This window comes from Microtus pennsylvanicus, chromosome 10 (genome assembly GCF_037038515.1).
Source record: "Microtus pennsylvanicus isolate mMicPen1 chromosome 10, mMicPen1.hap1, whole genome shotgun sequence".
In the NCBI taxonomy this organism is placed as follows: Eukaryota; Metazoa; Chordata; class Mammalia; order Rodentia; family Cricetidae; genus Microtus; species Microtus pennsylvanicus.
Window position 1 is genome coordinate 83,832,247 of NC_134588.1, and position 142,916 is coordinate 83,975,162.

Here is a 142,916-nt window from a genome sequence, read left to right on the forward strand (position 1 = left end):
TGCCAATCAAACCAGATTAGATCAAATCAAAAATGCCTACATCTAATAAAGGCCACACTCCCGGGTGGATGGGGACAGCATGACAGGAAGAGGAGCCCATGCTAACCCCAATGACCACGTGTTTCTTTTGCCAGCACGAGACTAAATACCCTCTGGGAGTGGTCCTGACCCTCCCTGAGGAGAGGTCAGCGCTTTGCAGGCTGGGAGCTGGAGTCCAAGCACTTAGGCTGGGAATTGGAGTCTGGACCAGGGCAATTCCCAGGCCAGGGGCTGGGATGACACTCCCAACTCAATATTACATTCCAGACTCTTTGGATATAGGGGTGTTAGAGGGATGGGGTCTCAATTTTGACCAAACATCCTAGAGTCCTGGATATAGAGGCATCAGCTCAAGTCTGGCTACTTCCTGCGGGCACGGGGCGACCTGGGAGAGGGAGAGCTGGGAGTTGGTGCGCTCACGCTCAGCGAGAGGTGTGGCTGGAGTGGCATGCGGTTTGCTGTCATCCTAGAGTCCTAGGGCAGCTGCTTTTTGAGGGAGAAGAGAAGGCAGGTGGCTAGGAAAAAAATAATGTTATTGGCCCTATGACACGGGGCTAGCCATGGGATGGGACACAATAGCAGATAAAATCAGATTTTCCTTGGCAGGTGTCCTTGACTCAGAAGAGTTGGTACCAATGGTGAAGTCCCAAGAGCTGGTGCAGGTCTTTGGCATTGTCTAGGAAGCACTTTGTGGGTTGGTCTTGGCCCAGGCAGCAGGAATGGCCTGAAAAATATTCTTGAAACTGGCTGGGATTAGCAAAAGGCTCTGGAGACTGTTAGTTTTTTTACCAGACCTGATTTTTGATAGAACGGTAGAACTTTTCCAGGAACCTGTAAGAGAACTGGAACAAATTTACATCTTGGTGTTATAGCAAAAGGCTATTGCTTTAGGTTAAAAGATATAAACATTTTAGCTGGACCTCAGAAGATACACCTGAAACCTGTAAATCCTGGACTACGAACCCTGCTAAAGAGGCACACCTGTCTGTATTTTAGCAGGAAACTTTATTAAATGTCATGGATGAAGTAATAAGTTAACAGTACATTACATTGTCAAATGCCATTAGACAGATCTGGGAGGGATAAATAAGCAAAAGTGAGACAGCTTTTTAGCTACACAGGCAATCCCAAATCCTCTCCTTAGTCCTTGGAGAACACCAGTCTTAGCAGTGTATGCTGTTAGCTGCTGAGTATGAGACCCAAAGATTTTTTTCCTGTGGGGGGATAGATTTAGTCTACCTGTCTTGGCAGAATGAGCAGATCAATTCCCCAGAAGCATCCAGGAAGCTGAAGAGGTGGAGGGCTGCTTTTTGCTGTGTGGATGGCTTTGCCAAACCCAAAGGCAAAGCCTTGAGGCGGAAGGTCTTCTATCTTCTTGGGGGAGCTAAAGGATGCTTGCTGCAGAAGCTGACATGTCTGTGATAGAAGCTCTTTTGTTAAAATGCCATTCCCTCACATCTGTAAAGGCACTTGAAAACTAAGTAGCTGTTATTTTTAACTGGGCATATAAATTAAATTTAGGCATGTATTTTATCCAATTACTTACAGTTTATCAATGCTAGTAGATATGAGAAGATTAAAAGGAATATTTTAATAAGTCAAAGAATACTAGCATATGTGGGTACTTTTACCAAAGATGGTGGACTAGCACATGTGGGTGCCCTTACCAAAGATGGCGGTGAGGTTAAAATGGATGCTACCCACGTGTTTGTATTTTTCCAGAGATGCTGTAATCTGGAGATATAAGTTTTACAGATCTTAACATAAACACACATGCATACAGAAACTTAAATTGAGCACATCACAAAAACACATTTACACACTCACACAGACATACTGCGGCCACATCATTCTAAAAGACAGACAAATAGAACTTTTGGAAACCTGTGTTAGACAGCAGGAAAGTGGGGGTGGGGGAGCGGAGTGATCCCAGCACAGGTGGCAGAGGCCAGTGAAACAGCCAACAGCTGATGGGCAAACAACGATCCAAAGGGATGGGCATGGCCTCTGTTGCCCTCGGCCAATGGAAAGGGAGTCGGGTTTAGACGCCCCCAAATCCGGAACAGGACGGGTGTTGTAATAGGAGCAGCGGGGCTGCGTCCCCAGCACCCCGGCCACTGGCTAGCTTAACCCGAAATAACAACACACAAACTGTATTCTTTTAAACACTGCTTGGCCCATTTCTATCTAGCCTCTTCTGGGCTAACTCTCGCACCTGGACTAGCCCATTTCTTATAATCTGTGTAGCCCACGAGCTGGCTTACCAGGAATGATCTTGACCTGCGTCTGCCTGGAGTGGAAGAATCATGGCGACTCACTGACTCAGCTTCTTTCTCCCAGCATTTTGTTCTGTTTACTCCTCCCACCTATGTTTTAACCTATGAGGGCCAAGCAGTTTCTTTATTGCTTAACCAATGAAATCAACAGATTGATATATGACACTCTCACATCAGATGCATCGGAGCTGGGCCTCGGGCGACATCAAAGCTCGGCAGGCTACAGAGAAACAGACATGGGGGAGGGACAAACCAATGGAGAAACAGAAGTGGGGGCGGGATAAACCTTGGGCTGCGGAGGGGAAACGGAAGTGAGGGCGGGACAGAAGCAAGCATTTAGAAACTGCAGGCTTTTGGAGTATTGTTAATTTAGGTTAGATAGCCCTAATTTAAAAGGATTTATTGTAAAAGATCGTCTAAGGGCATTTCAGGAATCAGCTTGGAATCGGAAGAAACCCATTAGAAGCGCATGCCTGTGTGACTCAAGTCTGTCACAGCGCACCCACCAAGACAACTCTTGAGCTGAAAATCGGGCTGTGAAAATTAAATGGCAGGCATCTCTGGCCAATCAAAATTTACCCCAGCTAAGCCTGGCTCAGCCTCTGTGTAATACTTTCAATGCAGACAATGGCTTCAGCAAAAGCCTAAAAAGCAAATGGGTTACCCCAAAACCCTACCGGCCATGCACCTTAGAAGGGCAACTCACCTGAGGCCGACCTTGCCTGGTGAAGAGGGCATGCAGGAAGAGCATTTTCCAGCATGGGCCTGGGCTCGCGAGGGGGGGGACCCTTTTGGTGGGGGACCTCCATCTGTTTAAAAATCATCCTTAAAAAGAGACTCTCCACCAGTGCAAAGAACTCCAATCAAACCAGATTAGATCAAATCAAAAATGCCCACATTTAATAAATGCCACACTCCCAGGAGGACGGGGACAGCATGGCCCACACAAACCCCAATGACCATGTGTTTCTTTTTCCAACACGACCCTCCCCGGAGAGGGGGGTCAGCGCTTGGCAGGCTGGGGGTTGGAGTCCAAGTGCTTGGCAGGCTGGAAATTAAGAGGCTGGACCAGGGCAATTCCCAGGCCAAGGGCTGGAGTGACACTTCCAACTCAATATTACACAAACTACTTCCCCAGATCTGGGAATCTTCACCAGAAGCAAGAGATTCCTTGGTCCTAAGCAGCTTATACAGGACCCAGTAAGTTAATTGCTTAATATCTTGTACGGAGGGCCAGTTGGTCTTGAGGTGAATGGGGCTAAGGCTGCTCTTGGCATCCAACTTAAAGATTCAAGGCGCCAGAAATACAAAGGAAGGCTTCCTTCAATTTCCAGACTAGACTGTTGAATAAACTAGAAAGATGAGGAAGGGGTTGCTGGGGTGGGTGGGGGCTATTCAGAGAAAGAATAAAGGTTCTTTTGGTAAAGAAATATTAATCGTAATATTCACATTGCGTTAAAATATATGTTTGAGATCTCCAGAATGAGATGTTCATAAATAGATAAGTTTTAAGTGGATGATTTTTTAGCCTGGATTTTCCTGTACTGAAATATAATTAACACTTCCTGAAGCCAGCTAGCTTGGAATAATTTAGTTCAATTGTAAGTATGCAAAACACTTAACAATTAGCTCCGTGAAATGAGACCAGCAAGCACTGAGCCGACTTCATTAATGCCCTAAGTGCACATGCCCCATTATGAGAGCTTTCAGAAATATTGTATGAATCTGAAATACCCTCCTAGAATGGAACCGGGAGGGAGTTTCCGATTATTCCCGTTCATTTGAAAGCTACATCTCATAACGCACCCATCTGAAAGATGATGGCAATTGGTTTTAATATTTTTACAGCCTCTTCCGAGGTAGTTAAAAAAAAAGAGAGAGAGGAAGAAAGAAAGAAAATAAAAGAAACCAAAGTATTGCAACGAGGTCTTTAAAGCCAGTGTGATTTAATTTGCCATTAAGAGAGGCGATCTGGGCAGAGCAAAGCTCACTGGTTCTCCGAGTCAGGGGACTTTGCATACGGCCTTCGACCACCTGTGTTTCTTACCTGTGCAATGGAGCTAACCAGAAGCATTAATCAAAGCTAGTAGCTCTCAGAACTGGTCCGGACCAGTCAGAATGTATGCTGACAATGAGACTCCTCTCATCCTTGAATTTTCTGGAGACAGAATAACAATGACATCCTCCAAGGTCTGTTAAGCACTTTCCATGAGGTAATGACTGTGACAGGGGCTGAGAAAGGGGGAGGGAAGGCGGTGTCTAGGAATAGTGAGATTTGAATAAAAGAGGCAAAGCCCGCCTAAGATGAAGATCAACTCTGGGGTTGGAGGACGCTCCATCACCAGTGCTACTTGTCTTTCCAGAACCCACATTCTTTCCTGTAGTGGTGGTAGTCAGCCTTGCCTAATCCAGCAAGCTCCGGGTCAGAGAAGAAAGACACCCCTGAACTTGTCTTCTAGCCTCGACATGCACTGTGCAGGTGTACTTACTTACATGAACTTGCACACACAAATTAAAAAAAAAAAAAGCAAAATCCAACTCTGGCTACTTACAAACTCTGAGTAGGCAGATAAAAACAACCAAAAAAAAAAAAAGTACAATTTTTCATTCTGCAGTCACCAAAATGTAGTTTTAACTCACTACTATGAATAGAAAGCACAACTTGGAAGCCTTCTACCTCGAGGCTTGTTCGGTGCCTGCCCAAATGACCTTTGGACACAGAGTGGGGATAGTCATTACACAGAGTCTACCACAATAAAGAAGACCCAAAGAGTTCATTCCAACTCCTAAAGATCAGGCCAAATGAAGAGCCTCTCCACTGTTTCATTTGCCTTCTGTCCTTGACAGCCCAGGACAAGCTGGCTTCACGACGGAGAACCCCAGAGATAGGGGCCCCTGAATGTTGTAATGATCTGTCCTATCCCTTTAAGAGACAAGCCCTGTCCACTCCCTCCCCCATCTGCTGAGGCAAGAAGATCTTCCTTCCTGCTTGAAGCCCGAGTCTCTTTCTTTTCTGTCTCTTCCCTGAAAAGGCAGCTTCTGCCTCTCTCTATTCTCCCCATTTCTCCCCCTCCCCACTCTTCTCCCCTTCCATTCCATAACCCACTAAATAAATATCCAACCTCACTCTGTACAGCGTGCCTATCCGGCTATCTCTTGCCTGTTCCAGACCAACCACCTTTGGAGACCTGCAGCATGGTCTTGTGGCATGCCCATCTATCTGTCTCTCCTCGTGGCCTGCTGCAGCTACTCGGGGAACTGCGCCATCCTTGCCTGGGACTAGCTACTCTTGGGACCGACCCGCTGTTCATTGCCTGCTGCCACATGGCCCCCTGCTGCCACTCAAGGACCTGCAGCATTTCTGCCACTGCAGCCACCGGGGATCCACAGCATCTTACTTAATCCATTACATTGATGCCATGAGACTTGGGAGGCTTTCCAGCCCTGAGCCCCTCTCCCAGGGTCAGGATCTGGAACCAGGTATTTCTTCCACAAGAACCACATGTTTCATATGCCTGAGCATGATTTATCCACACCACACCAGCTTCAACTGGTGAGTTTCCCTCATTCTGCTACAGTTGAGCCCTTCACTGACATTCATCTCTGGATTGCTTCCCTTAGCTAAAATTGTGTTTGGATGGCCTAGGGCCTCTTCTCTTACAACTGGGGGCTCAGGGTCCCTCAGATTCTTCTTTCTCTTTTTTTCTTTTTCTTTTCTTTTTTTCCCCCACTGTGAAAGGCTGCTCAGAGCAGCCTCTGACCTCTCTGGCTTCCAAGTCACCCTGACCAGATCCAGTCAGGCAATAGCACTCAATCTGGGGTCAGGGGACGCCATCCCATGGGTCCCTGTGGTGCTCGTGTCAATTTACACCCTGCCTATAGAGAAAGAGACGTCTCCCTGGTGTCACTGTTTTTTGAGGGTTTTCGCAGTTTCAGCTATGGGTAGCAAGCCATACATGTTAGTCCTCCCTGGGATGGACGCCTTTTAGAGGCCCTAAAGCCCCAGGCCTTAATGCTACCAGTGTCCCGCCGGCTCCAATTTTATGGGAGCTTTCTAACTACTGTCAGTGCACAGGCAAATGGAAGGAGTTTCCTCAAACTGTCCCTCCATCGCTACTGCTGCCAACAAGATTGGTCGGATCCACAAGGCAACTATTTTTAATACCAGCTTTTTGCTCCCTGCTGCAGCTTGTGGCATGGTGGCTCTGAGACAGGCAGATCACACCTCTAGGTCTCTCTTATTATTAAGCCTAAAATCCCCACAGCTCAAAAATCATGGTTTTTTTCATACAACATGTGACCACTGCCATTTTGACTGAGGTCAGGTGACCTTACCACCATCTTAACTGAGTCAGGTGACTTCACCACCATCTTAACTGAGTGACTTTTACATACAACATGTGACCACTGCCATTTTGACTGAGATCAGGTGGCCTTACCATCATCCTAACTGAGGTCAGATGACTTTACCACACAAAGATCTCTGATGGAGTTTGACAGCTGAGAGGTTTTGTCAGTTTAAAAGGACAACCTCACCAAAAAAATTTCAGTAAATTACAAATACAAGACCTGCAAATTATAAAGGTGTGAAGATAAATACAAGTTATCAAATTTCTCTCTCATGCTGCCTTCCATAGTCTTAAAGATACTTTTCATTGTGCAAAAATATCTGTCACAGTCATTCTAACATAAATATGCTACTGTTTATACAATGTATATGTCTGAAACTTCTGTTTTCACAAACCCAAAGAATTCTCATGAGTTCCAGGGAGCCGAATTGAAGGATCCACCTTAAACAAATCAGATACCCCCCTCAATTCCCTGGTCCTAAAAAAAATTTTCCTTAACTGAACTTTGTCCTCTGTTCTGCCAATACCTTAAACAGGTGTAAGAGATACCAGACATTTCCATACCACAAACACCAGCCAGGTGTTTCTCTCTCTCTCTCTCCCTCCCACACACACACACACTGTAGACCCTGTTCTGATTCTCTCCCTCCCCCACACACATTGTAGACCCTGTTCTGATTCTGATCCTCCCTGCTTCCTTCTTGAAATGCAAACCCTACACAATCTCAGATAATCTCACAGCAATAGTCTTCACTAAGACTGGTTATCATGACTCCCACCCATAAACCCAGCATTTAGGAAGCTGAGGCAGGAGGATCATCCAGAGTCAGAAGCTTAGCCTAGGATACAGAGTAAGACCAAATCTAACATATTCATACATCAGCAGAGTCCTTTTGATAGAGAAGGCAACACAAAAATCCAGACCAGGACATTTTGGGGAGTCGGAGACCTTAACAAATGAAGTCATAATAGTCACACAAACTCCTTTCTGTCCAATGAGACAGTGTTCAGTAAATAATAATAATAATATATAATAATAATAATATAAAGGAGAGGAGCAGCCATGGCCCTGCGCTACCCCATGGCCGTGGGCCTCAACAAGGGACACAAGGTGACAAAAAGAACATAAGCCAGCCGAGGCACAGCCGGCGGCGCGGGCACCTCACAAAGCACACCAAGTTCGTGCGGTACATGATCCGGGAGGTGAGCGCCACGGAGCTGCTCAAGGTGTCCAAGGACAAGCGTGCGCTCAAGTTCATCAAGAAGCGGGTGGGCACGCACACACGCGCCAAGAGGAAGCAGGAGGAGCTGAGCAACGTGCGGGCCGCCATGAGGAAGGCGGCAGCCAAGAAGGACTGATCCCCTCCCCGTTCTCAATAAACATTGCTGTGGCGCAAAAAAATAATAATAATAAAATAAAAAAGGATGGGCTAGTTACTGTCTGAAGCTCCCCCTCATCTGACTCCTTGGGAAAAGACCTGACCAGCTTCCTCTGACTCTAACCAAAGACCAACTTCCTGACGCTGCCAGCATCCTCTGGTTCCCTGGGCAGCAAGGATTGATGGAGTATGTAAAAAGGTCTTCTAGAATCTTGCTCAGGACCACTTTCTGCAGATAGCCTTCAAGCCTGTGCAGCAGACTCGTTTATCAGGCTTGTGAAAACATGGCAGCAAACCACCAGGTCTGCAGCCCAGTCCCAAGCTGTGCCGCACAGAGAGATGGATGACTGCAATGATGGAGAGAGAAAAGAGCTGGCTAGGGCAGCTCCTTTGTCCCTGGGAAAGAAGTCTCACCCCTGCCTGGCTCATAGGCACCAGAGAGGCTCACAGTCTGACTGTAGGGCCCAAATTGGAAAGGAAGAGTGGGCTGGTACCAGGAGACCTGCTACTCAGTAGTCAAGGAGCCTAGAGGCTCATCCCAAACCAGCAGGACTGTGTGTAGTCAAGTGACCCAGTGACCTTGACCCTCACCACCCTGTCTGTGCCTCCGTTGAATCAACTCTAAGATCAAGGGAATAGTGTGACTCTTTTACAGGGCTATTGCGTACATTCAGTGGCTTCAGACCTATAAAGTACCTAGAGGACTGTGTGGCCCACTTTAAGGGTTGTATTTTATTAGCACTGTCTTGTTTAAACTTGGTTCCTTGGTTTTTATTCTAGGAGTCTTCTGACTCCTATTCTAGTGTTCTTCCCATGCCATCAAAACCACCTCCCTCTGCCCAGTTAGTGCCCGGGCACTGTTATGCCTTCCCTCCCAGTCCAGCAGGACCCAAGGTTCTTCTCATTCTCCCAACTCATCCTGAATAGGATTGATGGCCTCACCAGTATGTTCGCTGGGGACTTCTCTTCTCGCTTAGCCCAAATACCAAGTATTAGTCGCAGAGAACTTTTTGCAAGCTACTGAAGTACCTATTCTGGGTGAGAATGGAAGTCACTGGAGAGAGAGAGCTTTTGTGTTTCAGATTAAAAAGCTTCCAATCATTGACTGATTGCCAAGTCAGTCTTCTGCCTTGGAGGGTCAGGGGAAGTTGACCCTTGTCCTCTGGGTGCCTGATGCCTCTATGCACGGAGAGATGTTCCCAGTAGCCCCATGACATGTCCTCTGAAGAAGCAGGAGGCTTGCATACATGCAGCTGAACACAGTGGCTGCTGTGTTAGCCAATTAAGTGTGGTCATCTTGTCACTTGGCTCATTAAAATTTTTCATCCTCATGCTGAGTGTTGGCTGAGATGGTTTAGTGGGTAATAGCACTTGTCATACAAACCTGCTGACATGATTTTGGTTCCTCTAGAATCCTCATAAAGGTGAAGGATAGAATTGACTACACACACACACACACACACACACACACACACACACACACTTGTACAAAGAGGTGAACACAGACACGCCAGGGTGATCCACAGGAGTTCAGGAGAAATACACAAGAAGGTACAAATGGGCCGGGAGGTGGTGGCACAGCCTGTAATCCCAGCACTCCGGAAGCAGAGGTAGGCGGACCTCTGTGAGTTCGAGGCCAGCCTGTTCTACAAGAGCTAGTTCCAGGACAGGCGCTAAAGCTACAGAGAAAGCCTGTTTCAAAAAACCAAAAAGAAAGAAAGAAAGAAAGGAAGGAAGGAAAGAAAGGAAAGAAAGAAAGAAAGAAAGAAAGAAAGAAAGAAAGAAAGAAAGAAAGAAAGAACAAATGTGGCTGTGCCCCCACTGGGCAGTGAGCTCCCAGACACAAACGCTGTCCGTGTGAAGACCAGGAGTCTCATAACCAAATGAATCAGACCAAGGGGATAGGAGTAGCACTGAGGATTGAAGGCAGAAATGACAGCCTATGGATAAAGGAGGATTGCAGGGACACCCCAGGACCCTGCTCCCTACCATCTCGGCAAAGGGAAATGAAAACATTACTTCCCAGGTCACCCTTTGTCCATTTAAGATGCACATACCTATAGTCCCAGCTATTCCAGAAGCTGAGGTAGGAGTGTTGAACCTACTAGTTTGAGGCCAGCTCAAATGTAGCAAGATCCTATGGAAAAGAAAGAAGGAAGGGAGGGAGGGAGGGAGGGAGAGAAGGAAAGAATGAAGGAAAAGACATGATTTTATTCAGAACTTTGAGATTGTTGTTTGTTTTTTGAGACAGGGTCTCAAGTAGCCCCAGCCAACATCAAACTTACTATGTAGACAGGATGACCAGCAATTACTGCGGGGCCATCAGCTGCATTCTGGGTAAGCTGGAAGACTTGGGACACTCCAGGACACCAAAGACATACTCTCCATCTTCACTGCCACCCACTCTAAGAGCAGAACGGGCCACTCATAGTTAGTAATAGGCCTGTGATCCCAGCACTCAGGAAGATGAGGCAGGAAGATAGTGAGTTCTGGACAGGCATGATTTGCAGAGTGATACCTTGGCTCAAAGCAACAACAAAAGACCAGACAAAGGACTGTATTTCCTGCTAAGAAGCATGGGGCCTACAAAATAGGATGCCGTTGACATCTCTCTGCTCCTCCAGCCTCTGAAGAAGATGGGCAAGATCACCGCCCCACCTGCTCCAACCACTCTTCCCCTGTTTTCTCTCTGTGTTCTTGAAACCCCTGTCTCCTCCCCCAGTTTCAGTGGGGATAGAGGCAATCTCAGGCCTTCCAAATCTGGTCCTGTCCAAGTTGCCAGGAATGGACCTGGCACCCCATCACTGAGTATCTCATCTGGCTTTTAGCCATTGTCCTATTTTAGGTGGGAGAGGGGAACATATGTTCCAAACATGTATCTGGAGGAGCATTCACTTCTCCAGCCAAGGACCTCAGGCTTTCCCCAGCTTGATTCTTTTTTAAGTATTTAGTTTAGTTTAGTTTTCGTTTTAATTATGTACGGGGAGCATGCGCACATGTGAGTGCAGGGTCCCATGAAGTCTAGAAGAAGGAGTCGTATTCCTAGAGCTGGAGTCACAGGTGGCTATGAACCACCCAATCTAGGTGCTTGAAACAAAACTGGGGTCCTCTATAAGAGCAGTACGTGTTCTTAACTGCCGAGCCATCTCTACAGCCCCCTAGCTCAAGCATAACTTAACCAAAATCTTGTTGTTTACAGGGAGCCTCTTGCCCATCCCATGACACCCTAGGACTTACAAAAGGAACTAAAGAAAAAGTGCAAAGGGCATGAGGTTCTACCATTCCTGGGTACCTCAAGTCATCTCCTTATTTTTGTAGCCTTTATCAAAACTAAAAGTTAAGGGTGAGGATGTAGTTCAGCTGGTAGTTGATAGAGTGCTTGCCTAGCGTACATGAAGTCCTACATTCAGTTTCCAGAACCACATAAGACCAGGCATAGAGCACACCTGCAATCCTATTGTGAGGGAGACAGGAGGATCAAAAAGTCATCCTCAGCTACATGGTGAGTCCAGAGCCAGTCTGGGTTACACAAGACTCCTGTCTAAAAAAAAGGGAGGAAGAAGAAAAAGAGGGAGGAGGAAGAAGAGGGAAGGGATGGAGGAAGAGAAGAGAGAAGTTAAGTTAGATAGTGATATACTTTGGTATTGTATGGTGTCGCAGCCACAGCAAATGTAGCCTCCTTCAGCCTGAAACCAGAGGAGAAAGAAGGGCAAGTAGAACCCTGCCCAAAGAGAAAGACACTGAAGACAAGCTCAGAAAAAAAGGCTGTCTTGGCTAGGCTTTTGCCAACTTGACACAAGGTAGAATCATCTGGAAAGAGGGAACCTCGACTGATAAAACAGCTCCATCAGACTGGCTGGTTAGGCAAGAAAATGTGGCATTTTTTCCAGGACAGGCTCCAAAACCACAGAGAAACCCTGTCTCGAAAAACCAAAAAAAAAAAAATAAATAAATAAAAAAAAAAAAAAAAGAAAATGTGGCATTTTCTTGACTAACAATTGATATGGGAGGGTTCAGCCCCTTGTGGGCAGTGCCATCCTGGGCAGGTATTCCTTCATGGTATACAAAAGCAGGCTGGGGCCGGGCGGTGGTGGCACACGCCTTTAATTCTAGCACTCAGGAGGCAGAGGCAGGTGGATCTCTGGGAGTTCGAGGCCAGCCTGGTCTACAAGAGCTAGTTCCGGGACAGGCACCAAAGCTACAGAGAAACCCTGTCTCGAAAAACCAAAAAAAAAAAAAGCAGGCTGGGGGCTGGGGGCTGGAGAGATGGCTCAGAGGTTAAGAGCACTGGCTGCTCTTCCAGAGGTCCTGAGTTCAATTCCCAACAACCACATGGTGGCTCACAACCATCCATAATGAGATCTAGTCTGCAGGCATACATGCAGATAAAACACTATATACATAATAAATAAATGGTTTAAAAAAAAAAAGCAGGCTGATCAAGCCGGGGAGAGCAAGCCAATAAACAGCATTCCTCCATGGTCTCTATTCTAGTTCCTGCCTCTGGGTTTTGCCTTGGATTTCTGCTCTGACTTCTCTTCACGATGAACTATAAGCTATAAGGTAAAGTAAGCTTTCCCTCCCCAAGTTTGGTTCTTGTGTTTATCCTATCAATAGAAAGCAAAGCAGGACAGAGGCAAAGAGGAAAAGAAATCAGTGTTACTGTTGAAATCTGAAAAGCTCCCACAGGCTCATATTTGAGTATTTGTTCCCAGCTAGTGGTACCATTTGGGGTAGTTCTAGAGCCTTTAGGAGATGGGGCATCACTGTCAGAAGTAGGTCACTAGTCTACATAATCCCCGCCCCTAATTGTGGCCTTGTTTTCTCTACTTAGGAGTCCACCAAGTTATGAGTGGCCACAGTCTCATGTCCCCACTACCATGGATTAGAGCCACTCTGCCACACCTATGCTGAACTGAAATGCCTTGTAATCGCAAGCCAAAATAAACCTTTCTCCCTCAAATTGCTTCTGTCAGATATTTTAGTCATAGAGACACAAATGTCTAGCCAGCCAGCCCAAAAGGGTTGGCCACTGAAGTGAGAGACAGAGAAAGAAGCCATCTTGCTCTCTGGTGGCCTCTCAGATCCTGTCTCCATGAGCCCTGTCAGCTGCGCTTTCCGCTCCCCAACTGAAAGTCCTTGTCCTCCTCCAATAACAGCGGTCTTCCCAATCCCTGGCACGTGAGTTTGCTCCAGGAGGCAGGGTTCCATGCAAGCATCAATGAACTCGTGTCTTCCACGGCACACCCATCTAGGGGCAGGGGCCTCATTCAAGGGGCACGACCCCATCAATGTCTGAATATCCTTTTAAAGTGCCCAGGATCCACACGTCTGCAGAGATTTCCCTAAATATTCTGGAGAAATCTGCAGATTAGGCTCTTATAAACAACCTAGTTATGTTTGAAGTGGAGAGGGAAAACCTGAAATACTCCCACAGTTACTGACTTTCACTTCATGTCCAGCCCTGCCATGAAGGATTGCTTGTTTTGATTGCCGGGAACTGGCAATGTTATAACCCCGCCAGACCACTGCATCATTAGCAAGCAGGCTGCTTGGAGTTGAAAGACGTGGGTTTCAATGATGGCACTACTGCTGACTAATTCCTTGACCTCGGGAAGATTGTCTAACCTCTGTTGCTCGGATTTCTCATTTCAGGCTGAGACTATGTGGCTCAGTGGGAGAAAATGTATACTGAACACCAGAGATTTTAGGTTTAGTCTCCTACACAACAAGAATTTCTTTCTTGTTTCCCATGGAAATAGGACCTGACAAGTATGGTTTAGAAAATATTTAGCAAAATGTAGGGAAAGACATTTTTCTTCAGTTGTATAGCCATTGGTACATTATCCATGCTCCTGTAAGTAACCTTAATTAAACTTATTGGGTCACCAAAAAAAAAAAAGAAAAGAAAAGAGAGAGAAAAGGAGAAGGAAGACAAGGAAGATGAAATGAAAGTAGATGAGAAGAGAAAAAAGATCAGTGTGAGGGGGGAGGGACAAGGAAAGGGTAATGGGGGAAGTGAATGTGATCACAATACATTGTACACATGTACTATTCTATTTTGATATTTTATGTTGCTCAATATTTCCTTTTGTTGATATTTTCATACAAGAGGTTGTCTGTCCACTACTTGCCCTTCTTTCAGCAACGCCAGGTGGTGGTGGTGCACGCCTTTAATCCCAACACTTGGGAGATAGAGGCAGGTGGATCTTCGTGAGTTCGAGGCCAGCCTGGTCTACAGAGCAAGTTCCAGGACTGGCTCCATAGCTACTAAGAAACCCTATCTCAAAAAAATAAAATGGCCAGCAACAAGGAGGCACAGGAGAAACGTGTTCCAATGGATCGAAGAGTACGGGGGTGGGCAGCTTGGCTGCTTGTTTGGTTTTAAGAAACTCCTCATGGTAATGAAAAGAGAAAAAAATCAGATTGAAGTATATATAATCCTTTATCTTTTCTTAGGAGTTGATCTTTTAAAAGAGAAATTCAAGCTCATTAGCCGGGTGGTGGTGGCGCACGCCTTTAATCCCAGCACTCGGGAGGCAAAGACAGGTGGATCTCTGTGAGTTCGAGGTCAGCCTGGTCTACAAGAGCTAGTTCCAGGACAGGCTCCAAAAACTACAGAGAAACCCTGTCTCGAAAAAAAAAAAAGAGGAGTTGATCTTTTCCCAGCACTTCCTCTACACATCAGTCCATCCATGTCTTGACCTCTTACCTGCTCACCATGCCCCTTCCAGAAAAGCAGAATGGTCTCCAAAGCACTGGCGACACATCTGACTGCAGACTGTTTCTTCTCCGCTCACGAGGGCTTTCTCATCCCCTACAATGGCTGCACTGTGCAGAGGCCTGAGTACACTCAGGTCAATCAGCTGTCTCTACCTAGAATGTCATTTTAAAAAAAAAAGTAGAGCTGGTTGTGGTGGCGCACGCCGGTAGGATTTGCTGAAGGAGGCAGAGGCAGGAGGATCACGAGTTCGAGGCCAGCCTAGGCTACACATTTAAAAAAAAAAAAGTAGATATGGAATTTGAGATAGACATTCAACCCTTAGAATCTCTGCCCCCGGGTGATGAAAGGTTCCAGACTGGGTTCAGGATCAAGCATAGTCAATGTTTGAAGACCTGAGAAAACTGACTGGATCATTCTGCCAATCTCAGAGATCCTCAGGAACAGGGAGCATCTAGAATAGTAGTGTTCAATCTGTGGGTCACGACCCCTTTGGGGGTCCTTTCCGAGGTAACCTAAGACCGTGGGAAAACACAGATATTTACATTATGATTCACAAGAGTAGAAAATTACAGTTATGAAGTAGCAGCAAAGTACTTTTATAGTTGGAGGTCACCACAACATGAGGAACTGTATTAAATGGTCATAGCATTAGGAAGGCTTAGAGCCTTCCCTGTCCTGGGGAACCTTGTCTGCGTGTATGTTAGCAGTACAGAACTACATGCTAAAGGCCCAATTTGCAGTTTGTGGTCACTCAGGAACCCAGAGAATCCTACAGTTTGTCCATACTCAAGCCTGTCCCTGCTACTCTAGGCTAAGTGACAATGGACACTCAGCTCATCCTCCTGCAGCATACTGCCTCAGGCAGAGCAAGGCTGATGGAATGAGATGACGGTGCAGTAAGGCTAATGAGTCCCCAGCAGGGAATATGGCAAGGGCTGGACAAACATCAGGCCTCATCCTGAGCAGGCTACTGGTGGTTACGCCAATGCTGTCAAAACAAACACATCACAGAACCCGCTAACTGCTTCCTCTCAGCCACCACCGCTTGTGTTCACTCTGCTTTCCTCCTGTCTCGTCCCTGGTTCTGAAAATTGGTTGGAAGAATGAAAAAATAAATTAGTGGCTTCCTTCTAGAATGTCCAATTCCTGAATTGCCAGGTTCTGCTGGTCAGGAACATCCATTCGATAAGTCCCCATTGTCACCTGAGAGAGTCTGGGCATCAAACAGGCTTGACACCAAGTTGTTTCCCAAACTGGGCTTGACCATACCAGCTGTGAACAATGGGTGGGTAACCAGGAACCAGGTCAGTGGAGAGAGATTCCCCTTCCTGGAATCACAGGAACAAATTTGGAGATGGGACAGTGGCTTCTCAACAATATTTTGTTTGTTTAGATAGGGTCTCACTATAGTCCATGCTGACGTCAAAGATGGGAACATGATGGAGGAAGGTCATTGGTTAAATAAAAAAACTGCCTTGGTCCTGATAGGTTAGAACACAGGTGGGTGGAGTAAACAGAACCAAATGCTGGGAGGAAGAGGAAGTGAGCTCAGACGTCACGCAGCTCCTCTCAGGGCCAGAGGTGATGAAGCAAGCCGCCAGGTCAGACTTGCAATCTTTCCCGGTCAGCGCACCTAGCAGTGCTACACAGATGATTAGAAATGGGCTAAATTAATACGTGAGAATTAGCCTAGAAGAGGCTAGATAAGGGGCCAGGCAATGTTTAAAAGAATACAGTTTGTGTGTTGTTATTTTGGGGCATAAGCTAGCCAGGCGGCCAGAGGCCCGGCTGTGGGAAGAGGCCCACAGCTCCCACAACAGGAGCCCCTACCTCAGCCTGCAGATACCAAAATTATAGAAGTTTGTCACTGTACCCAGTCCAATCTCTCTTAAGACACATCTGCATGTGCACACGTGGACACATGTATGCAGTCAGACCAGGGAAGAAAGTTACCAACTCAACCTCCCAGACGGTTGAAGGGAGGCCATCGGTTGTGGAAAGCTGAACTATGGAGATACAATGAGTCCAGATAGAGTTCCATTATCCTGAGGCATATCCTCCATGTGCAAAATAACAATACCAACAGATAAACATGCTGCCTGCCTACTCAAGGGACTATATGAAATTAGGAAACTAGATTCTGTTGTGAAGTCATGGACCCAGGAGCTAAACAGAGGTCAAAGATGAAAGTGATCCAGAATTCAAGAATGGAGTCCAGGGGCTGGAGAGATGGCTCAGTGGTTCAGGGCACTGGCTGCTCTTCCAAGAGGTCCTGAGTTCGATTCCCAGCAACCACATGGTGGCTGGCAACCATCTGTACTGAGATCTGGCGCCCTCCTCTGGCGTGCGGGCATGGAGACAGAATGTTGTATACTTAATAAATAAATAAATATATCTTTAAAAAAAAAAAGAATTGAGTCCAGAAAGACAGTCAGGTCTCTTGGGCTATTGGAAGGAAGCTACCTCACCCCAGCTGACCTCACCCTCAGATGACTCCTCCACAGAAACTCCAAAAGGAGGCATCTTACTACTCCTTACAGGTCTCCAGACCCCAGGACCACAGGCTACCTAGCTACTAAGCACACTCCGTGTTATTCCGTGCCCCTATATCTTTATTCTTGCTGTTCCCTTTCCCCAGAAGCCCTTCCTACACGTCTCGTCTTCTGATTATGATAATCCGAGCTCAGGGACCCCCAAATCAGTCACATAGCCTGTGCTGCACATTTCTCCCCTGTTCCTGAGAGTCTTGCTCTGGGTCCTTGGCATCCACTGGACCAAGATCCTTCTTGGTTATCTTTGGAGTCCCAACACCTATCTCAGGACATGGTCTAAATTGCTTAATTAATGCTAGTGGGGCCAGTTCTAACTGCAGAGAAAACAGCAGCTTGGACCGTCAGAGAAGAGAGGCAGATAACAAGGTTAGATATGAGCAGGTTGAAATTTGGTGTGATGTCCAAATGCAGACAGAACCACACGGTGCTTGGAGATGGTAAGAGGGGTATGGGGTAGCCCACGCTGGGCTGATAACTAGAAGCATAGGAACAACGTGAGCTCTTCCAGTTAGGAGGTGACTTGGTGATAGAGAGAACAACATCCTTCCTGAACTCACTCATCCTAAATTTAGGATGTTCCTAAAATTATTCCAGGCATAGACAACCCTGGTAATTGGGAATATTGCCATTGCCCAGGGAATGGACAGATAATCACACTCTGAAGGAGGCTGCCGGAGGGATGAGAAAGTAGTGTTTCCCTGCCTGGCTGGGTGCCTACCAAGCTGCAGCATCTGAGTGCCAGTCTGATATTGGGACAGAAAACGACAGACCCAGGAGGGAAAGCAGGAACGGTAATGCCCCAGCCCTCGGGAGTGTAATGAGCAGTACTACTCCGGTGCCCGGAGAGCACCAAAGGTGGAGGCTTCACAGAAGAGCCCGTACCATGGAAGAGCCGTGGGACCAGGAATGCAGAGGCTCCCCCAACACTTCCTACATGGCCACCTGAAGGTACAGAGGTTAGAGAATGGGCCAGAACTCCAGAACAGAGAAACAACAGCCCACCCGGAAAGGAGACCAGGGATGTGCAGCATTTGTGGGGCTGGAGGACTTACCAGTGCTGTGCAGCAGCCTGAACTGAACTCAGCCTTTGACAAGCAGCCCTTCAGGCTACGCGGAGATCACCACACAAGTGTAAGTCCTGTCTTTAACCCCTGAGCGATCCCAAGGATCCTACCCTCCAAGTCCAGGTGAGACAATAAATGTGGGAGAGGGAAATTTCAACCCTCTATGAGCCCAGAGTGGTGCGTGCATGCGTGTGTGTGTGTGTGTGTGTGTGTGTGTGTGTGTGTGTGTGTGTGAGAGAGAGAGAGAGAGAGAGAGAGAGAGAGAGACAGACAGACAGACAGAGACAGAGACAGAGACAGAGACAGAGACACAGAGTTCTATGTAGCCCAGGCTGACTTGGAACTCACTATCTAACCAAAGATAACCTTGAACTTCTGATCCCCCCACCACCACCACCCCACCATCCCCGCCTCTACTGCCTCAGTGCTGGTGTTACCAGCCTGTACCGCACCAGGTTTATGTAGTTCTGCAGTCAGATTTTTGTGCACACTCGGCAAGCACTCCACCAGCTGAGTCTATCCCCGGCCTTAAACCTGTCGCTCTGACCTTCATGGCTGTCAAGTCATGAACTCCACTCCAGTCAGCGTTAAGGGTGACTTGGCAGAGTTCAGCAACACGAAGTGGCTGGGGGAAAGTGAAACTCTCATTTCTCTCCACTACCAAGTTGACACTCACCAATAAACCTGCTATGCAGAGGCCACCATGGAGCCCCACTTCCGGCTAAGGCAAAGCAAAGGGCAAAGAGGGGAACACCTCTCGTTTTCCCACCCTGTTTCTCTCACACACAGAACTCAAGTCAAAAGCCCCTCAGTCTTAATTACCAAACAAAACCCACCAACTCGCCAGCCCCTCTCACTGTATGTCTTTATATTGTCATCTGCTCTGGCATTTTAATATCCAACTTCCCATTGGAAGACAGATGCCTGGATGTTCACACCCCGCTCTAATGGTTTAATACCCTGGGTACTGAAGTGGGGAGGGGACTTTGGAGACAGGGGAGGATGAAAGCCACCGCCACATTGAACACAACTTTGGAGCAAATGGGTTTGAATATTCATTAAACAACATTTAATTTAAACACCCAAACTCTGGAAGCAGCAACATATGGCCTGTTTTATTTTACATAAACTGAATAGGAGGTGGGACCATTAGTTTCTGCAGACATAATGTTCATTACTAATGAAGAATGCTTTCCTCGGAGGGCATCTCAGCACTGTGCTAGGCCCAGAGGCCCGCTGCCCCTGAGGGTCAGAAGAGCCTCTTCTGAGTGCTCCCTGGGGGCCCACTCTTAGGGCAGCCATGTCCGATAAATCCCTGTCTCTATGAGGAACATATTAAAGCTGTTTTCTCCTTGATTCATGCCTTGGAGAGTAGCTTGGATGGGATATTTGTTCTTCTGGACTGAGCCCTCTTGGTACCTAGAGGCAGTGGCTGGTTGGCATAAGTCTCATCTCTACTTGTCCATGTCCACTGCCACCCAGAGGCCTGGGGCCTGACTGTGTTTACACATGTGTACAGAAAGTTCTGGGTTGGGCGAGGTATGTACATCCCCACACTGTGTCAGCACGTGTCCCTGCAGCTCCCTGGGTTGGCATGGCTATCAGCTGTGGACTCGCTACGTGGGCCTTTGTGACACGTGTAAATGTCTCTTTGGATGCACCTGCGGCTATGTGTATTCGTGCACAGCAGGCGTAAGAACAGGCCTCTGCAGCTGACTCTGAAATGGAGGGATAGAGGTACACACAGCTACCTAGTTTCATACGCGCATGTGTAGGACTGCTCGAAGTGTGTGACACTAAGGGATTCTTAACTAGGGCCGCAGGTACTTCCTCACACGGTGCATGGTAGAATGTCAGAGAGTCCAGGAATGTTTACTATATTTCTAGATTCCCACGCCTCCACTCTGGAAGAAAGATATTTTGTCAAGGCTGGCCCCCAACAATGGCTCAGTGAGTAAAATGCTTACCATACAAGCATGAGGACTTGAGTTCAAGTCCCCAGCCCGACGTAAAAAGCTGGGTGTGGTGGTGCGTCTCTGTGCCCTGACAAAAACAGGCATGACTCGGGCGGTGGTGGCGCACGCCTTTAATCCCAGCACTCGGGAAGCAGAGGAGGCAGATCTCTGTGAGTTCGAGGCCAGACTGGTCTACAAGAGCTAGTGCCAGGACAGGCTCAAAAGCTACAGAGAAACCCTGTCTCGAAAAGAAAGAAAGAAAGAAAGAAAGAAAGAAAGAAAGAAAGAAAGAAAGAAAGAAAGAAAGAAAGAAAGAAAGAAAGAGGCATGACAGGTGGGTAGATCCCTGAAGCACAGGGCAGCCAGCATTGATGAGCTCCACTAAAGTAGCCCTCAGACCCCAGCATGTATTCACAGGCGCATGAAGATGCACACACACACACGTACACATATCCCCTATACATACATATACACACAGAACAAAGACGCATGGTGCATTTGTGCCAGGTGTCGTGAATTGTGCATTCCTGTAATTTTAACACTTGAGAGGAATTCAACACAGGACGATCAGGAGTTCAAACCCACCCTCAGTTACACAGAAAATTCAATGTCAGCCTAGGCTACGTGAAGCCCAGTCTCAAAAACAATCATTAATTTAAATGAATAGACATTTTGCTATATGTTCTTGAGCAAACATGGCTTTCTTTCTAAATTCTTGTTTCTGTTTTCATTTTGTTATTTTGACACAGGATCTTGAAATGCTGCCCCTGATGGCTTTAAAGACTCATGATCCTCCTGTCTCAGTCTTCCAAGTCCCACGTTTATAGGTGCTTGCAATCACACCCACCTTGTTTATACATTTATAAACATATCGAAAAGGAACCTTCAGGTCTCCCACCAATGGGCAAAGAGAAATGAAGGTCCCTATGTGTGGTATGGCATCAGGCCATGTGGCCACAGCAAATGCTAACTCACTCTGGCTCAGCATGCATGTGCAGGGCCCTGTTGCAGAAGGGGCAGCTGTGGTCCCAGCTTAGGAAGACCCTCCCATATTACTCATGCCTTCCCTGTTCCAAATGTCACCTTCGTCCTGGGTACTTCCCTTAGATACTGACTACTGGGACACTATAGGGTGACAGATTTCTCCCATGGCCAGAACCACACCGGCCCCTTTCAGGAAGAAACTGTTCAGAGTGTTTCTTGGCCCCTACGCTGCAGGCCGATACAGGGCCTTGAAGGCTTTTCAAGCAAAAGCTGTCACTAAGAACATATGTTTCTCTCTCCTGCCTTCTGACTATGAACAGGGCTGAATAGATGAAGATGGCTCGGGGTTAAGAGCACTTCCTGTTCTTGCAGAGGACACAGGTTTCATTTCTAGCCGGGGGTTCAAAACCAGCTGTAACTCCAGTTCCAGAGGGTCTGGTGCCATCTTCTAGCCTTTGCAGGCACCTGTGTGTGCATGGGACATATAACATATATTCAAGGCACACATAACATACATACGATATAGTATAATTTGTATTAAAAATTTATTGCTGTTGTTTGAAATAGGATGCCAGGTAGCTCAGACTGGTCTGGAATTCAACACACACCCAAGGCTGACCTTAAACTCTCAGTCCCTCCAGGGCTAGGATTACAAATTTCACTTCCACGCCCTGCGATTTTTCTTCAATGACAAGGAACAGATAAAGCAATTTTTTTTCTTTTTTCAAGACAGGGTCTCACTCTGTGAAGGACACTTCAACTGTCTGGGAGCTTACATAGTAGACCAGGCTGTCCTCAAACAGAGATCCTCCTGCCTCTGTCTCCCAAGTGCTGGGATTAAAGGTGTACGCTACAGATAAACCAATTTAAACCACCTTAAACATATTTTTAATGATTTTTGTTTGGTTTTTTTGTGGGGTTTTTTTTTCCAAGACAGGGTTTCTCTGTGTAGCCCTGGCTGTCCTGGAGCTCACTACATAGACCAGGCTGGACTTGAACTCATAGAGACTTGCCTGCCTCTGCCTCCTGAGTGCTGGGATTAAAGGTGTGCACTACCACCACCAGGTCTTAGTGATAACCTTACATAATATTGATTAGCCTCTGTAACTGGAGCTTTTCAATGATCTACCTATTTCCCATTTTGCTCTACTCTCCAGTCTCAGTGGCCTTTCTCTGTGTCAGAAAAATAGCTGTGGTGGTATCGCCAACTCTGATTGGGCCAACTTCAGTCAGTCAGTTGTTGTGGAATATTATTTTAAGGTATGTTGCTTTCATTTATGCTGCATTTGCTTAACTCTCTGAAGCTGTGATTCTTTGCCTGTCTGAAACACCTGATGGTCTAATAAAGAGCTGAACGGCCAATAGCGTGACAGGAGCATGGCTAGGCAGGGCTGGTAGGCAGAGAGGATAAACAGAAGGAGAAATCTGGAAGAGAAAGAGCAAGCGAACAAAGAGAGGAGGACGTCAGCGGCCAGCCACCCCACAAGCCAACAAGCCACAGAGTAAGAGTGAAAGTCAGATATACAGAAGCAGGAAAAGGAAAAAGCCCAGAGGAAAACCGTAGTTGGGATAATTTAAATTAAGAAAAGCTGGCAATAAACAAGCTAAGCTAAGGCCAGGCGTTTATAGGAAAGTATAAGCCTCCGTGTGATTTGTTTGGGAGCTGGGTGGTGGGCCCCACAGAGAACAAAAGAACAAAGAGCAAAGAGTCCCAAAGAGTAAAAAGAAGAAAAGTAAAAACAAGCAACAGCCAAGTTGGGTAAGGGTGTTTTTTTGGTTTGTTTTGGTTTGGGTTTTTTGTTTTTTTTTTTTTTTTTTGGTTTTTCGAGACAGGGTTTCTCTGTGGTTTTGGAGCCTTTCCTGGAACTAGCTCTTGTAGACCAGGCTGGTCTCGAACAAACAGAGATCCGCCTGCCTCTGCCTCCCGAGTGCTGGGATAAATGTGTGTGCCACCACCGCCCGGCTGGGTAAGGGTGATTTTGTATGTTGATTGGTTCATCCCTTAACTACAGACAGACACTGGTTCTATTGGCTGAGGCCAATCTAGACCCACCCCAATATATGCAAATAGTGGAACAGTAGGGATACAGAATAGACCCTAGAGAAGTAACCAGAAGATCCTGCAAGATCTGTTTTCCCACAAATCACTGAGCCAACACCTCTTGAGTTCAATTAATAGGAAGTGCCCAAGGCAAGAGACACTTTGTGGTCACTGTTGACCAAGTGCCAAGTGACCCTTGAGCAAATCCTTGTTATGTGTCCCTGGGCATAATGACAAGAATTCAGTCCAAAAAAAAAAAAGCCAGGCGGTGGTGGCGCACGCCTTTAATCCCAGGAGGCAGAGGCAGGCGGATCTCTGTGAGTTCGAGGCCAGCCTGGTCTAGAAGAGCTAGTTCCAGGACAGGAACCAAAAAGCTACAGAGAAACCCTGCCTCGAAAATCAAAAAAAAAAAAAAAGAAAAAAGAAAAAAAATTCAGCCCACTGAAGAACTCATTCCTAGACACAGAGGGAGCTCACGGGGATAAGGGGCTGTCCTTATCTGTCCCCAGCTTAAAGGGAAATCCCTCTATGTGCTGAAGTTCCTTCAAATCAGACATGGATGGAGCAGGAGATAGCTCAGTGGTTAAGAGTGCTGACTGCACCAGGCAGAGGGGGCAAACCGTTTTAATCCCAGCCCTCGGGAGGCAAAAGTAGGCTTCTCACCGCTACCTGTAACTCCAGTGCCAGAAGCTCTCTTCTGGTCTCCCCAGGCTCCATACGAGCTTGTGCAGCACACACAACATGCAGATAAAGCATTCACACACATAAAATGATACAATAAATAAATCTTTAAAAATCGGAAATTGGGGTTTAGAAAGGGTAAATGCTCTTACTGAGAGCTGACATTCACAGTAGGGAAGGCTTCTAAACTTTGGCATCTGGAAACCCATGAATTCCTGTCTCTCTTGTTAGAACTCCTGCTGCAGCCTCCTGGCTGCTCTCCCTGCCTCTGTCCAAGCCCAGTCCTTCCCACACAGCCACTGCTCAGTCAGTCAGTCAACAGAAGTTTATTGTATGCCAGGCCATGTTTGAAGCATGGGGACACAGCAGGGGGAAGGAATGACATACATGTACCACAATGCCTCTGCCTTCAGGTGCTTCCCATCTGGCAGAGACTGGATTAGGAACAAAGAAGATCCTGAAGGGAAATGCTGAGGAGAACAAACAAAATCCCACGGAAACTCTAACGCAGCGGCTGGGACAAAGGGCAGATGGGAAGCCCTGGAGGGCTTAGGACAGAGGACAAGCTTAGGGAATGCACATTTCCACACACTCTGCTGAGTGCCAAAGTAGCTGGTGGTGGGGGACAGCAAGCCGTGCCCTTCAGGTGATAAAGCACTTGCCTAGCATGAGGGAGGCACTGGGTTCAATCTCAGGACCGTGCAAACTGATTAAGGCATGGTGGCAAGTGCCTATTATCCCAGAACTCAGAAGGGAGAGGCAGGAGGATTTAAAAATTAAGGTCACCAGGTGTGGTGGAGCATACCTTTAATCCCTGTACTCAGGAGGAAGAGGCAGGGACCAGCAAGGAGATATCTATACCCCTTCCAAGTATAACCCACCCTGTAAAGACCTGCTACTGCCCCTTCAAGTCAGCCCCATCCCCAGCCTCTTTCCCATCAGTCTCTAAACCCATCACATCTTGTGAGGCTTGAGGTTTGTGCATACACTTCTCTCTCTCTTCCTAAAGGAGTCTGTATCACATCTGCAGCCCCCAGACTCAATTCCTTCACCTCCAAAGGGGAAAAGGAAAGAACGGTGCATTGCCAGGTAATTTTACAAACATCTACCTGCTGTCTCTGATAGTAGCCTGCTGCCCTGGGTTTCTGAAGCTCAGTTAAGAGGTTCCCCCACTGCAGTCTGGGATGAATGACCAGCCCACCCCAAATTCCAGATGCCCAGGCTTGAAGTGACAGAGCCTAGGAGGGTTATAAAAGTCGGGTGCCTTGAAAGTCTAAGTAGAGAAAGTTCTGGCATCATGATCTGGAGCAGACATGAACCTCAAAGTTAGCTTGTCGTCTAGCAAGGCTCTTGAGATGGCTACTACGGATGTCAACTTGGCAAACTGTTGGATCACCTAGGAAACAAGCCTCTGGGTGCATCTATGAAGAGGTTTGTAGATCATATTAATTGAAGTGGAAGACTCACCCTAAGATCTGGGTTGGCTATTCCATGTTCTAGGGTCCCAGAATGAATAAAAAGGAGGAGATAGGCTGAGCACCGGCATTCATCCCTCTCTGCTTCCTGGCTGGAGACAGAACACGACCATCTGTCTCACCCTCTCCACCATGATAGACTGTATCCCTTCCAATGGTAAACCAAAATAATCTCTTCCTCCCTCAAGCTGCTTTTGCCAGCCATTTCATCCCAGAGATGAGACAAGGAACTGATACAAACTGATACAGCACTGCACCTGGGCTTCTCCCTCCCATTCTTGCCCAACTTCCCCAGCCACTCCCAGCAGCTTTTCACCAGAGGAGTCACCGACCCTCCTGGAAGCAATCTGCCTCCCTAGCTCTGCATCCAGAAGCATCCAGTCATGGGCTGAGAGTCCTACAGAGCCCCACTGAGGGGAAAGTGGTTTATCTGCATCCCATCAGAAAGAAGAAAAACCATCAAGAATTCTCAGCATCAGCCTTCAAGACCAGGGTTTGCTGTAGTCCCTCTCTCTCCGTAGAAACCACCTTGAGGCCCATGGCCTACCACCTCTGGTAGAGTTAACACAATGCCCTTCCCAGTGAACCTTGAGGTTCAGGCTTCGTATTTTTTTCTTTTGGTTTTTTGAAACAGGGTTTCTCTGTGTAACAGCCCTAGGTGTCCTGGATCTCATTCTTGTAGACCAGGCTGGTCTTGAACTCACAGAGATCTGCCTGCCTCTGCCTCCCAAGTGCTGGGATTAAACCACCACCTGGAAGGTTTCATGTTCTTACATGATCTCACACTCACTCTCCCCTACTCTAACAGCTTCTACCTGGAAACCTACGTGCAATGGGTAGGTCTTAATTTTGTGTGTGTGTGGAACTAAACTACCAACACACTGCCTGCAACATGAGCATTATTTTGAGAAGATCAGTTTACTCAAAGGCAGCGCCCGTTCTCATGAGGGCCAGTCCAGGGGGCAACGATGCGGGGCAATGATGCAGTCCCTAGCTTGCTCCCCATGGCAGCCGTCTCCTCTCACCTTCAAGATGTGTAGAAGCCACAGTGAGATCTCCTCTCATCTCTCTGCTCACTCACCTTCTGCCCAGGGACGTTATGAGAATTAATGGGATAACAGATGAAGCGCCTCCAAGGAAACAGGCTACATAAATCCAAAGTGTTATTATTAAATTCCAAATTTAGCCCTCGGGATCAGTGAGACATGACAAATCTGGGCTAGGAGCAATCTCAGCTGCATGGACAGGAAGTCTCTATAAAATCACAAGCCATGGCGCACAGGCTTTGGGGGCTAAAAGAAACCCTAACTGGCCCCAGCTTTAAGTCTATACTTTGCTGATGGCTGGAAGAGGCTCGAAGGAAGTCCCACCACAGAAGTAACCAACCTCGGTTTATTCCCAAGCAGGGACAGGAAGCTCACTGTCCTCAAGAAGCTCCTATCTTCTATTACCTCTGAGTTTTAAAAACTCACCACTAGGTTGGGGGCTGTAGTTGAGCTGGTAGAATGTTTGCCTACCATTCACAAAGCCCAGGGTTTGGGGTCTGGTGGCACATATATCTGTAATCCCTGCACTTGGGAGGTAGAGGTACAAGGATCAGAAGTTCAAGATCATCTCCCTCACAGAGAGCAAGTGTTAGGCCAGTCTGAGCTACAGGAGACCCCTTTTCAAAAAGAAAGATTAAATAAATGACCTTCGATTGTCCAGTCATATCTATTTCCATGCCTTGCATTCCCAGGACTAACTTCAGACTTTTCCAGTAGGATAGTTATGACCGATAGAGCCCTTGCCTTTTCAGTCTCAGTAAGCAGCCCCTCACATTCTAACTGGCCACACACAGCTACAGTCAGAAGGCAAGCCCACCTGGCACTCTATTATGCGTTGGTTCTCCTCATAGTTTCAAAACCTGCTGTACTTCCCAGGGAAGTCCATAAGACATGGCAAAGCAGCAGGCCCCTACCCCTGCTCCAGGAGTCCTTGTTCCGCTAAGGCAGGCAGCTGGACATTATCTACATTTAGATTTGGGGCCTCAATCCGACATTGGAGGGATCTAAATAATCACAGCCCTAAACATCCCTAGAGTCACAGTCAAGGGACTGGATTTCTTGGGACAGAGAATCACGGTGTGTAGAGGAGCCCAGCCATTGGGGCACACCAATAGACACCTATTAAGTAACTCTCAGACAGTGGCTTAAATTCTCAATTTTAGTTGGTTTTTCCCTCAGCTGGGAACACTGTTGTGTTTGGTGGTTATGTAATCACATTCAGGAGGCTGAGGCTGAGAGACTGAGAATTTTAGGACAGTCTGGGCTATACAGTAAGCTTGAGGTTAACCCAGTCAATTTAGCAAGACACTGTTTCAAAAAAAAAAATGGGGGAATTCCCATCCTGCTAGGATTGTACCTCAATGGTAGTGCACTTAGTCAACACACACACACACACACACACACACACATACACACACACACGAACCCTTATAATTCAATAACAAAAGCACAGATAAGGGCTGGGGAGGTAGCTCAGTCAGCAAAGTAGGTTTCTGCAAGCATTAGTATCTCAGTTCATGTTTTTTTGTTTTTTGTTTTTGTTTGTTTTTTCAAGACAGGGTTTCTCTGTAGCTTTGGAGCCTGTCCTGGAACTAGCTCTTGTAGACCAGGCTGACCTCGAACTCACAGAGACCCACCTGCCTCTGCCTCCCGAGTGCTGGGATTAAAGGCGTGCACCACCACTGCCTGGCTTGCTTTTGTTTTTAAGGGTAGACATTTTTTTTTTTAATTTTAAGGGCAGACATACTTGTAATCCCAGTGTTAGAGAGGCAGAGGTCCCTGAGGCTCACTCACCAGTCAGCCTACTTGTCAAGGTCCAAGTCAATAAAACCCTGTCTCAAAAACCCAGTTGGACTAAGACTGAGGATTGACACCTCAGCTACAAGGTTGTCTTCTGACTTCCATGCTCATGTTTACCTACTTACAATGCCCACCACAACACACACACACACACACACACACACACACACACACACACACACACACAAGAAAAAGATATTTTTCTAAAGATTTGTGTGCTAGTTAGTTTTAACTGTCAATGTGACAACCGAGAATCATCCAGAAATAGAGTCTTAATGGGGAATTATATGGATCAGATTAACCTGTGGACTTATCTGTGGGGATTATCTTGATTGTTAATTGATATAGGAAGACCTGCCTGTTGTAGGCAGCACCATGCCCCAGACAGGAGATCCTGAACAACATGAGAGGAGACAGCTCAGTAAGAGCAAGCCAGCAACTGAGCATGTCTGTATTAATTTCTCTCTGCTCTTGGCGGTGGATGTGGTGTAACAGGCTGTCTCCAGCTCCTGCTGCTCTGACTTCTCCACAGTAATAGACAGGAACCTAAAATGATGAACTGAAATAGATCCTTTCTCCTCTAGTGCTGTTTGTCTCAGGGTATTTCTTCATGGTAATAGACATGATGATAGAATATATATACATAAATAAACACATGGGGGGCTGGAGAGATGGCTCAGTGGTTAAGAGCCTGCTCTTCCAAAGGTCCTGAGTTTGATTCCCAGCAACCACATAGTGGCTCACAGCCATCTGTAATATCTGGTGCCCTCTTCTGGCCTGCAGGCATACATGCAGACAGAATACTGAAAATACTGTACACATAATAAATAAATAAATCTTTAAAAATAAATAAATAAATAAACACATGGAAAGATGGTCAAAACCATTAGTTGGGTTATTTGCCTGTTTTGGTTTGTTTTTTTTTTTAAATATTTATTTATTTATTATGTATACAATATTCTGTCTGTGTGTATGTCTGCAGGCCAGCAGAGGGCACCAGACCTCATTACAGATGGTTGTGAGCCACCATGTGGTTGCCGGGAATTGAACTCAGGACCTTTGGAAGAGCAGGCAATACTCTTAACCACTGAGCCATCTCTCCAGCCCCTGTTTTGGTTTTTTAAGACAGCATCTCTCTATTTAGTTCTGACTGTCCTGGAACTTGCTATATAGAGCAGGCTGGCCTCAAACTCACAGATACATATTTGTCTATGTGCTGGAATTAAAGGTGTGTGCTACCATGACCTGCAAAAAAAATATTATTATGAAATATAAATAAAAGCTATAATGAAGGCTGGAGGTTTAGTTCAATGATAAAACATTTGCCTAATTTATACAAGACTCTTAAGTTTAATCTTCAGAAAACACATACACACAAACATACACACACACAAAGAAAAAGGCATTCATAAATCAAGTGTGGTGGCAGACACCTATAATTCCAGCCCTAGAAAGGTTGAGTCAGAAAGAGCTCAAGACCAATCCCAGTTTGGGTTACTGTAGTGATTTGAATGAGAATGGCCCCATTAGCTCATAAAGTTGGAGGTTTGGTCCCAGTTAGTGGAACTGTTTGGGAAGGATCAGGAGGTGTGGCCTGGTTGGAGTAGATGTGTCATTGGGAGTCAGCTTTGAGGTTTCTTTCAAAAGCCCACACCAAGCCCATTGTCTCTTTCTCTCTGCCTATACTACCTGTGAACAAGGGTCTAAAATTCTCAGCTACTGCTCCAGTGCTATGCCTGTTTCTTGCCATGGCGGACATGGACTAAACCTCTAAACCTGTAAGGGAATTCCAATTAAATGCTTTCTTTTATAAGAGTGATCTTGGTCACGGTGGTGTCTCTTCACAGCAACACAACAATAACTAAGAAAGCTGCTGGGCAGTGGTGGCGCACGCCTTTAATCCCAGCACTCGGGAGGCAGAGGCAGGCGGATCTCTGTGAGTTCGAGACCAGCCTGGTCTACAGAGCTAGTTCCAGGACAGGCTCCAAAGCCACAGAGAAACCCTGTCTCGAAAAACCAAAAATAAATAAATAAATAAATAAACAAATAAGAAAGCTACACAGTGAGTTCAAGACCAACGTGAATCATAGACCTTGCTAGGTTTCCTGAGCCTCCTTATTCCCCAGGGAAAGGTGAGTACACTATCCTCCCATTCTGCAGCCCCACACACAGGACAATCAGACGCAATAGGGAGTCAAGTCAAAGCAGGAACTCAGTTTATTACTATGAGCATCAGCTTATATAGGTTAAGTGACATCCTGTGATGTGGGGGTACCTCCAGCCAAGGAGAGACAGCAAAGCCCTCCCTCTGGCTGGAGGGGCATCTACCTAGCTTTTGCTGTCTCATCCTCACTCAAACTCGAGCCAGGCTTTTCTCTGTCCTACAGGCCTCGAGGCAGACCCTGAGATAATTTTGGCCCAACAAGACCTATTTCAAAAAACAAAAACCCAGGGCTGGAGATGTAGCTCACTTAGTAGCGTGCTTGCTAGGATACACGAAGCCCAGGGTTTGCTCTCCAGCACCAGCTAAAACCAAGCATAGTAGTAGTGATCTCAGAGCCTGGGAAGTAAAGGTAGGAAGGTGTGAAGTTCAAGGTTACCTTCAGCTACACATCCAGGTGGAAGCCAGCCTGGGCAACATCATAAGATTCCATCTCAAAGGGGGCTGGAGAGATGGCTCAGCGGTTAAGAGCACTGGCTGCTCTTTCAGAGGTCCTGAGTTCAATTCCCGGCAACCACATGGTGGCTCACAACCATCTCTACTGAGATCTGGCACCCTCCTCTGGCATGTGGGCATACATGGAGGCAGAATGTTGTATATATAATAAATACATAAATCTTAAAAAAAAGATTCCATCTCAAAAACAAAACGAAAATTAGCTTACCCCTTCACTGCTGGGGTGAGCTAAATCAACACTATAGATACTAACAAGTGTTAGAGAAGATATAGAGAAATTGGAGCATAGAGCTTGCTCATGTTCTGGAATTATTTTCTTGAACCAATCCCACCCAGAGGTACTGGAGCACTGCCTTTTTGTTGTTGTTGTTGTTTGTTTTGTTTTTCAAGACAGGGTTTCTCTTTGGAGCCTGTCCTGGAACTAGTCCTTGTAGACCAGGCTGGTCTCGAACTCACAGAGATCCGCCTGCCTCTGCCTCCCGAGTGCTGGGATTAAAGGCGTGCGCCACCACCGCCCCGCTAGCACTGCCTTTTTTGTTTGTTTGTTTGTTTTGGTTCTGCTAAATACCTGCCAGTTTTCTAATAAACATCCTCATGCTCCAGAGGCCTCCAGTCAAAGGGACCCCACAAAACCTCCACTGTCTCCCTCCTGTCACAGTAGAGACTGGTAGCGGTCCCCAATCCATTTTCTACTGATGGCCTAGTCTAGAAATGGCCTATGTGGAGACGGCGTGGCCCCTTTCAGACTTGGTGGGGCTTGAGGGGGAGTGAGCTTCCACGAAATCAGCCAGAAGCTGAGTACTTCCTTGCCTCACCCTTAGCCCACCTGCGACTGCCACATCCCACAGAACAAACACCCGCATGAATTAGGAAAGCTGAGAAACTGTCTGAGCCAGTGTTAATACTAGGAAACAGCTGCACTCGCCAGCCCTAGAGGCCTTTGCCCAGGAGCACTGTGGTTCTGTCTGCTCAAGGTTCTTTATACTGATTGCTGGTTCAAAGTTACCTGCAGCCAAGGCCTCCTCCCAGTGCACCGGATTGATGACATAGGGAAGCACTGGGGTTGCCATGTCAAACCTCAGCCTCCAGGGGTCGCTGATGCTCTAGTAGCAGACTGTGCAGGATGACACAAAACCGATCAGCTAGACAGCGTGGGTACCACAGAGCTTCTTAACTCAAAGATGTCAGGACGAGGCTGGGATGCAGCTTAGGTAAAGCATTCTCCCTCCCTGAGTGTCCAAGGCCTTAGGTTGTTCCATCCCCAGCTCCACAGGCGCATGTGTGTTGGGGTGTAAGGGGGGGCAGTAGATATTTATGTGTGTGTAATACACCTGAGCTTCTTCAAATGACCATTTCAGGGGCATGAACTTTAAGTGAAGAAGTCTGAAGCCCAGGCCCCTCTTTCCTATTAACAAATTCAGAGACCTTACAAGCCGCTGACTCTGCAATACATGGAGGTGCTGAATGGGCCCAAAGCTTCCCTTTGCTTCTCTGGGGAAACAGGTAGAGTCATCTTGCTTAACATGTACCATGTATGGTGAAGGCTTGGGCCTCAATGGTCTTGGAGGTGGGATGGGCAATTTCTAACCAAACTCTCTGCGTAGCACCAGACATGGTGGGAACAGCAGAGGGCTGCGATCCTCAAATACAGTCTAAAAAGACCCAGAACTGGCTAAGCCAGAGGCCTACTATGCAGCTCTGCACTCAACTAGGTGAGGGGCCAGCCAGTGTAAATGTAAGACACCAAGTGCTGCATTCGGGAGGGAAACGCTGAAGTCACTCCGAGGCAATGAATTTTCTGAAGAAATACACAGAGCAGCTGAGAGACCATGATGTAAATCTTTCCTCCTTCCAAACAACTCAGAATAGAAATCCATATAGAGGCAGATCCTGGGTGTCTAAGGACATGGGGGGAAAAATCTAATTTGGTTGGTTCCACCTTACTGCCTCGCGAGTCCCTGGAAAGGCCTACTTAAATGGACACGGGAGATAGATGTCATGTCATAGCTCCGGCAGCCCCCTGCAGCCCGTGTCTTTCAAAGCACAAGTTGGCTCTTCCTCAGCTCCCCGGGGCAGGACTTGTATATATCTTTACATGTGTGCATTTACCCTTATTTTTGAGAGAAGAGAATTTACATCCCCAGAGTTTCTACTGTAGGAGGGGGGGGGCGGTTTTAAGGATGCTTCACTAGGAGACAGAGAAAAACAGTGCTGGCTTCTTCCTTCCTTCCCTTCAGTAGGATTTTAGACCCAGAGAGAGCTGCTGATAGCCACCAATCCAAGTCACTTCCTCAACCTAACAGGGAAACTGAGGCCCAGAGGCAAAGGAAAATTGCCCCTGATCACAAAGACTTGAAACTAGCTTCCGGCCGCATTCAACCAGACACTGCAGCACGCTGACCGCTGAGCCTTAATCGGCTGCTGGGGGTTCTAGCGCTCTGCTCTCTAAAGAAACTAAGCTGCCTGACTGGGCAGCTACAAAGGGGTTATGCTGTTTGCGGTGGATCGGCAGAGACCTTGCCCCACGGATGGGTAGACATCGCCGTGCACACGTGAGCAGCAGCAAGCCCTCAGCAAGCCCTCCAGGTTCAGCTTCCCTACAAGGGCCGAATCCTGTAAACAAGATTACCAGCCCGCCAGACCTTCCCGGAAGAAGCAAGCCTGACCCCTCCGTTAATCTAGCAGCAGGCTTCCCAGAGAGCAACGGCCTTAACAACAAAGCGGGCGATTCCAAACCTGTGCCCACAGTGCCCCCTCGTGGAAGACGGCCTGAAGACCACCTTTATCCCATCTAGGAAGGTTCTTTGCTGGTCCCTACCGCTGTCCACTCTACAGCGTCTATTTCCCCAATACCCTCAACCTCAGTCCGCACCAGACTCACCTGCAAGTTAAAACCCAAGTTGCTGGCCCCACTCTGACTTTCTTTGGCTGGGTGGGGCCCTGAAATTTGCCACTGTAACAAGCTCCCAGGTGGTGTTCATGCTGGTGTGAGGACAAGGAAGACCCGCCTCAGCTGGTCCCCAGGCTCATTAGATTGCAACCTGAGCCTGAGAAGCTCAGCTCTTCATCAGAGAGAACAGTGCCTCCCTCCTGGACTTAGTCCCCAGTATACTCCCAATAAACGTGTTTGTGTGTGTATCACGTGCATATTCACGTGTGTGGGCACCCACGTGCTTATCTGTGCACCTCCACCTCAGACCCCCTCCTCTCTTAATCTCCCCCTTACTTTTTGAGACAGGGTCTCTTACTAAATCTAGACCTGATGCAGAGGGAGGGGCATGGAAGGCCGAGCCGTAAGCCCTCCGTTCCCTCACGGCACTTGATGCGTGGAGGCTGAGGAGCAAGAACGGGTCCGGTTCCTAACCTGGCTTCCTTCGCCAGTACAGTGCTCAGCTGCTAGTCCACCGTCCCTATCCTGTTGTACAAATCTTTCCATCATGCCTGCCTGATGAGCAGTCAAACGGTTCAAGTATTTTGTGTGGAAAAACTCAGCATGTGACAAGGACACTTGACCTACTGTTCAACTCTAATTCTCCACATTGTCTTTTACTCAACCAAAATATTGGATGAGAAGTCTTTAGCCTGGCACACGAGGTCTTCTTGGACTGTTCCCTTCTGACCTCGGCAAGTCCCTTCCACTAGAGCAAGTCTTGTAACCTAACTCACTCCCAGCCTGAAGACTGGGAGACAGGAGTAAGATCCGCCTGCCTCTGCCTCCCAAGTGCTGGGATTAAAGGTGTGTGCCACCACCGCCTGGGTAGGGGGTGAGTCCAAAAGGCAGTGTGGGACTCTGGGACTCAGGAAAACTTGCTCTGGTATCACTGATAACCCAGTCATGGCGTCTGTTTAGCAAACCTGAGCTCTGTTTGGAATGGAATTTCCCGCTTGAGAAAAGCGGGGGGTAAAGAGCAACTCTATCTGAAGCCACCAGTCACAGCGGCATTCCATCTCAATTCAGGAGGATGTCCATCCCATCCTTCTATCTCCTGCCCCACTGCAGAATGGCCACTCCCTGGTGCACCTCAGTTTCCTCTTTCATGGCCTCAAATGAGGCTGTCTTTCTGCATTTGCATTAGATCACATCACTTTTCCAGATGTTACCTTCCCCGGGATCCAGCCTCATACACCAATTTCGGCTGAGAACTGCCATCATGTCCCAACCAAGCACTGCTAGACAGACCACAAGATTCTAAGTTTACTCTCCTATTGGCTTCAGGTGCCAGATCAGGGACCATTGGTGCACATAGTAACTTGTTAAATGGGGAGCGGGGTTAGCTACCTATGTTCAGCATCCCTGTGGCAAATGGCACCTCACTGAGCAACAGCATGCCCAAAAGAAAGCAGCTTTATGACTGCATATGGTGATGTCTTGGGGTCACACAACTGCATGCTAACCCCACCCTCACCACCACTTGGTAGCAAAGATCTATTTTCCACACCCTCTATAACCTTCCTCTTGAGATTAATTGCACACCACTGTCCACATAACGCACAGTTTACAATCCTGCCTGCCTCAGCTCCATGAGAGTATGACAGAAGATGCTCTCTTTAGGGCAAATCAAAATAAATTCACTAGCTGGGCAGCGGTTGCACACATCTTTAAACCTAGCACTTGGGAGAGAACCTCTCTCTGTTTGAGGCCAGCCTGGTCTTACAGAGTAAGTTCCAGGACGGCCAGAGATACAGAGAAACCCTGTCTTGGGAAAAAACAAGACTTGCCAAAGAAAGGAAGCTGTAAAGGACAACAAAAAGCTGCCTGATTGCTTAGGCTACAACACAAGCGTACGGGGGCAAACTAAAGGCATCACACAAAGCACAACACAATGCAAACACTGCACTTGCAGAACCACCCTCAGGACTTTCTAGGTGGAGGCAAGCTCAGAATACCACCCGTCAAGTAGGCACAAGGTCTAGAGTTGGAATCCTGCTTGTTAGTTCTCAGTTAGTGCCAAGCTGGAGGGGCTTTACTGTTTATTTCCTCAGTAAGATCCTTATAAAGGCTTGCCCCAAACCTGCAGAAAGCAGTGTCTAGTTATTGTGAGGGCTGTGCCACAGCCTCCAATATTCCCAAGTTCAATAGCACAAAACCTAGTTTTCCCAAATACTCACTTCCTGACAGCTGCTCAATCCTTCAGCCTCCTGTCATTCTGGAGTCTCAAAGTAGCTTGTGATTCAGAGGGGCAGAACAGGTACCCTTCAACGGCCTCAGTTTGACATTGACCCAAAGCTAGTGGGCACAGGCTGTTTGCAAGGCCTTCAGCTGTCACTAAGATTGGCAACACTGGCTTCAGCTGTTTCACTCACACCCCTACCGTCAAGTTCCCCTCTAGGCCTGGACCAACCTGCTCAACAGCAACCCATCCGGTACCCCAGGTTACCTCTGCTTCCACTCTCGCCCACCAACCTCCCAATCCAGCCTTAGCTTATACCTCACCCTACTTTACTCAACCCTGTAACCACTTTGACAACCAGTTCAGTCCAGTCTATATTCTACCGGCCATTTAGTGTCGCATATTTGCTCCCCAAATTGAAGGCTTCTCCAAGTTCTGGGATGCTGACCCCATTTCTCCTGTCCAGCTTAGCAGGTCCTTCAGTAGCCATCATTTTAAGGTGTCTTGTATTTTCCCTGCATTGTATAATATACCTGGAGGCCAGAAAATATCAGACCCCTTGAACCAGAACTACAATTGTAAGCCACGAGGTGCTGAAAATTTCAAAATCTTCAAGAGCAAACCACCTCTACAGTCATGAGGTCTCCAGTTACGCGTCCAGTGTCCATTGCACTCACAAGTCTAAATCTCGCATGGTCCCATACCAACTGATTTAACTTTCAGGGGGAAAAACCATGCTGGGCTTTCCCAGAAAAGCACTCAGCCAGCTCCAGTCTATATGTGAAGTCATGGGCTCCACCACACACACCTGAAAGTAGAATATTCCACCCGTAAGCCGTAATGCCTTTTAGGCAGACTTCAACCAAAACTGCCCAAACACCTCATCAACCAGTTTGGGCCCTTGAGTTTGAACCCTCCTAGTTTCAGGCAAAGAAAAGTGGTGTCTGCTGCTTGACTAGCCACAGGCTAAAGCCACAACACTCGCTGGGTTCAATGCCACTAGCCAGGTAAATAATTAAACTCGATTTCCACTAGGGCCAGCTAGAAAGATCTAAGCTTGTTTTACAGACTTCCATATGGTAAGATTCAATGAATCACAGGAATGAGCCATACCAGCAGATTAAGCTGTAAGTAAGGCCAGGGGTGAGGCATGAGAGTGGGGGCGCAGACCTTTAACCCAAGCCTGCAGGAAAGCAGAGCAAGCAGGAAGGAAGGCAAGGGAAACCATCACCAGATGGTGGTGGTGCACGCAAATTTGAGTTGAGGCCAGCCTGGTCTACAAGAGCTAGTTCCAAGACAGGATCCAAAGCTACATAGAAACCGGGGGGGGGGGTGCACACACATAAAAACTAAGCTGGTGTCTAGGCTTCAGCCAAGGTGAATGCTAACGGGGCTCACACACTGGTCCTATGCTTTGCCTGTGCACTGTCCTCTAGGACTTGTATGAGCTCCCTGCAGCAGGCTTTTACCTAAGAGCAGTAAACTCAAACACTTAAACAGCCACCTGATACTACTTTCTTTCAAAAAAAATTTATTATGTATGCAGTGTTCTGCCTGCACACCAGTAGAGGGCACCAGGTCGCATTATAGATGGCTGTGAGCCACCATGTGGTTGCTGGGAATTGAACTCAGGATCTTTGGCAGTCAATGCTCTTAAACTGAGCCTTCTCTCTAGCCAAGCCACCTGATGCTTCTAATACCCAATAAACGGCAGACTCCAGACACATAAGCTTTTAGTTTATTTGTCCTCTGGGAAATTGTCCGCAAACCACAGCAGATCAAGTCACCGCGGATCTACTCCTTTGGCTGTGAACAAAACAAAAACTAGTCAGCAACAACCTTTAAAGTATCTTTAAAGTTCAAAGACAAACTCTTTAAAAAAAGAAACTCATGCAAAACAAGAATTAACAACCTAAAACAGAAACTAAGAAAATGATGCAAACATTCAGAAAGTAAATAAATATTCACGTTAGAAATGAAACAAAAACAAGTCACTATCTGAATTAGACAGTCACTGTTAGTACTGTTACAAACTGTACACTTATAAATCTATGTATAAATGTTCACACGCTTGCTCAAACTATGTCAGTAATAAGGAATCTAATGATCTACGTAAGAGCTTGAATTATACCTGTGTCCAATCTCCACTCACTGCATCAGTGCAGGAAGGGGGGAAGGGGAAGGAGGAAAACAGACAGTTCATTAGTAGTCCCCTTTCAAACACCAACACATCTGCACTGAAAGTACATGCAACCAGGTACCTCAAGTGACCGTTCTGTGATTGTACACGGACATTCCTTACACACCACCCAATTCTGACAGCACCTTGCCTGATTACTCCAACTCTAATGTTAGCAAGGTGGCACACAACTGCATTACCGTTAATAAGTGGTAACAAACCTACATTGTCAATTACTAGCATTTAGGTGAAAGAGACACCCCTAAGGCTAGGCCCTTTGGCTCTGGTGTCAAGCAGAGGGCCCAGACTTGGGATTCTTCTAGACTCCAAAGGGAAGGCTCTAAATGATTAGGCCAGTCTTTTGAAACCTGTTCCATTTTAATCCTTAAAGTATACCAATCTTGGACACCATAAGGTATACAGATTAGTAACAAAAATGTAAATAAAAATACAAATGTGACCGGTGCCTTGATTTAAGCTCCACTGCATGTTAAAGGAACACCAGTTCCACTATAAGCAAAACACAGTCCAGAGGCCATTACTATTTTAATTTTTGAGTTGGCTTTTCAAGGTGGTGCTAGTACAGGATGTGTCTTGGCCAGCTCCAGTGTCAGCTCCCCAGGACACCCAAAGGGACTGAGGCTGAATCTGTGTTAAATGGCCTTCAGGTCTGGCAAGGGACAAATCTGATTGCATCATCAAAACTTCTATCAATCAGCAGGTATAATCTGCAACACCTATGCAGTTCTACAGTGCTGATAGAAGTCATTTGATTACAGTCCCAGGCAGGCAGCTTGAAAGACACGCATGAGGGGCGGTGGGCACATTTCTAAAACGCTACTAATGTAGCTACTACTGCACGCTACAAATATAGTAGAGCAAGGAACCACTCTGATTAAAATGCATGTGGTAAAAATATCCAAAGCTTCAGTATGCTACCCCTAAGTTTTCTATTACGAACAGGAGACTAATAAGGACAGATATGCTAAGACATTGATGGGAGCAGGTGCTCTTGCAGCACCCTGGAGAAGGGTCACTGAAGCCATTTCCTAAAAAGCAGTCTCAAACTCCAAGTTCTGAGAGACCAGGGAAGCTACCTCCCCCTTCAGTGAGTCACTACCCACCCATGTTTAACATGCATCTTTGAGTTAAGTCCTTCTAGTAATAAGATACTACTTAAAACGGGTCATTGGTATTTTAATAGGTCACACTATGAAAAACTGTTGTCAAAAGCCAACATGCAAAGCATCAAAGCCAGCTCAGTGACGGTGACACATCCCCACACCGTGCTCAATCTCAGTACCTGCTAGATAATTCATTTCTGTTGAACAAGAAATCCAAGACAGTAGAGGAGGGGGAAAAAATTCACAGAACACTTGATTATTCAGCAACCCAACACCTGAATTCCACCCTGCTACTCACAGCTAGCTAGCAAAGCTGGCATAAACTCTACTCAAAGCACTGTGATCTCAGCTAACTGGATAGGAAAGCAGTTTGACATTTGGAAAGCATGGGCCACATTGATCCAGATGCTTCAAAAACCTCTGTGCTAAAAAAAGCAAAACAAAATCCTAAGAACATGATCTGTTCTTCCTTGAAGTGTCTAGGTCAATCAGCAAGAGAAATTCCTGAACCAGGGCTTGAAAGCACCCCCTAGGATAGCTGAGTCAATGTGGCCCTATGTTGGATTGTGCTAGTCTATGAGCAGAAGATGTGGGCCAATCTATTCTAGGATACTATGCTACATTGCTGCTCAAAACATTACCTTCTGCAATCCAGAAGAGGGAACGAAAAAACACCAAGAAAGATTATTTAGAAAAGAAACGCCTCTTCATAGACAATATTAAGCTCGACAATCACAGACATTTCTGAACCTCCCTTGAGTCGTACCTTTTTGCCAGCACCAACATTGGCCTTCGCAGTCCCCCTAACCTTCTTCATTCTATTCTTGCGTTCCTTTCGCTGTTTTCGGGAGGTCTTTTTCTTCTCATAAAGGCCATGCTACCAGAGAGAAGAGTATATGTATCTGGTTAACTCATCCATCACCAATGGAGACGCTGAGAAAACTCTGAAACAGTTTTACAAATAAACATACTTTTTTGAGGCAGGGTTTTTGTTTAGCCCTGGCTGTCCTTGAATTCACACCTGCCTGCCTCTGCTGGGATTACAAGCGCCTACCTGTATCACCACCACCACAGGACCTAATATACCTTTTTAAGCTGCCATGACATTTCCCTTTCAATTCCTACTTCTCTAGTGAAGTGACAGGTATCACACTAAGGTCTCTATACCCTTTCAACCATGGAGATCCTAACCCATTAATCTGCTCTTGGTTATTCCTGGCAAGTTCTTCACAAGGCTCCCAAGCACTTCAGCAATGGATTCCCAGAGTACCACTTTATTTATTATGTATATAACATTCCTTCCATGTATGCTTGCACACCAGAAGATGGCACCAGATCATTACAGATGGCTGTGAGCCACCATGTGGTTGCTGGGAATTGAACTCAGGTCCTCTGGAAAAGCAGTCAGTGCTCTTAACCTGAGCCATCTCTCCAGCCCCAGAGTATCAATTTAAAAAGGCTATCTAGTCATGTGTAGTGGCTCACACCTCCAATCCCAGCAATCAGAGGCAGCTGATCTTGAAGTCAGCCATGGCAGCACCATCTCAACAAAAAAATGGTATTTAGTAAATCTCCCCACAAAACTGTTCTACTAGAGGATTCACCATAGCAAGCAATTAACTGGATTCAAGAAGAAAAGAACAACGCCCTGAGAGCATGGCAGCTCACTGACAATCCTAGCATTTAAGGTGGGATAAAGTAATCGCTGCAAATTTGTGTCCATTTTATGCTAGAGGCCCCGCCCCAACAAGTAAACAAGTCAGGTCTGGTGACCCCTGCCTGTAATCTTACCACCCTGGTGGCAGAGGATCACAGGTTCTAGGCCAACCTGGGCAACACAGTGAAAGCAAACTCAAAAAATAAAGGTTCTCATCATCAATGAAGTATCAAGATTGTTGCCAGTTTTGGACTAGATGGAATTGGGCCCTAAAATTTTAAAGCCACGGCCGGTGCGTTGTAATATACTGTAACTTGCCCATTAAATAACCACCAACTTCTTCCTAGCCAGATGTGGCAGCGCACACCTGCAACCCCACCATTTAGGAGGCTGGGGGACAAATGATATTGAGTTCCAGTTCAGGACAGGTCAACTACATGGAGATGGGCTAAGGAGTAGGAGGAAAGCTTGGAAAAGTATCCAATACCATACTGAGAGGTCTTTTAAAGTCAAAAGGTTTAGTTAGACTTAATTCCACAGATGACCAGGAACCTCTGTATTTAAGCAAAGAACCCTCGATCAGCCCTTTTAGGACTCCTAGTACATGACTGCTGTTCCCAAACTCTTTGCTATTGCTCATTCTATCTATTCACAACACAATGATATTGGAAAATAAACAAGATACCTACTCTTGCAAGTCTGTGTTTGGGTTCATTCTTCTTTGCATAATCGAGAGAATCATAGATCATGCCAAAGCCAGTTGTTTTCCCACCACCAAAATGAGTTCTGAATCCAAATACAAAGATGACATCTGGTGTGGTTTTGTACATTTTGGCTAACTTCTCCCGAATCTCTGTCTTTGGTACTGTTGCCTTCCCAGGGTGAAGGACATCAATAACCTAAAAAGAGAGGACTAAGTTTAGCATGTTACAATTAACTACATCTTCAAAATTAAGACCCCACACACCAAACTTAGACATGCCCACCCTTACCATCTGTTTTCTTTGAAGCAGACGGTTGGTCATGAACTTCCTGGTCCGGATCGTTACTGTGTCATTCTGCAGGTAACACACAAGTTAGTAAGAGTATGCTAACCCTTTCTTGTCTTTACCATGCTACTTCAACAACTACTACCGTGTCCAAGACAGAGTGGCAACCTCAACCACCCCGTAAAATTACCACAAACCTTTTATTTTCTATGATCAGTTTCCTTTCCTTTCTCTTGATTTTTCAAGACAGGGTTTCTCTCTTAACAGTCCTAGCCGTTGTAGAACTCGCTTCGTAGACAAGGCTGGCCTCGAACTCGCAGAGATCTGCCTGACTCTCAAGTGCTGGGATTAAAGGCGTGGGCCACCACAGCGCATCGACAGTTAACTTTTAAATTGTAGCCATCGTTTTAGCTTCTCAACTAAAGTTCAAGCTCAGCACTATTGGTTTTTCTTAACTCTTAAGTTGTGTGGAATTCTTAAAAAATCCCTGGCCCCTGGGCATCAGATACCACTCACTCCCTACAGAGCACCCCACGTTACTGCAACCGCAACGCCAGCCGGAGAAGGGGAGGCGCCTTCTTCACCTCGGCCAGCCAGACCGGCCCGAATGCGGCGGCCCCGAGACTCGGCAGCCCGGCGTGTTCCGGAGAGCGGTCAGACGACCCCGGCTCGGCGGCCTGGGCGACCGGGCTCCGTACGACATGGCCCGGGCGGAGAGGGTGGGCCCCGGCCAGCTGCGGCTGCAGTGGCAGACCCGCGGGGGCAGGGATGGCGCGGATACGCCACGGATGGAGCCGACGACCCGAGGAGACTCACCATGATGACGGCCGCGCCGAGCTGCTAAAGCAGGAAAAGAGGCCCGCTCTCGGTCGGCCAATCATATCAACGCGCACGGAAGGACCCGGGTCCTGGCGCGGAGGCGTGGCCAAAGCCTAGGAGCAGGCCACACCAATGCCTGATTGAAAGTGCCTAAAGCCACGCCCCTCGGGCCTCTAGGCACGCCCCCAGGTCTAGCCAGCCCGATTTATGCTTGCGCAATGGCGTGTTCTTTTGCAATTAAACGTCTTTCTCCTGATTTGTTTTTTGTTGTTGTTTGTTTGTTTGTTTGTCTTTTTGGTTTTTCGAGACAGGATTTCTCAGTAGCTATGGAGCCAGTCCTGGAACTCGTTCTGTAGACCACGCTGGCCTCGAACTCACAGAGATTCCCTTGCTTCTGCCCCCTGAGTGCTGGGATTAAAGGCGTGCCACCACCACTGCCGGATTTGTCGTTAGCGTCCTAGAACTCTGCCTTCTCTGCCTTCTGTGTGACGGGATTTAAGGCAGGTGCCAGCACCACAACCGGCACAGTTCACTTTGTTCACTTCAATCAAGTTGGGCGTGAAAAGCAGAAGCAGGCAGATCTCTAAGTTCAAGCCCAGCATGGTCTACATAGGTAGTTTTAGGTCAGTCAGGGCTCATCCCACATCAACCCTGACTCAAAAATAAAATAAAAATTGCCTCCAGATGAATTAATCTTGAAGCCATTTAAAGAAGGCCTTTCAGGCAGCATGCTCGTTTTACACAGAGGGAAACAGTAGAAACCTTAACTCAATCTTTCATTTCATGTTTGCGGCACTTCACATTGTTACTTATTTTTTTTCGTGTGTGATGTTTTGGATTCTTTGAAGCGGCATCTTTCGATGAAGCTCATCGAAAAGTATTCGTTGCATTGCCAAGAACTATCCTGAATTCCTGACCCTCCTGCCTTCCCCTCCTAAGTGTGCCACCACATGTACCAATATATTGCATTGGGAGGGGATTGAGTTGGTATAATTTGGTTTTGAGATTTACTGAGCATCTCTAAAATTTGCTGAGCCAGACACCGTCAGGCAAGAGGATCAAAAGTTTGAAACCTGCCCTGGACTGCAGAGCGATTTGCGGAGCAGCCTGGCAGGATCCTGGCTCCCACGAAAGTTTTAAAAGAAGGGAGGATGTAGTTCTGCTCAGGGACAGAACATTGTCCAGTCTGCAAAGGCTCTGATTCGGTCACTAGCGCTAAGAAGGGAAAAGTGACGTCATCTATTTGAGCCAGGCATGGTGGCAGAAATCTATGCTCTCGTGTGTCTGCAAAGCTGAACAAGATCAGAATTTGAGTCCACCCTGAGCAAATAGGGTACACAGAAAGAACCTATCTCAAAGATATTTGCTCTTTTCCCCCAAATCTGTGTTCTTATACAACATTAACCTTTAATGTTTCCCGATTCAGAAGTTAGGCTTTGTAAGCAGTGTGGCCGGGCGGTGGGGCATGCCTTTAATCCCAGCACTTGGGAGGCTGAAGCAGGTGGATCTCTGGGAATTTGAGGCCAGCCCGGTCTATAGAGCCAGTTCCCGGACAGGCTCCAAATCTGCACAGAGAAACCCTGTCTCAAAACAAAACAACAAAACAAAAGCAAGACAACGACAACAAAAAAGCGGAGCAGTACGTGAAAATGAATGTGTTCATGCATTACTCCAAGGGGAAGAGCAGAGCGGCCCCAGCGGCGAGTGTGCATCTGTGTTAGGTCCCCAAAGCAGGCCCCAAAATGGCAGTGTGGAGGGCAAGATTTTAGGGTGATGGTCTGGGTTCCACCTGAGCTTGGTTTTGCCAGGAAAGAGAAACTTAAAGCATTTCTCAGAAGTCGTTAACAAATGGCTGAAGGCTCTAAAGGAGTCTGTCAGAGTCTCCTCTGCCTCACAGAGTTCACTGGCTAAACAATGGGTTTTCTGAACTGCCCCACCCTAATAATATGTTATAAAACCTAACAAGCTTTTTCAATTGTCTTCTACTATCCTTAGGGGCAACCAGGCAGTTCTTAATATACTGTTCTGTCCATAAAGAGGGGTGGGATTCGGCGGGTTCTTGCTACACCTGTTTACAAAACACATAATTAAAATGAATCATATATATATACACATATATGACACATATATATGTACACACACATATTTACGCTAGATATGTTATCTAATCACTGAGAATATGGAGGCAGAAGGATGGCAAGTTCAAGACCAGCAGGGAGGGCTGGAGAGATGGCTCAGTGGTTAAGAGCTCCATCTGCTCTTCCAGAGGTCCTGAGTTCAATTCCCAGCAACCACATGGTGGCTCCAAACCATCTGTAATGAGACCTGGCGCCCTCCTCTGGCGTTTGAGTATACATGGAGGCAGAAAGTTGTATACATTATATATATATATATATATATATATCTTTAAAAAAAAAAAAAAAAAGACCAGCAGGGACTATAGAGTGAGATCCTTCCTCAGGAAACAAAATACACTCAAACACACACACACACACGCACATCCTAGTTTGCAATTGTATAAATTACATCTTCCCCTCAAATAACGTTACAGACTGGAGGCTTGTACGTGTAGCTTTGTCTTCAGCTATTACCAATCTTCTTTATATTGCCCACCATGGTGATTTTTTGTTCCTTTGGCAGGTGGATTTTGACTTTCAATGTCTCAAACAATTAGATGCTCCTTCACAATTTTTTTTTCGAGACAGGGTTTCTCTGTAGCTTTGGAGCCTATCCTGGAACTAACTCTTGTAGACCAGGCTGGTCTCGAACTCACATAGATCCACCTGTCTCTGCCTCCCGAGTGCTGGGATTAAAAACGTGCGCCACCACCGCCCGGCTCTGCTTTTATTTTTGGCCTTGAGATAAATATGGTACTTCTCACTCCTCTAACGTTTTGAGAAACCCATGGAAAAAGGGATTTTCTTTGCTCCACGCGGCCTTGGTGCATTTTTATGCAGCGTCGCTAGGTGGCGGTGTAGAAGGAGGTTGCAAAACAGCGTGCGAGAAGCCTCTCTTGATAGAATCCGGCAGCGGAAGAGGAAGCGGCACGTGCGGCGCTCTACGGTGGCCGAAGAAATGCTGCAGTTCTAGCTCTGAAGCCAGAAGTACCCCAGGAAGGTTCAGCGACAGCGGTGTCTGTAGTCGGAGCCCTGCGAAGGGCGCCCGGGCAGCCGGCACCATGGTGAAGGAGCAGTTCCGCGAGACCGATGTGGCTAAGAAAATGTAAGCCGCGGCCGGGGGGGGGGGGGCAAAGACTGGTGTCCCGGGTCCCAGAGGGTTCCCGGTGAGGGACAATTGTTAAGAGAGAAAGAAGTTCCAGGATGGGATTTCAGATCCTAGGGGGTTCCTGAACTACGGCAGGGGAAGTGGTATGGACCGAGCAGTGTCGGAACGGGCGTACTGGGCGCGAGGAGACAGTGCATACTGACCCAAGTTTGCCAGCTAGAAAGTGGCTTCACAGGCAATTAGGTGACAGGATCAGAATCCAAGCTGCTATTCTAGGCCCTCTGCTTCAGAGCTTAATTATTAAGCCGTAGACCCTCCTCTTTATGAGTTTTTATGTTTTTTAAAGGCGGGTCCATTTTTTTTTCTCTCCGGCGAACCTTAGTATTGATGTACACTAAAGATTACCGGTAAATGCAGTATTTGCTGCTTGGTCTAATGGAGAGTAGACAAACCAGCAATGGTTGTGGCTATTGCAACGACAAGCAGAGGGGATAACGGGCGCACACATAATGAATAAGTCCGGGCTTACCCTGTGGTAAAACCACACCTTTTTCAAATCCCATATTGGGAGGACCGGGTGGCCTGGTAGCTGTGGAGCAGGGGACTTACACTATGGTAGTCTTGCAAAGAGTGTCAGACTGTTGTCAGTGTTTGACCAGGACAGCGTTAGTGTAAGATTCCTCGTTCTGGGAGGCCATGGCAGGGATCCGGACTGGGAATGATGAGGACCTGACCTGGGGATGCGGGGTTAAGGATGGATGTGGGGACATGGGAGAGAAGCAATTTCAAAGAGCGTTAGGGTATGAAATGGAAAAGGGAAAGAGCACTCGGGAGACAGAGACAGGCGGATTTCTGTGAGTTTGAGGCCAACCTGGTCTACAAGAGCTAGTTCCAGGACAGGCTCCAAAGCTACAGAGAAACCCTGTCTCGAAAACAGCAACAAAACAACAACAACAACAAAAGACACTAAAAGAATAACTAAATAGCCGGGCGGTGGTGGCGCACGCCTTTAATCCCAGCACTTGGGAGGCAGAGGCAGGCGGATCTCTGTGAGTTCGAGGCCAGCCTGGTCTACAAGAACTAGTTCCAGGACAGGAACCAAAAGCTACGGAGAAACCCTGTCTCGAAAATCAAAAAAAAAAAAAAAAAAAGAATAACTAAATAAACACATGGCACTAAAGGAGCATACAGTGAGAAGAGGAATGTGTCGCGGGGTGCTGAGAGAACCCTGAGAGCAGAGAGGAGGAAGGACTTCCAGATTGGGTAGGGAGCAGGATGAACCACCAATGTCTGCAGAGCAGTACAACTGAGAAAGTCATTCTGTTCATCATTAGGTCAGGCACCGAGTGACCTTGGAGATGGATAACATTTCATGAAAACAGAAACTGTTTCCCATAGGGTAAAGGGTTGTTTTGAAGGAAGGCTTTGAAAAGTGAAAATCTTTTGGGGTCTGGTAGAACCAGTTTGTACAGAGAGTCGGGAGGGCAGAAGCTTTGGTGGGCCATGCGTGAGGCCCGGACCCATGGGCTTTGGTAGACTTTTCCGTGTCTGTTTCCATTGCAGAAGCCATATTTGTTTTGGAATGAAGTCACCTGAGGAGATGCGCCAGCAGGCACATATCCAGGTTGTCAGTAAGAACCTGTACAGCCAAGACAACAACCATGCCCCCTTGTTGTATGGAGTGCTGGACCATAGGATGGTAAGGCCCTGACTCTCCAGGATCTGACAATTGACCCACTTAATGAAGTGACTTCCCAAAGAGGAAGCAGTCAGGGTCTCCCTCCCCTCCCATCTTTGAATTAGGAGCTCCAGCTTTTGTGTGACTGGTATAGACACACTAGCTTTCCAGCTGTTTGTGAGGTCTGAGGGTTGGGTTTTTGTGCTCTCCACTAATGGTTGCGTGTACTTTCCTCCAAAGGGTACAAGTGAAAAGGACCGCCCTTGTGAAACCTGTGGGAAAAACTTGGCAGACTGTCTAGGCCATTATGGATACATTGATCTCGAGTTGCCATGCTTTCACGTGGGGTACTTCAGAGCCGTCATTGGCATCTTACAGGTAAGGGAGATTGAGCAGTGCTTAGTCAGAGGCGTTGAAGTAAATCCAGGAACTGTGAGTGAGGAGGCCTGTATTCAGGGGAAGTCTTTTGTTTGTTTGTTTCTCTGAGACGTAGTTTCTGTTTCTCTGTGTAGCTGCGGGATGTTTTTATACTAAATACATAGTATTATTGTCTTAGTTAGGGTTTCTCTTGCTGTGAAAAGACATAATGACCACAGGAACTCTTATAAAGAAAACTTTTCATTGTGACTCGCATACAGTTTCAGAGGTTCAGTCTATTATCATCATGATGGGGAGCATGGTAACTTGCAGGCTGACATGATGCTGGCTACTTCTTGGCTTGCATGCAGCAGAAAGTTAGTATCCTGAGAAAGAAAGGTAGTATCCTGAGCATAGGAAACCTCAAGGCCCGCCCCCACAGTGACACACTTCCTCCAACAAAGCCACACCTCCTAATAGTGCCACCCCTATAAAATTATTGTGGCCAAGTACATTCAAACTACCACAATCATAAGATTCTGTAATGTTTTGGTTTGGTTTTTTTTTTTTTTTTTTTTTTGGTTTTTCGAGACAGGGTTTCTCTGTGGTTTTGGAGCCTGTCCTGGAACTAGCTCTTGTAGACCAGGCTGGTCTCGAACTTACAGAGATCTGCCTGCCTCTGCCTCCCGAGTGCTGGGATTAAAGGCGTGCGCCACCACCGCCCAGCCAGATTCTGTAATGTTTTATTTCCCTTGAGAAAGTAATAGCTGGCAGAGGAGATAGCTTAGTGGGTAAAGGCACTTGATGCCAAGTTTGACCACCTGAGTTCAGTGGCCAGGTCCCATATTTAGGAGAGAATTGAGTCCTTCTGCCCTCTGACCTCTACACATAAGCTATAGATTGCATGCAGATAGACACACTCTTACACTAGAATAAATACTTGTTAAAAGATACAAATGAAAGTGGTAGTTTATTCATTGCAAGTAATGTTAAGCCAGGTTTAACACACATACTGAGAACTCAAGAACAATCGCAGTGGGTTTTTGATCCTACTGCACGTACTGGCTTTGGGGGAGCCTAGGCAGTTTGGATGCTCACCTTAGGAGACCTGGATAGAGGTGGGCAGTCCTTGGGCTTCCCACAGGTCAGGGAACCCTTATTGCTCTTAGAGCAAATGAGGGAGGGTGACTTGATTGGGGGAGGGGGAGGGAAATGGGAGGCGGTTGCGGGGAGGAGGCAGAAATCCTTAATAAATAAATAAATAAATAATAATAATAATAAAAAAAAAATAACACACACTGTCATCTTAGCACTCAAGGAGAGTCCCAGCTCGGGCTGTCTAATGAGACCTTGTCTTAAGGGCTCAAAAATCCAGATTCCCGTTGTTAAAAGCTGTAGGAGTGGTAATGTCTGCCTGTAATCACAGGACTAGAGAGGCAGAGTCAGAAAGATTGAAAATTTGAAGCTAGCCTGAGACTTGAGGTGAGTTCAAGGTCAGCCTGAACTAAATAACAAGACCCTGTCCCAAAAACCAAGCCATGCATAGACGTTCATTGATAAGCATTTGCCTAGCATGCATAAGGCCCTAGGTTCAATTCCCCAGCACTGCCCAAAAAATAATAATAGTTCAAGTAATGCAGAAAGCACTAAGAAAAAGCTAGCAACAAAATTTTGCCATCTGGCCTTGAGTACCACCAACATCCTGAGAACACAGGCTACCTCTATGTGCGGTCTTGGTTCATGATAATTCACTCCATGTGCACAACAAAGAGGTGACATTTAGCAGTATTATTACATTCATTTGATTTGTGTATACTTATGTATGGGGGCACTCAGTGGGGGTCAGAGGAAGACACACAAGAGTCAGTTTTCTCCTAATTTGTCGTTCCCAGGGATTGGACTCAGACTTGGCACAAAGCACCTTTCCCATTTTGGTAGCTCCAGAGTGGCTTGTTTGTTTGTTTGTTTTTGAGACAAGGTTTCTCTGTAGGTTTGGAGCCTGTCCTGGAACTAGCTCCTGTAGACCAGGCTGGCCTTGAACTCACAGAGACACGCTTGCCTCTGCCTCCCCATTGCTAGGATTAAAGGCGTGTGCCACCTCCACCAGGCTGGTTTTTTTGTTTGTTTGGTTTGGTTTGGTTTTTGTTTTTTTTTTCTTTTTTTTTTAAGGTTTATTTAACTTTATTTTACGTGCATTGGTGTGAAGGTGTCAGATCCCCTGGAACAGGATCTTCAGACAGTTGTGAGCTGCCATGTGGGTGCTGGGAATTGAACCCAGGTCCTTGGGAAGAACAGTCAGTTCTCTTAACCGCTGAGCCACCTCTCCAACCCTTTTTTTTTTTTTTTGAGATAGGGTTCTAGGGTTTCTCTGTGAAGCCCTGACTGTCCTGGAACTTACTCTGTGGACCAGCCTCGCCTCGTTCTCATAGAGATCCACCTACTTCTGACTCCTGTAGGAATTAAAACCCTGTGCCACCATTGCCCAGCCAGAGGATGCATTTTTAAAGGGGAGGAATTTTCTAGTCTCTTACCTTTGTTTCCACTCTGCTTAACCTTTAAAAGATGATCTGCAAAACCTGCTGTCACATTATGCTGTCCCAGGAAGAGAAGCAGCAGTTTCTAGATTTCCTGAAGAGGCCTGGCCTGACCTACCTGCAGAAGCGGGGTCTGAAGAAGAAGGTCTCAGATAAGTGTCGGAAGAAAAGCACTTGTTCCTACTGTGGCGCCTTTAACGGTGAGGGGTGTCCAGAGGCTCTGCTCACTTCTTGTTTCATGGATTGGTTCTGCATGATGTTTTAAAATCAGCCTTTTCCCTGTGAACTAGGCCCTGGTGTGCTACTGGGAAATGCCCCTCTCCGTTTTGATTGCTGTGTCAGTTTCATTGGACTATAACCTTTGGCCAGCAGAGCAAAGAACCTGACTTTTTCATCCTTGCTAAATGAATTCACTCTTATAGGTACTGTAAAGAAATGTGGTTTGCTGAAGATAATTCATGAAAAATACAAGACCAACAAAAAGGTTGTGGATCCCATTGTGTCAGATTTCCTGCAGTCCTTTGAGACAGCCATTGAGCACAACAAAGAGGTTGAACCACTGCTGGAAAGGGCACAGGTGAGCTTTCCCTTTGCCTGCAGCTCGCAAACATACAGGGACACCCATGTGCCGACACGTACCCATGCACGCAGTTTTTCCCTCCTCCACACTCCATCCCCAGTATTCTCACATTCAAGAAGACACGAGGGTTATGTTGTCAGTTCAGCTCCCATAGTGCTTCATGGACCCGAGAGGTGTGTGTCTGGTGCTGAGTTTATTGGATTGGCTTTGAGCTCCATGTGTTGGTTCTTCCCTTCAGTGGTTTCCTTTCCTCCTGGGCATGGGGTGGTAAATAGGGTCTCAGTGTGTAATACAGGATCTTCCATTCCCATTACTCCTCAGTCTCCTAAGTGCTGGGGTTACAGGCTTGTGCTGCCATACCCAGGTCATGGGTGGAGCTGGTTAGTCCAGCTCAATCTGTGCCAGCCTGGTCCTTTGTGGGCAGCACCATAGAATTGGACGGAAGTTATAGTCTGTCCCCAGAAGACTAGTGAGCCCTCAAACTCACATCACACATAGTAGTTTTTTGGGGTTTCTTTTTTTTTGGGGGGGGGGGTATTTCGAGACAGGCTTTCTCTGTGAACAGCCCTAGCTGTCCTGGAACTCTCTCTGTAGAGCATGCTGGCCTCGAACTCACAGGCTGTCTCTGCCTCCCCAGTGCTGGGATTAAAGAAGTGCACCACTGGCCGGGCGGTGGTGGCGCACGCCTTTAATCCCAGCACTTGGGAGGCAGATGCGGGCGGATCTCTGTGAGTTCGAGACCAGCCTGGTTTACAAAAACTAGTTCCAGGACAGGCTCCAAAACCACAGAGAAACCCTGTCTCGAAAAAGCAAAAAAAAAAAAAAAAGAAGTGCACCACCACCACCTGGACAGATGTTTCTTTCTAACTTTGTTTCTCTCTGAGATCCCTAGAGAAAATGTGTGTTGATGTTAACTTAAGTATAACATTTCATTATTGAAATGTAAGATTCAGTTAATAAAATTTCCAGAAAATTTCATACTTTAATAAGACACATAATGGCCATTTTTTGTTTGTTTGTTTTTGAAACAGTGGTTTCTATGTCAGTGGTTCTCAAGTTGTGGGGCTTACCCCCAAGGTTCGAGCTCCCTTACAAGGGTCACCCTAGACCATCGGAAAGCACAGATATTTCCTTGACAGTTCATAGCAGTAGCGTAATTACAGTTATGAAGTAGCATCAGAAACAGTTACATGGTTGGAGTCGTCACAAAATGAGCTATATTAAATGGTTGAAGCATTGAGAAGGTTGAGAACCATTGCTCTATGTAGTCCTGGCTATCCTGGAGCTTACTATATAGACCAGGCTGGCCTGCCTTTGCCTCTTGAAAACGGGGATTAAAGGCATGTGACACCATACTTGACTCCAACCTTAGGATTTTTGGATATCTGATAATTTGCAGAGTTCTTAATAAGTTATTGATTCATAGCTTAACATTTTAAATATGTTTGTTAATTCTCTAAGAATTTCACATATGCATACAATATATTTTCATCATATTTACTCCCTGCTCATCCCTCGAGCTTTCTTAGATCCACTAGAGACAGGAGGAATCCCAGGGCTCGCTGGCCAATTAGCCCTAGGCAGGTCTCTACCACATAGCAAGTTTAAGGCTACATGGGATCGTGCTTTCAAGGAAAGGGAAGGATAACTTTACCAACCTGTAGGAAACTAACCCTCTATCTCTCTCATCCTTCCTTCCTGCTTCCATAGGAGAACTTGAATCCCTTAGTAGTTCTAAATTTGTTTAAGCGCATCCCAGCTGAAGATGTCCCTTTGCTTCTGATGAACCCAGAAGCGGGAAAACCCTCTGATTTGATTCTCACCCGACTTCTGGTGCCTCCCTTGTGTATCAGACCCTCTGTCGTAAGTGATTTGAAGTCTGGAACCAATGAAGATGACCTCACAATGAAACTGACAGAGATCATTTTCCTAAATGACGTTATTAAAAAGGTCAGTGCTTCCTGTTGACTTGTGCCTTCCGCACTCAGTGAATCCGAGATGTTTGGTCACTAGATGCAAGAAAGCTCAGAAAACAGGTTTGTTCCTAATCTTTCTGTACTCAGCACCGGATCTCAGGAGCCAAGACACAGATGATCATGGAGGACTGGGATTTCCTGCAGTTGCAGTGCGCCCTCTACATCAACAGTGAGCTCTCTGGCATCCCTCTCAACATGGCACCCAAGAAGTGGACTCGAGGCTTTGTGCAGCGCCTGAAGGGGAAGCAGGGTAGGTCCCCAACAAGGTCACCATTGTCACCTGTTGAGGGAGTATACGTCTGTTCGGATTCCCCCAAACAGCACGGGGTGTATCATGGGACTCATGGTGGTTTTGATTTATTTAGGTCGATTTAGAGGTAATCTCTCAGGGAAGAGGGTGGATTTTTCTGGCCGAACAGTCATCTCCCCTGACCCCAACCTCCGGATTGATGAAGTAGCTGTGCCAGTTCACGTGGCCAAAATTCTAACGTTTCCTGAGAAGGTAAATACTGTTCCGCTGCCCAGGTCTTTGTTTTGAATCCAGTGTTTCCACTGATATTTCATGCAGAGCTCCAGAAACCCATACAGCTTTGTGAAAATAGCTAGTTCCACTTTGTTGATGAGTTTTTAAAAATGAGTGTTCTGTCTGCATATACATTTGCATACCAGAAGGGGACGTCACAACCATTACAGATGGTTGTGAGCCACCATGTGTGCTGGGAATTGAACTCAGAACCTCTGGAAGAGCAGCCAGTGCTCTGAACTGCTGAGTTCCGCTTTGTTAAACATGCACAACCTCTGTAACAGCTACACTGGTGCAGTCTTAATTGTAGTTGGTGGTAGTTGGGTTCTCCTTCGGGTCTTTTATTGTTGCTGTTTGTTGCAGAGGTAGAGATCCAGCCAGGGACCATGTGTGCCAGGCTTGTCAGCGCTTGGCCACTGACCTCCACCCTGCTCAGTGGACCAAGGATGGAATCTCACGGACTCGAAGGAGACAATTCTTGTAAAACAGCTATATTTAATAATAGGTTTTTATTTTTAAGTGTGTTTTGGGTTTGGTTTGGATTGGTTTGGGTTTTTGAGACAGGGTCTCACTATGTATCAATGGCTGTCCTGGAATCCACTCTGTAGACCAGGCTGGCCTTGAACTAAGAGAGCTCTGCCTGCCACTGCCTCCCAAGTGTTGGGATTCAAGGTGTATGCCACTTTGCCTGGATCAACTTTTTTTTTTCTTTCTTTCTTTTTTGAGACCTGGCTTCTCTGTAGCTTTGAAGCCTGTCCTGGCACTCGCTTGTAGACCAGGCTGGTCTTGAACTCACGGATCTACCTGTCTCTGTCTCCTGAGTGCTGGAATTAAAGGTGCGCACCACCACCACCAAGCTCAGCTTTTTAAATTTTTAAAGGGGTGATGGATAAAGTACTTTCTTTGTATTCTGTTTTTGTTTTTAGTGTTGTGTATATACACATACATAAGTGTTAGTGCACATGTCTTAGGGTGTGCATGTGGAGGTCAGAGAACAAATTTCAGGAGTCAGTTCTTTCCACAGTGAGTGCAAGTGATTGAGCATAGATCCTCAAACCTGCTGGCAAGTGCTTTATTTTTTTTTTTAATTTTATTTATTTATTATGTGTACAACATTCTGCTTCCCACACACCAGAAGAGGGCGCCAGATCTCATTACAGATGGTTGTGAGCCATCATGTGGTTGCTGGGAATTGAACTCAGGACCTCTGGAAGAGCAGTCAGTGCTCTTAACCTCTGAGCCATCTCTCCAGCCCTGGCAAGTGCTTTTAATAAACCATTGAACTGTCTCGCTCTGTCAGTTAAAGAGAGCTGCAAATGAAAAAAAAAGAGTGTTTTTATATCTGTAGAAGAATCTTTTTTCCCCAGTGCTAGAGACGAAGCTGAAGCCTCATAGCTGGAAAACCATCCTAAGCCCATTCCGATGTGTGTGTGTTTTTTTTTTAATTTTGTTATTTATTATGTATACAATATTCTGGCTGTGTGTATGGCCAGAAGAGGGCACCAGACCTCATTACAGATGGTTGTGAGCCACCATGTGGTTGCCGGGAATTGAACTCAGGATCTTTGGAAGAGCAGGCAATGCTCTTAACCGCTGAGCCATCTCTCCAGCCCCATTCCGATGTGTTTTAAAACAGAAGGGCACGCCCATCCATCTCAGGCTTTCCCTAAACACCAGACACACTCAGTCCGTTCTCAGTTCAGTCAGTGTCATCTAGCCATTCTGGTTTGTGCGTTTTGGTGATGTGAGCATTTTGACATGAGTAACCCCTGTATCATGCTTTGTGTTTATGAAGACATCCATTCAACCTCTATGCTACGGCTTTTTCCCCCACCTACAACACTTTCAACACCTTTGTTTCTTTAATCATCACATTCTAAAGTATTTCACTGAAAAAAATTTTCTAAATAGTGCTATTTAAAAAACAAAACAAAACTGTGCTTCTTGTTTGTTTGTAGATTTTGTGGTCTAGCCATCCAAAAACTTCTAGTCACAAAATTGTCAAAATAATAAAAGTATTCAGTCCTTCCTGCTTAGTTTTCTTGGGATAGGTTGTTAGTTTTTAAACTGTAAAACTACCGATCTTTTGGATGCTGTTCCGTCTGATCCAGAAAGCCTGCAGCAGTCTGCATTCAACTCTTTGAGTATAAGATTTGGTTACAGCGGCCCCCCACTCTGAGCTCTGTGTGGAGACCTAGACCGCCGTAGGGCCTGGTAATAAAGCCTCCTGATTAGCTGCATACATGAGGTTAATAGACAGTCTAGATCATCAGTACTTGTCATAAACCTGTTCCAAATGTTCTCATTTGAATGAAGAATGATCTAATTCTTCCCCTTGAAACCATTGACCCAGAAGTTACAGAGCATGGCTAGCGCAGGCCACAGCCCGTGGTTCTGCTGCCGTATCTTTAAGCCCTTAGAGCCTGGTGAAAGTTGGCAGATTCCATTCTAGTACAGCATCATACAGTCCAGTGCACATGCGGAGACTAGAGACCAAGTTCTAGAGCTGTCTGTCATGTGTCAATCCTGTGGGCCACAGCTGCCTCGTGGTGGCTCGCTTTCTCTTAGAACCCATACAATGAACAGCTGTTGTTCTGAGCACTGCTAACTAGCTTATAGGAAGGAAAGATTGTCTTACTGTGTTTTTTATCGCGGTCCTGTAGGTAAACAAAGCAAACATCAATTTTTTGAGGAAACTGGTTCGAAACGGCCCTGATGTTCACCCAGGAGCCAATTTCATCCAGCAGAGACACATGCAGATGAAAAGGTAACGCTTTCCCAGTTGTGAGGGGTTAACCTGCCTGATGGTGCTGTTCACCAGAACCGTGGAATGCATTGCAGATAGTGGCTGGCATTTTGGTGTGTGGACCGTAGATGTTTAAATTGAATAGTCCTGTGTCCATTGTTGTCTGTTTGATCACTGAATATGCATGAAGTATTGTTCTTCTACATGTGACGTTTTTAGACCTACATACACAGAATCCCTTGAGATACAAATGTGTTGTTTTCTATGTCACTGGGCTCTTGAGAATCTCTCATTGGTGCTCATTTCGCCAAGTTTGGCTTGCACAGCCAGGTGAGGTGACCAGCCGGGGTTTATGCCATGAGGGTTTTAAGGATCCTGTAGAAAAAGGAATATTACTATATTTCTATGGTTACAAAACAAAATACATTAATATTTTTTATTTATTTATTTATTTATTTATGGTTTTTCGAGACAGGGTTTCTCTGTAGCTTTGGGGCCTGTCCTGGAACTCCCTTTGTAGACCAGGCTGACCTCGAACTCCCAGAGATCCGCCTGCCTCTGCCTCCCGAGTGCTGGGATTAAAGGCATGCGCCACCACCGCCCGGCCAATACATTAATATTTTAACATACATTTCTCCTGGATCTGGAAAGAGACTGAAGCTAGGGCTTTGAGGGGGTTAAGCAAAAACCTTATGTACTGCTGAGCTGTACCACCAGCTCCCAGCACTCTCTTGTTAAAAATAGGGTTTTACTGGGCGGTGGTGGTACATGCCTTTAATCCTAACCCTCTGGAGACAGAGGCAGGTGGATATCTGTGAATTCAAGGCCAGCCTGGTCTACAGAGCGAGTTCCAAGACAGCCGGGGCTACATAGAAAAACCCTGTCTCAAAGAAAGAAAAGAAGGAAGGAAGGAAAGAATATGGCACATGTCTGTAGTCCCAGCATTTGGAGGATCAGTGCAGGAAGTTCACAAGTTCCAGGTCAGCCTGGGCTACTGAAAAAACCTTGACTCAAATAAGTCAGAAAGTTGGTAGTGTCTTAGACATCAGTTTCTGCTCTGAGTGCGGGAAGCGTGGTGGGAGAACTTAGTTCAGAGACCTTATGTGTGTGTCCTGCTTGCTCAGGTTTCTGAAGTACGGAAACCGAGAAAAGATGGCTCAGGAGCTCAAGTTTGGTGACATCGTGGAGAGACACTTAATAGATGGAGACGTGGTGTTGTTCAACCGGCAGCCCTCGTTGCACAAGCTGAGCATCATGGCCCACCTGGTGAGTGAGGTGCTCCTCTTAGGTTTATAGCAGTGTGAGGTGCTCCTCTTAGGTTTATAGCAGTGTGTGTTTGCATTCATGGAGAACAAGCTGGAAAAATAGTTTCTCTTCTCCAGGTGCGTCCGAGAGATCAAACTCGGGTGGACAGGATAAGGCTTTGATTTTAACTTTAAATTTAATCTTTTGGATTTTATGTATATGTGTGTGTGGGGGGGGGGTGTATCTGTGTGTGTGCAGGAAAGTGTGAAGACCTGAAAAGGGCATGGATGGGATCCTCTGGACTGGCTTTCTAGGCAGTTGTGAGAGGCCCAAAATTGATGATGAGAAGCAAACTTGAAGTGCTTCTAACCCAGAACCATCTACAACCCCTCTCTTTAATGCTTTTAAGCTGTGAGGTCTAAGATTCATACACAACATTACAGTGGTACAGATCTATTTGAAAGTTGATGTGAAAATCACTGGAATTGTTTTATTTTGCTAAGGAAGATGTGTGTGTTGTACACACAGCTTTATATAAAATAGGCAAAAATTGATTTGGTTTTGCTTTTGTCTTTAACTTAGCAGCTAAAACCAGGTGGTGGTGGTGCATGCCTTTAATCCCTGCACTTGGGAGGCAAAGGCAGGTAAATTTCTGAGTTCAAGGCCAGCCTGGTCTACAGAGTAAGTTAGTTCCAGTACAGCCAGGGCTCTTACACAGAGAAATTTTGTCTCAAAGAACCAAAACAAGAAACTTAGCCACTGAAATGCTTGAGAGACTTGAAGAGTGGGTTTCTTGAGGCGTGTCGAGTGCTTAGTGGCAGAGTGGCTTTGAAGAGTGCTGTGGGCTCACTTGCAGATGTGGCTTTGCTATTGCTTTTCACCCCTGTAAGCTTGAAATGAGTCTAAAGGCTCAGCTTTTTGACAGGGCTGATGTATAGATGGTTCTGGCTATTGCTTTTGGTTTGTTTAGGGGATGTTCATTGTGTTCTGGCCACCCCACTCTGGCTGATGCTAAAGGAAAGATTCAGATACTTGAGACTATACAGGAGGCCCCAATTTCTAATTTCTTTCCTTTCTCATGTGTTATCCAGACTTCTTTTTTAATCATTTTTTTTAATATGCATTGGTGTTTTTGCCGTGGGTGTTGGGTCCACTGAAACTGGAGTTACTGACAGGTGTGTGCTGCGATTTGAACCCTGGTCCTCTGGAAGAACAGTCAGTGCTCTTTACCGCTGAGCCATCTTTCCAGCCCCATCCAGACTTCCTTTAATGAACGTATTTCCTCTGCTCTTAGGGCAGCAGCTCACCCTGAAGAACAGTTCACAAAGAAAGGGCAGCATCCATGGCTAGTTCTTTTCCCTTCATTATCAGTCTGGGGAGTTGAGAATCACTGACTTCCAAATTCCTTACTTGGTAGACTTACATTTCTTGCTTTGGGGCTTCCTCTATAATAAACTATATTTGAAACTTTGTTAATACTGAGGAATGTAGACTGTATATATTGTCTCCTGTGTTGGTATTTGCCTTATAGTATGTTAAATTTACTTGGCTAATTTACAAGTGATTTGTGTTTATCACAAAAGAATAAGTAGAAGTTTACTTCCTTAAAAGTACCTAGTTTTCTAGGCAGTGTTTGTGTTTACTTTATGGCTTGAAACAAGGAAGCTTTTGGGTACTCATATTTTGTTTTGGTCTTCCACAGGCCAGGGTCAAGCCCCACCGGACCTTCAGATTCAATGAATGTGTCTGCACCCCCTACAACGCAGACTTCGATGGGGATGAAATGAACCTTCATCTTCCCCAGACAGAGGAGGCCAAAGCCGAGGCCCTTGTTCTCATGGGGGTAGGTAGTGGGATATTACGTGTGAGTTGGGCCCCACATGAAACAGTAGTGCAGGTCCCAAGCCCAGAGAAGCCGGGCCTCTTCTGTTCTCACACATGCTACAAGGCTTGTGCTCTTCTCTCTGGTTTTCTCATTGGGTCCCTTTGAGCCTATGAACAGTCACATCGTGAGTTAGTAACAAGTGCGTTTTAGGGTGGGATGGCATTTTCTGATCTGTACTTTGGATTCTTGGGAGGAAATACGGACACGAGTAACAGCTGTGAACTAGCTGGGAGTGACTCACGCCTCTAATCCCAGCACTCAAGAGGCAGAGGCAGGCGGATGGATCTCTGTGAGGTCCAGGCCAGACAGCCAAGGCTACACAGAGAACAAAACAGAAAATAAACTAAATAGCCTGAGTGGTGGCGCATTGCATTCCTGTAATCCCAGCACTTAAGAATCTGAGCTACAGAGTGAGACCCAGCCCACTGGAGGCAGAGACAAGAACATTATGAGTTCAAAGCCAACATGAGCTACATGATCCTGTCTCAAAAAAGGGGGGAGAAACATTGTGCTCAGTGCCAGTATGTGTGTGTGTGTGGGGGATGCCCTCCTAAATGGGTTGCTCAGTGTGTCATCAGTGAAAACTTCCCGAAGCGTATCACATGCTGCTCTGGCCTCTTAAAGGGCACTGTGCTCTTTTGTCTTCCAAACTTAAAATGAGTCCGCTGTGGCTGCAGAGGTTCTATGATAGGGAGGTTCATGCCTGCTCTTAGGAGTTGGTCTCTGCCTCTTGTACCATCCACACTGCCTCCTACATCCTGCTGTACATGGCACTATTGGGTGTCTTCTGTGTGGGGCTGTGCCATTTTAGTAATTACTGAATATTGACTTGTATAACTTTGGACTTATGGGTTTTAACTGGGACCTAGGTATGTTGTCTGTGTTAGCACTGAGCTCATGAGCTCAAGAGATCCTCCTGTCTCAGTCTCCCTCGTGGCCAAGAGTGCACATATTATACCACATCTGGTTTGAGCTTTTTCCCCCTCTGTCCTGCATTCCTATATTATAAGCTCTCCCGTGTATGGTTGTAAGTATCCTCTCTATTTCTACCTGTAAAATCCTCTTGTAGGGATAGAGTCTGGCTGTGGCGCTATGGTGAACTCTTCCCTGGCGTGCCCGAAGCCCTTAATTCATTCCTGACCCCACTAAAAGTAAATAAGTAAATAAAATTTAGTTACACTTGACAACTAAGCCACACTTCCAGCCTCCACATTTCTTTGCTGAGATGGGCTTGCTCGGTAGCCCAGGCTAGCCTAGAACTTAGTGTAATCCTTCTACATCTGTTCCTAGCACTAGGGTAACAGACGTATTTGTAGTTCTTTTTTTTTTTTTTTTTTTTTTTTTTTAAGCAAAACCCAGAGATGCTCAGGAGCTCCTCCACGTTCCTTGTGGACATTAGAAGAGTCCCACTGTGAAAAGGGACCTCTGCGTGCTCTCAGTGTGTTATGATCTAAAGAGAAATCACTGGTTTTCCTGTCATTGTGGAGAAACGTGGGCGTGGTTGATATCAGAGATCACACAGCTCTCACAGAAGGGAATGTTCTTAGCTGGTCTTGGCTACACTTGTTAACATCAGTGCTCATGAAACTGAAGCAGGAGGATCACTGTGAGTTCCAGGCCAGCCTAGGCTACATAGTGAGTTCTAGGCCAACCTGGGCTACAGAGTGAGCCCCTACTAGGGACTTTTCTTTTCCCTTGATTAATAAGGGAACTGCACGGTATATAGTAAGACTGCTGGGGTGGAGACCTCTCAACAGCCATGTGATACCTGCAGTCTCGTGATGCAGACCCTCAGGCTTCACTGTCCAGCCAGAGTGACTGACATGTGTTTGTTTCTCCTTCAGACCAAAGCGAACCTTGTGACCCCAAGAAATGGGGAGCCGCTCATTGCTGCCATTCAGGACTTCCTAACAGGTGAGCATTAACTTGAAAGGAGACTCTGGCTTCCCAGGCACAGTGATTCAGACAATGGCTATTACCTGTCTTAGGAGTCTTTCTACTTTTAGTTTGACACAGTGTGCCCCCTGAGTGGCTCAGCTGGCCTGGCACTCAGAATCCTCTTGCACACTCCCGGGTGCCAGGGTTATGGGTGTGCACCACCGTGTCCTGCCCTGTGTTGAGATTTGCCATTCTGACATATTGAGATTGTTGGAAGTGGGTTTTGCTAGTTGTTTATCCATTGGATTCTGTGTGTACTCACTGAGCTCCTCACACTTGGCAGGTACTTTTTTGTTGCTTGTTTTGTGGTAGAGGCTAAGGGGGGGGGGTAGTGGGGAGGTGGGCCTTCATGTAGGCTGAGTGGGGTACAGGAGACTTCATGTAGGCTTAGCTTAATAGGGGTACAGGACTTCATGTAGGCTTAGTAGGGATACGGCGTACTTCGTGTAGGTTTAGTAGGGGTACAGGGGACTTCATGTAGTCTGAGGGGGCCGATGGGCTTCATGTAGGCTAAGTTGAGGGATTCAGTGGGCTTCATACAGATTGAGTTGGGGGGTGGTTTGGTAGGGCTTCCTGTAGGCTGAGCATGTAGGGGATGTTCAGTAGGGCTGCATCTGGGATGGCCCTGAGCTTCCCATGCAGCCAAGGCTGATCTTCCTGAACCTGGGGGTTTTCTAGGCCTAGTGTCTGGCCTAGGCTCTGCCGCTGCTCTGAGAAGAACAGTAGATGAAGCAAAGCCACTTGACTTACTTTGGAGTAGGGTTGGGGGTACAGTCAGCACCTCTGTTTTTATTCTTCTCTGGGGAACAGTCTGATTTGACTTGAAGGTTGAAAATGTGTGTGTTCGCCCACATAGTTCCTTTCTGTGCTGGTTCTTTGCCTTAGGTGCCTACCTCCTCACCCTCAAGGACACTTTCTTTGATCGAGCCAAGGCTTGCCAGATCATCGCTTCAATACTGGTTGGCAAGGATGAGAAAATTAAAGTACGCCTTCCACCCCCTACAATACTAAAGGTGCGTTGGGGTCTGTGTGGATGACTAGTGGAATGGAGGGGACCGTGCTGGTGCTGGGCTCGCCCGCCCGGAGTCACTGCACCCTCATCTGCTGCCTCCTCTCCTCCAGCCTGTCACTCTGTGGACTGGAAAGCAGATCTTCAGTGTCATCCTCAGACCCAGCGAAGACAATCCAGTGAGGGCCAACCTCCGGACCAAGGGCAAGCAGTACTGCGGCAAGGGGGAGGACCTGTGCGTCAATGATTCCTGTGAGTGGATGGGATGGGCGGGCTGGGAGGAGCAAGCGGTGACCTAGCGTGAGCTTCACTGTTTCTGCAAAGGGTCGGGAGGGAGGGAGGGTTTTCTCCAGGACAGTGTTGCTGCGCTTCTGCTGGTGTCAGTCTCTGTGGAGAGCAGACACCGTGTGGCAGTTCCGGTGCTCAGAGCGCTCCTTTTAAAGGGTTTTGTCAGTTAATGCAACTTGGCTTTTTTCTAAGAGAGGTGGGCAGCAAAGGTTGTTTTGGGTTTATAGTTTGTTGTCATTATTTTTATTATATCTTGTAGACCATGTGTTCATTGGTCTACAAGATATAATAAATACTACTAGTAGGTGTGGGTTTTGTTTGTTTGCTTGTTTTTTTGAACGGAGATAAGCCCTCCTATCGTGTCTCATACTGACCTGGAACTAATAGCAGCCCTCTGCCTCACCTTGAGGAGTGCTGGGACTCCAGTGGGGAACAGTACCATTTGACTCTACTTTGGTGGTTAGGATTAAACTCAGGGCATCATGCCTTCCCTGCCCCAAGACTAATTTTTTAAACTGATTTCACTTAGGCAGAAAGAAGAAGTCTTGCTAACATGCAGATTCAGTAGAATATAACAGAAAGAGGATTAAAATACAGGTCACCTGAGTCCCTTTAAAACGGTGGTCTGGCCGGGCTGTGGTGGCGCACGCCTTTAATCCCAGCACTCAGGAGGCAGAGGCAGGCGGATCTCTGTGAGTTCGAGGCCAGCCTGGTCTACAAGAGCTAGTTCAGGACAGGAACCAAAAGCTACAGAGAAACCCTATCTCGAAAATAAAAAAAAAAAAAAAAAAAAAAAAAAAAACCAGTGGTCTGACTGAGGTTCACAGCCGGCATCCCGTAGCTACTGTATAACACAAGCTCCTTAGCACTCCGTCGCTCTCCCCAGCTCACTGGCTAACAGGACCTCAGGACTAGCTGTGAATCTCGGGTGTGCTCATGAGTTCTAAAATTTAGAAGGGTTCTGGTTTTCTGAGAAATTCTTCAGCTGTACTAGGAATTTTCAGGACGTAAACATATTTTTCAACCAGATAATTGTTCATTTAAATGCATTGTCAGTATCACCCTTCCAGATGTCACGATTCAGAACAGCGAGCTGATGAGTGGCAGCATGGACAAGGGAACCCTGGGGTCGGGATCCAAGAACAACATCTTCTACATCTTGCTGCGAGACTGGGGGCAGAACGAGGCTGCCGATGCCATGTCTCGGCTCGCCCGGCTGGCTCCTGTCTACCTGTGTGAGTATCTCAGCAGCTCCTTTTTTCATGTAATACTGTAGTTGGCAAAGTCTTAGTGTTGTAGGACAGTGTGTTGTTTCACTGTTTCATTCCCACACCCGAACTGGATAAAGTATACTAAATCATCTGTGTATTTATCTGTGACTTCAACTCACTACTCACAAGTTGGTAGATTTGAGTTTGATTTTCATTTTTTCTAATCAGAATCTATGGTAGCTTCCTATTGTCTGTGAGAGGGTGTATTGCATAAAAGGTCTTTGTGGGTTGCTTCCCAAGTACCTAGAGAAACTCACAGCCTCTGAAATTTAAATGAAATTTATGCCCTGGCGATGCTGAAGTATATACATGGGTAGTCTGTATATGGCAGTTCTGTTGAATTTGGTCCATATTGGGTTGATGAGGACTGACCAGGTCTCTTCCTCCTGTAGCCTCTGGGCCTCCCATAATTCATTCCAAGCGGATGGTTCAGTATCGCCCCCCTGTGCTCACATGGCTCTTTCCTTTGCTCGCTCATGCTTTGAGGATAGCATCTATCAAGTGATTTTTGCATGGTTCCCAAAATCGAGTTTTGTTGTCTATGTGTCTCTCTGTCTGTCTGTCTGTCTGTCTGTCTGTCTGTCTGTGAGTATGGGTACACTGATACCACAGCATAAGTGTGGAGGTCAGGGTACAACTTGTAGGAGTCTCTCTTCTACCACGTGGGTCTTAAGGATCAGACTTTGGTATCAGGCATGGTGGCAAGCACCTTTACCCACTGAGCCATCTTGCCAACCATAAAATTGTGATTCTTTTCATATTTGACTAACTCTTTGCCTTGATGAAAAATTTTATACTGGATATTTTACCTCAGAATCCCCTCAGTATTGTTCTGTTGCAGCTTCTAGAGGTGCTGTGGAAAGGGTGCAGCCGTTTCTATCCCCATAATATTTTAAATCTTTTGTTTCCCACCTGGAGGCCACACTGTGTCTTATGTTTAGTATTGTTGGAAAAGGGCACAGTGAATGAAGCCCTGGCGCAGGCTCTTTACGCTCTTGTGCTAATCACTCGGTCACTCCTATAACTTTGCACAGTGAATGAAGCCCTGGCGCAGGCTCTTTACGCTCTGTGCTAATCACTCGGTCACTCCTATAACTTTGCAGTAGTGTCCTTTCTGTCTGCAGTTTCATCATTATTTCTTTGATAATTTTATCTCCATTTCTTTCCGTTGGAAATGTGTTAATTGCATTTCCAGTTACTGGATCAATTCTGTTTTTCTTACTTTTTTTCTTAAAAACGTGTCTTTATTCTCAATTCTTTTTGTCTTTTATCGTTTCTGTTGGTTTTGAATGTTTTACTTGGTAAGTCTTAGATTTCTGACAAAATGATCATTATTTGCAGATAAGGTTATCTCATTGGGATTTTTCCAACTTCCTCTGTTTTGTTTATGTTTTTGAGACATGATCTCACTATGTAGTCCCACTGGCCTGGAAATGGGTATGTAGACCAGCCTGGCCTCAAACTCATGGGATCTGCCCATCTCTGCCTCCCATGCACTGGAATTAGGGGCGTGTACCATCACACCTGGCAGGAGTTGCCTCACTTTGATCTCTGGATTTGACTTTGATTGCTCTGAAGAAATTTTACTGGGTATTTTATATTTGCTCCCTTAATTTTCTCTATCCTTTTCTCTTTAACTTATGGTATCATATTTCATGTTAAAACTTCCCTAAAGGGGTTGAGAGATGGCTCAGAGGTCCTAAGTTCAATTCCCAGGAACTACATGGTGCCTTGTAACCGTCTGTAATGAGATCTGGTGCCCTCTTCTGGCGTGCAAGCATACAGAATACTGTATCCATAATAAATAAATAAAATCTAGCTGGGCGGTGGTGGCGCACGCCTTTAATCCCAGCACTCGGGAGGCAGAGGCAGGCTGATCTCTGGGAGATCGAGGCCAGCCTGGTCTACAAGAGCTAGTTCTGGGACGGGCACCAAAGCTACAGAGAAACCCTTCTCGAAAAAAAACAAAAAGAAATAAATAAATAAAAATAAAATTTTTTAAAAAATAAAAAACCTAAATCGCCCTAAAATCCATAAGATCCATATTGTTCCTTGGTATTTCATTCATCTGTGGGTGTGAGATACTCATCACTGACTGGAAATACAGCTCAGGTTTTATTGTTCTCTAGGTTCTTGGTTTGAGCCGAGAGCCAGTCTTCTCACTCCAGGGCCACCACCTATCCCCATCAGTAACAGTTTTCTTTAGGGAGGCTTGATTTCTTCAGAGACATCCCTTCTAGTTTCAGCCTCCCCTGGGGATAGAGACATGGAAGCTGGCCAAGGAGGGGGCTCAGGACCCCCCATCATAAACTGCACAGATGGTTATCATCTTACCTGACTGTGACTAATGTTCTCAAATCCAGAGTTCTTGGTTCAATTGCCATCTTCCTTCTAAAGGAAGCCCAGAGCCTTTCCTCACACCGTTGTCCTTGTCTCCAGTGCATTCATCTCCATGTCTGCAGACACTGGCGACCTCACTTCCACCCAAAGACACTGTAAGGGCCTCTTCTTTTCCTTGCAACCAAGACTGGACCCTCAGCCACTCACTTCTTCATATGCGCAGCTTAGGCCTAGTCTATCAGCGATGGCGTTTATGTTTGTCCTTTTTTTCCCTGTTGTAGACCAATCCCAGAGTCACATAGTGCTTCCTCTCTCCGCTGAGTTCAGCTGTTCTCCTTGAGTGATTTCTGAGAGGAGGAGGGCAGGCAGCAGGGATGAGCTCTGCCTGACAGCTTGACTAATAATGGTTATCACTCTTCTGCTCCCTCAGCTAACCGTGGGTTCTCCATCGGGATTGGTGATGTCACACCTGGCCAGGGACTGCTCAAGGCCAAGTATGAGCTACTAAATGCTGGCTACAAGAAATGCGATGAATACATTGAAGCCCTGAACACTGGCAAACTGCAGCAGCAGCCAGGCTGTACTGCTGAGGAGACACTAGAGGTGAGGCTGCCCTCCAGATGGGCACGGTCAGTTGTCCTGCTTACAGTGTGTTTGGGATGGGCTAAAAGCTATGAAGAGAAGGTGGCAGACAAGCAAGACAAGAATGGGGCACATTCTTGTCCCATTCCTGGCATGTGTTCTTGTTTGGCAAGGTGGGGCCTTGCTTTTTGAGCTTTCACAGTCTGGTATGAAAACTTGGGTTCATTTGACATCATGGGGCTGTGCTTCACTGGGGTTGCTCTGATTGTCCCTCGGAGCCTCTCCCTCCGTCTCTGCAGCATTCCTCCACAGATACACCACACCAAAGCCCAGGAGCTGATCATCACCATGACTTGGATACATGATAAGAAATATTCATGTTGGGTTGTTTCACACACAGCCCACAGCCTCCTCATGTTTAAAGCCACAGGGCTGAGTGCATCAAAATCTGTTCCTCTCTTTTAGCAGCCTGAAATTCAAAAGCAAATGGACCAGGACTTGGGGCACTGGGCATTTTTATGTTCTGTTTCACGATGGTTTCACTCAGTAGCTCAGGCTGACCACAAATTCAAGGTCTTTTGCCCTCAGCCTCGAGTCTTGGATTTGTTACCATACCTTGCTTTCTTCTGCCTTCTCCATGGGCTGAGTCTTGTACCTTCACCTCCCTATAGTATGGAAGATAGGCCCTTGAAGCATTAAGTGTTCCCAGCTGTGTGGGGTGGCACACACCTGTAGAAGTCCAAAGCAAGTATTTTGTTTTCTCTTCAAATCATATAACTAGTTTTCTAAAGAGGATTCAAAACCAGGTCAGGCTAATAAGAGGTGTGAAGATGAAGAATTTTTTCTTTCCATGAGGGTTTTTTAAAGACAGGCTTTATGTAACCCAGTCTCTGATTCAGAATCCTGCCACGGTATCCTGAGTGCTGGGCTCCCAGGAGTGTCCTAGTTAGTCCCCTGGAAGTCAGCTACTTTTCTGTCTTCCTGAGTTTTAAACAGAGAGGTGAGAAGAGGTTTCTCACTGTACCCACCTAGAAAATTAATTGAGGCCTTAATAGGACAACGACCTCTAGAGGGCTCAGCAGCTCAAATTGTGAGCTGTGTCTGTGCTCACAGGTCAGGGTGGTCCTGGAGTCATCTTGTCACATTCTCTGCTCGTGCAGATTGAGAGCATGCTGGGTGAGGACAGGTAGAGACAGACTCTGCAACAGAGTGGGCAGTTCTCCTTCACATGAGCACTTACATGTGTGCATGCAGACATGACTGGATGTCCACCTGCTCTCACATAGACAGCAGCACACAAAGTCATGGACATCTGCTTCATGAGCAATTTGAAATATTTCTTAGGAGTTTGTTATACACTGCGATTCACACTCTTCCAGGACCTAGGGGAAGCAAGGTCTTAGTGAAGCTTGAGTTTTTTGATTGTCGAGTTCTGGAAACTTCATTGATTGGAAATCCGACATCCTGATGAAATGGTCTCAATTTTCTTCTATAAATATCAGATTGAAGGTTAGTGATCTGCAGAGCCAGAAAATGGCTCCTCAAGGACTGCATTTTCTTCCCTCTCTGCCCCTCCCCTTAGGCCCTGATCCTGAAGGAGCTGTCTGTGATCAGGGACCATGCTGGCAGTGCCTGCCTCCGAGAGCTGGACAAGAGCAACAGCCCCCTCACCATGGCCCTGTGTGGCTCCAAAGGTGAGCTAAGCCCTCAGGGTTGGCTGTCTGTGTGCCCTACCAGGGGGTTGTCTCTAGAACACGACTTCGGTGGTTGTATCTTCATAGAGGCAATTCATTTCTTCACGTGCCTGTGTCTAAATGGAAGTCTGAGCTTTTGTTTGATTTGAGTTGGGACAGTTTAAGTCTTTTGAAGACAGTAGTTGGGAATGTGACAGAGTTCCTGAGTTTGAAGGTGCTTTGATTAAATTTGGTGTTAAAAAGAAAGCTGGAAGCCGGGCGATGGTGGCGCACGCCTTTAATCCCAGCACTCGGGAGGCAGAGGCAGGTGGATCTCTGTGAGTTCGAGACTAACCTGGTCTACAGAGCTAGTTCCAGGACAGGCTCCAAAGCCACAGAGAAACCCTGTCTCGAAAAAGCCAAAAAAAAAAAGCTGGAAATTTTTAGTAATAGATTTAGTGATATGGCAATCTTTTCTTGTGTGCTGAGGATCAAACCGAGGACCTCACCCCTCTTAGGCAAGTGTGCTACTGCTAAGTTATAGCCCTAGCTTAGATGTGGCAAAATTCTTTAATTTCATATTTACTCAGACCTTACGGCATTGCTCAAACTCAAAATCTCCTGGCTTCTATTGCTGTGGGGTTTTATTCATCATGAAATAAAATTCCAGCTCTCTAACTTGAATGCCCTTTGCCCATTGCTCTGCTTCCTGCTCCTGGAGCTCACCTAGGGTCCCCTCTACCTTTGCTTCTCTCTCACTCTCCCACACATTCACACTCCTCCCCTTCCTCCTCTCTGTGCAAACCCCATGTCCAGAGGCCAATCTGACGGCATCTGAGTGACTCCAGTGGACCTTCCCTCCACCCCACACACGCGCACGCCCTGAGCCCTGTCCTTGTTCCAGCTGTTACCGTCATTCTGTCCTTCAGTAACCTTGGAAAGGTCGTGCTGTGTCACGTTCTTGTTTATGCCCCTGTTCTGCTTGGCTTCTGTTATTGTTTCCAGTACAGTTTTCCATTTCTGACCTGTTCCCAGGTTCCTTCATTAACATATCACAGATGATCGCGTGTGTGGGACAGCAAGCCATCAGTGGCTCCCGGGTTCCAGATGGCTTTGAAAACAGATCTTTGCCTCACTTTGAGAAACATTCGAAGGTAAATGGCAGTAGAAGCTTCACAGTCTTTTAGTCTAGATTGTCCCTGAGGTCTTACCATTCATCTGTTATTTTCACTTGGTGTTTACATAGAACATATTGCTGTGGCATTGAGTGGCACTGCACGTCAGCCTGGCCCCACTGACTGCTGGCATCAGAGCTGCACCACCCTCGCTGTGGTCTGTTTTACATTTTAAGCACCTCTAGCTACAGGAGGTTCTGGTTTGGAGGTGGGCGGGGCCTGCCCACAATAAGGAAGTCTTGAAGACAATGGCTTCCCAGGGAATGGGTTGGGTGCCCTCTGAGGTCCTTGGCTCTTCTGGAATAGCAATTCCAACTCACGTTCTCCTCTTCCTAGCCTCTAACCTGTACCAGCATTCTAGCAAAGATGGAGTGCCTAAATTATTTCTCCTCTAGGCAAGCATAGGTCACCTGCCAGTTCTTGAGTCACTGGCTAGGTTTGTGTGTAGCCTCCTGGGGACATTTTTCTTATGTGAATGGATTTTAAAATTTTTGGGCCTTGAACCTTGTTTGATTTTCTGTTTTTCCTACCTCTCTTTAGCTCCCTGCTGCCAAAGGCTTTGTGGCCAATAGCTTTTATTCTGGTTTAACGCCTACTGAGTTTTTCTTCCACACAATGGCTGGTCGGGAGGGTCTTGTAGACACTGCTGTAAAGACCGCAGAAACAGGATACATGCAGGTAAGTTGAGGAAGTGTCCTTAGCAACAGAACCACAGCACCGTGTGAATGTGAGCCCGAGAGCCGCACCTGCTCACTATGTTCATGCCTTCTTGTGCGCGTGTTAACGTGCATGCGCACGTCCTTGTGTGCATGGCTGCATTCATGTGTGCATATGTGCGTTGGGTGCGTGTTTTGTATAAGAGCTGTGATTTGCCCCTTCTTGGTATTGAAAGGTAACATTTAGACTTGTTGGTGCTCTGGAATTTAAGAAACAAACAGAACGGTAGCCCAGCACAGATTATCCTGTGTGCTCTGAAAGGCAGAGACCAGATTAAAGTCCCAGGTGACTAAATCTCCTAGAGGCAAATGCCGAGCTCATAGTCTTGAACTTACCATAGAGCCTCTGTAAGCTGTTTCCTAGCGTGACAGGGGAGTGGGGTGATCCCTGCCTGCTAGTTACTGAGAGGTTTCCAATGCTTATAATCACTGTTTAGGTCTCATTATTCATCCTTTCCATGACTCCCAGGAATTACAGCTTCAGTGACATGGCTGAACTAGATAGGGGGTTCTTTGCTACACTTACAAATGGCTGTAAAACTTGACCCTCGTGTCCCCTTTAAGGTTGCAGCCGAGGATTTCTTTCAAGACCCCGTGATCATTTCCATTCTCCGATACAAGCTCTCTGTGTTCGCAGCAAAAAAGAAAAAGAAAAAGAAAATCTGTGTTTGTTTCTGTTGCTGGGGATTGAGCACAGGCCACCCTAATGCTAGACCAATAGGTTAACTGCTGAATACAGTCCTAGCCCCTTGAAATTGGTCATGTTTTTTTTGATGGTTTAAGTTGACAGACCACATTGTTGGGTCACATGCTTGATACAGGTTTGTATCCTGTCTGTCCCCTCTGCAAATGTGGTCCTCGCAGACTACATAACCAAGATTTAATGATCCAGTGAGTCAGACAATGTGATGATGGTGAGGTCAGAGACACTCGTTCCAGACAGCACCCTGTGTGTGCCTTGTTTGTTGTCACCTCCCGCTGTTGTCTTCTGCTGGGAATGCCCTTTGGTTTCCAGGCATGCCGCTTTTGTCAGAACCCAGTGATCCGTGAATGCTTTTTCCACTCATGTGAGGAGCTCTGACTTAGGGTGTTGACATGAACAGTGTGAATTTCCAAGAGCACCGTGTTAGCCTAGGTGGAGCAAGTTCTGGCAAGGGCAAGCTTGTTTTCTAAGGTTGCTGGCTGGTGGTAGAGGATTTTCCCAAGCGTAGTTGAGAAGTGGTTGTTATCCTTGATTCAAAGTCTATTGTCCTGCTTCCTCCTCTGTCCCAAAAGAGAGCTTGTATCTGGATCTCTGTGGAACCTGGCATGAATGTGCGTAAAAACTAGTTTGTACTGTAGGGAGCTGGGTGGGAAGGCTAAGCAGCTGAGGAAGCAGAGTTCTTGGGGCTGAGGTTTCTGATGCAGGGAGTCCTGACAAGGGTAAGACTGGAGGGTGGAGCATAAGCTGCTCTCACTGCACAGGCTAGGGAGGGACTCTTAAGGGATTACTAATAAAGTGTGTTGATGTAACTGAAGTACTTGTCACTTAGAGCTGGGGATGTGGCTAGATGACAGAGCGCTTACCTAGCACACACTAGGCCCTGGTTCATCTGTAGCACCATGAAAAATAAACGAACAAATAAATGACCTGTAACCTTGAAATTTTGAATGGTAAGTCTGATTGTGTGTTACAAAGCAGTCTTGCCTGGGCAGCTGAGCTTCCTCCTCTTCCTATAGAGAAGGCTGGTGAAATCCCTGGAAGACCTGTGCTCCCAGTATGATCTGACGGTGCGGAGCTCCACTGGTGACATCATCCAGTTCATCTACGGAGGAGATGGCTTAGATCCTGCCGCCATGGAGGGCAAAGATGAGCCTCTGGAGTTTAAAAGGGTTCTGGACAACATCAAAGTGAGATGCAGTACTCTGTTGAGGGTACAGTTCTTGGGGGCTTTGTCATAGGGTCCGTCCTGTTGAGGGGTTCAGTTCTTGGGGGCTTTGTCATAGGGTCCGTCCTGTTGAGGGGTTCAGTTCTTGGGGGCTTTGTCATAGGGTCCGTCCTGTTGAGGGTATAGTTCTTGGGGGCTTTGTCATAGGGTCCGTCCTGTTGAGGGGTTCAGTTCTTGGGGGCTTTGTCATAGGGTCCGTCCTGTTGAGGGTTCAGTTCTTGGTGGCTTTGTCATAGGGTCCGTCCTGTTGAGGGGTTCAATTCTTGGGGGCTTTGTCATAGGGTCCGTCCTGTTGAGGGGTTCAGTTCTTGGGGGCTTTGTCATAGGGTCCGTCCTGTTGAGGGGTTCAGTTCTTGGGGGCTTTGTCATAGGGTCCGTCCTGTTGAGGGGTACAGTTCTTGGGGGCTTTGTCATAGGGTCCGTCCTGTTGAGGGGTTCAGTTCTTGGGGGCTTTGTCATAGGGTCCGTCCTGTTGAGGGGTACAGTTCTTGGGGGCTTTGTCATAGGGTCCGTCCTGTTGAGGGGTACAGTTCTTGGGGGCTTTGTCATAGGGTCCGTCCTGTTGAGGGGTACAGTTCTTGGGGGCTTTGTCATAGGGTCCGTCCTGTTTAAAGTACCACACTTCCCACTCAGTCATCTCTGCCTCAGTACTAGATTAGTTCCTTGCTACTTTTAGTTACTCTGTCTCTTCATTCGGGAGTCCATTGTTAGTCTATCAGATGCCAATGGAAGAGGCGCTGGCTGGCTCATCTCCTGGAGTGGCACGGACAAGCTTTATAAAGAGTGGTTGTCCGGCAGAAGGCTCATTTTATATCCTGGAGCCAGGAATATGATTTGGAACCACTCTTTTTGAAGAGTAATTGAAAAGTATTCACTTGGATATCTGTTTAGTACCTTTTGACCAAGCTCTTTTAGTAGTAGATGGTGGTTCCACTAAGGTGTATTTTTGCAGTTGTTTCTAGTAGTTGGAAACCACCAGGCAGAAACCATTAAAACTTTGAGGAAAGCCCAAGCGTGAGGAATATTGTTGCCCCTCCCCTCTGGAGATGCTTAGTTGGCTTTCTGAAGCACTGAGGTTGAAGCAAGGGCTCTCTTATGAGCAACACCTTGATTCTTTGTTACTCTTTTACTTTGTGTTTTCAGGCAGGGTCTTGCTTAGCTGCCCAAACTGGCCTTGATTATGTTCTGAATCCAGGCACTTTTAACTTCTGATCTATGTTCCTGGGCCTTCCAAGTAGCTGACCTTACAGGGTGGGCCATGAGGTCTGACTTTATGTACATTTATGTACATTTATACAATTATGTATAATTCTGAGGTGGAATTGAGTTGGGAAATAATAGATCCAAACTCATGAATTAGAGTGGAACTCTTTAAATAAGGTGGGGGTTCCTGACTGGACATGATAGTGCATGCCTGTAATCCTGTCCTTTGAAAGGGAGGAAGATCAGGAGTTAAAGGCCACCTTCTACTATATGGTGAGCTTGAGGCAGCCCGAGCTACCCCATACTGTCTCAGACCAACAAGACAGCATATCAGTTTATCATTTTCACATGAGAACTGGAGTCAGAGTTTGTTAGCAAAGAGTCACAGGTTGCTAAAACTTCACTGAGTTGTTTTGTTTTATGTCTATCTAGTAAATTCCTCCTCCTAGTACTCTCCCTCTCCCCTCACCAGGCATATGTAACACCATATTCTTTCTGTGCTCAGGCAGTGTATCCATGTCAGAACGAACCTGCTCTCAGTAAGAACGAGCTCACCTTGACCACTGAGGCCATCATGAAGAAGAACGACTTCCTTTGCTGCCAGGACAGCTTCCTGCAGGTAGGCTCTGCCTGCCCAGTGGTGCCGAGAATGTGATCTGACAGCCCCCCCGCCCCGCCCCCGCATTCTGTAAGCTATGATCTTAGTGCGGTTTTTGTTGTATCCTGGGCAGTACCTCACTAGCCAGCATGAAGAACTAATGTCCTGTCTTCCTGTTAGAAAGAGAACCTGGAGAACTGGTCCGTGTGAGCCCTGTCACGAGTCGTAGGTCTGCTGTTCAGTTCGCTCTGCAGCCATTCTGAGTATCTGCCATTAGGGACGACATGTGTCTCAGATGCAGTGCTTTTCCATCACAGTCAGAAACAAATTGTGGTGTCTTCCCAGTCTTTTCTGGGGACCTCGTCATGGTGTGCCTTGAGAGTTTTCTTGGTTTACCTTTTCTTTTTTACTGTGTGGGTCCTGGGAATTGAACCTGGATCCCTCCGGAAAGAGTAACCAGTGTTCTTAACTGCTGAGACATTTCTCCATCTATTTCTGAGACTTTAAATCTTACAATTAAAAAAAAACTCTTTCTTAAATGAAATCATTTCTATCTAGAAAAATGTTTGAACTGCAGGGATATCCTCCACGTCTCATAACAAGTTGAGCGAGCAAGGTGTGGTATCATATGCCTTTAGTTCCAGCACTGGGGGGCAGAAATAGGTGGATCTTGGTGAGTTCAAGGCCAGCCTAGTCTACAAAGTAAGTTTGAGGTCAACCAGAGCTGTTACACAGAGAAGCCCTGTCTTAGGGTTAAAAAAAAAGTGTTGGCTAGCCTAATCAAACGTGAGAACCAGTTACCAAGTAACCATAGGAGAGAGACAGTGATGTTTAGAGTGAGTGATTGTGCTTGCTTCCAAAGAAACCTTCACGGCGGAGTCATGCATGTTCTGAGTGTAGAAATGTGTGCCTCATAGGGTCCCCATAACTACGCTGAGTTCCATTCCACAACCTTGTGGCCGAGGTAAGGGCCCAAGTTAACTCATGGGAAAAGTTTGGCTAATGAGGTTTAATAAGCAGGTCAGTTTCCCCAGAGTTAAAGGCCCCTTACAAGCACTGTATAAGAGAACCAGTACCCTCATTGCGTCCTTACTGCTGTGTATTTAGTAGTTGCTAAGATATTGTCCATTGTTGGAAGTTACAAAAATGATTGTGCTCTCCAAATTATTGAGAATCATGTAATTGATGTGTGTTGTATAATCTTTTCAGGAAATAAAAACATTCATTAAAGGGGTGTCTGAGAAGATCAAGAAAACCAGAGATAAATACGGCATCAATGATAATGGCACCACAGAGGTACAGCCTTCCCAGACCTGTTGGGACACAGTGTTTCACTGATGCTGCTAGTCTTGACTATGCACTTGGCTTTGTCCTTCCAGCCTCGTGTGCTGTACCAGTTGGACCGTATCACTCCCACCCAAATAGAGAAGTTTCTAGACACCTGCAGGGACAAGTACATGAGGTAGGCATGCTAATTGTCCTAGACTCCCAGGCGTCCATGCAGGATTCCTGTGCCTGGGATAGTCTCACTGGTTCAGCATCCTGGCTGGCCTGGTTTCATCTCTGTAAATGTGATAAAAACTCTCTGACTAAAAGCAGCTTAGAGAGGGAAGAATTGATTTTTGCCTCACGGTTCCAGATTAGAGTCTATTTGGGGGAAGGCAAGGCAAGAGCTCCTCTAGTCACGGCACACTGACATTCAAGAGCAGAAGAAACAAACACCCATGCAGCCCACTCGCCTCTGCTGATGGTCTAGCTTTCTTCCCTGTCACACAGGTCAGGCCCCAGCCAGTGGAATGATTCTGCCCATTTTATGTTGAGTCTTCTCATTTCAATTAAGAATTATATATACAAAGCACTTACAAACACATTTCCTGAATGTCTTTTCTCATAAAAATCTCAAGATCTGTGTGGTAGATTTCAGCTCTGACCTCTTTAATATCCAGTAAGAGCAGATCACTACAAAATTAAATCATATGCTGACCCCACAGAATTTAGTCATATTGTCTGCCACTCTGACTGTCTTGCCTGCCTAGTGGCACTTGTTCCTAGTCTGCGCAAGCCTGTGCCTCTGGCACAAACATTGCCTGGCTGATTGCTGTTTGTGTCCTAAACCTAACAGAATCTGTATATTTCTTTTAAGAGGCACTAACTTGAAGCCTGAATGGAGCAGTTTTGCTCCGCTTTTCTCTCTTACATCCTATCCTCTCCTAGGGCACAGATGGAGCCAGGGTCTGCGGTGGGTGCACTCTGTGCCCAGAGCATTGGTGAGCCAGGCACCCAGATGACCTTGAAGACCTTCCACTTTGCTGGGGTAGCTTCCATGAACATCACACTGGGTGTGCCACGGATCAAAGAGATCATCAATGCTTCCAAGGCTATCAGGTAGCTATCAGGTAGCTGGCTTGTTTCCTGAAGACCAGTGGTCCTTGTCCTCCTGAATTCCTGTGCTTTGTTAATAGGTTAGTGTCTGGTGTTCACAGGGCAGGTTTTTGGTGTTGATGAGTGTTTGGATTTATAGAAAGTCACTCAAGTAAAGACTGAATATAGTCGAAATGGAATCTGTGATCTTATTTTTGTTTTTTAAAGATTTATTTTATCTGTGTGAGTGCTCTGTCTGCATGCAGGCCTTTGAGCCGGAAGAAGGCATCAGAGCCCACTAGAGATGGTTGCCAGCCACCTTATAGTTGCTGGGGATTGTTCAGGACCTCTGTAAGAACAGTCAGTGCTTTCATACAAGGAACCATCTCTCCCACCCCGTTTGGGATTTTTTTTATGGTTCTAGTTACATGGAAGGGAAAATATTAAATTAGCCAGCAGTGCTGAGCACTAGGTCAGTGGACATCTCATCCCTTTGGTGCATGCCTAAGTAGCTCCGAATGGTTTTTCTCCTGCTTGGTTTGTAGTCATTTTCTGTAAGGCCTAAGTGATTCTCTGTCAGATTTTCACCAGACCAGAGATTAGAAGAACTAGAGATACATCATGTTTTTAGGGGTAAAAATCGTTTTGCAGAAGAATAATACCAGATGTTAAGTAGCTGCACCTGGGGGAGCAGCTGTGGCTAACCGATGGCCGGAGAGGTCTGCTTGCCTCCTGTCCCAAGTGCCTGTGTTGATAGGTTACTGTCGTGAAGACAGAAGGGGACAGTGGTGGTCAGAGGAGTAGGGATATTTCTGGAGAGGCCCAGAGGGAGGTGGACTGTATGAGGAGTTAGTTAGCTGGGAGCAGAAAGAACTAAGAGGGGGGGCTCCCTCCATCAGGAAAATTTGTTCAACCTTCTCCTGGATGAAATGGGCCTGGGTCTCCTGAAACTAGTCTTAGTGAGAGGTCTGTGAAGTCCTTTGTTGAAGAGCTCCCTGGTGTGAGTTTCCATGGAGGGCTCAGGCCTATGAGTGGCACTCAGATTTCATAGCAGTTCACTGCACAGAGCCCCTTCCTTGTGTGCTGATCCCTTCTCCTTGCAGCACTCCGATTATCACAGCACAGCTAGACAAGGATGACGATGCAGATTACGCACGCCTGGTGAAAGGCAGAATTGAGAAAACCCTCCTGGGAGAGGTAAAGAATCCCTTTTGCTAACAAGGGATTTCAGCAGTGTTGAGGAAGTGCAAGAGCAGCTGTGGATGGGGCCTGCAGCAGCGCCCATGTGCCTTAGAGGGGAGTGTGTCTACAAGCCTGGGGTGGGAGGGGGCATGAGAGTGGAGACTAATGCTTTGCTCTTTTGCCATGGCAGATCTCAGAGTATATTGAAGAAGTGTTTCTTCCTGATGACTGCTTTATTCTTGTCAAGCTCTCCCTGGAACGGATTCGACTTCTCAGACTGGAGGTGAGCCAGAGAGGTAACCTGTGGAGGATGTGATCACATGGGTCTTGAGACAGGTGCTGATAAACCAGGGTTAACAGTCAGCAGACAAAGAAGCAGTGTAAAGATTTTGGCTGGTCTGTGTTGTTGGTCACATCATTAACTGTCATATCCTTCTGAGCTGACCCTGATGCAGAAAGACTTGACCATCATAAGAAACTAGTTGACTTGGTGTGGGTATGAGCTACATTTTTCAGTTTATCATCACAGGGTGTTAGGATATTTGATCCCTGTCCATCTTTATGTGCTGTCAGGAGCCCGGCCAACTCTGCTTTATGCACTTGTGCCCCCCCCCCCCATAGCTCTTGACTGGTTTGTAATATTTTCAATTAGTGGGTTAACCTGTCCCCTGAGACTTGTATTTGTGGTGATAAGAGAACAGTTGACTGATAACCGTGTATCTGGGGTCAGCTGAGGGGTAGGAATTGCTGGCTGAGAGCTGTCACTTTTCTTGCTCTCTAATCCCTAAGCCAGCCTTAGCCTTGAAAAACTCTGGAAGCCATTCTCAAGTGCCACAGTCTTGTGGTTCCCACATGACAGTCAAGTCTATCTTGCTGTGGGCCTTGTGACACAGTTGATATACAGGCATTGATGTAGCTTGTTAGTAGAGGAATTTCCTTGCTTGTACAAGGTCTTAGGTTTATCTAGGGACAAGATAAAAATAAAGAAAAAATGAAGAATCGAGTTACATTGGGAGTGTAGCACACAAAGAGCAACCTTTCAGTCCTCTGGCCTCCTTTCTCCAGGCAGGCCAGGTTGTTCTCTGTGGCTCTTTGCCATTGGTTGGGCATGCATGTATTTTCAGTGAGGAAAATGTTCATTCTTTGAGTGAGAATAAACTGATACTTATGAATCAAGCACATATATTGAACATAAATATGTAGCATATCAAAATGTTGCCGGGCGGTGGTGGCGCACGCCTATAATCCCAGCGCTTGGGAGGCAGAGGCAGGCGGATCTCTGAGTTCAAGGCCAGCCTGGTCTACAAAGGGAGTTCCAGGACAGGCTTCAAAGCTACAGAGAAACCCTGTCTCAAAAAACCAAAAAAAAAAAAAAAAAAAAATGTTGTGGTGTTGGAGAGTTGGCTGAGCAGTTAAGAGCACTACTTACTACTCTTCCAGGAGACAAAAGTTCTGTTCCAGCCCCACATAGAGTAGCTTACAACCTCCTGTACTCCAGCCAGAGGATCTGAGCCCTTCTTCCTGTCTTCCTGTGTACCTACACACAGGTGATACACATCCACACAGACAAACACACACACATGGATCAAAAGAAAAGTAAACTTTGTGATAGGGGAGGTGGCACAAACATGATTACCAAGACTTCTTCAAGAACCATCATCATGAGCAGGCAGAGGCAGGCAGATCTCTGAATTCTAGGACAGCCAGAGCTACACAGAGAGACCGGGGGGGGGGGGGGCACCATGACATCAGGGATGAAAGGCATTGGCACGGAAGTCTGCAGCTGTCTGTTGTGATGCCCCCGGCACTGTGCAGGTGAATGCTGAGACAGTGCGGTACTCCATCTGCACATCCAAGCTCCGGGTGAAACCTGGTGATGTGGCTGTCCATGGTGAGGCCGTAGTGTGTGTCACCCCCAGGGAGAACAGCAAGAGCTCCATGTATTATGTGCTGCAGTTCCTGAAAGAGGATCTACCCAAGGTGAGGCAGAGCTCCCTGTGGAAAGTCGTGAGTGGGCCTGGGGACCAGGTCACTACAGAGACCAAGGATGGTACCCCAGTACTTCATGGTCATATATACCCAGGGAGTCAGTCTGGTTCTTGGTTCTTATTGACATGGGCCCTTTGGGAATGGGTGGTGTGCTTGTGGGAGTTGACTCCTCTCTGCTTCCTGGTCTTAAGGGTCAAACTTGGGTTCTCAGGCTTGGTGGCAGGTTCTTTTATCAACTGTGCCCTCAGCCAGCTTTTATACCTAGTTCTGAGACTGCAAGTCTGTCTGTCTGTCTACTGTCTGCTCTCTCTTCAAGCTGACTGTAGGTTGAGGCACAGTCCTCTGTACCATCTGTCTCCTGACCCCAGCAGTACCTAGGCACTCCTGGAGTACACACACTGCTGGTAACAATGGGACTTAGAATGGCGTGAACTTGGCTACCAGTCCATTCCTAGTCCTGTTTCTGAGGGTTCCTGGTAGGGACCTAGAGGTTACAGCATCTTAGCATTGTGTTGGATGCAGGTGGTGGTCCAGGGCATCCCAGAGGTGTCCAGAGCTGTCATCCACATCGACGAGCAGAGCGGGAAGGAGAAGTTCAAGCTTCTAGTAGAAGGTGACAACCTGCGGGCAGTTATGGCCACCCATGGTGTGAAAGGCACCCGGACCACTTCCAATAACACCTATGAGGTACCATCGCGTCTGTATCCTCAGCCAAACACCCAGAAGTTTCCTGTCCCTGGCATTTGCTCTCTCTTCCCCCGACAATTACACAGCAATCGGTTTTGGCAAATCTAGCAGTCTATGCTTTCTTTTTGTCAGACAATCCCCAGAAGGGACTGCCACCACTCACTCCGCTCTCTCTAGGTGGAGAAGACTCTGGGCATTGAGGCTGCCCGGACAACCATCATCAACGAGATCCAGTACACGATGGTCAACCACGGCATGAGCATCGACAGGAGGCACGTGATGCTGCTCTCCGACCTCATGACCTACAAGGTGAGAGAAAGGAGGCTCTGGGTTTTCAGGGTCTTGAAATCCACTGTCTGGCAAGCAGAGCGTGTGTAGCATATAAAACACACTTCTGTGAGGACTGACCTGGACAGGAAGTAAGGTCACCACCAAAAGGCCTGTGTGTGCTGATGAGACTAGGTGTTTCGGTAAATTCTCAGTATGAGAATTTCAACACAGGCTGTCATTGGAGGAGAAAAGCTTCAACATGGCTTTTTTCCCTATGTCCTGAGTCCTTTATTTTATTTATTATTTCTTTCTTTTTTTTTTTTTTTCGTTTTGTTTTTGTTTTTCGAGACAGGGTTTTGCTGTAGCTTTGGGGCCTGTCCTGGAACTAGCTCTTGTAGACCAGGTTAGCCTCGAAGTCACAGAGATCTGCCTGCCTCTGCCTCCCGAGTGCTGGGATTAAAGGCATGTGCCACCACTGCCCGGCCCATGTCCTGAGTCTTATTGTCCAGCCAAACTGGCCATTACCAAAACCAGGATGCCCAGGTGACTTGGGGTGTTGTTTCCCTAACCCATCCCAGTGCTGCCTCTGTAGCCCTCCAGAGAGGAGGGGTATAGCTCAGTGGTACAGCACTAGCTAGCATGCATGATCCCTGTGTTTGATCTCCACTAGCGCAAGTGCGTGCATGCACACAGTAAGTTACCTTGCTCTCAAGTGGGAGTGTCAGGGAAGCTGCTATGGGTGTTTGCTTCCACTCCATACAGTACTGCATTGTGTTTACATGACCCTTTCCTGATAAGCCTCTACTGCAGTAGAGGAAATTATGAAACCAGAGGTGTAGCTCAGACAGAGCAAAGTCATGGTAAATATCCCTGAGTTTCTGGGCTCCTCTCCAGCCAGTCCTTCCATTTATGTGGAAGCCAGAGGTCAGTCTTGGGTACTGTTCCTCGTGAGCCGTTGATTTTGTTTTCTGAAATGCTTTTATTAGCATATAATTATTATGCATAACCTGAATTCATTATGACCTTTTTGTGTATTATTCTCCTCCTGATACCCTCTCTTGTATACTTCCTACTCCCCTTATTTCCTTCCTCTTCCTTCTAGTCCTTCTATTTTCAAGACTTTTTTCTTAATGACCCAATGAGTGTCATTAGGGCTGCTTACAAGGGCAAGGGGTAAGGGAAAGGTTATTAACTGGAGCATGGGTACATCACCAGTATTTACATCATTAAAGACCATGTCTGACCTATTCTAACAACCACTACCTGGCTATAAATCCTCAGCTGAGACTTCGTGAAGTCCTTCACTTGATAAGATGTTGATAGCACTGCTCCTGTGTGGTTCTTGTTTGTGTTTGGCACATTTCCTTGACTGGGATTACCTAAACTGTTTCTAGTATTAGCTTATTGATTGTGGGACGATGAAGGAACCCCCCTTTTAAAACTCAGCGGCTGGGTACAATTGACAAGTGACAGACTCCCTGTCCTTGGGATCATCCCTGCCTCCGCAGCTGTGAAGCTGCACTGAAAACCATCTGCTTTGAGTGGCGCCATGAATAGATGCTTGGCTGATCATACTGGCCCTGGAGTGGCTTGAGACTCGCCTAACCCTCTTCCCCGGCACAGGGTGAAGTCCTGGGTATTACCAGGTTTGGCCTGGCCAAGATGAAGGAGAGTGTGTTGATGCTGGCCTCCTTTGAGAAGACAGCTGACCATCTCTTTGATGCTGCTTACTTTGGGCAGAAAGACTCCGTATGCGGTAAGTTTGCAGTGTGGAAGGCCTAAGGCTTATAGAAAACGAATCTTTTGTCTTCAGAGTCCTGCTAAGGCACCCTGTCCTCCCTCTCCCCATTCTGTGAGCTACTTTCAGTGTAGACAGTTCTTCAGTTCCCCAAAGAAAATATAGACCCTGAGCCAGTGGGGACCTTTTAGTCCATGAAGCTATACTTGGCCACATTGACTGACAGCCTACATGCTGTCCAGTATTGACAGAAGGTAGGCAGTGTTAGAGCCAGCAGGTGTAGCAGTAGAGTGGCCTGTGTTCCTGCCTCCTATGAGGCACTGAACATCATTTTAAGAGCCAAGGTGCCCAGAAAATGTGGAGACAGAGGTTGAAGATGGAGAGAGAGGGGTGATGGGAAATCTAGGTGTGGGAATGCACGCCCTTCATCCCAGGACTCAGAAGGCAGAGAGCAAGCAGATCTCTGTGAGTCGAAGGCCAGCCTCTTCTATATAGCCAGTTCCAGGCCAGTCAAGGCCACGGTGAGACCCTGTCTTCAAAAACGTCAGGAGAAGAAAGGTGAGGAGGGTTAGAACAGGAGAAGCCCATGTACAACCTTCGCAGCCTTGGCACAGCCTCTGTCCCCCACACTGCTTGGAAATGTCCCTATACATGGAGCACTACAGTTTACATTAACTCCCACTATGTATTGGATTTAGTTTGGCTTTTCACCTGTCTTGTTCTGGAGTTGTTTTGGGCATCAACTAGAATGCATCTCCCTCCTGCTTCCTTCCTGTGAAATCAGAGTCCTAGCAGAGAGCCTTAGAGCTTTTAAGACTTGAAGGTCGTGATTGCACATGCCTTTAATCCCAGCACCCTGGAGGTAGAGGTGGGCAGATCTCTGAGTTCTAGGTGAACCTGATCTACAGAAGGGAGTTCTAGGGCAGCCAGGACTACATAGAGAAACCCTGTCTCCAAAAACCAGACCAAAACAAAAAAAAAAGACAGACAGTCTTGAAGTGGAGCCAGGAGAGAAGGAAATTCCTGTCCCTTCTGGAAGTTTGTGGCAATTGCCTTCCAAGTGTTCTGATAAGGGCACTGCTACCCCTGGGCCTGGACTTTGAGCTGCATTGTCATCTTTTCTCCTGGGCACGAAACTAAGGAAGGAAGGTAGTAAACGCATCTCCTGATCATTTCAGCTGCATTGTCATCTTTTCTCCTGGGCACGAAACTAAGGAAGGAAGGTAGCAAAGCATCTCCTGATCGTTTGCAGGATTGCTCCCGCCTAAGCAGTTCCCAGAAGTCTGTCTACCTCCTGCCTTTTGGCTCCTGTTAAAGTGAGCTGGCTGAGGCAGGCACTGTGGTTCCAGAGACAGTGCTCCTTGGCCGTCCCCCTGGTATATGCATGTGGGAAGGAAAGTGGTGAGCCAAGTTCAGTCAGGTGGTGTGTGGTAGAGCTGGTTCTCAGGTTCCCGGTCTGCAATCCTGTGTAATGTGCCCTCCACTCTGTGACCGCGATTCTGCTTGGTTCCAGGTGTGTCTGAGTGCATCATCATGGGAATCCCGATGAACATCGGAACTGGGCTCTTTAAGCTGCTGCACAAGGCCAACAGGGACCCAAAACCACCCAGGAGGCCCCTGATCTTCGACACAAATGAATTCCACATCCCTCTTGTCACATAGTTTATGGCAGGAGGTCACCATTCCTGACCTTGGCTCCTTGTCCTGTCTGTTGCTGAGAGGAAGAAGTTTGTATCCCTTGAACAGACGCCTTCATGACCTTAAATGGTGCACAGGGCCAGCCAAAAACGATGGCCTCAGCAGGAACTCCTCGGATGGGGAACTGGGAGTCTACATGTAACCTGACTTGTGGGGGCTCACGATGGCTACTCAGCCTGCTCAGTGCCTACTTCACCTCACTCTGTCCCTGCAGAGGACCCTAACGTGTGCCCGCTCCTGCCTGGGAGCCAGGTCTGGGCCCACAGAGGCCAAGGCACACTTCTGATTTCCCCTCCTTTGGCTGGATTTTACACAGATGTACTCATGTAAATACATTACTGTTATTTATTTGTTCTGAGAGAAATAGTGTTTGTTGTTATTTTACTTTGAAACCGGGAACTGTTGAACCAAGAAAACCAGCTTCAAAGCATTCCTGGAAAAGCAGCTAGGATGTGAGGTCCGGGTGGGATGACTAGTTCCTGACTGGGCACAGTCTATTTGAATTTAGCTGTCTGAAAAGCAAAGGAAATAGAAACTTCAGGTTTTCTAGCAATGTGAGTCATTTTTGAAGGGCTCTGTAGCCTGTGACTCTCAAGTGAAGACTGTCCAATGTCATTAACAGTCCTGAGGAAGAAGGGGCGATTCCTCTAAAGTCTCTTATGGGCAGAGTCCTAGGCAGGGTACCTCTTAGTGGCAGCAACACATTGCTTGTCTGCACCCAGTCCTGTAAGAAATCTGGTTTCTTGGGCAGGATACCAAGGTACTCATCAGAAATATAAGTGCCTGAACTCTGAGAAGGGTGGGGGAATATCACCTGTGGTTCCATAGCCAACCAGGTTTGGAATGAGTCAGTTTGATTTCATCTCTGGCAAAGGAGGAGTATCTCTGGTGGCTTCTGTCTAGCCCCTTGAAGGGATCAGTGGGGTTGGGCCTCAGACCCTGACACTTGCTGCCGGGGCAACATCACTGAGGAAAAGGCAGAGTTTGTCATAGGCACAGTACTAGGCTAGCAGCAGTGGATATTACTCAGTAGTTCAGATGGTCATACTGACTTTGATTTCATCTCTATGTGGACCTAAGGAAAAGCAAGAGCAGGGTCCTTAATTATTGGATCACTTCATCTGTCCCTAAATCTCCCCAAGAAGGTAGGGAGAATGGTAAGTTCTTTTCAATACAAAGGATTGGTGGTGAGACCCTTGGAGGTTGGGTATATTTCTGTTTTAATGTTGAGACAGGGTCTCACGTCGCCCAAGCTGTCCTCACACTGGTTATACAGGTTCACCTTGAGCTTATATCATCCTGCATCTACTTCACAAGGGCTAAGATTACAAGTGGGGCCCCAAAGCCAATGAGGACAGCACTAGTCATTGAACCCAGGACGTGCTACGTGCTAGACAGTCACTCTGTGAACTGATGTATGTCTACAGCTGTTGTCTTGATTTTCCCCCAATAGGCACTGTAACTCTCAGAGGCTTGTAGCTAACCATGCATTGCTGTCTTTGGTGCAGAGTGGAGAGCACCACACTCAGCCTGGGGGCTTTTTCACTTGATGGATTCCCTAGTTCAGGTTCCTCTGCTAATGGATCATCACACGTTGACCAGCACCCTCATGGGGGCATTCCCTAAGTGCTAAGGAATCCTGGGGCAATATTCTAAAGCTAGGCACATGGCTTCCATGACTGTATCCTTAACCTAAATCCCACCCTGTAACCAGCTCTGCAGGTTCTTCCTGAACGTGCTTTCTAACACTTGTTCTTGAGGAAGGTGACCTTTCCTCGGTTATGTTCATAGTAACATAGCCTCTCAGTGAGATATTCTTGCTCATATTGATGAACAGAGTGATTTTGAAGAAAGAATGAGACATTTTCAGCATCTTCTGAAGGAAAAGCTCATTTCTCAACGTGGGAAGTATGGTCTTCCAATCAAGCTAAGGGAACTCTGGGTTTGGAAGGAGGAGATGCTGAGTGGTTTACTCTGTGTTCCCAGAGAGGCTCCTGGATGGTAGCAGGGGGACAAATGCAGGTCCCCATGACATCAGCAGTCCCTTCCCCAGACAATTCTACACTATCCCGGAGAGCTCTAGGCATTCCATGTGATGTCACCAGTGTTGTAGCAACACCAACTGCCCTTAGGACATTCCTCGGTGCCCACAGGGTAGAGCAGGAGTCATGTTCTCAAGACTGAGGGGTCTAATTAGGAGAACGGATGGAGAAGGTCCAAAGAACAGAGAGAGGCGGGAGGAAGCTGATGCTCAGTTTGGGCATAAAACAGGAAGGAATAAATGGTTCTGGCGAAGACGCAGTGAGTCATGGGCAGGAGGTGGGCAGCTTTGTGGAAGAGGGGGATTTGAGGTGGGCCTTCCAGTAATGGGGTAGAGAACCAAGAGCCTCTCAGTAGCTAATGGACATCCCTGATTATAATTCCCGAAGATCAAGGATTCCAGAACATTAGTTTGCCCATCTCCTAAGCCAGGGGCTGACCAGGCCAAGGCTGTTGTGCTGGCATGACCGCTTAGCTGCGACCTTCACTGTGGTTTGGGTTAATACATGGGGACAGAAGGAGACCAGCAGGAGGCAGGGAGGGGCTGATGTGTCTTAGGGAGGCATCACTGCCTCTCACCTACTGTAGTTTCCTGTAGGTCCAGTCTCTCTGACACTACCCACAAGGGAAGAAAAGTTCTCTGGACAAGACATTGTATACTCAGACTGTACTGCAGAATTCCTCTGAGCACCTCTCCCTGACAGTGGCCCCCTGTTCTATGTCAGCAGTTGAGGATGGCAGGCAGTTCTCTAGTGTAGCCAAACAACTGCCTGAGGTATGGGAGCAGAGCAGAGACTGGCTGCTTCCTGTCAGCTTCCGAGATCTGGACTGGCAGTGGGTGACTTGGGGAGCCCGTTGACCATGTTGTGCCCCCGCATGGCTTTTCAATTGACAGCTGTGGGCCTGGATTGACCAGGAAGGAGATGTGGGCTCCTCACAGCAGCCGAGTGCTCATGCACTGTGCCGTTATTCTCCGGCTTCTGAAACCCAGGCAGGCTTCAGGACACCAGACCACGCTGCATCCTGTGCTGCTGTGAATACTGTGTCTGAAGAGGTGGTGTCTGTTCCCCTGAGCATGTGTAGGAGGCAGAGGAAAGCCCTGGCTGCTTTTGTAGCCACATCTCTAGAGCAATGGGAGAGCTGAGGTCTGCAGACGGAGCATCTCAGCCTGGGTTGTCACTGGGTCCCAGACATGGTATTTCTGTTTGGTCCTCAGGGTGGCCTGTCCATCGTCTACGCCATGTCGCTACGCCATCCCACTGTGTTCCATCTACCCACAGATGCTGATACGGTGCCATCATCCAAACCAAGGCCCCGTACCCAGAAACAGATGCAGAAGGAAATGGAGAGGCTGACCAGGGAGCTGCAGCTGATGACCAGGCAAAGAAATGAGCTGCGTGATCACGTGATCTTTATCACGGAAGGAAAGGTGGATGATAGGTATCCATTGTTCCAGACTTCATGGGACTGTCAGCAATGTCACCCTCACCTGCTTTCTTTAAAGGCCTTGGGCTCCACAGTGCCATCTCACCTGAGTTTGTGGGAGTTCATGGACTCTGGACCAACAGATGGGAGCCTCCATGGGACCTAACTAGGCCCTCTGCTTGTGTGTGACAGTGTGTAGCTTGATCTCTTAGTAGGGCTCCTATCAGTGAAATCAAGACCCTTCCCTGGAGCTTATCTGCCTTTTGGGAACCTCTTCCCAGGCTGGATTTCCTTGCCTAGATTTTATGCAAGGCGGGGAGCTCATCCTACCTCAATTTGACATGCCGGGTTTTGCTCTAGTCCACAGGAGGCCTGCCTATTTCTGATGGAGACAGGGGAGGAGTGGAAGGGGAGGGAGGTATATATGGGAAAGGGGGCAACAGCGAGGAGAGGACGGTGGGGTATATGTGATCAGTATATTTAAAAAGTGTCGAAAATTCTATTTAAATAAAATTAAAACAAAATTCTGATAAATAAACAAAGGTGTTCATTTCTAGGAGGCTGCACTTCCTGAGTGACTAGCCTCATGTCCTAAATTCTTCTCAGAGGAGAGGCAGCCCCGAGATGGGGACTCTAACAATTCTGCTTCCTCCAAATGAAAAGCAGAGCCTGTGGTCTGATTAACAAGCTCAGGGATTGTAGTAATAAGAGCTGCGGGGCTGCGTCCCCAACACCCCAGCCGTGTGTTCGGCTAGCTTTTGCCCCGAAATAACAACACACAAACTGTATTCATTTAAACACTGCTTGGCCCTTTAACTTTAGCCTTTACTGGCTACTTCTGATATACCAATCAACCCATCTCTAATAATCTGTGAGCACCGGTCTTACCTGGAAGATTCTAGGTCGGAGCTTCATTGCGTGTGTCTGCCCGGGAGCGGGGTATGGGGTCTCTCTGAGGCGTCTGCTCCCGAGAGGAGAGCTGTGGAGTCTGAGCTCACTTCTTCCTCCCACCTATCTTCTAACCAATGAGGACCAAGCAGTTTCTTTTTATTTAACCAATGACCTTCCTCCATCAAGGGATTGGGGCAGTAATGTGTATTTCCCAGCATGCATTATCAGGGGATGTGACAGACGTTGGCTTGTGTGAGGTACCAGCTGCTGTTAGCTTGTGGTGACTCTTTGGACTTGCTTGGCCGGAGATTGGGTGCTGAAAGCTGCTGGGAGCAGCTTCAGGGCCTCTTCCTACTTGGTCCATCTCAGCGTAACTGGAAGTCCTGGGGCTCACCACCGTATCCCTCTAATTTTGTGCATTGTACTCGTTGACAATACTGCTCCACACATTGCTTTGGCATCTGATTGTGGGTGCTCACCTTCTCTGTGTCTGTATATCTGCCCTTCTCTCTCTGGTGTGTGTGTGTGTGTGTGTGTGTGTGTGTGTGTGTGTGTGTGTGCATACACACATTTGCAGGTTGTTCTGTCCCTACAGACTATGGCAGGCAGGGATCTATACTGGGACCTAAGGAATTCCCTGCCCCACTTTCTAGGCGATGCCAGTGCAGAGGTCTGGGAGCCCCACTTTAAGCATTACTAATGTTGTCTTATGTGCTCACCATAATGGCACCTAGGATTCCCTAATGGAGTTTATATTGTTGTCCTGCATTTGGGTCTGAAACCCAGAGTTATGTTCTGTCGTACTACTCACTGAGAGCCACCCAGGACCTAGAATCGCTGTTCTGAAACAGAAGAGACTTCATTGCAGTATCTGGTGTTGCTACACTTGTGTTATACACTTCTGGTAACACAGAGAGCTCAACTGAGCCCCTAGGCCTACTGCGTGAGCTCATGCAGCTAGGACACCCTCCATCTGAGCCAGGCCTCTGCTGACCTACGGTCAGGATAACAAGAAATAAGTACCACAAGGTCACAGAATGTATCCACAATGTGGCAACCTCTGGGCTGTGGTCGACCAGGATCCAGCTTGAGTTTCCATGATCCTTGAGGTCTGTGTTCATGGGAGTCTTTCCTCCTGTTTTAGGCCCTACCACCCGCCAAATCCCCTGAATGAGAAAGTGAAGCTACAGCACAAACAGGCCTTGTCAGCACTAAAGCGCCTGGAGGACGAGAACACCGAGGCCTCAGAAAAGTTGAGTGAGCTGACCAAGGAGACAGTCTTGTATCGGTAAGGGATCAGCTTGACATGGACCCTGAAAGTTGTGGAACAGCCATCTCTGCCTTTCTTTTTCTCTGCATGGAGACTTCCTGCCTCTGCTTCTAGACTTCCTGCTTCTTAGCAAGCAGCTCTGGGACTTGTGTCTCTCGGACTCATTATTGGGAGTGTTAAAGAGACTGTTAGGCATACCACCATTGTCCTAGAGCCTCTGGAGCCTCTAAATAGAAAAGGGCTTTGCACCATGAGGGAAATGCCAGGCAGCCCTGAGTGTCTGGAGCACAGGCCCAGGCTTTAGATCTGGGGGCTGTGGAACTTGTAGGTGGAATAAGCTCACCTTTGGTCACCTGTCCCCTCTTGGAGGGTATTTGCCCTCTACTTGCTGATGTTTTCCCTTTACTATGGACAGTTAAGGACAGTTGTGGGGGGCTCCTCTTCCTATTGAAGGGCCGTGGATCCTGTTTGGTGTTGGGTTTTCCATAGTAGTTTAATGCTTTCTGGTATTAGCTGCTGTCTCACTTTGGCTTTCTGAGTGTAGATTTCAAGGCTGTATCAGACTTTGACCTACATCTTTCAGGAAATATAAGGCCTTTTGGGGGTGCTGGTTTTTGGAGGCAGAGGAGGCAGGAGGAGGCTGCCAAGGGCTTACTATGCAGTGTGTCTCTCTAGCGGTCTCCACAGCTGGGTCCTGATGCAACATAGTCAGCTGGAGAAGAAGGTGGACCTGCTGAGGCAGGAGAAGAAGAAATTGCTGGATGATTGGGTCCTACTGATGCACCACGTAGAGGACTTGAAAGTGCTCTGTAAGAACCAAGAAGAGAACGGTGACGTCAAAACCCAGCAACAACAGGTGGGGCAGGCAAATCAGTCAGGCTACGGTCTGGCCCCATTTGCGCTTCTGACTGCTCTCTGCCCACCCCCACCTGTGCTATCGCCCCACCTGACTCTTTCATGCTCCCATTAGTCACCCACCTCATGCTACCAGGTGTTCATTTCAGGGTCCATGCGCAAGTACTTCTGGGAAGTTAGCCTCTTAGGAGAGACTGAGTTATTGCTCTGTCTAAGTGCACAGCACTGGCCACCCAGGACCTGGAATTGCTGTCTGAGACTGGAGAACCATTCCTGCTGCTCTCTTTGAAGCTGCAGTCCAGTGAAGGGAAGGGTCAATAACACACCACACACCTACATGGATCTATTATAGGTAGCATTCTATGCACAGAGTTTTAGTGTGTGAGCTCTGGCTCCTGGGTCTCATTTGCTTGGCAGGGCTCATGTGAGATCACAGGTGGGAAGGAGTTTGCAAGGAGGAGATCCCCATGCAAGGGCCCATTGAGTGCCCCTCACTGTCATGGGTTAGGGTGGCATGGGGTCTTCTCCTTTCTTCCTGTGTCCCAGTGTGTTCTCTTCCCTTTGCCCAGCTCTCAGTTCCCAGTGACAGAGCCTGAGTAGCAGCTCCTCAGCCCAGTTGTCTGGGATCAGTGCTGGACATTTTTCGAATCCAGCAGACTACAGTCTGGGGTTGACTGGATGATCTGCTGGGGGCTTTGACAAGCTTGTGGTCAAATGAGGGAGTTTGGGCCTTCAAGGGAAGAATTTCTCTAACCAGCTCAACATAGTCTGGCCAAGCAAATCACAACTGTATTAATCTCCAAGAAATAATGGCTGAGTTGTGGGAATGTTCTGAAAGAGCTGGTATGGTTCGTCTAAACTGCTCATCCGCTGTGATGTTTCTAAAAACTCCATTTCTCCCTCTCTGTTCCTCTTTCTTTAACTCTCAGTTCTTGTGTTGTGTGTGCCTATGTGTGTGTAGTGTAAGGATGTGGGTTGTGGAGCATGACACACGTGTGCATTGGCTAGCAGAGACCACACTGTGTTTCTATTTAGTCTCTGCCTTGAATCAGGCTTCCTTACTTCACTGGATGTTTACTGTTTTTCCTGCCTGGATGACCAGCAAGCTACTGGGATCCTTTATGTGTGCTTAGATTTGTGTGAGATTGTGTAATCCTCCACTAAGAACACAATCTTCTAATGAACAGGAGCTCAAGGGATTGGTGGAAAGACTTCAGTTCCTGCTGAAGCAGAAGGAAACAGACATCCAAGAAAAGGACTTAGCAGAAAAGCTGCAGCATCACTTTGAGTTCTCCCAGATGAGGTAGGAGCCCAGACTGGGAGGACATGGTACAGCCAAGTGGATCCCCTGTACCTTGGACCTCTGCCTTTTATAAGTTTCTGCTCCTCTGCCTTGCTCCAAGCTAGAACCCTGGAGAGAAGCCCAAAGGGAATTGTGCTGGTGCAGTCAAAAAGAACTTCTATCTAGGAAATAAGACATTTGGTCCTCGTGTGTTACTAGAATTGAGTCTCACTTTCTCCCTCCTGAACTTTCTCTGTTCTCAGCAGACTTCCCTTGAACTCACAGAGACCTGCCTGCTTCAGCCTCCCCAGAGATGGGATTTAAAGGTGTGCACCACCACACCTTGCTGAAATAACATTTTTATTTAGGAACATCCTGTGTAGGGAAGAGATTCCCACCTTTGAGCAATGCTCTGCAGCATTTGCCCATTTCCTGTTGAAGGGTTCTCTGGATAGAATATGTTAAGGACTGTCCAGGATGAACCCAGGCAGATACTTCGGCTACAGGCAAGATCAGAACCTTCTCAGAGTGTGCTGTAACAGACTCCCAAAGAGAGCCAGGATGCAGATTCCCTGCTCTGGTCCTAAGGAAATGCAAGTCTCTGTTTGGTCCCAGAGCCCAGGCAGGGCCAGTTTCTCAGCACACATCACAGGAAATGCTGCTCTAGCATGACAGGCTCTATCTTGCATGGTGCTCATGTTTATGGTTCCTCTGGGCATGAGGACTGAGCTAACCTCATGACCATGTTCAGGTGACCAGATGGCAAGGCTGTATTACTGCTATCAATAAGATGATGTGTTGATCAGTAACTCCTCATCAATACCAAGTGTATTGCTCATACACTGTTGGCTATGGTAGTTATATTCTGCTGTTATGTACAAAATGATGTCCCTGATCTGTAGGAGAATGTTCTATTTTTCTAGTAGAAAGGACAACATACAGGCTCAGTTTAAGTTATGACATTTGTCTAGGACTGAGAAAAGTTCTAGGCCCAGCTACTCTGTGATCCTTTTCCTTTGAGGTATAGAAATGATATCTGTCCAAAGATCAATGTTGGTTCTCCAGGACACCTGAGGTGTTGGGAGGTAGGAGCCAGACAGTTGACATGGCATGTCCCCTCCTGACTTGTGCCTTAACTGCTATCCTCTCCCAGGTCCAAAACACTCCAGCCTGAGGTGGAAGAGGCCACAGCCCAGGACAAGAGCCACTTGCAGAAGGAGCTGCTACAGGAAGAACCACCTGCTGAGCCCCATCCCCAGCAACTACTGAAGTCCCAGGATCAATTTTATTTTTCAAATTTGGATTCCATCCTGGAATAGGCCTTGAGTATGTCTAGCCAGTGACCCAGCATGGCTACCTCTGGGTCTTGATTCCCTTTCCTTCTTGATAACACCCCCTGAGAGAACTGAGGAAGCCAAAGGGAGCCACAGACACCTTGAAACCATCACATTCTTCACATTAGGATCAAGACTTCCAGACAAAAAGACACCCCTTGTAACTGTGAACTCACCAGTGAAGGAAATACCAGCTGTCCTCCAGGTGGTCATGCCCAGTCTGATCCGTGTGTCTATTGACTCAGTTCTCATGAAGAAAAAGCATCAAAACCATGCTTGGGGTAGAGAAAACCAGAGACAAAAATTACTCCAAACGCCACCTCTACCAGCAATGGCCTCAGCCTTGGTGGGAACATGACATCTAACAAAAGAGGAATGACTACAGGCATCTTAAAAAGCTGTTCCAATCGGTGACGGCCTCACTACCGTGTCTCTCAGGGAATGCTAATTAGCTTAATTTTTGTTTGGTTTTGTTTTAAATTTTTGCTTTTAGTTGTTTCTGTTTTGGGTTTGTTATCTGTTTGGGGATGTTATCTGTTCTTGTTATTGATTTTCATAATTTGTTAAGAGTATTATCTAGTGTTTATGTGGAATACCCTGTTAAAGCCCCCTTTGATAAAAAATGTATTTTTTGAGATTTCCAAGTTAATTTATTTCACAGAGATGAAAATAATCAAAACAAACTCCGAAGAGTTATGTGGCCAGCCCACCACAAGTGACAATATTTGAACTCCAAGCCCAATGGAATGTTTTCTGGATTGGAACTTTTGTGCAACAGACATACTAAAGCCATAGAAAAGGCAGAGTTGACTCAGGATGGGACTTTAACAAAGTAACAGCCCAGGTTTATAGGTAAATATAGTAGCCCCAAAGAAAGGGAAATACCATCCCTAGAGAAATCTGAAGAGCGGTTCACTATGAAGAAAGAGCACGGCGGATGTCGTCAGTATTTGTCTTGAACGCAATGATGCCTTCATGCCCTGCATTTACTCTCTGCCCTAATGCCTAGCTCCTTGATACGTGTTTCAAATATTTTACCATTTACCATTTTATTGTAACTGTGTACCATAAATCGTTTATTTTAAAATATATTCTTGCAACTGAAATTTTAATCACAAGTCAAATAACCAATTATATCAATTTTATCCACATTAAATCATAACATTGCTGATAATTAAAAGAAAAAGAATGTATTAGTGATCATTGTTATGGATAAATATATAATTTTTCTAAACTAAAATATCTATAGTGGCATAAGTCCTATTAAAGTGCCTAAAATTTACTGGACCTTCAAAATAGTGTGTCTGTATTTTATTAAGGTTATAACAAATTACATTTGTTTCATTCTTTTATTTAATTAATTAATTTATTTATTAAAATTTCCCACCACCTCCCATTTTCCTCCCGCTCTACCCACTTCCCCCTCCCTCTCCAGTCTGAAGAGAAGTCAGGGTGCCTTGCCGTGTGTGAAGTCCAAAGCCCTCCCCACTTCATCCAGGTATAGGAAGGTGTGCCTCCAAACAGACTGGACTCCCAAAAAGCTAGTACATGAGGTAGAATCAAAACCCAGTGTCATTATCATTGGCTTCTCAGTCAGCCCTCATTCTCAGCCACATTCACAGAGTCCGGTTTGATCACATGCTCATTCAGTCCCAGTCCAGTTGGCCTTGGTGATCTCCCATTAGGTCAGTCCCACCGTCTCCATGGGTGGACGCACCCCTTGAGGTCCTGACTTCCTTGCTCATGTTCTCCTTTATTCTACTCTTCATCTGGACCTTGGGTGCTCAGTCCAGTGCTCCAATGTGGGTATCTGTCTCTATCTCCATCCAACGCAAGATGAACGTTTTCTGGTGATATGCGAAATATTCATCAGTGTGGCTATGGGAGAAGGCCAGTTCAGGCACCCTGTCCTCTGCTGCCCAAGGACCTAGCTGGGGACATCCCCTTGGACACCTGGAAACCCTTCTAGAGCCAAGTCTCTTGCCAACCCTAAAATGGCTCCCTTAAAAAAGCAATTTCCAAGTCTTCCCACTTAAACCCATCTTCTTTAACAGGTGTGGTGGCACACTGCTGTAGCCCAGAACTCACAGGCAGAGAGGGATCTCTGCTAGTTCCAGACGGCAAGGGCTACATAGTGAGTTCGCTGCCAGCCAGGGGGACACAATAGATTTGTATCTTGGGTATTGATAGCATGGCTTACACCATGGAAAAACACCTTAGAGTGGAATCAGTATCCATACTGTATTCTTGCTGTCATGTATTCAACTAACCCTAAAATAGGATACTTTCTAGATACCCTTTGATGAATTGGCCATAAGAAGCACATTATTTGGAAATGCACTTTTATTGCTCTGGGGACTCTCAAGCAATAAAAACATTCATTACGGGAATACAAAAGAAATCAGGAAACCAAGACCTATCTGCCTCTGTTTTTCTTGCAACCCAGCATCCATAATAAGCACACAGCACATTAATGACCTTCCAGGTCAGATTGGTAAAAGAGGCTGTTGGCCTTGAGGTGCATTTGCCCTACTCTGTGGCAGTTCCCACAGAGGCCAGAAGAGGTCACTGGATCCCCAATCATAGATGGTCCTAAGGTGCACTGCCATGAGAGAGCAGCAAATGCTCTTGAACTATGAGACATTTCTTTCAGTTTCTGCTCTTGGCTTTTGTCCTTCAAACCCTAGGTGCTGTATACATTATGGGGATCACCCCCAACCACAGAGAGAAGTCACTGGGAATGCATAGGGACAGGTACACGAGGTAGCATGCTAATTGTCTTAGGCTGCCAGGCATCTATGGCAGGCTCAGGTGTCTCCACTGATCATTGTGGGTCAGGATCACGGTGCAGCATCGCTTACTGTCAGGGTTGGAGCAGATCTGCCACCTTTCATCTAGGACGACGGTGTAGACTAATCACAACTATGAAATGGCAACTTGAGGTGACCGTCTTTGAGCCTGAATGTAAGGCAAAGATGCCTTGATAGCAAAAATCTCCAGTTAAAGCAGTGCTGGGAAGGAGATCAGAGCAGGCACAGTGCACGGAGCCTGCAGCAGAAGAGAAATGCCTCTGGTGGAGAGCGTCCCGTGCAAGTTTGGAACATGAGAGGGACAACGGAAGTGGTCTTTGCCGTGACAGATCTTAGTGTATTGAGGCACTTGACTGTTTTGCCGTCTCCCCAACCCAATGGGGGCAGGGCTTCTTCTAGGTGATTGTTTTGTAATTGGAGAGGTGCCAGGAGTGGATCGGACTTCTGAAACTGAGGTGAGCCAAAGAGTCCAGGTGTGGAGGGAGTTTCTCAGACAGGTGCTGAGAAACCCGGGAATCTTCAAGCTCAGCAGCCAGAGAACCGGGATAGGGGATTTGGTTACTCACTGCCGTGGATCTCCTTCTCTTTGTGAGCCGACCCTGACACAGAAAGGGCCATCTATAGACACAGTGAAAACTATGTGAGGCTTGGTTGAGGCCACACTGCCTAGTTCCTAGTATACTGCGTGGATCTCCTCCTCCATCTTCTCAGTATGTGGAAGTAGTCTGGGGCCAGCTATAACCTTTTCACACTTGAGTCCTCAGCTGAGTGTTTGCCTGGTTTGCTAAATGCTGACAGATGGGTAGATTAACCTGGCTGCTTTTACTATCATTTCTGAAGGTAGATATAATAGTTTCATTTCAGCTTTTCACAGGCTAAACTGTCCTTAGTGTTGAGTGTGGACTGAAGCCCATTCTTTCCCCTCCCATCTATCTAAACAGCCCAGGTTGCTGGTTTGTTTGCAAGTTTGTTTGTTCTGTTTTCATTTGTTTTTCTGAGACAGGGTTTCTCTGTGCAACAGTCCTGGCTGACCTGGATGGAGCTCCTTTTGTACACCAGGCTGGTCTCGAACTCACAGAGATCTTCCTGCTTCTGCCTCCCAGGTGCTGGGATTAAAGGCATGTGCCACCACTGCCCAGATCCACACACAGTCTTGAGCGCATTCTGTCAGCCATTCTCACGGTGCGGTCTTGGAGTGGACACACTGACAGCTGAGTCGTTTCGTCCAGCCTGCCTTGTCATTGTTGTGAAAGATGAGTGGAATTCCAGACCCGGGATGAAGCTCAATGCTGGAGTCGTTGCTTAGAGTGCACAATGCCCTAGGTTCATTTTAACCCACGTAGTTAGAGTTGGAGAAAGGATACGAACCCTGTGACACCAAGAAGTGTAGTTTAGATCCCAAGGGGAGGCCCCATAGTGTTTTCAAGTCCTCGGTCCTCCGGCATCCAACCTCCCAACCCCAGCTTCACAGCTCCCTCCGTGGACTCCACCTGTAGAACATCTATTCTTCACCACAGCACTCATTTATTTTGGGGGTGGAAAGAATCTGCACTTCATTAATAAAGCACAGAGATGTACCCAGAGCTCATAAATACTGATGTTCAACTTATGAAATGCCGTGTTTGAGTGATCATCTGGTGAGATGGCTCAGCGGGCAAAGGTAGTTGCTGCCAGCCCTACATACCTGAGTTTCTTCCCTGGGACCCACATGATAGAGAGGACAGCCCTCGCAAAGACCGTTCTCTCTTCTTCATACGTGTGGTTACGCACCCACACACCCGCCATCACTGTGCTAAAGTCAGTGAGAAGAACATGATGAAAAGAATTGTCAAGGAGGCATGCAGATCTCTGTCAGGAATGTCTCCTGGGGCGTTTGGAAAATTCTGATGTGCTGGTCAGCTTCAACTACACACCACAACCTGTCAATGTGACTGTTCTCGGGGATAATATGTTTTGCATGATTGCCACATAGAACAGCGAGTGCTCCATGTATTACAAGCTCCATTTCTGAAGGTGAGGAAAAGCATCTTCTTGTGGAGACACAATAAGGACAGTGCCTGGAGTAGTGGTCACTATTGAGATCAAAGACCGCACCTCGTTCTGGCCATATTGCTAAAAATTGTCTACATCTCTGTACCAATTCTCACACCAGAATTCAGTCCATTAGGTTTCCTCCTGTACTCTCATCAGATTGAATGTATTTCGGCTATAATTCCACGAGCAGCCTTTCACCCTGACCCAGGCAGCACACAAACACTCCTATGCTAAGAGTGTTCCTTGTGGTCACTGCTGGCAACAGAATCAAGAGCATAGTGTCCCCAGTTCTTACAGATAGCCAGACTCACCCAGGAGTCTCCTGATATGTCTTTCTTGCCACGTCGTTCAGTGAAATATTTTTAACCTTGCCTCTGTGCCCTGTCTGCAGCTAAAGAAAAGCATCTTGTGCCCTGAGACAGAAACCTGGATCGCCTCACCTGTGGTCAGGCCCCTGGTTTCCTGAGGAACAGCTCCTAGGATCATCAGCTCCTAGGATCATCAGCTCCTAGGATCATCAGCAAGTCTCTGGTGGCTTTTCTTTTCTTTGTTTTGAGACAAGGTCTCTCTATGTAGCACTGGCTATCTCAGGACTGTCTACATAAACCCGGCTAGCCTTGAATTATGCCTGCTTCTGCCTGCAGGGTGATGAATTTAAAGCCAGTGCTCCCTTCTAGGTTTCTCATTGTCGTGAACTTCAGTGGAAGGAATATTGTCAGCTTCCTTTCTGAACTGACTGCTGCATTGTCATCCTTTTTAACACTGACATGTCAGCCCCTGTCCCCAGACTCTGCCCTCATGCATAGTGGCCTCTCAGTTTTTTTGTTAGAAGGATGAACTGGGGACAGAGAGAGGACTTGTGTCAATTGCTCTGACATACAGACAAGAACTGCAATGAGGTCACCTTTATTCTCTACTTTAGACACAGACTCAACTCTGAGTCCCACACAGCTCTGGCCATGTGCAAGTCAGAAGAGTTCCCTTTTGCTGAGCGTTAAGATTATGGCAGACCCTATTCTCATACTTTCCCACAGTCTTCAATGCACCACAGGCGTCCCATATGGGAGGGGCCATTGTATACCTTGTCCTATGCCCTGCTTGTATGGTTGGAAATGGTGCTAGCTGGTGACTCAGCACTGAATAGTACCCCTTCCATCATCCCAGGATCATTTTGGGTGGCTTGCTATTTCTAAGGGAATGGGGTCTGATTTAAACGTCACATACACACGTACATATGTATGTACCCCTCTGGCATAGCGTTGGTGAGAAATCAAAAGGCTCTTGAGAAGAAGCTTATGGGGTCTGTCTTGTCTCTGGAGTGATCCTTGCACTCTACCGCAAAAGTGTTCATTCTGACAGGTCAAGGGACATACCGTGACCTTTGTCAAACCAAGTACGAAAAAGATGCTTGGGGTCGCGGCGGAGAGGCACTGCAATCAGGAATAGGCTTTGGGGGACAGGCGCGGCGGCAGAACAAGCGGCAGGGACAGGCGCGCAATAACGAGAGCAGATCGCCCCACTACAACTAAATCAAAGAGGTAGGCCACTGGTCGTTATTATCACTTAATATTAATGGGCTCAATTCACCTATAAAAAGGCACACGCTAAGAGATTGGATACGAAAACAGGATCCAACAGTCTGCTATTTGCAAGAAACACATCTCAACCACAAAGACAGACATCTACTCAGAGTTAAGGCTTGGGAAAAGGTGTTTCAAGCAAACGGTCCTAAGAAAAAAGCAGGTGTGGCCATACTAATTTCTAACAAAACTGACTTCAAACTAAAATTAATCAGAAGAGATCGAGATGGACACTTTATACACATAACAGGAACAATTCATCAGGATGACGTCTCAATCCTGAATATCTATGCCCCTAATATAAAAGCACCCATTTATGTAAAAGAAATATTACTAGAACTCAAGGCAGGCATCAAACCACACACACTAGCAGTAGGAGACTTCAACACACCTCTCTTTCCAAGGGACAGGTCAATCAGACGAAAATCTAATAGAGAATTAAGAGAATTATTGGAGGTAATGAAGCAAATGGACTTAACAGACATCTATAGAACATTCCACCCAAATAGGAAAGAATATACCTTCTTTTCTGCAGCTCATGGAACCTTCTCAAAAATTGACCACATACTCGGAAACAAAGGAAACCTCCACAGATACAAAAAAATATCAGTGTCCACCTGTGTCTTATCTGATCACCATGGATTAAAGTTAGAAGGCAACAACAATACTACCCACAGAAAGCGGACAAACTCATGGAAACTGAACAGTCAACTACTGAACCACACCTGGGTCAAGGAAGAAATTAAGAAAGAAATTAAAGTCTTCCTTGAATTTAATGAAAATAAAGAGACAACATACTCAAACCTATGGGACACGATGAAAGAAGTGCTAAGAGGAAAGTTCATAGCACTAAGTGCCCACTTAAAGAAAACGGTGAATGCATACATTGGGGACTTAACCACACACCTGAGAGCTCTAGAAAAAAAAGAAGCAGACACACCCAGGAGAAGTAGAAGACTGGAAATAATAAAACTGAGGGCTGAAATCAACAAAATAGAAACACAGAAAACAGTCCAAAGAATCAATGAAACAAAAAGTTGGTTCTTGGAGAAAATCAACAAGATCGACAAACCCCTATCCAAACTAATTAAACGACAGAGAGAGAACGCACAAATAAATAAGATCAGAAATGAAAAGGGGGACATAATCACAGACACAGAGGAAATTCAGAGAATCATTAGATCTTACTACAAAAGCCTGTATGCCACAAAACTGGAAAATACAAAAGAAATGGACATTTTTTTAAATAAGTACCATATACCAAAGCTAAACCAAGACCAGGTGAATGATCTTAATGATATTAAGTGATATTAATGACCAGTGGTTGTTTACTCCTGTTATTCTTATTGTTTTTGGTAGTAGAGTTTGTGTGTCTCCCTTCTTTGAGATGTGCTGGTGAAGAGTCGCTAGATGCCTGAGTTACTGTAGGCAGTGTTGGCAATGTTGGATTCCTTGGGTTGTGATTTTCTTTCTATTACTTTCTATAGGGCTGGATTTGTGGCTACGTATTCTTAAATTTGTTCTTATCCTGGAATGTCTTGTTTCTCCATTGATAGTGAACGATAGCTTGGCTGGGTATAGTAGTTTGGGTTTGCATCCATGGTCTCTTAGCTTCTGCAGTACATCTATCCAGGACCTTCTGGCTTTCATGGTTTCCATAGAGAAGTCAGGTGTAAGTCTGATAGGTTTACCTTTATAAGTTACTTGGCCTTTTTCCTTTGCAGCTCTTAATATTCTTTCTTTAACCTGTATATTTTGTGTTTTGATTATTATATGGCGAGGAGATGTTTTTCTTTGATCTAGTCTGTTTGGTGTTCTGTATGCTTCTTGAATATTTAAATGAATATCTTTCTTTATGTTGGGAAAGCTTTCTTCCATAATTTTGTTAAAAATATTTTCTGGGCCTTTGAGCTGTGACTCTTCTCCTTCTTCTATTCCTATTATTCTTAGGTTTGGTCTTTTTATTGTGTCCCGTATTTCCTGAATGGTTTGTGTTGAGAATTTGTTGGCTTTGCTGTTTTCTTTGATCTGTGCGTTTAAAATAAATGTTTTATTTTAAACATCTATGGTGTCCTCAGAATCTGAGATTCTTTCTTCTATCTCTTGTATTCTATTGATTATGTTTGTTTCTGTAGACTCTGCTCGTTGACTTAGATTTTCCATATCCAGCTGGTCCTCAGATTGTGTTTTCTTCCTTGCCTTCATTTCAGTTTTCAATTCTTGAACCGTTTCCATTACCTGTTTGATCGTTTTTTTCTTGGTTTCCCAGGGTATCATGTACATATTTACTCATTTCTTCAAACTTTTTGTTATACTTCTCATCCATTTCTATAAGGGCATTTTTTACATGTTGTTTAAGGGACTCTATTGCTTTCATAAAGTCAATTTTTTCCACTTCTTCTGTGTTAGGGTGTTCAAATACTTCTGTTGTAAGATCATTGGGTTCTGGTGTTTTCATGTTGTTCTTCAGATTATTGGATGAATTCTTGCCTTGGCCCTGCCCATCTCTTCCTATTGATCCTATCTAATGGGTCTTTTAAAACCGGATCAGGTTTCCCTGCTGGCCAAGGGTTCTGTTTCCAAATGCCCTCGCTCTGTTTCCTGGTTCCTGCCGCAGGCCAAGAACCCTCTCACCCCTCCGAAGGGTCTTCAGGACAGTACCATGCTCCCTGTTTGCCAGTGACCTCGCCAACAAAAGGCCTACCTCTTTGATTTAATTGTAGTGGGGTGATCTGCTCTCGTTATTGTGCGCCGGTCCCCACTGCTTGCGTCTGCCGCTGCGCCGGTCCCCCAAAGCCTATTCCTGATTGCCGCGCCTCTCCGCCGCGTCTGGATGCCGCACTTCTCCGCCTCTGCACGTCTGGACATTTTTTTATTTTGTTTTATTTTTTTTTATTGATTTATTTATTATGTATACAACTTTCTGCCTCCATTTATACCCACATGCCAGAGGAGGGCGCCAGATCTCTTTACAGATGGTTTGGAGCCACCATGTGGTTGCTGGGAATTGAACTCAGGACCTCTTGAAGAGCAGACAGTGCTCTTAACCACTGAGCCATCTCTCCAGCCCTGGACATTTTTTTAAATAAGTACCATATACCAAAGCTAAACCAAGACCAGGTGAATGATCTAAATAGACCTGTTACTCGCGAAGAATTAGAAACGGTTATCAAAAATCTCCCTTCGAAAAAAAGCCCAGGACCATATGGTTTCAATGCAGAATTCTACCAGAACTTCCAAGAAGAACTAATACCTATACTCCTTAATGTATTTCACAATATAGAAACAGAAGAGTCATTGCCAAATTCCTTTTATGAAGCTACAGTTACCCTGATACCAAAACCACACAAAGACCCAACCAAGAAAGAGAATTACAGGCCTATCTCACTCATGAATATCGACACAAAAATTCTCAATAAAATACTGGCAAACCGAATCCAAGAACACATTAGAAAAATTATCCATTATGATCAAGTAGGCTTCATCCCAGAGATGCAGGGCTGGTTCAACATACGCAAATCTATCAATGTAATCCACCATATAATAAACTGAAAGAAAAAAAACATATGATCATTTCATTAGATGCTGAAAAAGCATTCGACAAAATTCAACACCCCTTTATGATAAAGGTCTTGGAGAGATTAGGGATACAAGGGTCATACCTAAATATAATAAAAGCTATTTACAGCAAGCTGACAGCTAACATTAAATTAAACAGAGAAAAACTCAAAGCCATCCCACTAAAATCAGGAACACGACAAGGATGTCCACTCTCTCCATACCTCTTCAATATAGTGCTTGAAGTTCTAGCAATAGCAATAAGACTTCATCAGGAGATCAAGGGGATTCGTATTGGAAAGAAAGATTAGTTACTTGCAGATGATATAATAGTATACATAAGCGACCCCAAAAACTCTACCAAAGAATTCCTACAGCTGATAAACACCTTTAGTAATGTGGCAGGATACAAGATCAACTCCAAAAAATCAGTTGCCTTCCTATACACTAAGGATAAGGAATCAGAGAGGGAAATCAGAGAAGCATCACCTTTCACGATAGCCACAAACAGCATAAAATATCTTGGGGTAACTCTGACCAAGGAAGTGAAAGATCTATTCGACAAGAACTCTAAGTCTTTGAAGAAAGAAATTGAAGAGGACACCAGAAAATGGAAGGACCTCCCTTGCTCTTGGATTGGGAGGATCAACATAGTAAAAATGGCAATTCTACCAAAAGCAATCTATAGATTCAATGCAATCCCCATCAAAATCCCATCAAAATTCTTCACAGATCTGGAGAAGACAATAATCAACTTTATATGGAAAAACAAAAAAACCAGGATAGCCAAAACAATCTTATACAATAAAGGATTGTCTGGAAGCATTGCCATCCCTGACTTCAAACTCTATTACAAAGCTACAGTATTGAAAACAGCTTGGTATTGGCATAAAAACAGAGAAGTCGACCAATGGAATCAAATAGAAGACCCTGACTTTAACCCACAAACCTATGAACACCTGATTTTCGATAAAGGAGCTAAAAGTATACAATGGAAAAAAGAGAGCATCTTCAAAAAATTGTGCTGGCAAAACTGGATGTCAATCTGTAGAAGAATGAAAATAGATCTACATCTATCACCATGCACAAAACTCAAGTCCAAATGGATTAAAGACCTCAATATCAGTCCAAATACACTGAACCTGATAGAAGAGAAAGTGGGAAGTACTCTACAACACATGGGCACAGGAGACCACTTCCTACGTATAACCCCAGCAGCACAGACATTAAGGGCCTCAATGAATAAATGGGACCTCCTGAGTCTGAGAAGCTTCTGTAAAGCAAAGGACACTGTCACTAAGACAAAAAGGCAACCCACTCACTGGGAGAAGATCTTCACCAACCCCGCAACTGACAAAGGTCTGATCTCCAAAATATATAAAGAACTCAAGAAACTAGACCGTAAAAGGCTAATCAACCCAATTATAAAATGGGGCACTGAGCTGAACAGAGAATTCTCAACAGAAGAACTTCAAATGGCCAAAAGACACTTAAGGTCATGCTCAACTTCCTTAGCGATCAGGGAAATGCAAATCAAGACAACTTTAAGATACCATCTTACACCTGTCAGAATGGCTAAAATAAAAAGCACCAATGATAGCCTTTGCTGGAGAGGTTGTGGAGAAAGGGGTACACTCATCCGTTGCTGGTGGGAATGCAAACTTGTGCAACCACTCTGGAAAGCAGTGTGGCGGTTTCTCAGGAAATTCGGGATCAACCTACCCCTGGACCCAGCAATACCACTCTTGGGAATATACCCAAGAGAGGCCCTATCATACAACAAAAGTATATGCTCAACTATGTTCATAGCAGCATTGTTTGTAATAGCCAGAACCTGGAAACAACCTAGATGCCCTTCAATGGAAGAATGGATGAAGAAAGTATGGAATATATACATATTAGAGTATTACTCAGCAGTAAAAAACAAGGACTTCTTGAATTTTGCGTACAAATGGATGGAAATAGAAAACACTATCCTGAGTGAGGTAAGCCAGACCCAAAAAGAGGAACACAGGATGTACTCACTCATATTTCTTTTCTAGCCATAAATAAAGGACATTGAGCTTATAATTCATGTTCCTAGAGAAACTAAATAAGAAGGTGAATCCAAAGACAAACACATAGGAATATTAATATTAATATTAACCTTCATCAGGCGATGAAAGGAGACAGAGACAGAGACCCACATTGGAGCACCGGACAGAAATCTCAAGGTCCAAATCAGGAGCAGAAGGAGAGGGAGCACGAGCAAGGAACTCAGGACCGCAAGGGGTACACCCACACAATGAGTCAATGGGGATGTTCTATCGGGAACTCACCAAAGCCAGCTGGCCTGGGTCTGAAAAAGCATGAAATAAAACCGGACTAGCTGAACATAGTGGACAATGAGGACTACTGAGAACTCAAGAACAACGGCAATGGGTTTTTGATCCTACTGCACGTACTGGCTTTGGGGGAGCCTAGGCAGTTTGGATGATCACCTTACTAAACCTGGATGGAGGTGGGCGGTCCTTGGACTTCCCACAGGTCAGGGAACCCTGTTTGCTCTTCCAGCTGATGAGGGAGAGGGACTTGATCGGGGGAGGGGGGGAGAAATGGGAGGCGCTGGCGGGGAGGAGGCAGAAATCCTTAATAAATAAATAAATTTAATAAAAAAAAAGAAAGAAAGAAAATGGGCCTTGGACTCCAGGGACTGAGACATGCCTGGTTCCCCCATTCTGTGCCATTGTTCCTTGCTAACAAGAGGGCTCCTTATTTATAGCCAGGCACAGGACCGTCCAGAGTTGAAACATTGTCCAGCCTCCTCAGATCTGGTTCAGCTACAACTTACTGGCTGTAGGGATGTAATCAGGAGGCTGAGCTGACTTTGGGGAACTCTTTTTAAACTACAGGGCCTCCTCTCTGTCTGGCTGGGAGGCCTGATACTCAAGTGGCTACGCGTGGCCACAATGACTGCAAGGCCTCTACCCCAAGATGGAAGACAGTCCTGGTCATTCACTGTATGAGTCCCTAAACAGCCGTGTGTGTGTGTGTGTGTGTGTGTGTGTGTGTGTGTGTGTGTACTAGAAAAAGAACCCAACTGTGTGTTTGGCAGGTGCTCTACCACTGACCCCCGACCCCCTGATACCCTGACTCAGCAGTAGGGACTTATTAAAGGGCTGGGTGATGGCAGTCTCTGAGGACTAAGGGGACAACAGAGCAATGACGGAGGAAGTGTCTGCACCCTGCTCTGCTGTACCTTCATAAACCGGTGCTCTTTCCAGGTCTTGCCAACTGTATTTTTAACTCAATACTGGATGGTAAAGACATCCAGTCATCTTGGGGTTTGCCTTGTTCTAGAAAGCACTTGATAGGTCCAATAACAGTGTGGGCCGCTTACCCTGACGACCTGAGTGAAAGGTGAGAGCCGGCTCTACAAGTTGTCTGCTCAACTCCCTCTGGAGCTATGGCATGTGTGCCTCTGTATGTGTGTGCATGTGCACGCACAGGCACACGTAAATAATACATGTAAACATAAATTAGTACGCACTTGAGTGTTCTGCTCTGAAAGAGTTGAGTTGTCCCTTCTAGGGACAGCAGTTGATAGCAGGTAGGCACCATTTCTCAGGACACAACATAACCAAATGTCTAGTAGACACAGCCCCAAATTCCTAAGAAACTACAATCCACAGTTTTCCCCAATTAACAAGGTCAATTATAATTTAACATAATAAAACAATATGTACATATATTGCTTTTTGTCATACTCAGTACAGACAGTATGAAAAATATCTACAATCTATACTTTCCACAAGATAATAAATAAGTTAAATAAATCTTTTCATATTGCATTGTGGTGCAGTGTTGGGAAGCCCTTCTTTTCCAACAATTATTAACCGAGCCCTGCTCAAGTCTTTCAGAGAGCAAAGGCAAAGGCTCTAAGATAAACACTCACTAGATGGTGGCAAGGATGCCCGTATTAAACTTTGGAAAGCAAGGGTTCCCCCCACTCCTAGAAGTAGGTGTTGAGGAATATTATTTTAAGGTGTGTGACTTTTGTTTATGTTGCATTTGTTTAACTCTATGAAGCTGTGGTTCTTTCCCTGTCTAAAACACCTGATGGTCTAATAAAGCGCTGAACGGACAATAGCAAGGCAGGAGCAAGGATAGGCGGGGCTGGCAGGCAGAGAGGATAAATAGAAGGAGAACGGAGGAAGGGAGGAGCAAGAGAACAAGTAGAGGAGGGTGTCAGGGAGCAGCCAGGCAGCGGCCTAGCCACACACTCAGCCAAGGAGTAAGGGTGAAGGAAGACACATCACTAAGAAAAGGAGAAAGCCCAGCAGCAACAGGTAGACGGAGTAATTTTAAGGCTGGGCATGCATAAGGAATAATAAGCCTTCGTGTGTGATTTATTTGGGAGCTGGGTGGTGGGCACCCCAAAAAGCCAAAAGAGTAAAACACCACACATCGCATATGTATCTTTGCTTAGCTTTATTTTTTTATTGATTTTATTGAGTGTACATTTTTCTCTGCTCCCCTCCCTGCCTCTCCCCTCCCCTTCAGCCCTCTGTCAGGGTCCCCATGATCCAAATTTCCACAGGGGGTCTTGTCTTTTTCTACTTCCCATGTAGATTAGATCCATGTATGTCTTTCTTAGAGTCCTCATTGTTGTCTAGGTTCTGCTGTTTTTGGAGTGAAGAATTTTAGGGTTCACGGAGGCCGTTCTGGGATTAGCAAAAACAATCCTGTGCAATAAAGGAACTTCCAGATGTATGGCCATCGCTGACTTCAAGCTCTGCTATAGAGCTATGGTAATAAATACAGCTTTGTATTAACATAAAAATAGATAGTTAGATCAATGAAATCAAATTGAAGACCCTGATGTAAATTCACACACATATGAACAACTTATTTTTTACAAAGAACCCAAAATTATACTATGAAATAAAGAAAGCATCTTCAACAAATGCATAGTGGATGTCAGTATGCAGAAGAATGCAAATAGATTCATATCAATCGCCCTGGACAAAACTTAAGTCCACGTGGATCCAAGAACTCAACGTAAATCCAGGTACACTGAACTTGATAGAAGACAAAAAGGGACCTTCAACACTTTGGAACAGGAGACAACTTCCTGAATAGAACACGAGTATCACAGACACTGAGATAAAAAATTGATGAATGTGACCCCCTGAAAATGAAAATGTTCTGTAAGGTAAAAGAAACAGTTAGAAAGACAAAACAGCACCCTAAAGAATGGGAAAATATCTCTATAAATCCCACAGCTGACAGAGGGGCGATATCCAAAATATAAAGAACACAAAATCTAGACATCATAATAACAAACCAATTAAAACACGGGGTACAGATCTAAACAGAGAATTCTCAAGAGAAGAATCGCTAATAGCCAAGATACAATAAAGAATTGTTCAACATACTTAATCATCAGAGAAATGCAAATCCAAAGAACTCTGAGATAACATCTTACCTGTCAGAATGGCCAATATCAAAAATATTTTATCTAATGGTACTCTAATGTCTGTAGGCTCTTTACCAGGAAGTTTGTAAAGAAGATTCCTCCCCATCATTAAGTGTATACTTCCCTGAAAATAGGGAGATGTTGGTACTTGTGGAGAATTACACCAACCATAAATTTCTATAACACAATTAACTTGTGAACATATAATTTTAGTAGGAGATAAGAGTCAGTTTCCCGCTTGGGAAGTACCAAGGGATTTCAAATCAATAAGAGAGAATTTTGAAGAATGGGGTGCTTAAGGGTTTGCCTTGTGTCCCAGAAGATTCCTGGGGAGAGAAAACAGACTCCGGGCAAGTTATGAGGAAAGTTGGTTAGCAGAGAGGCAACGTTATTTCCCCATGACATCAGCGGTCTCTTCCCTGGACATTCTATTGTATCCTAGAGACCCCTGGAATTTTTCTGATGTCATCTGTGTTGTAGCAACACCAATTGCCATTGGAGAGTTCCTTCAGTGCCTTTACGGTTACCCGTGATCATGTTGGCAAGACTGAGGCGTCTTGTAGGGAGAGAGAATGGAGATGGAAGCGAGACCAGAGAGAGGCAGAAGAAAGATGGCCTTGAGCCTCACTGTAAACCATCAAGAAACAAATGGTTCAGAAGAAGGCACCCTAAGTCCCGGACAGAAGATGGAGAGCTCCCTGAAGGAGGTAGGCTTTAGGTAGCATCTCCAGTAAATGGGGCATAGGAACTGGGGTTTTGGGGTAGCAATCGGACTTCTCTGCAAGACATGGCTCCTGAAAATCAATGATTCCAGGATAACAATTTGTCTCAACTAGAAGCCAGGAACCCGTAAACAAAAGCTTTGTGCTGGGAGCCTTTGGCTTTCAGTCTTACAGGAGGGTAAGGGTTGATGGGGAACCAGCATTAAAATAGGAACAGCATAAGAAGAGACAAGTAAGTGTGCCCAGATCAAGACAGGGCATCACTGTACTCCAACACTAGTGGGCACTGTCTACCTCTGCGTGCCCTGAGTTGGCAGTGTGGTGACATGGTGCTTCTGGTGACCATGTTCTGCTCCTATATGGCTTCTCCTTTATAGCCATGTGCTTAGAGTGACCTGTTAGGATATTTGAGGAATCTCTAAATGATCAGAGTGACTGTGAACTATGCCTATTTCTTCTTGAATTGGAAACCCACAATTTTGTAGACTCTTTAGCCAAGTTGAAAGGAGACTCTGCAGCTGTGAATAGGCCTGAGGAGGTTCTTTCTTTGTTTACCTGAAGCATGAGCTAAGGGGGCAGAGGACACCTGCTGGCTGAGACACCCAACTCCCTTCATTAATGAAAGAACTAAGATCCCATGCAGGGACATCTCAAGCCTGGGTCAGGATCTATTGAGGTGTCCCTGGTCACAGGCATACGAGTTTTCTCAAAGGTTTGTTTAGGGCTCAGAGTCATCTGTCCATCCTCTATGTGCTGTCCCAAGGCAAGTTCACTGTAGTTCATCTACCTACAGGGGCCGCTGGAGAGCAACCATCTCCCCAAATGGTCCTCACCAAGAAGCAGAAGGTGAAGAGTCTGACCACTCAGCTGGAGCAAATGACCAGAGAGAGAAACGAGCTGCGGGATCACCTGATCTCCATCACCGAAGAGCCCATAGACAATAGGTATTCCTTGTTTCAAGCTCCATGGTGATTGTCTTGGTTCCACACTTTCACCCTAAATTTTTTCATCTAAGATTTGGACTCTGAGAGGCTGCACCTTCAAGGTGTCCCTTGGCTCAGCACCATGCGCCTTCATGCTTCCCAAAAGAAGAACCAGAAACCCGGGCAGGAGTAAGATGGGAACATGGACTATTCTGCTTCCTCCAAATGAATACCAGAGCCTGAGTCACATAAATAAGAGATCGAGGCAGTACAGCATGAATTCCCAGCATGCACTTGTTTACTAAGAGCAAATTTAATAAGCACCAGAAGCTCCCAGTACATAGGAAACAGGATGTGGCAGCCATTTGTGCTGCCTTAGTCTAGAGCACAGCCTGAATTCATGTGATCTGTGAGGACTTTGTTCAAGGAGTTCTTTGATTCCAGGACCAGGGCCTATCGCAAGCCAAACCCTTTATTGGAGAAGCTGAAGAGGAAGCATGAGAGGGTCATGTCAGACCTGCAGCGCTTGGAGGATGAGAAGAACGAAGTCACAGAGAAATTCAATGAGCTTGAAAAGGAGTCATTCTTCTATTAGTAAGTGCCTGCAGTACAAGGGACCACTGCATTGTGGGATGGCCATCTCTGCCTTTCTTTGTCTCTGGACTGTGGGGTCTACGGCTCTGGTTCCAGCCTTTCTGCCTCTTAGCAAGCAGCTCTTGGGCTGTGTCTCTTGCATTCAGTTTTGCTAATTGTGAAAGACTGAGTTGCACCCAGCCCCATGTGTTCATACTTAGTAGCCTCTACATCAGTGAATCTCAACTTTCTTATTGCTGTGACTGTTTTCACACAATTCCTCATGTTTTTGTGATGCCCATCTGTAAAATTATTTATCCTGCTATTCTATAACTATAATTTTGCTACTGATATAAAGCATAATGTAATATCTGTTATGCGAGATATCTAAGATACCTCTCCTGTAAAAGAGTAGTTCCATCATGAAAGAAGTCATGACCCACAGGTTGAGAACCCCTTTTCTAGATAGACGAACACACATGAGTGGTGTAGCAGGCAGGGTCTCGGGCAGGGCCCTATTGCCATGAACCTCTCCACCACTTGGATCTCTAATCCTCCATCAGAAGGTATTTGTCCCTTTCCTGGTGATGTTGACCCATTTACCACGGTCAGGTAAAAGCAGGTGGGGACCCCTTTTGTTAGTAGAGTTTCTTGGATTTCTTTGGTTGTTGGAGTTTTCAGAAGTAGTTTGATTTTTTTTTTCTGGAATCCCCTGTTCTCTGCTTTTGGCCTTCTGAATGCAGCTGTCACAGATGTATAGGACTCTTGTCTCTGTCTCCAGAGACACTGGGGACCAGAGGACTTGATGGGGTATGGAGGCAGGGGTGGCAGGAGGAGGATGGCAGGGGCTAACGATGCAGAGGGTGCTTCCTTTCAGCAATCTGCAGTACCAGCTCGCGATGGAGAAGAATCAGATGGAGGATAAGGTGGACTTGCTGAAGCAGGAGAACAAGAAATTGATGCAGTATTGGGTCCTGCTGCAGAAGCACTTGGAGGATTTGCACTTGGCCTTTCAAGACCAAGAGGAAGAGAACAGAGACCTGCAGACCCAGGAGCATCAGGTAGGGACAAGCATCTGGGTCAGGGTTAGGTCCGGCATCATTTATCCACACATTCACTCCCCACCACCTTCATGACGTCCGCATGTTCATTTCTGTGCCCATGCATCAGTGCTTCTGGGCATGAGTCTCTTGTGAGAATCAAATGGCAAACAACCCCTGCTGCTCTGCTTGAAGCTGCTGTCCAATGAGGGAGGTGGGGTGATCACACATCACACACCTACAGGTCATTATGATGGGAGGGGCGCTATGCACAGACTTGAGGGAGTGAGGTCTACGTCCTGTGCCTCCTTTGATTTCCAGGGTTCATATGACATCATGGCGGGGTAGGGCCAGCTCACAAGGAGAAAAGCCACTGGCCAGTGTCAAATGAGTGATTCCCTTTGTCACCTTGTTGGGTGACATACGAGCTTCGTTCCTCCTATTCTCTGCATCACCATGCCCAACACCTGATTTACACTGACAGGAAGCTCTGTGGGAATCTTCCAATCCGTGTTTGCTATGTGTGTCCTGGGCATATTCTCCCTTCACGGAACTTAACAGTATGGAACTGACCTGTTGTCAGGGATGTGGAAAGGGAGAATTGCCGTGGGAACTCTGAGGCTTCCAAACCAAAAGCTCTTCGACCACCTTAACATAGTTTGGGCAAGTAGAGCACAACCCTGTGTACAATTTAGTCCCAGGAGATGGGGAGCAGAGACACCGGACTCTTCTGAAAGAGCTGTGTTCTTTTTTTTTTTATATATTTATTTATTTATGATGAATACAATATTCTGTCTGTGTGTATGTCTGCAGGCCAGAAGAGGGCGCCAGACATCATTACAGATGGTTGTGAGCCACCATGTGGTTGCCGGGAATTGAACTCAGGACCTTTGGAAGAGCAGGCAATGCTCTTAACCACTGAGCCAACTCTCCAGCCCAAGAGCTGTGTTCTTAATGTAAACTCACATGTTCATCGAGTATGATATCGTTTTATCCCCACCTCATTGTGCTCTCTCTCTCTCCCTCTCTCTCTCTCTCTCTCTCTCTCTCTCTCTCGCTCTCTCTCTTCCTATCTATCTCTCTGTCTCTCCGTCTGTCTGTCTGTCCTTCTCTGTGGGTTTGGAGGTCACTGAGTGGTACCATGCACCATGCATACGGATAGCGGCTAGGGAGACCCCTGTGTTTGTCAGTCTCTACCCTGCAACAGGCGTTCTCCCTTTCAAGAAGCTTGCTGTTTTGGCTGGAATGACTGACCAGCAACTCTTTGGATCCTCTGTGTATGCTCACACTTTTGTGAGAGTATATTCTTGCCTATGCTCAACTCTCCACTAAGTACACAATTTTCTAATGAACAGGAGCAGCAGAGTCTGGAGGAAAGTCTGCAGTCCCCAGTGAAGCAGAAGGAGCTCTTCAATCAAGAAAAGAATTTGGCAGTAAATCCGCAACATCACGTGACTGTCTCCCAGATGAGGTATGAACCCAGGCCGGGAGTTAGTAATTGGGTGCTGGTAGTTGGAATACCCTTCTACCTTGGAACTTTGCCTTTTGTGGGCTTCGCCTATGGGCAACGCTCCCAGTCATCACCAGGGAAATAACACTTCAGAGTAGGTTCAGGAAAGAAGAACTTCCCTCTAGGAAATAGTATGATTGATATTCAGTGTGTCTGCAGAATTGTGTTCTCTTTGCTCCCTTCTGAGTTTTCTGGTTTATTCCAAGACTGCTTTCCTTGAACTCACTGCTTGCTTTGGCCTCTGCAGCCTTGGGCAGTAGTTCTGAGAGTCCCACCCTCGGTCATGATTAGATATAACACTGGCTGTCTTTATTCTTTGACCATTTGCCATGTAAATTGTATTATGGATATACTAGGCTTATCATTGACAGGATCAACTCAGACAGATGTCTCTGCTGCAGGATTGGTCAGAACTTCACCGAGTGTTGAGCAAAGGATTCCTCTAGAGAGCCAGGAAGTAGATTCTGCTCTAGTCCTAAGGAAATGCAAGTCTCTGTTTGGTCCTAGACCCAGGCAGGGCCAGTTTCTCAGCACACATCACAGGAAATGCTGCTCTAGCATGACAGGCTCTATCTTGCATGGTGCTCATGTTTATGGTTCCTCTGGGCATGAGGACTGAGCTAACCTCATGACCTTGTTCAGGTGACCTGATGGCAAGGCTGTATTACTGCTATCAATAAGATGATGTGTTGATCAGTAACTCCTCATCAATACCAAGTGTATTGCTCATACACTGTTAGCTATGGTAGTTATATTCTGCTGTTATGTACAAAATGATGTCCCTGATCTGTAGGAGAATGTTCTATTTTTCTAGTAGAAAGAACAATATACAAGCTCAGTTTAAGTTATGACATGTGTCTAGGACTGAGAAAAGTTCTAGGCCCAGCTACTCTGTGATCCATTTTTTTTGGAGGGGGACGCTGTAGAAATGATATCAGTCCAAAGATCAATGTTGGTTCTCCAGGACGCCTGAGGTGTTGGGAGGTAGGAGCCAGACAGTTGACATGGCATGTCCACTCCTGACCTGTGCCTTAACTGCTATCCTCTCCCAGGTCCAAAACACTCCAGCCTGAGGTGGAAGAGGCCACAGCCCAGGACAAGAGCCACTTGCAGAAGGAGCTGCTACAGGAAGAACCACCTGCTGAGCCCCATCCCCAGCAACTACTGAAGTCCCGGGATCATTTTTATTCTTCAAATTTGGATTCCATCCTGGAATAGGCCTTGAGTATGTCTAGCCAGTGACCCATGATATGGCTGCCTCTGGGTCTTGATTCCCTTTCCTTCTTGATAACACCCCCTGAGAGAACTGAGGAAGCCAAAGGGAACCACAAACACCTTGAAACCATCACATTCTTCACATTAGGATCAAGGCCTCCAGACAAAAAGACACCCCTTGTTTCTGTGAACTCACCAGTGAAGGAAATACCAGCTGTCCTCCAGGTGGTCATGCCCAGTCTGATCTGTGTCTGTTGACTCAGTTCTCATGAAGAAAAAGCATCAAAACCATGCTTGGGGTAGAGAAAACCAGAGACAAAAATTACTCCAAACGCTACATCTACCAGCAATGGCCTCAGCCTTGGGGGGAACCTGATATCTAACAAAAAAGGAATGACTACAGGCATCTTAAAAAGCTGTTCCAATCGGTGACTGCCTCACTACCATGTCTCTCAGGGAAAACTAATTAGCTTAATTTTTGTTTGGTATTGTTTTAAACTTTTGTTTTTAGTTGTTTAAGTTTGGCTTTGTTACTTTGATGTTATCTGTTCCTGTTATTGATTTTCATAATTTGTTAAGAGTATTATCTAGTGTTTATGTTGAATGCCCTGTTAAAGCCCCCTTTACAAAAAAAAAATGTATTTTTTTTGAGATTTCCAAGTTAATTTATTTAACAGAGATGAAAATAATCAAAACAAACTCCGAAGAGTTACGTGGCCAGCCCACCACGAGTGACAATATTTGAACTCCAAGCCCAATGGAATGTTTTCTGGATTGGAACTTTTGTGCAACAGACATATTAAAGCCATAGAAAAGGCAAAGGTGCTTTGCAGAGTTGACTCAGGATGAGACTTTTAACAAAGTAACAGACCAGGTTTATAGGTAAATACAGTAGCCCCAAAGAAAGGGAAATACCATTCCTAGAGAAATCTGAAGAGCGGTTCACTATTAAGAAAGAGCACGGCGGATGTCGTCAGTATTTGTCTTGAACGGAATGGTGACTTCATGCCCTGGATTTCCTCTCTGGCCTAATGACTCGTTCCTGGATACGTGTTTCAAATATTTTACCATTCAACATTTTATCGTAACTGTGTACCATAAATTGCTTATTTTAAAATATATTCTTGCAACTGAAATTTTAATCACAAGTCAAATAACCAATTATATCAATTTTATCCACATTAAATCATAACATTGATGATAATTAATTAAAAGAAAAAGAATGTATTAGTGATCATTGTCATAAATAAATATATAATTTTTCTAAACTAAAATATCTACAGTGGCATAAGTGCTATTAAACTTCCTAAAATTTACAGGAACTTCAAAATAGTGTTTCTCTATTTTACTCAGGTTATAACAAATTACGTTTGTTTCATTCTTTTATTTAATTAATTCATTTATTTATTAAAAATTTCCAACTCCTCCCATTTTCCTCCCAATCTATTCTCTTCCCCCTCCCTCTCCAGTCCTAAGAGAAGTCAGGGTGCCCTGCCCTGTGGGAAGTCCAAGGCCCTCCCCACTTCATCCAGGTATAGGAAGGTGAGCATCCAAACAGGCTAGACTCCCAAAAAGCCAGTACATTAGGTAGAATCAAAACCCAGTGTCATTATCATTGGCTTCTCAGTCAGCCCTGGTTGTCAGCCACGTTCAGAGAGTCCAGTCTGATCACATGCTCGTTCAGTCCCAGTTGGCCTTGGTGACCTCCTATTAGATCAGTCCCACCATCTCCATGGGTAGATGCACCCCTCGTGGTCCTGACTTCCTTGCTCATGTTCTCCCTCCTTCTGCTCTTCATCTGGACCTTGGGAGCTCAGTCCAGTGCTTCAATGTGGGTCTCTGTCTCTATCGCCATCCAACGCAAGATGAAGAAAGATTCTATAGTGATATGCAAGATATTCATCAGTGTGGCTATGGGAGAAGGCCAATTCAGGCACCCTCTCCTCTGCTGCCCAAGGACCTAGCTGGGGACATCCCCTTGGACACCTGGAAACCCCTCTAGAGCCAAGTCCCTTGCCAACTCTCAAATGGCTCCCTTAAAAAAGCAATTTCCAAGTCTTCCCACTTAAACCCATCTTCTTTAACAGGTGTGGTCACACACTGCTGTAACCCAGAACTCACAGGCAGAGAGGGATCTCTGCTAGTTCCAGACGGCATGGGCTACATAGTGAGTTCACACCAGCCAGGAGGACACAATAGATTTGTATCTTGGGTATTGATAGCATGGCTTACTCCATGGAAAAACACCTTAGAGTGGAATCAGTATCCATACTGTATTCTTGCTGTCATGTATTTAACTAACCCTAAAATATGATACTTTCTAGATACCCTTTTATGAATTGGCCATAAGGACCACATTATTCAGAAATGCACCTTTATTGCTCTGGGGACTCTCAGGCAATAAAAACATTCATTACGGGAATACAAAAGATATCAGGAAACCAAGACCTATCTGCCTCTGTTTTTCTTGCAACCCAGCATCCATGGTAAGCACACAGCACATTAATGACTTTCCAGGTCACTTTGGGAAATAGAGGCTGTTGGCCTTGAGCTTGCATTTGCCCCATAGGTATGCAGTTTACACAGAGGCCAGAAGAGGGCACTGGATCCCTGTTCATAGATGGTTCTAAGGTGCCTTGGGAGAGAGCAGCCAAAGCTCTTGAACTATGAGACATCTCTCAGCTTCTGCTCTTAGCTTTTGTCCTTCAAACCCTAGGTGCTGTATGCGTTATGGGGATCACCCCCAACCACAGAGAGAAGTCACTGGGAATGCATAGGGACAGGTATACGAGGTAGGCATGCAATTGTCTTAGGCTGCCAGGCATCTATGGCAGGTTCTGGTGTCTCCACTGATCATTGTGGGTCAGGATCACGGTGCAGCATCACTTACTGTCAGGGTTGGAGCAGATCTGCCACCTCTCATCTAGGACGACGGTGTAGACTAATCGCATCTATGATTATATTATGATTATGATTATGCCAGGAAGGAGATCAGAGCAGGCACAGTGCACGGAGCCTGCAGCAGAAGAGAAATGCCTCTGGTGGAGAGCGTCCCGTGCAAGTTTAGGACAAGAGATGGACAACGGTAGTGGTCTTTGCCGTGACAGATCTTAGTGTATTGAGGCACTTGACTGCTTTGCCGTCTCCCCAGCTCTATGGAGGCAGGGCTTCTTCTAGGTGATTGTTTTGTAATTGGAGAGGTGCCAGGAGTGGATCAGACTTATGAGACTGAGGTGAGCCAGAGAGTCCAGGTGTGGAGGGAGTTTCTCAGACAGGTGCTGAGATACCAGGGAATCATCAAGCTCAGCAGCCAGAGAACCGGGATAGGGGATTTGGTTACTCACTGACATGGGTCTCCTTCTCTTTGTGAGCCAACCCTGACACAGAAAGGGCCATCTATAGACACATTGAAAACTACGTGAGTCTTGGTTTAGGCCACACTACCTAGTTCCTAGTATACTGCGTGGATCTCCTCCTTCATCTTCTCAGTATGTGGAAGTAGTCTGGGGCAAGCTATAACCTTTTCACACGTGAGTCGTCAGCTGAGTGTTTGGCTGCTTTGCTAAATGCTGACAGATGGGTAGATTAACCTGGCTGCTTTTACTATCATTTCTGAAGGTAAATATAATAGATTCATTTCAGCTTTTCACAGGCTAAACTGTCCTTAGTGTTGAGTGTGGACTGAAGCCCATTCTTTCCCCTCCCATCTATCTAAAGAGCCCAGGTTGTTGGTTTGTTTGCAAGTTTGTTTGTTCTGTTTTCATTTGTTTTTCTGAGACAGGGTTTCTCTGTGCAACAGTCCTGGCTGACCTGGATGGAGCTCCTTTTGTACACCAGGCTGGTCTCGAACTCACAGAGATCTGCCTGCTTCTGCCTCCCAAGTGCTGGGATTAAAGGTATGTGCCGCCGCTGCCCAGATCCACACACAGTCTTGAGCGCATTCTGTCAGCCATTCTCACGGTGCGGTCTTGGAGTGGACACACTGACAGCTGAGTCGTTTCATCCAGCCTGCCTTGTTATTGTTGGGAACATGAGTGGAATTCCAGACCCGGGATGAAGCTCAATGCTGGAGTCGTTGCTTAGAGTGCACAATGCACTGGGTTCAATTTTAACCCACGTAGAGTTGGAGAAAAGATAAGAACCCCGTGACACCAAGAAGTGTAGCTTAGATCCCAAGGGGAGGCTCCATAGAGTTTTCAAGTCCTCGGTCCTCCGGCATCCAACCTCCCAACCCCAGCTTCACAGCTCCCTCCGTGGATTCCACCTGTGGAACATCTATTCTTCACCACAGCACTCATTTATTTTGGGGGAGGAAAGAATCTGCACTTCATTAATAAAGCACAGAGATGTACCCAGAGCTCATAAATCCTGATGTTCAACTCATGAAATGCCGTGTTTGAGTGATCAGCTGGTGAGATGGCTCAGCGGGCAAAGGTAGTTGCTGCCAGCCCTACATACCTGAGTTTCTTCCCTGGGACCCACATGATAGAGAGGACAGCCCTCGCAAAGACCGTTCTCTCTTCTTCATACATGTGGTTACGCACCCACACACCCGCCATCACTGTGTTAAAATCAGTGAGAAGAACATGATGAAAAGAATTGTCAAGGAGGCATGCAGATCTCTGTCAGGAATGTCTCCTGGGGCCTTGCTGGAAAACTCTGAAGTGCTGGTCAGCTTCAACCACACACCACAACCTGTCAATGTGACTGCTCTCGGGGATAATATGTTTTGCATGATTGCCACATAGAACAGCGAGTGCTCCATGTATTACAAGCTTCATTTCTGTAGGTGAGGAAAAGCATCTTCTTGTGGAGACACAATAAGGACAGTGCCTGGAGTAGGGGTCACTATTGAGATCAAAGACCGCACCTCGTTCTGGCCATATTGCTAAAAATTGTCTACATCTCTGCACCAATTCTCTGACCAGAATTCAGTCCATTAGGTTTCCTCCTGTACTCTCATCAGATTGAATGTATTTCGGCTACAATTCCAAGAGCAGCCTTTCTCCCTGACCCAGGCAGCACACAAACACTCCTATGCTAAGAGTGTTCCTTGTGGTCACTGCTGGCAACAGAATCAAGAGCATAGTGTCCCCTGTTCTTACAGATAGCCAGACTCACCCAGGAGTCTCCTGATATGTCTTTCTTGCCACATCGCTCAGTGAAATATTTTTAACCTTGCCTCTGTGCCCTGTCTGCAGCTAAAGAAAAGCATCTTGTGCCCTGAGACAGAAACCTGGATCGCCTCACCTGTGGTCAGGCCCCTGGTTTCCTGAGGAACAGCTCCTAGGTCATCAGCTCCTAGGATCATCAGCTCCTAGGATCATCAGCTCCTAGGATCATCAGCTCCTAGGATCATCAGTTTCTAGGATCATCAGCAAGACTCTTGTGGCTTTTCTTGTCTTTGTTTTGAGACAAGGTCTCTCTATGTATCACTGGCTATCTCAGGACTGTCTACATAAACCCTGCTAGCCTTGAATTATGCCTGCTTCTGCCTGCAGGGTGATGAATTTAAAGCCAGTGCTCCCTTCTAGGTTTCTCATTGTCGTGAACTTCAGTGGAAGGAATATTGTCAGCTTCCTTTCTGAACTGACTGCTGCATTGTCATCCTTTTTAACACTGACATGTCAGCCCCTGTCCCTAGACTCTCCCCTCATGCATAGTGGCCTCTCGGTTTTTTTGTTAGAAGGGTGAACTGGGGACAGAGAGAGGACTTGTGTTAATTGCTCTGACATACAGACAAGAACTGCAATGAGGTCACCTTTATTCTCTACTTTAGACACAGACTCAACTCTGAGTCCCACACAGCTCTGGCCATGTGCAAGTCAGAAGAGTTCCCTTTTGCTGAGCGTTAAGTTTATGGCAGACCCTATTCTCATACTTTCCCACAGTCTTCAATGCACCACAGGCGTCCCATATGGGAGGGGCCATTGTATACCTTGTCCTATGCCCTGCTTGTATGGTTGGAAATGGTGCTAGCTGGTGACTCAGCACTGAATAGTACCCCTTCCATCATCCCAGGATCATTTTGGGTGGCTTGCTATTTCTAAGGGAATGGGGTCTGATTTAAACGTCACATACACACGTACATATGTATGTACCCCTCTGGCATAGCGTTGGTGAGAAATCAAAAGGCTCTTGAGAAGAAGCTTATGGGGTCTGTCTTGTCTCTGGAGTGATCCTTGCACTCTAACGCAAAAGTGTTCATTCTGACAGGTCAAGGGACATACCGTGACCTTTGTCAAACCAAGTACGAAAAAGGTCCTTGGACTCCAGGGACTGAGACATGCCTGGCTCCACCATTCTGTGCCATTGTTCCTTGCTAACAAGAGGGCTCCTTATTTATAGCCAGGCACAGGACCGTCCAGAGTTGAAACATTGTCCAGCCTCCTCAGATCTAGTTCAGCTACATACTTACTGGCTGTAGGGATGTAATCAAGAGGCTGAGCTGACTTTGGGGAACTCTTTTTAAACTACAGGGCCTCCTCTCTGTCTAGCTGAGAGGCCTGATACTCAAGTGGCTACCCGTGGCCACAATGACTGCAGAGGCCTCTACCCCAAGATGGAAGACAGTCCTGGTCATTCACTGTATGAGTCCCTAAACAGCCGTGTGTGTGTGTGTGTGTGTGTGTGTGTGTGTGTGTGTGTGTGTATGTGTGTGTGTACTGGAAAAAGAACCCAACTGTGTGTTTGGCAGGTGCTCTACCACTGACCCCCGACCCCCCTGATACCCTGACTCAGTAGTAGGTACTTATTAAAGGGCTGGGTGATGGCAGTCTCTGAGGACTAAGGGGACAACAGAGCAATGACGGAGGAAGTGTCTGCACCCTGCTCTGCTGTACCTTCATAAACCGGTGCTCTTTCCAGGTCTTGCCAACTGTATTTTTAACTCAATACTGGATGGTAAAGACATCCAGTCATCTTGGGGTTCGCCTTGTTCTAGAAAGCACTTGATGGGTCCAGTAACAGAGCGGGCCGCTTACCCTGACGACCTGAGTGAAAGGTGAGAGCCGGCTCTACAAGTTGTCTGCTCAACTCCCTCTGGAGCTGTGGCATGTGTGTGTCTACATGTGTGTGCATGTGCACGCACAAGCACACGTAAATAATACATGTAAACATAAATTAGTACGCACTTGAGTGTTCTGCTCTGAAAGAGTTGAGTTGTCCCTTCTAGGGACAGCAGTTGATAGCAGGTAGGCACCATTTCTCAGGGCAAAACATAACCAAATGTCTAGTTGACACAGCCCCAAATTCCTAAGAAACTACAATCCACAGTTTTCCCCAATTAACAAGGTCAATTATAATTTAACATAATAAAACAATATGTACATATATTGCTTTTTGTCATACTCAGTACAGACAGTATGAAAAATATCTACAATCTATACTTTCCACAAGATAATAAATAAGTTAAATAAATCTTTTCATATTGCATTGTGGTGCAGTGTTGGGAAGCCCTTCTTTTCCAACAATTATTAACCGAGCCCTGCTCAAGTCTTTCAGAGAGCAAAGGCAAAGGCTCTAAGATAAACACTCACTAGGTGGTGGCAAGGATGCCCGTATTAAACTTTGGAAAGCAAGGGTTCCCCCCACTCCTAGAAGTATGTGTTGAGGAATATTATTTTAAGGTGTGTGACTTTTGTTTATACTGCATTTGTTTAACTCTATGAAGCTGTGGTTCTTTCCCTGTCTAAAACACCTGAGGGTCTAATAAAGCGCTGAATGGACAATAGCAAGGCAGGAGCAAGGATAGGCGGGGCTGGCAGGCAGAGAGGATAAATAGAAGGAGAACGGAGGAAGGGAGGAGCAAGAGAACAAGGAGAGGAGAGTGTCAGGGAGCAGCCACGCAGCTGCCTAGCCACACACTCAGCCAAGGAGTAAGGGTGAAGGAAGGCACATCAGTAAGAAAAGGAGAAAGTCCAGCAGCAACAGGTAGACAGAGTAATTTTAAGGCTGGGCATGCATAAGGAATAATAAGCCTTCGTGTGTGATTTATTTGGGAGCTGGGTGGTGGGCACCCCAAAAAGCCAAAAGAGTAAAACACCACACATCGCATATGAATCTTTGCTTAGCTTTATTTTTTTTATTGATTTTATTGAGTGTACATTTTTCTCTGCTCCCCTCCCTGCCTCTCCCCTCCCCTTCAGCCCTCTGTCAGGGTCCCCATACTCCAAATTTACTCAGGGGATCTTGTCTTTTTCTACTTCCCATGTAGATTAGATCCATGTATGTCTTTCTTAGAGTCCTCATTGTTGTCTAGGTTCTGCTGTTTTTGGAGTGAAGAATTTTAGGGTTCACGGAGGCCGTTCTGGGATTAGCAAAAACAATCCTGTGCAATAAAGGAACTTCCAGATGTATTGCCATCCCTGACTTCAAGCTCTACTATAGAGCTATGGTAATAAATACAGCTTTGTATTAACATAAAAATAGATAGTTAGATCAATGAAATCAAATTGAAGACCCTGATGTAAATTCACATACATATGAACAACTTATTTTTTACAAAGAACATAAATGATACTATGAAATAAAGAAAGCATCTTCAACAAATGCATAGTGGATGTCAGTATGCAGAAGAATGCAAATAAATTCATATCAATCGCCCTAGACAAAACTTAAGTCCACGTGGATCCAAGAACTCAACGTAAATCCAGATACACTGAACTTGATAGAAGACAAAAAGGGACCTTGAACACTTTGGAACAGGAGACAACTTCCTGAATAGAACACGAGTATCACAGACACTGAGATAAAAAATTGATGAATGTGACCCCCTGAAAATGAAAATGTTCTGTAAGGTAAAAGAAACAGTTAGAAAGACAAAACAGCACCCTAAAGAATGGGAAAATATCTTTATAAATCCCACAGCTGACAGAGGGGCGATATCCAAAATATAAAGAACACAAAATCTAGACATCATAATAACAAACCAATTAAAACACGGGGTACAGATCTAAACAGAGAATTCTCAAGAGAAGAATCGCTAATAGCCAAGATACAATAAAGAATTGTTCAACATACTTAATCATCAGAGAAATGCAAATCCAAAGAACTCTGAGATAACATCTTACCTGTCAGAATGGCCAATATCAAAAATATTTTATCTAATGGTACTCTAATGTCTGTAGGCTCTTTACCAGGAAGTTTGTAAAGAAGATTCCTCCCCATCATTAAGTGTATACTTCCCTGAAAATAGGGAGATGTTGGTACTTGTGGAGAATTACACCAACCATAAATTTCTATAACACAATTAACTTGTGAACATATAATTTTAGTAGGAGATAAGAGTCAGTTTCCCGCTTGGGAAGTACCAAGGGATTTCAAATCAATAAGAGAGAATTTTGAAGAATGGGGTGCTTAAGGGTTTGCCTTGTGTCCCAGAAGATTCCTGGGGAGAGAAAACAGACTCCGGGCAAGTTATGAGGAAAGTTGGTTAGCAGAGAGGCAACGTTATTTCCCCATGACATCAGCGGTCTCTTCCCTGGACATTCTATTGTATCCTAGAGACCCCTGGAATTTTTCTGATGTCATCTGTGTTGTAGCAACACCAATTGCCATTGGAGAGTTCCTTCAGTGCCTTTACGGTTACCCGTGATCATGTTGGCAAGACTGAGGCGTCTTGTAGGGAGAGAGAATGGAGATGGAAGCGAGACCAGAGAGAGGCAGAAGAAAGATGGCCTTGAGCCTCACTGTAAACCATCAAGAAACAAATGGTTCAGAAGAAGGCACCCTAAGTCCCGGACAGAAGATGGAGAGCTCCCTGAAGGAGGTAGGCTTTAGGTAGCATCTCCAGTAAATGGGGCATAGGAACTGGGGTTTTGGGGTAGCAATCGGACTTCTCTGCAAGACATGGCTCCTGAAAATCAATGATTCCAGGATAACAATTTGTCTCAACTAGAAGCCAGGAACCCGTAAACAAAAGCTTTGTGCTGGGAGCCTTTGGCTTTCAGTCTTACAGGAGGGTAAGGGTTGATGGGGAACCAGCATTAAAATAGGAACAGCATAAGAAGAGACAAGTAAGTGTGCCCAGATCAAGACAGGGCATCACTGTACTCCAACACTAGTGGGCACTGTCCACCTCTGCGTGCCCTGAGTTGGCAGTGTGGTGACATGGTGCTTCTGGTGACCATGTTCTGCTCCTATATGGCTTCTCCTTTATAGCCATGTGCTTAGAGTGACCTGTTAGGATATTTGAGGAATCTCTAAATGATCAGAGTGACTGTGAACTATGCCTATTTCTTCTTGAATTGGAAACCCACAATTTTGTAGACTCTTTAGCCAAGTTGAAAGGAGACTCTGCAGCTGTGAATAGGCCTGAGGAGGTTCTTTCTTTGTTTACCTGAAGCATGAGCTAAGGGGGCAGAGGACACCTGCTGGCTGAGACACCCAACTCCCTTCATTAATGAAAGAACTAAGATCCCATGCAGGGACATCTCAAGCCTGGGTCAGGATCTATTGAGGTGTCCCTGGTCACAGGCATACGAGTTTTCTCAAAGGTTTGTTTAGGGCTCAGAGTCATCTGTCCATCCTCTATGTGCTGTCCCAAGGCAAGTTCACTGTAGTTCATCTACCTACAGGGGCCGCTGGAGAGCAACCATCTCCCCAAATGGTCCTCACCAAGAAGCAGAAGGTGAAGAGTCTGACCACTCAGCTGGAGCAAATGACCAGAGAGAGAAACGAGCTGCGGGATCACCTGATCTCCATCACCGAAGAGCCCATAGACAATAGGTATTCCTTGTTTCAAGCTCCATGGTGATTGTCTTGGTTCCACACTTTCACCCTAAATTTTTTCATCTAAGATTTGGACTCTGAGAGGCTGCACCTTCAAGGTGTCCCTTGGCTCAGCACCATGCGCCTTCATGCTTCCCAAAAGAAGAACCAGAAACCCGGGCAGGAGTAAGATGGGAACATGGACTATTCTGCTTCCTCCAAATGAATACCAGAGCCTGAGTCACATAAATAAGAGATCGAGGCAGTACAGCATGAATTCCCAGCATGCACTTGTTTACTAAGAGCAAATTTAATAAGCACCAGAAGCTCCCAGTACATAGGAAACAGGATGTGGCAGCCATTTGTGCTGCCTTAGTCTAGAGCACAGCCTGAATTCATGTGATCTGTGAGGACTTTGTTCAAGGAGTTCTTTGATTCCAGGACCAGGGCCTATCGCAAGCCAAACCCTTTATTGGAGAAGCTGAAGAGGAAGCATGAGAGGGTCATGTCAGACCTGCAGCGCTTGGAGGATGAGAAGAACGAAGTCACAGAGAAATTCAATGAGCTTGAAAAGGAGTCATTCTTCTATTAGTAAGTGCCTGCAGTACAAGGGACCACTGCATTGTGGGATGGCCATCTCTGCCTTTCTTTGTCTCTGGACTGTGGGGTCTACGGCTCTGGTTCCAGCCTTTCTGCCTCTTAGCAAGCAGCTCTTGGGCTGTGTCTCTTGCATTCAGTTTTGCTAATTGTGAAAGACTGAGTTGCACCCAGCCCCATGTGTTCATACTTAGTAGCCTCTACATCAGTGAATCTCAACTTTCTTATTGCTGTGACTGTTTTCACACAATTCCTCATGTTTTTGTGATGCCCATCTGTAAAATTATTTATCCTGCTATTCTATAACTATAATTTTGCTACTGATATAAAGCATAATGTAATATCTGTTATGCGAGATATCTAAGATACCTCTCCTGTAAAAGAGTAGTTCCATCATGAAAGAAGTCATGACCCACAGGTTGAGAACCCCTTTTCTAGATAGACGAACACACATGAGTGGTGTAGCAGGCAGGGTCTCGGGCAGGGCCCTATTGCCATGAACCTCTCCACCACTTGGATCTCTAATCCTCCATCAGAAGGTATTTGTCCCTTTCCTGGTGATGTTGACCCATTTACCACGGTCAGGTAAAAGCAGGTGGGGACCCCTTTTGTTAGTAGAGTTTCTTGGATTTCTTTGATTGTTGGAGTTTTCAGAAGTAGTTTGATTTTTTTTTTCTGGAATCCCCTGTTCTCTACTTTTGGCCTTCTGAATGCAGCTGTCACAGATGTATAGGACTCTTGTCTCTGTCTCCAGAGACACTGGGGACCAGAGGACTTGATGGGGTATGGAGGCAGGGGTGGCAGGAGGAGGATGGCAGGGGCTAACGATGCAGAGGGTGCTTCCTTTCAGCAATCTGCAGTACCAGCTCGCGATGGAGAAGAATCAGATGGAGGATAAGGTGGACTTGCTGAAGCAGGAGAACAAGAAATTGATGCAGTATTGGGTCCTGCTGCAGAAGCACTTGGAGGATTTGCACTTGGCCTTTCAAGACCAAGAGGAAGAGAAGAGAGACCTGCAGACCCAGGAGCATCAGGTAGGGACAAGCATCTGGGTCAGGGTTAGGTCCAGCATCATTTATCCACACATTCACTCCCCACCACCTTCATGATGTCCGCATGTTCATTTCTGTGCCCATGCATCAGTGCTTCTGGGCATGAGTCTCTTGTGAGAATCAAATGGCAAACAACCCCTGCTGCTCTGCTTGAAGCTGCTGTCCAATGAGGGAGGTGGGGTGATCACACATCACACACCTACAGGTCATTATGATGGGAGGGGCGCTATGCACAGACTTGAGGGAGAGAGGTCTACGTCCTGTGCCTCCTTTGATTTCCAGGGTTCATATGACATCATGGCGGGGTAGGGCCAGCTCACAAGGAGAAAAGCCACTGGCCAGTGTCAAATGAGTGATTCCCTTTGTCACCTTGTTGGGTGACATACGAGCTTCGTTCCTCCTATTCTCTGCATCACCATGCCCAACACCTGATTTACACTGACAGGAAGCTCTGTGGGAATCTTCCAATCCGTGTTTGCTATGTGTGTCCTGGGCATATTCTCCCTTCACGGAACTTAACAGTATGGAACTGACCTGTTGTCAGGGATGTGGAAAGGGAGAATTGCCGTGGGAACTCTGAGGCTTCCAAACCAAAAGCTCTTCGACCACCTTAACATAGTTTGGGCAAGTAGAGCACAACCCTGTGTACAATTTAGTCCCAGGAGATGGGGAGCAGAGACACCGGACTCTTCTGAAAGAGCTGTGTTCTTTTTTTTTTTTATATATTTATTTATTTATGATGAATACAATATTCTGTCTGTGTGTATGTCTGCAGGCCAGAAGAGGGCGCCAGACATCATTACAGATGGTTGTGAGCCACCATGTGGTTGCCGGGAATTGAACTCAGGACCTTTGGAAGAGCAGGCAATGCTCTTAACCACTGAGCCAACTCTCCAGCCCAAGAGCTGTGTTCTTAATGTAAACTCACATGTTCATCGAGTATGATATCGTTTTATCCCCACCTCATTGTGCTCTCTCTCTCTCCCTCTCTCTCTCTCTCTCTCTCTCTCTCTCGCTCTCTCTCTTCCTATCTATCTCTCTGTCTCTCCGTCTGTCTGTCTGTCCTTCTCTGTGGGTTTGGAGGTCACTGAGTGGTACCATGCACCATGCATACGGATAGCGGCTAGGGAGACCCCTGTGTTTGTCAGTCTCTACCCTGCAACAGGCGTTCTCCCTTTCAAGAAGCTTGCTGTTTTGGCTGGAATGACTGACCAGCAACTCTTTGGATCCTCTGTGTATGCTCACACTTTTGTGAGAGTATATTCTTGCCTATGCTCAACTCTCCACTAAGTACACAATTTTCTAATGAACAGGAGCAGCAGAGTCTGGAGGAAAGTCTGCAGTCCCCAGTGAAGCAGAAGGAGCTCTTCAATCAAGAAAAGAATTTGGCAGTAAATCCGCAACATCACGTGACTGTCTCCCAGATGAGGTATGAACCCAGGCCGGGAGTTAGTAATTGGGTGCTGGTAGTTGGAATACCCTTCTACCTTGGAACTTTGCCTTTTGTGGGCTTCGCCTATGGGCAACGCTCCCAGTCATCACCAGGGAAATAACACTTCAGAGTAGGTTCAGGAAAGAAGAACTTCCCTCTAGGAAATAGTATGATTGATATTCAGTGTGTCTGCAGAATTGTGTTCTCTTTGCTCCCTTCTGAGTTTTCTGGTTTATTCCAAGACTGCTTTCCTTGAACTCACTGCTTGCTTTGGCCTCTGCAGCCTTGGACAGTAGGGTTGAGAGTCCCACCCTCGGTCATGATTAGATATAACACTGGCTGTCTTTATTCTTTGACCATTTGCCATGTAAATTGTATTATGGATATACTAGGCTTATCATTGACAGGATCAACTCAGACAGATGTCTCTGCTGCAGGATTGGTCAGAACTTCACCGAGTGTTGAGCAAAGGATTCCTCTAGAGAGCCAGGAAGTAGATTCTGCTCTAGTCCTAAGGAAATGCAAGTCTCTGTTTGGTCCTAGACCCAGGCAGGGCCAGTTTCTCAGCACACATCACAGGAAATGCTGCTCTAGCATGACAGGCTCTATCTTGCATGGTGCTCATGTTTATGGTTCCTCTGGGCATGAGGACTGAGCTAACCTCATGACCTTGTTCAGGTGACCTGATGGCAAGGCTGTATTACTGCTATCAATAAGATGATGTGTTGATCAGTAACTCCTCATCAATACCAAGTGTATTGCTCATACACTGTTAGCTATGGTAGTTATATTCTGCTGTTATGTACAAAATGATGTCCCTGATCTGTAGGAGAATGTTCTATTTTTCTAGTAGAAAGAACAATATACAAGCTCAGTTTAAGTTATGACATGTGTCTAGGACTGAGAAAAGTTCTAGGCCCAGCTACTCTGTGATCCATTTTTTTTGGAGGGGGACGCTGTAGAAATGATATCAGTCCAAAGATCAATGTTGGTTCTCCAGGACGCCTGAGGTGTTGGGAGGTAGGAGCCAGACAGTTGACATGGCATGTCCACTCCTGACCTGTGCCTTAACTGCTATCCTCTCCCAGGTCCAAAACACTCCAGCCTGAGGTGGAAGAGGCCACAGCCCAGGACAAGAGCCACTTGCAGAAGGAGCTGCTACAGGAAGAACCACCTGCTGAGCCCCATCCCCAGCAACTACTGAAGTCCCGGGATCATTTTTATTCTTCAAATTTGGATTCCATCCTGGAATAGGCCTTGAGTATGTCTAGCCAGTGACCCATGATATGGCTGCCTCTGGGTCTTGATTCCCTTTCCTTCTTGATAACACCCCCTGAGAGAACTGAGGAAGCCAAAGGGAACCACAAACACCTTGAAACCATCACATTCTTCACATTAGGATCAAGGCCTCCAGACAAAAAGACACCCCTTGTTTCTGTGAACTCACCAGTGAAGGAAATACCAGCTGTCCTCCAGGTGGTCATGCCCAGTCTGATCTGTGTCTGTTGACTCAGTTCTCATGAAGAAAAAGCATCAAAACCATGCTTGGGGTAGAGAAAACCAGAGACAAAAATTACTCCAAACGCTACATCTACCAGCAATGGCCTCAGCCTTGGGGGGAACCTGATATCTAACAAAAAAGGAATGACTACAGGCATCTTAAAAAGCTGTTCCAATCGGTGACTGCCTCACTACCGTGTCTCTCAGGGAAAACTAATTAGCTTAATTTTTGTTTGGTATTGTTTTAAACTTTTGTTTTTAGTTGTTTAAGTTTGGCTTTGTTACTTTGATGTTATCTGTTCCTGTTATTGATTTTCATAATTTGTTAAGAGTATTATCTAGTGTTTATGTTGAATGCCCTGTTAAAGCCCCCTTTACAAAAAAAAATGTATTTTTTTTGAGATTTCCAAGTTAATTTATTTAACAGAGATGAAAATAATCAAAACAAACTCCGAAGAGTTACGTGGCCAGCCCACCACGAGTGACAATATTTGAACTCCAAGCCCAATGGAATGTTTTCTGGATTGGAACTTTTGTGCAACAGACATATTAAAGCCATAGAAAAGGCAAAGGTGCTTTGCAGAGTTGACTCAGGATGAGACTTTTAACAAAGTAACAGACCAGGTTTATAGGTAAATACAGTAGCCCCAAAGAAAGGGAAATACCATTCCTAGAGAAATCTGAAGAGCGGTTCACTATTAAGAAAGAGCACGGCGGATGTCGTCAGTATTTGTCTTGAACGGAATGGTGACTTCATGCCCTGGATTTCCTCTCTGGCCTAATGACTCGTTCCTGGATACGTGTTTCAAATATTTTACCATTCAACATTTTATCGTAACTGTGTACCATAAATTGCTTATTTTAAAATATATTCTTGCAACTGAAATTTTAATCACAAGTCAAATAACCAATTATATCAATTTTATCCACATTAAATCATAACATTGATGATAATTAATTAAAAGAAAAAGAATGTATTAGTGATCATTGTCATAAATAAATATATAATTTTTCTAAACTAAAATATCTACAGTGGCATAAGTGCTATTAAACTTCCTAAAATTTACAGGAACTTCAAAATAGTGTGTCTCTATTTTATTCAGGTTATAACAAATTACGTTTGTTTCATTCTTTTATTTAATTAATTCATTTATTTATTAAAAATTTCCAACTCCTCCCATTTTCCTCCCAATCTATTCTCTTCCCCCTCCCTCTCCAGTCCTAAGAGAAGTCAGGGTGCCCTGCCCTGTGGGAAGTCCAAGGCCCTCCCCACTTCATCCAGGTATAGGAAGGTGAGCATCCAAACAGGCTAGACTCCCAAAAAGCCAGTACATTAGGTAGAATCAAAACCCAGTGTCATTATCATTGGCTTCTCAGTCAGCCCTGGTTGTCAGCCACGTTCAGAGAGTCCAGTCTGATCACATGCTCGTTCAGTCCCAGTTGGCCTTGGTGACCTCCTATTAGATCAGTCCCACCATCTCCATGGGTAGATGCACCCCTCGTGGTCCTGACTTCCTTGCTCATGTTCTCCCTCCTTCTGCTCTTCATCTGGACCTTGGGAGCTCAGTCCAGTGCTTCAATGTGGGTCTCTGTCTCTATCGCCATCCAACGCAAGATGAAGAAAGATTCTATAGTGATATGCAAGATATTCATCAGTGTGGCTATGGGAGAAGGCCAATTCAGGCACCCTCTCCTCTGCTGCCCAAGGACCTAGCTGGGGACATCCCCTTGGACACCTGGAAACCCCTCTAGAGCCAAGTCTCTTGCCAACTCTCAAATGGCTCCCTTAAAAAAGCAATTTCCAAGTCTTCCCACTTAAACCCATCTTCTTTAACAGGTGTGGTCACACACTGCTGTAACCCAGAACTCACAGGCAGAGAGGGATCTCTGCTAGTTCCAGACGGCATGGGCTACATAGTGAGTTCACACCAGCCAGGGGGACACAATAGATTTATATCTTGGGTATTGATAGCATGGCTTACACCATGGAAAAACACCTTAGAGTGGAATCAGTATCCATACTGTATTCTTGCTGTCATGTATTTAACTAACCCTAAAATATGATACTTTCTAGATACCCTTTTATGAATTGGCCATAAGGACCACATTATTCAGAAATGCACCTTTATTGCTCTGGGGACTCTCAGGCAATAAAAACATTCATTACGGGAATACAAAAGATATCAGGAAACCAAGACCTATCTGCCTCTGTTTTTCTTGCAACCCAGCATCCATGGTAAGCACACAGCACATTAATGACTTTCCAGGTCACTTTGGGAAATAGAGGCTGTTGGCCTTGAGCTTGCATTTGCCCCATAGGTATGCAGTTTACACAGAGGCCAGAAGAGGGCACTGGATCCCTGTTCATAGATGGTTCTAAGGTGCCTTGGGAGAGAGCAGCCAAAGCTCTTGAACTATGAGACATCTCTCAGCTTCTGCTCTTAGCTTTTGTCCTTCAAACCCTAGGTGCTGTATGCGTTATGGGGATCACCCCCAACCACAGAGAGAAGTCACTGGGAATGCATAGGGACAGGTATACGAGGTAGGCATGCAATTGTCTTAGGCTGCCAGGCATCTATGGCAGGTTCTGGTGTCTCCACTGATCATTGTGGGTCAGGATCACGGTGCAGCATCACTTACTGTCAGGGTTGGAGCAGATCTGCCACCTCTCATCTAGGACGACGGTGTAGACTAATCGCATCTATGATTATATTATGATTATGATTATGCCAGGAAGGAGATCAGAGCAGGCACAGTGCACGGAGCCTGCAGCAGAAGAGAAATGCCTCTGGTGGAGAGCGTCCCGTGCAAGTTTAGGACAAGAGATGGACAACGGAAGTGGTCTTTGCCGTGACAGATCTTAGTGTATTGAGGCACTTGACTGCTTTGCCGTCTCCCCAGCTCTATGGAGGCAGGGCTTCTTCTAGGTGATTGTTTTGTAATTGGAGAGGTGCCAGGAGTGGATCAGACTTATGAGACTGAGGTGAGCCAGAGAGTCCAGGTGTGGAGGGAGTTTCTCAGACAGGTGCTGAGATACCAGGGAATCATCAAGCTCAGCAGCCAGAGAACCGGGATAGGGGATTTGGTTACTCACTGACATGGGTCTCCTTCTCTTTGTGAGCCAACCCTGACACAGAAAGGGCCATCTATAGACACATTGAAAACTACGTGAGTCTTGGTTTAGGCCACACTACCTAGTTCCTAGTATACTGCGTGGATCTCCTCCTTCATCTTCTCAGTATGTGGAAGTAGTCTGGGGCAAGCTATAACCTTTTCACACGTGAGTCGTCAGCTGAGTGTTTGGCTGCTTTGCTAAATGCTGACAGATGGGTAGATTAACCTGGCTGCTTTTACTATCATTTCTGAAGGTAAATATAATAGATTCATTTCAGCTTTTCACAGGCTAAACTGTCCTTAGTGTTGAGTGTGGACTGAAGCCCATTCTTTCCCCTCCCATCTATCTAAAGAGCCCAGGTTGTTGGTTTGTTTGCAAGTTTGTTTGTTCTGTTTTCATTTGTTTTTCTGAGACAGGGTTTCTCTGTGCAACAGTCCTGGCTGACCTGGATGGAGCTCCTTTTGTACACCAGGCTGGTCTCGAACTCACAGAGATCTGCCTGCTTCTGCCTCCCAAGTGCTGGGATTAAAGGTATGTGCCGCCGCTGCCCAGATCCACACACAGTCTTGAGCGCATTCTGTCAGCCATTCTCACGGTGCGGTCTTGGAGTGGACACACTGACAGCTGAGTCGTTTCATCCAGCCTGCCTTGTTATTGTTGGGAACATGAGTGGAATTCCAGACCCGGGATGAAGCTCAGTGCTGGAGTCGTTGCTTAGAGTGCACAATGCACTGGGTTCAATTTTAACCCACGTAGAGTTGGAGAAAAGATAAGAACCCCGTGACACCAAGAAGTGTAGCTTAGATCCCAAGGGGAGGCTCCATAGAGTTTTCAAGTCCTCGGTCCTCCGGCATCCAACCTCCCAACCCCAGCTTCACAGCTCCCTCCGTGGATTCCACCTGTGGAACATCTATTCTTCACCACAGCACTCATTTATTTTGGGGGAGGAAAGAATCTGCACTTCATTAATAAAGCACAGAGATGTACCCAGAGCTCATAAATCCTGATGTTCAACTCATGAAATGCCGTGTTTGAGTGATCAGCTGGTGAGATGGCTCAGCGGGCAAAGGTAGTTGCTGCCAGCCCTACATACCTGAGTTTCTTCCCTGGGACCCACATGATAGAGAGGACAGCCCTCACAAAGACCGTTCTCTCTTCTTCATACGTGTGGTTACGCACCCACACACCCGCCATCACTGTGTTAAAATCAGTGAGAAGAACATGATGAAAAGAATTGTCAAGGAGGCATGCAGATCTCTGTCAGGAATGTCTCCTGGGGCCTTGCTGGAAAACTCTGAAGTGCTGGTCAGCTTCAACCACACACCACAACCTGTCAATGTGACTGCTCTCGGGGATAATATGTTTTGCATGATTGCCACATAGAACAGCGAGTGCTCCATGTATTACAAGCTCCATTTCTGTAGGTGAGGAAAAGCATCTTCTTGTGGAGACACAATAAGGACAGTGCCTGGAGTAGGGGTCACTATTGAGATCAAAGACCGCACCTCGTTCTGGCCATATTGCTAAAAATTGTCTACATCTCTGCACCAATTCTCTGACCAGAATTCAGTCCATTAGGTTTCCTCCTGTACTCTCATCAGATTGAATGTATTTCGGCTACAATTCCAAGAGCAGCCTTTCTCCCTGACCCAGGCAGCACACAAACACTCCTATGCTAAGAGTGTTCCTTGTGGTCACTGCTGGCAACAGAATCAAGAGCATAGTGTCCCCAGTTCTTACAGATAGCCAGACTCACCCAGGAGTCTCCTGATATGTCTTTCTTGCCACATCGCTCAGTGAAATATTTTTAACCTTGCCTCTGTGCCCTGTCTGCAGCTAAAGAAAAGCATCTTGTGCCCTGAGACAGAAACCTGGATCGCCTCACCTGTGGTCAGGCCCCTGGTTTCCTGAGGAACAGCTCCTAGGTCATCAGCTCCTAGGATCATCAGCTCCTAGGATCATCAGCTCCTAGGATCATCAGCTCCTAGGATCATCAGTTTCTAGGATCATCAGCAAGACTCTTGTGGCTTTTCTTGTCTTTGTTTTGAGACAAGGTCTCTCTATGTATCACTGGCTATCTCAGGACTGTCTACATAAACCCTGCTAGCCTTGAATTATGCCTGCTTCTGCCTGCAGGGTGATGAATTTAAAGCCAGTGCTCCCTTCTAGGTTTCTCATTGTCGTGAACTTCAGTGGAAGGAATATTGTCAGCTTCCTTTCTGAACTGACTGCTGCATTGTCATCCTTTTTAACACTGACATGTCAGCCCCTGTCCCCAGACTCTCCCCTCATGCATAGTGGCCTCTCGGTTTTTTTGTTAGAAGGGTGAACTGGGGACAGAGAGAGGACTTGTGTTAATTGCTCTGACATACAGACAAGAACTGCAATGAGGTCACCTTTATTCTCTACTTTAGACACAGACTCAACTCTGAGTCCCACACAGCTCTGGCCATGTGCAAGTCAGAAGAGTTCCCTTTTGCTGAGCGTTAAGATTATGGCAGACCCTATTCTCATACTTTCCCACAGTCTTCAATGCACCACAGGCGTCCCATATGGGAGGGGCCATTGTATACCTTGTCCTATGCCCTGCTTGTATGGTTGGAAATGGTGCTAGCTGGTGACTCAGCACTGAATAGTACCCCTTCCATCATCCCAGGATCATTTTGGGTGGCTTGCTATTTCTAAGGGAATGGGGTCTGATTTAAACGTCACATACACACGTACATATGTATGTACCCCTCTGGCATAGCGTTGGTGAGAAATCAAAAGGCTCTTGAGAAGAAGCTTATGGGGTCTGTCTTGTCTCTGGAGTGATCCTTGCACTCTAACGCAAAAGTGTTCATTCTGACAGGTCAAGGGACATACCGTGACCTTTGTCAAACCAAGTACGAAAAAGGTCCTTGGACTCCAGGGACTGAGACATGCCTGGCTCCACCATTCTGTGCCATTGTTCCTTGCTAACAAGAGGGCTCCTTATTTATAGCCAGGCACAGGACCGTCCAGAGTTGAAACATTGTCCAGCCTCCTCAGATCTAGTTCAGCTACATACTTACTGGCTGTAGGGATGTAATCAAGAGGCTGAGCTGACTTTGGGGAACTCTTTTTAAACTACAGGGCCTCCTCTCTGTCTAGCTGAGAGGCCTGATACTCAAGTGGCTACCCGTGGCCACAATGACTGCAGAGGCCTCTACCCCAAGATGGAAGACAGTCCTGGTCATTCACTGTATGAGTCCCTAAACAGCCATGTGTGTGTGTGTGTGTGTGTGTGTGTGTGTGTGTGTGTGTGTGTGTACTGGAAAAAGAACCCAACTGTGTGTTTGGCAGGTGCTCTACCACTGACCCCCGACCCCCCTGATACCCTGACTCAGTAGTAGGTACTTATTAAAGGGCTGGGTGATGGCAGCCTCTGAGGACTAAGGGGACAACAGAGCAATGACGGAGGAAGTGTCTGCACCCTGCTCTGCTGTACCTTCATAAACCGGTGCTCTTTCCAGGTCTTGCCAATTGTATTTTTAACTCAATACTGGATGGTAAAGACATCCAGTCATCTTGGGGTTCGCCTTGTTCTAGAAAGCACTTGATGGGTCCAGTAACAGTGCGGGCCGCTTACCCTGACGACCTGAGTGAAAGGTGAGAGCCGGCTCTACAAGTTGTCTGCTCAACTCCCTCTGGAGCTGTGGCATGTGTGTGTCTACATGTGTGTGCATGTGCACGCACAAGCACACGTAAATAATACATGTAAACATAAATTAGTACGCACTTGAGTGTTCTGCTCTGAAAGAGTTGAGTTGTCCCTTCTAGGGACAGCAGTTGATAGCAGGTAGGCACCATTTCTCAGGGCAAAACATAACCAAATGTCTAGTTGACACAGCCCCAAATTCCTAAGAAACTACAATCCACAGTTTTCCCCAATTAACAAGGTCAATTATAATTTAACATAATAAAACAATATGTACATATATTGCTTTTTGTCATACTCAGTACAGACAGTATGAAAAATATCTACAATCTATACTTTCCACAAGATAATAAATAAGTTAAATAAATCTTTTCATATTGCATTGTGGTGCAGTGTTGGGAAGCCCTTCTTTTCCAACAATTATTAACCGAGCCCTGCTCAAGTCTTTCAGAGAGCAAAGGCAAAGGCTCTAAGATAAACACTCACTAGGTGGTGGCAAGGATGCCCGTATTAAACTTTGGAAAGCAAGGGTTCCCCCCACTCCTAGAAGTATGTGTTGAGGAATATTATTTTAAGGTGTGTGACTTTTGTTTATACTGCATTTGTTTAACTCTATGAAGCTGTGGTTCTTTCCCTGTCTAAAACACCTGAGGGTCTAATAAAGCGCTGAATGGACAATAGCAAGGCAGGAGCAAGGATAGGCGGGGCTGGCAGGCAGAGAGGATAAATAGAAGGAGAACGGAGGAAGGGAGGAGCAAGAGAACAAGGAGAGGAGGGTGTCAGGGAGCAGCCACACAGCGGCCTAGCCACACACTCAGCCAAGGAGTAAGGGTGAAGGAAGGCACATCAGTAAGAAAAGGAGAAAGTCCAGCAGCAACAGGTAGACAGAGTAATTTTAAGGCTGGGCATGCATAAGGAATAATAAGCCTTCGTGTGTGATTTATTTGGGAGCTGGGTGGTGGGCACCCCAAAAAGCCAAAAGAGTAAAACACCACACATCGCATATGAATCTTTGCTTAGCTTTATTTTTTTTATTGATTTTATTGAGTGTACATTTTTCTCTGCTCCCCTCCCTGCCTCTCCCCTCCCCTTCAGCCCTCTGTCAGGGTCCCCATACTCCAAATTTACTCAGGGGATCTTGTCTTTTTCTACTTCCCATGTAGATTAGATCCATGTATGTCTTTCTTAGAGTCCTCATTGTTGTCTAGGTTCTGCTGTTTTTGGAGTGAAGAATTTTAGGGTTCACGGAGGCCGTTCTGGGATTAGCAAAAACAATCCTGTGCAATAAAGGAACTTCCAGATGTATTGCCATCCCTGACTTCAAGCTCTACTATAGAGCTATGGTAATAAATACAGCTTTGTATTAACATAAAAATAGATAGTTAGATCAATGAAATCAAATTGAAGACCCTGATGTAAATTCACATACATATGAACAACTTATTTTTTACAAAGAACATAAATGATACTATGAAATAAAGAAAGCATCTTCAACAAATGCATAGTGGATGTCAGTATGCAGAAGAATGCAAATAAATTCATATCAATCGCCCTAGACAAAACTTAAGTCCACGTGGATCCAAGAACTCAACGTAAATCCAGATACACTGAACTTGATAGAAGACAAAAAGGGACCTTGAACACTTTGGAACAGGAGACAACTTCCTGAATAGAACACGAGTATCACAGACACTGAGATAAAAAATTGATGAATGTGACCCCCTGAAAATGAAAATGTTCTGTAAGGAAAAAGAAACAGTTAGAAAGACAAAACAGCACCCTAAAGAATGGGAAAATATCTTTATAAATCCCACAGCTGACAGAGGGGCGATATCCAAAATATAAAGAACACAAGAATCTAGACATCAAAATAACAAACCAATTAAAACACTGGGTACAGATCTAAACAGAGAATTCTCAAGAGAAGAATCGCTAATAGCCAAGATACAATAAAGAATTGTTCAACATACTTAATCATCAGAGAAATGCAAATCCAAAGAACTCTGAGATAACATCTTACCTGTCAGAATGGCCAATATCAAAAATATTTTATCTATTGATACTCTAATATCTGTAGGCTCTTTACCAGGAAGTTTTTAATGAAGATGCCTCTCCATCATTAAGTGTATACTTCCCTGAAAATAGGGAGATGTTGGTACTTGTGGAGAATTATACCAGCCATAAATTTCTATAACACCATTACCTTGTGAACATATAATTTTAGTAGAAGAGTCAGTTTCCCACTTGGGAAATACCAAGGGATTTCAAATTAATAAGAGAGAATTTTGAAGAATGGGGTGCTTAAGGGTTTGCCTTGTGTCCCAGAAGATTCCTGGGAAGAGAAAACAGACTCCGGGCAAGTTATGAGGAAAGTTGGTTAGCAGAGAGGCAACGTTATTTCCCCATGACATCAGCGGTCTCTTCCCTGGACATTCTATTGTATCCTAGAGACCCCTGGAATTTTTCTGATGTCATCTGTGTTGTAGCAACACCAATTGCCATTGGAGAGTTCCTTCAGTGCCTTTACGGTTACCCGTGATCATGTTGGCAAGACTGAGGCGTCTTGTAGGGAGAGAGAATGGAGATGGAAGCGAGACCAGAGAGAGGCAGAAGAAAGATGGCCTTGAGCCTCACTGTAAACCATCAAGAAACAAATGGTTCAGAAGAAGGCACCCTAAGTCCCGGACAGAAGATGGAGAGCTCCCTGAAGGAGGTAGGCTTTAGGTAGCATCTCCAGTAAATGGGGCATAGGAACTGGGGTTTTGGGGTAGCAATCGGACTTCTCTGCAAGACATGGCTCCTGAAAATCAATGATTCCAGGATAACAATTTGTCTCAACTAGAAGCCAGGAACCCGTAAACAAAAGCTTTGTGCTGGGAGCCTTTGGCTTTCAGTCTTACAGGAGGGTAAGGGTTGATGGGGAACCAGCATTAAAATAGGAACAGCATAAGAAGAGACAAGTAAGTGTGCCCAGATCAAGACAGGGCATCACTGTACTCCAACACTAGTGGGCACTGTCCACCTCTGCGTGCCCTGAGTTGGCAGTGTGGTGACATGGTGCTTCTGGTGACCATGTTCTGCTCCTATATGGCTTCTCCTTTATAGCCATGTGCTTAGAGTGACCTGTTAGGATATTTGAGGAATCTCTAAATGATCAGAGTGACTGTGAACTATGCCTATTTCTTCTTGAATTGGAAACCCACAATTTTGTAGACTCTTTAGCCAAGTTGAAAGGAGACTCTGCAGCTGTGAATAGGCCTGAGGAGGTTCTTTCTTTGTTTACCTGAAGCATGAGCTAAGGGGGCAGAGGACACCTGCTGGCTGAGACACCCAACTCCCTTCATTAATGAAAGAACTAAGATCCCATGCAGGGACATCTCAAGCCTGGGTCAGGATCTATTGAGGTGTCCCTGGTCACAGGCATACGAGTTTTCTCAAAGGTTTGTTTAGGGCTCAGAGTCATCTGTCCATCCTCTATGTGCTGTCCCAAGGCAAGTTCACTGTAGTTCATCTACCTACAGGGGCCGCTGGAGAGCAACCATCTCCCCAAATGGTCCTCACCAAGAAGCAGAAGGTGAAGAGTCTGACCACTCAGCTGGAGCAAATGACCAGAGAGAGAAACGAGCTGCGGGATCACCTGATCTCCATCACCGAAGAGCCCATAGACAATAGGTATTCCTTGTTTCAAGCTCCATGGTGATTGTCTTGGTTCCACACTTTCACCCTAAATTTTTTCATCTAAGATTTGGACTCTGAGAGGCTGCACCTTCAAGGTGTCCCTTGGCTCAGCACCATGCGCCTTCATGCTTCCCAAAAGAAGAACCAGAAACCCGGGCAGGAGTAAGATGGGAACATGGACTATTCTGCTTCCTCCAAATGAATACCAGAGCCTGAGTCACATAAATAAGAGATCGAGGCAGTACAGCATGAATTCCCAGCATGCACTTGTTTACTAAGAGCAAATTTAATAAGCACCAGAAGCTCCCAGTACATAGGAAACAGGATGTGGCAGCCATTTGTGCTGCCTTAGTCTAGAGCACAGCCTGAATTCATGTGATCTGTGAGGACTTTGTTCAAGGAGTTCTTTGATTCCAGGACCAGGGCCTATCGCAAGCCAAACCCTTTATTGGAGAAGCTGAAGAGGAAGCATGAGAGGGTCATGTCAGACCTGCAGCGCTTGGAGGATGAGAAGAACGAAGTCACAGAGAAATTCAATGAGCTTGAAAAGGAGTCATTCTTCTATTAGTAAGTGCCTGCAGTACAAGGGACCACTGCATTGTGGGATGGCCATCTCTGCCTTTCTTTGTCTCTGGACTGTGGGGTCTACGGCTCTGGTTCCAGCCTTTCTGCCTCTTAGCAAGCAGCTCTTGGGCTGTGTCTCTTGCATTCAGTTTTGCTAATTGTGAAAGACTGAGTTGCACCCAGCCCCATGTGTTCATACTTAGTAGCCTCTACATCAGTGAATCTCAACTTTCTTATTGCTCTGACTGTTTTCACACAATTCCTCATGTTTTTGTGATGCCCATCTGTAAAATTATTTATCCTGCTATTCTATAACTATAATTTTGCTACTGATATAAAGCATAATGTAATATCTGTTATGCGAGATATCTAAGATACCTCTCCTGTAAAAGAGTAGTTCCATCATGAAAGAAGTCATGACCCACAGGTTGAGAACCCCTTTTCTAGATAGACGAACACACATGAGTGGTGTAGCAGGCAGGGTCTCGGGCAGGGCCCTATTGCCATGAACCTCTCCACCACTTGGATCTCTAATCCTCCATCAGAAGGTATTTGTCCCTTTCCTGGTGATGTTGACCCATTTACCACGGTCAGGTAAAAGCAGGTGGGGACCCCTTTTGTTAGTAGAGTTTCTTGGATTTCTTTGGTTGTTGGAGTTTTCAGAAGTAGTTTGATTTTTTTTTTCTGGAATCCCCTGTTCTCTACTTTTGGCCTTCTGAATGCAGCTGTCACAGATGTACAGGACTCTTGTCTCTCTCTCCAAGACACTGGGGACCAGAGGGCTTGATGGGGTATGGAGGCAGGGGTGGCAGGAGGAGGATGGCAGGGGCTAACGATGCAGAGGGTGCTTCCTTTCAGCAATCTGCAGTACCAGCTTGCGATGGAGAAGAATCAGATGGAGGATAAGGTGGACTTGCTGAAGCAGGAGAACAAGAAATTGATGCAGTATTGGGTCCTGCTGCAGAAGCACTTGGAGGATTTGCACTTGGCCTTTCAAGACCAAGAGGAAGAGAACAGAGACCTGCAGACCCAGGAGCATCAGGTAGGGACAAGCATCTGGGTCAGGGTTAGGTCCAGCATCATTTATCCACACATTCACTCCCCACCACCTTCATGACGTCCGCATGTTCATTTCTGTGCCCATGCATCAGTGCTTCTGGGCATGAGTCTCTTGTGAGAATCAAATGGCAAACAACCCCTGCTGCTCTGCTTGAAGCTGCTGTCCAATGAGGGAGGTGGGGTGATCACACATCACACACCTACAGGTCATTATGATGGGAGGGGCGCTATGCACAGACTTGAGGGAGTGAGGTCTACGTCCTGTGCCTCCTTTGATTTCCAGGGTTCATATGACATCATGGCGGGGTAGGGCCAGCTCACAAGGAGAAAAGCCACTGGCCAGTGTCAAATGAGTGATTCCCTTTGTCACCTTGTTGGGTGACATACGAGCTTCGTTCCTCCTATTCTCTGCATCACCATGCCCAACACCTGATTTACACTGACAGGAAGCTCTGTGGGAATCTTCCAATCCGTGTTTGCTATGTGTGTCCTGGGCATATTCTCCCTTCACGGAACTTAACAGTATGGAACTGACCTGTTGTCAGGGATGTGGAAAGGGAGAATTGCCGTGGGAACTCTGAGACTTCCAAACCAAAAGCTCTTCGACCACCTTAACATAGTTTGGGCAAGTAGAGCACAACCCTGTGTACAATTTAGTCCCAGGAGATGGGGAGCAGAGACACCGGACTCTTCT

The 142,916-nt window shown here is 46.1% G+C and overlaps 3 protein-coding genes and 1 pseudogene across 6 annotated transcripts; 3 read left to right on the forward strand and 1 right to left on the reverse strand.

The window, feature by feature from the left end:
- The first annotated feature begins 7,719 nt into the window (after nt 1–7,719).
- On the forward strand, nt 7,720–8,023 carry LOC142858350 (large ribosomal subunit protein eL36 pseudogene; annotated as a pseudogene).
- Nucleotides 8,024–37,869: 29,846 nt separating this feature from the next.
- Rps24 (ribosomal protein S24) lies at nt 37,870–43,007 on the reverse strand. 4 transcript variants are annotated; one of them, XM_075988821.1, is made up of 7 exons: nt 42,919–42,999; nt 42,106–42,171; nt 41,803–42,012; nt 40,223–40,333; nt 39,636–39,653; nt 38,285–38,304; nt 37,870–37,959 (listed from the first exon to the last, which is right to left on the reverse strand). In XM_075988821.1, the coding sequence occupies exons 1-5, from the start codon at nt 42,919–42,921 to the stop codon at nt 39,648–39,650; spliced, it is 396 nt and encodes a 131-aa protein (XP_075844936.1). In that variant the 5' UTR covers nt 42,922–42,999; the 3' UTR covers nt 37,870–37,959; nt 38,285–38,304; nt 39,636–39,647. The 4 variants fall into 4 exon arrangements, with proteins under 4 accessions (XP_075844936.1, XP_075844937.1, XP_075844934.1 ...); XM_075988822.1 differs by lacking the exon at nt 39,636–39,653 and having other exon boundaries at nt 42,919–42,998; XM_075988819.1 differs by lacking the exons at nt 38,285–38,304; nt 39,636–39,653 and having other exon boundaries at nt 37,870–37,953; nt 40,197–40,333; nt 42,919–43,007.
- Nucleotides 43,008–45,942: 2,935 nt separating this feature from the next.
- Polr3a (RNA polymerase III subunit A) lies at nt 45,943–84,677 on the forward strand. Its single transcript, XM_075988823.1, has 31 exons — nt 45,943–46,143; nt 47,710–47,845; nt 48,065–48,202; nt 50,744–50,915; nt 51,138–51,292; nt 53,006–53,245; nt 53,359–53,521; nt 53,637–53,773; nt 56,458–56,561; nt 57,665–57,806; nt 59,488–59,628; nt 61,515–61,584; nt 62,494–62,621; nt 62,731–62,869; nt 63,976–64,140; nt 66,947–67,119; nt 68,681–68,792; nt 69,807–69,925; nt 70,487–70,624; nt 72,382–72,552; nt 74,299–74,412; nt 75,601–75,687; nt 75,771–75,853; nt 76,606–76,776; nt 77,856–77,949; nt 78,125–78,217; nt 79,750–79,914; nt 80,446–80,610; nt 80,788–80,919; nt 82,504–82,636; nt 84,132–84,677. Exons 1-31 carry the CDS (start codon nt 46,100–46,102, stop codon nt 84,278–84,280), a joined length of 4,173 nt encoding a protein of 1,390 aa, XP_075844938.1. The 5' UTR covers nt 45,943–46,099; the 3' UTR covers nt 84,281–84,677.
- A 5,090-nt stretch (nt 84,678–89,767) lies between these two features.
- LOC142858155 (uncharacterized) lies at nt 89,768–99,786 on the forward strand. Its single transcript, XM_075987352.1, has 5 exons — nt 89,768–89,960; nt 90,618–90,798; nt 91,985–92,100; nt 98,902–99,026; nt 99,617–99,786. The coding sequence occupies exons 1-5, from the start codon at nt 89,770–89,772 to the stop codon at nt 99,784–99,786; spliced, it is 783 nt and encodes a 260-aa protein (XP_075843467.1). The 5' UTR covers nt 89,768–89,769.
- Nucleotides 99,787–142,916: the final 43,130 nt, after the last annotated feature.

Excerpts from the sequence above, each read along its gene's own strand:
- LOC142858155 (XM_075987352.1), top strand. The coding sequence starts at position 89,770 with ATGATCCTTGAGGTCTGTGTTCATGGGAGTCTTTCCTCCTGTTTTAGG. Across the intron at positions 89,961-90,617 it reads AAGGAGACAGTCTTGTATCG|CGGTCTCCACAGCTGGGTCC; the intron begins GTAAGGGATCAG and ends GTGTCTCTCTAG. Across the intron at positions 92,101-98,901 it reads TTTGAGTTCTCCCAGATGAG|GGTGATGAATTTAAAGCCAG; the intron begins GTAGGAGCCCAG and ends TTCTGCCTGCAG.
- Polr3a (XM_075988823.1), top strand. The coding sequence starts at position 46,100 with ATGGTGAAGGAGCAGTTCCGCGAGACCGATGTGGCTAAGAAAAT. Across the intron at positions 62,870-63,975 it reads CCTGTGCGTCAATGATTCCT|ATGTCACGATTCAGAACAGC; the intron begins GTGAGTGGATGG and ends TCACCCTTCCAG. Across the intron at positions 80,920-82,503 it reads CCGACCTCATGACCTACAAG|GGTGAAGTCCTGGGTATTAC; the intron begins GTGAGAGAAAGG and ends TCCCCGGCACAG.
- Rps24 (XM_075988819.1), bottom strand. Across the intron at positions 42,013-42,105 it reads TGCTTCAAAGAAAACAGATG|GTTATTGATGTCCTTCACCC; the intron begins GTAAGGGTGGGC and ends CTCTCTTTTTAG. Across the intron at positions 37,954-40,196 it reads CTCAAGGGAGGTTCAGAAAT|GAGTAGATCCGCGGTGACTT; the intron begins GTCTGTGATTGT and ends TCACAGCCAAAG.